We start from the raw sequence: 109,000 nt of genomic DNA, 5'->3' as shown, positions 1-109,000 counted from the left end.
GTAATAGTTATTATTTAAGATTTTCGAATTTTCAGGTTTTCGCATTTTTGAATTTTCCAATTTGCATTTTACGAATTACTGAATTTGCGAATTTTCAAATATTCTGAAAAATTTGTTAAACGGTTTTTCGTTAATTTTGGATGTTTCCGAATTAACCAATTTGTCAAAATTTGTTTAAATGAATTCGGAACAAAAAAAAATTGCACATGTCTAATAAATAACTAGATTAAAATGAAAAGCCCCCAAAAAAATAGATAAAATGAACTGGAAACCTTTTGTTGCAATATTCTCTTTTCAATCCAGAACTCTGCCCAGCTGTACTTCTTTTCCACCACTAGATGCCCTCAGTCTGATGGCCACCATTATTCAACCTGGACTGGCTCCCAGCCTGTGACTGGACAGTGAAAGGAGAAGCAGTGCAGTGATCTCATCTCTCTGTCACTCTGCTCTCTCCTTCTATCATCTTGCTTCTTGTAAACACATGAACGGATTGGCTCTTTATGTTGCTTCTCCTTCCCTCAGGCTAAGCTTTGCTATACAGGGACTGATTTTAAACAATCCTTATCTTGGTGTATTAGATTTGTGCACTGAGCCTTAAATACAATTTTTTTTTTTTCAAGTTTAGAGGTCCACTGAAGCTCCGTACACATAGGAGCCTATTTTTTTTTTTTTTTAATTGCTGTGCAAATGTCTCAAGCTTTCACACAGCTGCTGCAAATAATCCTTGCAATTTGTGTAAGATGTTTAAGTTTCAAGGTTGTCAACTCCATCTAGTGGCCACAATGCGCGGTACTTTCTTAAAAATACCCCAATCGGGAAATAACTATATTATGGCCACTAGGTGGAGCTGTTGAACATATAAAGTAAATATAATACACAATGGGAGTTATTTGTGATGGCTGTGCTAATGCTTGAAACATTTTTTCATACACGGACCCACACCTTCTATCCCAAGGAAGAAGAACCACGGAAAGAAGGAAACTTCACTTTTTTTTTTTTTAAATCTTTTTATTACGAATTGAAACTTGATGGAAAAGACATGATCACACAATGTGGAAGTTACACCTGTTCCCCTACCAGGACCGTAGAAAATATTATCTGTTAGTGCCCAGTGAGGACCGGGCTTGGAAAACACTGATCTGCTGGATCTGATTTTTTTCCTATTTCTATCTGTTTTCTATGTGACTGTGTACAATTCATAAATAAATCACTTTATAAAGAATGTCCGAGTGATGTCCATTTATACTTTTGGATATAGCTCCAGTCAATGTATGGCAGGTTAGCCATTTAGCACCTTTGAGCTCTGCATTAACGAAATGTTTAATTAAATATAGTTAATTAAACATTTCATACACTATATACATTGAATACACTATATTACCAAAAGTATTGGGACGACCTGCCTTTACACGCACATGAACTTTAATGGCATCCCAGTCTTAGTCCGTAGGGTTCAATATTGAGTTGGCCCACCCTTTGCAGTTATAACAGCTTCAGCTCTTCTGGGAAGGCTGTCCACCAGGTTTAGAAGTGTGTCTATTGGAATGTTTGCCCTTTCTTCCAGAATGCATTTGTGGGGTGACGTTAGGCATTGATGTGGATGAGCAGGACTGCCTCGCAGTCTCCACTCAAATTTATCCCAAAGGTGTTCTATCGGGTTGGGGTCCGGACTCTGTGCAGGCCAGTTAAGTCAAGTCCTCCACCCCAAACTCCCTCATCCATGTCACCTTGCTTTGTGCACTGGTGCGCAGTCATGTTGGAACAGGAAGGGGCCTTCCCCAAACTTTTACCACAAAGCTGGGAACATGAAATTGTCCAAAATGTCTTGGTATGCTGACGCCTTAAAAGTTCCCTTTCAGGCTTGGGCCGAGCCCAACCCTGAAAAACAACCCCACATCATAATCCCCCCCCCCCCTCCACCAAATTATTTGGACCAGTGCACAAAGTAGGGGCCATAAAGACATGGATGAGCGAGTTTGGGGTGGCAGAACTTGACTGGCCTGCACAGAGTCCTGACCTCAACCCAATAGAACACCCTTGGGATGAAATAGAGCGGAGACTGCGAGCCAGGCCTTCTCATCCAACATCAGTGCCTGATCTCACAAATGTGCTTCTGGACAAATGGTCGAACATTCCCATAGACACACTCCTAAACCTTGTGGACAGCCTTCCCAGAAGAGTTGAAGCTGCAAAGGGTGGGCCAACTCAATATTGAACATTATGGACTAAGTCCTAATGGGATAGCATTAAATTTCATGTGTGTAAAGGCAGGCGTCCCAATACTTTTGGTAATATAGTGTATATAGTTAAACTACCCACATGGCTTCTCCCCACAACATTGCTGACCGTCATAAAATTATTTTTTATACCACAGCTTGCTACCCCTCCAACTTTAATGGGCTGTGCTTAATGCATTCAGCCACTAGAGGGTGCTAGGGTATACTACAAGTACATCAGCATCAATAGGAGAAGACATTGTAACAAAGATGCTGAGGATGTCAGTTACATAATTATCTATCTACTAGGAAACCAGACTGAATTAAAGACCAACTAATTCTTCTGGTTTTCATGTTTATGAGGGGATGTCTATTACATATTTAGTATTTGGGCAGATAAAGGAAAGTATGACAGAAAATAATGGTGTATTGTATCCATCGCAGTCTTTACAGGCTCACTCTGGGTTCATACAGGGTTTCAGTGGCGGCTGGTGCTCAAAATGTTTGCGGGGGGGGGGGGGGGGGGGGCGCAAACATTTTTTGAAGAAAAAAAAAAATCATCAATTGCAGCCACTGTGCCATCAAATGCTTTCACTGTGCCCATCAAAGGCTGCCACTGTGCCAAATGCTGCCACTGTGCCCATTAAACACTGCCACTGTGCCCTCAAATGCTGCCATTGTGCCCATCAAATGCTGCCACTGTTCCAAATGTTGCCACTTTGGCACTGGCTGCAATTGATGGCAAACGCTTCCACTGTGCCGTCAAATGCTGCCATTGTGCCCATCAAATGCTGCCACTGTTCCAAATGCTGCCACTGTGCCATCAATTGCAGCCACTGTGCCATTAAATGCTTCCGCTGTGACCTCAAATGCTGCCACTGTGCCCATCAAAGGTTGCCACTGTGCCAAATGCTGCCACTGTGCCCATTAAACGCTGCCACTGTGCCATCAAATGCTTCCACTGTGCCCTCCAAATGCTGCCACTGTGCCCTCCAAATGCTGCCACTGTGCTATCAATTGCAGCCACTGTTCCCATTAAACGCTGCCACTGTGCCCTCCAAATGCTGCCACTGTGCCATTATTGCAGCCACTGTTCCCATTAAACGCTTCCACTGTGCCCATCAAACGCTGCCACTGTGCCATCAAATGCTGCCAGTGTGCCCATTAAACGCCCCCAGTGTGATGCCCACTTGCTGTCTGCCCGGCACTTACCTTGTCTTGGTGGGGCAGCGGGTGATGGCGTCCTCATCTCCCGTCCTCCCCTCTTGCTGGGCGTCCAATAGCGGCGCCTGTCGTTTCAGCCAATCAGGTGACAGGTAACAGGCCCGAGCACCTGATTGGCGGAGAGGTGGTTTAGTTTTAAGAAAGAAAATATTCATTCGCTTTTCTAACACAGCTGAGGTCACCTTTTTTTGAAGCCCATGGCTCTAATCAGGTGCTTCAAAAATACCCCCTGGCGCTGGAATTCAGGGGTCGGGCGCCTAAATAGGGGGTGGCAGTGGCGGCCATAGATAGATTCATGCAATGCATGAATCTATCTAAGGTGATAGAGGGGGTGGCCAGAGAGGGGGCGGACACACCGCCAAGGGTGTACTAAATTGGTGGATGGCGCTACCATGGCCCAAAAATAAGAATCTTCACCAGCACACCTTGGTATAGTAATAATCTTATCCTTTATTCACCTAAAGTAACAGACATCACAAGCCGATGCCTCGGGACCTGGCAAACACTGTAGCTGCTGACTTTTAATAAGGGCACTTATCTATCCAGTGAGCCCGCGATGTCGCCCCCCCCCCTCCCCCCCAAGGCCGATCCATCCATCGGATCGGGTGCCGGCGCCGCCATCCTAACTAAGGGAAACAGGCCGTTTCCTACTACGCATGCGCGAGTCGCATGGCGCTTTGTGAATGGCCGGCTGTGTTCTGGGACACACACAGTTCCCAGAACACAGCGTGCCCCATTCCCCAGAAGACAAAATGAGGAGGAGAACAATGAAGATCACCACAGAGTAGGAAGTGGCATATTAGGACAATCTGCCTAGCAACAGCCATTTCTGGTAAGTAAAAAAAAAATGTTTTTAATTTTTTTTTTTTTTGCATAGAGTCAGAAAACACAGGGGGGAGGCTTTCACAGTGACTGATCACTCTGATAGCCAATCAGAGGCTATAACAGCGATCAGGTGACCCAGAATCAGCAGTTCCGGGTCCCGATTGTTATAACGGGGCCCATGGGTCTCAGAGACCGTCTGCGCGCTCCCATCACAAAATGAGATATGCAAATATGTAGCCCCACGGAAAAAAGCCCAGTCCAGTGGGGTCGCATATTTGGGTACGGTCGGCGTGTAGGGGTTAATAACAGATCCTACCAGCTAAAGTGCACTTTTGAATTTTGCGTGGCTGTGCACATGGCGCACTGTGTGGAAATCTTGGCGTGGTTAAATTATGCTAAATATTGGGCATGGCTTAATAGATTCTGAGCCTTCTTACGTACAGAATATATATACCACACGTATACTGTACATTGCAGTCCTTTAACTCACAAAATACACCTTATAGTGGCAAAAATAAGAGTCCTCCAGACACACCTAAACCTCAGCACAAAGGATTACGTTAAAAAAAAACACTTCAATACCGGTCACTTACACACCTTCCTGCCCAGGACATTTTTCAGCTTTCAGCGCTGTCACATTTTGAATGACAATTATGCGGTCATGCTACACTGTACCCAAACTAAATTTTTATAATTTTCTTCCCACAAATAGAACTTTCTTTTGGTGGTATTTGATCACCACAGCGTTTTTTATTTTTTGCTAAACAAACTAAAAAAGACAGGATTTAAAAAAAGGCTTTATTTCTGTTATAAAAAGTTTTTCTCCTTCACTGACTGGCACTGATGAGGCAGCACTAATGGGCACTAATAAGGTGACACTGAAGAGCACTGACAGTTGTTACTGATGGGGCACTGATTGGCACTGTTATGGGCACTGACCAGCGTTGCTGATGGGGCACAGACTGCCATCTGATGGGCTTTGATTTGCATTGTTGTGGCACATTTGATGTGGGCTGTGCTGATAATCAATGTGCTGATTATCAGCGCAGACCCCTGACAGGGAGAGAAACCGATCAGCTCTCCCTGTCACCGCCAACCGAAGAAAGCCGCTTACCGGCACTTCCTGGTTCACGCTGTGATTGGTCACAGCTGATCACGTGGTAAGGAGCTTCTGTCAGAGGCTTCTTACCTACAGTAGATTGGAGTTGTGGTGTGTCAGACTGACACACAGCAACACCGATCGTCATGCTGCACACCCCCGCCGGATCTTTATCCTGAAAGATCTCATATGATGTCCAGTCAGGATAATGGAACCACCGCCTGGCCCTCATTCTGCTTTAGGCCGGGCGGGAAGTAGTTAAAAAATTTAAACTTTTGAATTCCTTCCACCTTGTGACCCCTTGGATGGCCTTGGTACCCTGAGTACTGGCAGCAATGCTTTTTTGCACATAGAGAATACACAGCTGCTGAGTGGAGAGAGCTGAGCTCTGGGAGTGCAGTGCAGTCATTATTGGGGGTGCTGAACTGGCAGCAGTGTATAGTCCTTGTACTCACAAAATACACCTTAACTACAGTGGCACAAATAAGAACTCTCCAGACAAACATAAACCTCAGCACAAAGGATATTTTTTTTTTAAATTTAAACTTTCATTCCTCCTGCCTTTTGGCCCCCTAGATGGCCTTGGTACCCTGAGTACTGGCAGCAATTTTTTTTGCACGCAGCGCAAGTGGAGAGAGCTGAACCCTGAGGGTGAAGGGGGATTAACCTTCCCTAAATACAGTGGTAGCAATAATGGGGGGGGGGGGGTGCAGAACCAGCAGAAGTGTACAGTGGTGCTGGGATGATAGGTAAAGGTGAGCAAGTGTCTAAGAGTCCTAGGGAGTGTGGACTGGGAAGTGTAGATCCATTAGCAGTGTGCAGTGGAGCTAGGACTGGTAAGGGCGGGCATGTGTCGTGGAAGCTGGAAAGAGTGTGGATTGGGAGGTGGTGAGCCGACAGTGGAGGGTGATCTTTGCTGAGAAGCTAGAAAAAAGTAAGGATTAAATACCTCTTGACCTAGCGGCTGTGAAAGAGGGTAGCAGCTTTGGACTCAGGGATTTGGTGGGTGGGTGGGCTTCACAGCCTTAAGTGTCTTTAGCCTCCACCATGCTCTCATCACAGAGGTGTATGCACGGGCTATTGAGTGCCACTCCATGGCATGTGTGCTGGTAGTTACAACACCTGCTATAGACACAAGGAGGTCTATTCATTAAACATTTGTTGGACCAACGTCAAAAGCATTAATGCAAGCAGGATGAAATTTCACTATGTAATACTTTAATTCCTGTATCATCATCCCCATCTAGTGGCCAAAATGTGCTATAGTTTTAAGAAATAACTCAATGAGAAAAAATACCCACTCTAACAGCTAGATGGAGCTGATGATACAGGAATTAATTTTATGAAAATACATGGAAATTTTGCTCCTGTGCATGAATGTTTTATAAATGGACCCCAAGGTATCCCTTCTACTAGAAGATAAATGCACATTTGAAGACAATGTTTTCAGTAACATTTATTCTATCGGAAATAAACAGCATCAGATTTATATAAACATAAAAAAACATTTTTTTCCATTATAAATCCAGTGCGGTGTTGTTCGTATGGCTGATAAATATTTAGCGAATTCCAAGTCCTGTTTGGTGTTGACTGCTGGTTAGAAATTTCCCTGGATCTTCTGTGAATGTTCTGCTACAGTGCAAAAACTGGCAGCAAAATGAAGGAATCAGTCTAATCACCGAGCTCCGCCTCCTCTGTACCAGTGAGAAGCCAGACCAAGCGGAAGCAGATGGCGAGGAAACCGGTACCCAACAGGTCGCCGAGGGCAGTGAGGTATGGGATGGAGAAATTATCCGGGTCCAGTCCTTTCCGCCACATGAACCGAACAATGAGGTCAGCTACGTAGAGCAAGATGCCGACCTGGAATAGGAAACAATGACAGTTAGAGGGAGCTGGAAATGAAAGTGAACCTGTGCCCAGATCATGAACAAGAAAGTATTTACCTCTTCTGAACATGCAGAAATAAAAAAACATTTGAAAACAAACCATCATTCACCTATGTAACTACAATCACTCTGGAGAAACATCTTGATAACTGTCACTGAACAGTGATCACCAAACAAGATAAATCATGCATAGAAACTGCTATATTATGTTTGTTCAGGTTAGAGCAATACAATGTTACTACTACACTACCGCGTTCCCGGTATTACCTGTATGAGGGCGGCGGTCAAGTAGAAGGTAACAAAGAGTACGGTGAGTGAGGTGTGACCTCCTTGTAACAAGTGGATGGTGTACAGGAAGACCAGGTGACCAGGGACAACCAATAGGAACAATACTCGAGCTGATTTGGAATTAACACCTGAAGAGGAGAAGAAAGTAAATGTAGACAATCAGAGACATGAAGGTACTCCCATAATATATTTTCCAGCACACAACCCGTGATTGACAGACTCAGCTCCTGTGTGCGTTGGGGGGGGGGGGGGGGGTGTCGTGTCCCTTCCCTTTCCTCCAATGAGCTCTCCCCACTGAGCTCGGCAGAGTGTAATTTCAGCTCTCCGCCCCCTGTTCTCTTGCCGTTTAGACAAGCTTTATAAATTCTGGTCTTTAAAAGGATGTAGAGAAGACTGCAAATAAACAGGTACAATTTATACAGAAGGATTTGTTTCATCTCTGTGTATCACCTGAGGTCAGTCACTTCACTGGGTGTAGGTCAGGCATGGAGGGTAAAGTTTTTTGCCATCTGTGTCCCATTGGGGACATTTACCTTCACTTCCTGTCAAATAGCAAAAACAGGAAGTGAGAGGAAATCCCTCCAAAGTGACAGAACCTTGAGGTGTCACCAGAACTAGTGCCCCCTTTGGAAGATTTACTGTTCTGGAGACAATCCAAAATGTAAGCTTTTCTTTTCCTTTTGCGGCCATGATTTTGGTGCGATTTTGCAGCGATTTCAGGGAATACCTATGTAATCTTGAGGTCTATGGACCTCAACTCGCATCAAAGTCAGACCAAAGTAGTACAGGGACTACTTTGAAGTCGGTGCAACTTGAAGTCGCACAGATATGAATGGTACTCATTGGAAATCCTGGGGTACGACTTGTCATGTGACTTTGCAGTCCCAAGTCGCAGGACAAGTCAAACAAGTGTGAAAGGAGCCCCTAATGGTGTCCCACCAGAAGCTTATTCTTTCTATTCATTTGTATCCCCATCATTCCATCCAAAAAAAAAAAAAAATACTCAGTACTTCCAGGTATGACTGCAGGAACACAGGATCAATGCCTTCCCCTTTGACGGAATGACATAGGCAGATTGCTGTTCTGCCCCGTGCCCCATGATCTGGCACAGAGCGGCCGCCCTGCCACAGTGTAAGTACAGTGGGTGGTTGACAAGTGGGTAAAGCGGTATTATAACCAAAAGCAAACATTTATTATATTGCAGCTTACTAACTCAGCTCTTTGGGGTGGTTTTGGAGAGCTATATATAGCGCTCCCAAAATGCCCTGCCCATTGAAATGAATGGGCAGCGCTTCCAAAGCGACTGAAAAGTGTTTCGGAAGCGCCGCAACATGGCATTTTTATTCCTTCTTTGGGGTTCAAGCGCTCCGCTAGCAGTCGAAAAAGCACCGCTTAACCACCTCAACCCCAGAATGATTTAACCCCTTTCTGACCAGGCCCTTTTTTTGCGATACAGCACTGCGTCGCATTAACTGACAATTGTGCGGTCGTGCAACGCTGTACCTAAACAAAATTCACGTCCTTTTTTCCCCACAAATAGAGCTTTCTTTTGGTGGTATCACCTCTGCTGTTTTTATTTTGTGCAATATAAACCAAAAAAAAACGACAATTTTGAAAAAAAAAGTGTTCTTTTTTTACTTTTTGTTATAATAAATATCCCCATAAAATATTTAAAAAAAAACAAATTTCTTCCACAGTTTAGGGCAATATGTATTCTTCTACATATTTTTGGTAAAAAAAAAAAAAAAAAAAAATTATCATAAATTGACTGGTTTGCGCAAAAGTTATTGCATCTACAAAATAGGGGATAGATTTCTGGCATTTTTATTAATATATTTTTTTATTAGTAATAGCGGCGATCTGCAACTTTTATCGTGACTGCGACATTAATTCTTTATGACTAACATTCTGTATCATAAATGCATCACTGTTATCGGTTCTATTATGCTTATTATTTTTATTATGAATTACCCTTAGGGGATTGTGACATTCAACCTATTCATGATTATCTTATACATTATTATATATAGCAGGGATATGCAATTAGCAGACCTCCAGCTGTTGCAAAACTACCCATCATGCCTCTGCCTCTGGGTGTCATGCTTGTGGCTGTCAGAGTCTTGCTATGCCTCATGGGATTTGTAGTTCTGCAATAGCTGGAGGTCCGCTAAATGCATATCCCTGATATATACATCAATATGCCTCATATAATGTCCCAACCCTTTAGTTTTCGCATACATTTAAGGATGGAGGTATGCTGATGTTGTCTTAGGTTGAGACAGGTCACACTTGTTTACAGTTTTCAGTGTGAAAGGGGTCTAATACTCCCCTCCACCAGAATGACAATGCTGCTGTCCAAAGGTGCCACCTGTGCTCCTTCATCCAGAGTGTGTGCACTCTAATACAGGAGGTGTGTTACTGGTCAGACCACCAGGTGAATACAGAGCGGAAAAAATGATTGGTTAGCTGCAATATATACAATTTTTGGTTTTAATACCGATTAATTCACTATGAATCTTATCACTGTTCTCTAGAATGTTGCCCACATTCACAGCTCTTATGCCCTGTACACACGGTCGGAAATCCCGATGGAAAAGGTCAGATCGGATTATATTGTCGGAAAATCTGATCGTGTGTGGGCTTTTTCCGTCGGAAATTCCAACGGAATAAATTTGAGAGCAGGATCTCAAATTTTCCAACAACAAAATCCGATCATGTGTAGAGAATTCTGATCGGACAAAGTGCTACGCATGCTCAGATCAAATTTACGAGACCAAAGCTATTGGCTACTAGCCTTGACGTAGTTCCGTCGTAACGAAAGAACGCCATCACGTTCTGAACAATCGGATTTTCCGACAACTTTGTCCGACCGTGTGTATGCAACACCAGTTTCGGACAAAATCTGTCGGAAAAAAATCTGACGGAATTTGTGGTTGGAATGTCCGACCCGTGTGTACAAAGGCTTACAGACGTTGTGCTTACATACCGGAGGAGAAGAAGGTGGTGAAAGGATTGGGCCAGTGCTGCCTCATCTTGTATGGGAGGACACCCGGCATGCTCCAGAAATGAAGGAAGGTGGAGATCCGGCTGGCCTGAATAGCAACCAGGTTCCCGGCCACACCTGCGGGATTAAAGATCATTGAAGCAATTTCAATCATTGAAGCAATTTCAACTTTTTCCGTGAAACAACTAAAATCCCTGAGCCAATCGCACTTCAGATTGAATATGAACTCCAATTAAAATGAAAGCAACTAGTACATTTGTGTAAAATCAGAGTTTCTGGAGCTTCTGGAAGAACTTCTAATTCTGTGTCAGACCCCTTTCACACTGCAGTGTTTTACAGGCGCTATAGTGTTAAAAATAGTGCCTACAAAACGCCCTAAAACAGCTGCCAGCGCACCGCTCCAGTGTGAAAACCCTCGGGCTTTCACACTGGAGCGGTGCGCTGGCAGGGTGGCGTCAGAAAAAATCCTGCCAGCAGCTTCTTTGGAGAGGTGAACTCACCGCTCCTCCACCGCTGCTCCCCATTGAAATCAATGGGGCAGTGTTGCGAAAACGCCGCTCCAACTGCGTTTTGCGGGCGGATTTAACCCCTTTTTGGCTAAAACCGCCCCACTAGTGGCCGAATAGCGCTGCTAAAACGCTGGTGGCGGCTCAGTGTGAAAAGGGCTCTCACAGTCGTGCCTTCATCAAAAGCTTCTAAGCTTGATAAATGGCAGTGAGCACTGTGATCCGTTATATCTGGTGAGGGACAATCAGGATTCACCATTATTGCTTCTAGAGCAGAAGAAAGAAATATGCAACAGAATGGGATCAGCAAGTTCTCGGGATGAGCTAAGTGGATATAACATCTGTCATATACGCTATATTACCAAAAGTATTGTGACACCTGCCTTTTTTACACGCACATGAACTTTAATGGCATCCCAGTCTTAGGCTGGATTTACAACTATGCAGTTTTAGTGCTTTTTGCACTGCAGTCCATTTAACATTCATAGGTGTGCATCCAGCCTTAGTCCGTAGGGTTCAATAATGAGTTGGCCCACCCTTTGCAGCTATAACAGCTTCAACTCTTCTGGGAAATCTGTCCACAAGATTTAGGAGTGTGTCTATGGGAATGTTTGACCATTCTTCCAGAAGCTCATTTGTGAGGTCAGGCACTGATGTTGGAAGAGAAGGCCTGGTTCGTAGTCTCCACTCTAATTTATCCCAAAGGTGTTCTATCAGATTGAGGTCAGGGCTCTGTGCAGGCCAGCCAAGTTCCTCCACCCTAAACTTGCTATGTCCCATAGGAAACCATGTTAAATGGACTGTAGTGCATTTCTGAAAAAAGCACCAAAATATGTATAGGTGTGAACCAGGCCTTACAAATTGTTGCTTTTATAAAGGATCTTTATTCTACTTCCTAAATGTGTTGATGTTATTATGTATTTTGTCATTCTGCTTCTTTTTTTCTTTACTACTTGCATATTTTTCATTAGTTATAATGTGGGTTCAACTTGTGATTTATTAAATGGATGTTTCCTAGTAGTTTAAAGCTTTTTATAATGATTATTTAAAGTGGTTGTAAACCCTTACAAAAAAACCCTCATTGGGGTTTACTTCCTCTTTAAGTTAACTCTCAGGGTTATCTCACGTTTTCAATGCGGGAGTTTCCTCTCCTTATACGAGTGGGTGTGTGATCACTTCAGCAGTGACTGGAAAAACACCCGGATCTGATAGAAACATGTTGTTGCTGTCAGGGGGTAAGAAACATTTACCGTCTGTGGGAAGGTGCGAATGACAAATCACAGAGAGGACACTTGAGATTCCATTCATCTGAATGGCACCTACAGATGCGGTTCTGCCACGATTGACGTGCGATAAATCGCGCTGCAACCATGGCAACTCGCATTGGGTGAAGCTTGTGACCCAAAAAGAGTTCAGGGGCTACTTTTGGGCGACGCGCTTCACGTGATGTGGGTTGCCGTGATTGCAGCGCTGTACTGTAATTGTCCCCCCTCTACATTGTAAAGCACTGCGTAAACTGTTGGCGCTATATAAATCGTGTATAATAATAATAATTTATCAGAACTGCAGTGCGATTTTAGGTGCTATTCAAATGAACGGCATCTCAAATGTGCTTTCTGCAAATTGTCATTCACATCTCATTTGCCGTGATTCCACCTGCGATTCAAAACACCGAGATGTGAATGCAGCCTAAGAAATGCCATGCAGCCATTGCTAGAGACAAGTCCGAGGGTACGTACCATTAATAACCGGAGTGAATACTGCCATTCCCTCGAATTTGGGATCCGTTACGGTTTTGTCCAGGATAAGGCCACCAATACTAGGAGAGATCAACAAAAGGATAATGTATGAATACGTTTATGTGGTACTACCACAAAAGATGGGCCTTGACCTTCTGTGCCATGTGACTTTTTTTAATCAACCGTCCATCTCCATTCACTTCATAAGTTCAGAAAATGTAAGAGCCAACCAACAGAGAAACTTCTGTTCACCAAAAGTGTGCAAATTAACACCAAACACGGGCTGTTTAGCACTCCCATGCAATTTACACATGGTGCAAGGAAAGAAAATCGCTCGATTCCCCCAGTCGGTGTTCATAAGGGAATCCCTCTTGCTGCACTATTGTGTTCTCCTGGCACAGGAAGCCCTCCCAGCCTGCAGAACACAATGATTACTGCTTACAGGGGGTGGGAAATCGTACACACTGCCTCCACCCAGACACGCCCATAAACTCCCCTAGTCATTGTTCATTGGTTGAGATTTGTATAACTCCTCCTGTTTGAAGGAATGCCCGTGCTTGATTGGTCGATTGTGAAACCATCAAACTCTATTGTTAAAGCGTTTCTTCACCCTAAAGGGGAAGTTCCGCTAATCTGATCCCTCCCCCCCTCCGGTGCCACAATCGGCACCTTTCAGGGGGGAGGGGGGTGCAGTTACCTGGATAATCCAGGTAACTGCACCCACTTCCGGCCAGACCGCCGCAGACCCCCGCAGACGCTCCGCCCCCCCCCCCCCCCCGTTGTGTTCTGGGAAACACACAGTTCCCAGAGACACAGCGGGGGACCATAAGAGACGCGCAGCGCGACTCGCGCATGCGCAGTAGGGAACTGGGCAGTGAAGCCGTCATGCTTCACTTCCCGATTCCCTGACAGAAGATGGCGGCGGTGGCAGCAGCGAGACGAGCGATCGCTCGTCATCTGCCGCCGACATCGCTGGACCCTGGGACAGGTAAGTGTGATTTTATTAAAAGTCAGCAGCTGCAATATTAGTAGCTGCTGGCTTTTAATATTTTTTTTTAGATGCAGCTCCTCTTTAAGTACAGTAAACAAACATAACACAGAGCTCCAGGGTCAGTTGGTTGAGCTGTGGAGCTAAGGACGTAAGAGGACGGTGACTTTGTCTGTTTACTTGAGGAAATATGGGAAACAGGGTCGTACTAAGATGCATTATACCAAAGGAGACATGGATTACGTATAGGGTATAGTGGATTTTCAACGACACATGCCGACACATATATGTCGGCAGAATGGCACAGCTGGGCACAGTAATGTACCCGTGCGCTACTTTGAATTTCCTGCCGCAAGCTCCATGACTCGATCACGGATACTCGCGATTATGTCACAGGGCTCAAAAACGCGGAAATGCCGATGTAAACAGCCTCTCCCCATTCTGCCTAATAACAGGACACTGATCATCTGCTCCCTGTCATCGGGAGCAGCGATCAGTGTCCACTTCACACATAGCCCATCCCCCAGACAGTTAGAATCACTCCCCTAGGACACAATTAACCTCTCCCCCGCCCTCTAGTGGTTAACCCCTTCACTACCAGTGACATTTTTTACAGTAATCAATGCAATTTTATAGCACTGATCGCTGTTTTGATGACAATGGTCCCAAAAATGTGTCAAAATTGTCCGATGTGTCCGCCATAATGTCGCAGTCAAGATAAAAATCGATGATCACCGCCATTACTAGTAAAAAAAAAAAAATATTAATAAAAATGCCATAAAACTATCCCCTATTTTGTAGACGCTTTAACTTTTGCGCAAACCAATCAAACATTTATTGCGATTTTTTTATTTATTTTTTACCAAAAATATGTAGAAGAATACGTATCAGCCTAAACTGAGGAAAAAAAAATTTTTTTTTATATATTTTTGGGGGATATTTAATATAGCAAAAAGTAGAAAATAATGCATTGTTTTCAAAATTGTTGCTATTTTTTTGTTTATAGTGCAAAAAAATAAAAACCGCAGGGGTGATCAAATACCACCAAAAGAACGCTCTATTTGTGGGAAAAAAAGAACGCCAATTTTGTTTGGAATCCAAATCGCAACAACCGTGCAATTGTCAGTTAAAGAGACGCAGTGTCGAATCGCAAAAAGTTCTCTGGTCAGGAAGGGGGTAAATCCTTCCGCGGCCGAAGTGATTAAACAATACACTTTCTGCAGTTTCCAATGGAATGAAACACTCCCATTGTTCATAGTAGACAGAGACCATCCAGCCTGCCTAGGCTTTAGGGTTACACTAGGAATCTCAGAAGCAACATTTTTTTAATATATTGGCAAAAAATTGCTTTTAAAAAAAATAAAAAAAATAATGGGATTTGGCAATGCAGTTTGGTACCCTACTGATGAGAAATGTGAACTTCAATGATGGGTTCATATTAAAGTTACACTACAGATTGAGGAAGGAAGGCTGCGATTCCTCTTGCTGTAAAAACAGGAGTGAGGCTTTATAGGGAGAGACAATTGGGAACTCCAGAGGTCTTCCCACTGGACCCACCACATGGTTTGCCTGTACATTTCTGGAGTTCTGCTTTAATCATTGCATGGGATCAGGGCTGGTGCAAAGATTTTTGATACCCTAGGCCAGGGATATGCAATTAGCGGACCTCCAGTTGTTGCAGAACTACAAGTCCCATGAGGCATAGCAAGACTCTGACAGCCACAAGCATTACACCCAGAGGCAGAGGTATGATGGGACTTGTAGTTTTGCAACAGCTGGAGGTCCGCTAATTGCATATACCTGCCCTAGGCGAAACCTAATTTTGCCGCCCCCATTGGCTCCACCCCCTTTGCCCTGCCCATGTGACAGGAGGCAGTGCTATACAGGAAGCATTGGCTCCGCTTCCTCTAGCGCTGGTGCTCCAGTGCTGTGATGCGCTTCTAATAACATCACCGGTCGGACGGAGCAGCTGCCTGGGTCCGAGTTAGTTACATGCTGCAGCCTGCAGAGCATGCAGACGCGGAGGAAAATCAGCAGCCGGGCGCCCCTAGTTTGCCTTGTGGTAGCACCGGCCCTGCATGGGATTAAGCAGGCTTCATCTGTGGAGAGGTAGATGTTATGTTATTATCTTTAGCAGCAGGATCCTAGCAAACTGACATCTGGCATGTGACTGTTTGCTCCATTTCTCTAGCTATAATCTGTATATGAAGTTCCCTCACCTGCTAATGGACATGGCTACAATGACAGGCTGCCAACCAGATTTCAGGACTTCAGCAATGGAAGGGGCTTGCTTAGCCACCGCCACCCACAGCGGGGTCAGGATGATGAAGACCACACAGATTAGCGGAGAGAGGTACTGAATATCTGCAGAGACAGAAGTAAGAGACTTATTTGAAGGACAGAATATATTTAATCTGTTAGTACATGACATAACAAAGGGTTTGGTGGGTACGGTACTGTATAGCCGCGTACACACGGGTGGATTGTATGGCCTACTTAGTCCGTCATACAATCCGACGGACAGTCCATCCTACTTTCGAATGAACGGACTTGACCACACACGGATGCACAAACAGTCCGTTGAAAGCTTGCGCGATGACGTGTACAGCACGTACGACGGGACTAGAAATAGGAAGTCCAATACACAGCAATGCACCCTTCCGCCGTGTAAATCCTTTCTGAGCATGCGCCATTCTTAGTCCGTCGAACTAGCCTACTCACGAGCGGATTGTCCGCTGAAACCAAAGTATGACGGACAGTATTACGGAAATTCCGAAATACTTAGTACGCCAGACTGCGCGCTGAAAAAGTCCGCTGAAGCCCACACACGAGCGGACTGTCCACTGAAATGTGTTTCGGCGGACTAAGTAGGCCAGACAGTCCGCCCGTGTGTACGCGGCCTATGTCTTTTTTTTTCTGATGACACAAAGGTGTGCAATAAGGCTGATATTCCTGTAGGTACAGTGCATCCGGGAACTATTCACAGCGCTTCACTTTTTCCACACTTTGTTATGCTACAGCCTTGTTTCAAAATGGATTAAATTCATTATTTTCCTCAAAATCCTATAAACAATACCCCATAATGACAACGTGAAAGAAGTGTGTTTGAAATCTTTGCAAATCTATTAAAAATAAAAAAAATCCCATGTACATAACTATTCACAGCCTTTGCCATGACAGAGAATTGAGCTCAGGTGCCTCCTGCTTCTACTGATCATCCTTGAGATGTTTCTACAACTTCACTAAAGCCCACCTGTGGTAAATTCAGTTGATTGGACATGATTTGGAAAGGCGCACACCTGTCCATATAAGGTCCCACAGTTAACAGTGCATGTCAGCGCACAAATCAAGCCATGAAGTCCAAGGAATTGTCTGTAGACCTCCCAGACAGGATTGTATCGAGGCATGGATCTGGGGAATTGTCTGCAGCATTGAAGGTCCCAATGAGCACAGTGGCCTCCATCATCCATAAATGGAAGAAGTTTGGAACCACCAGGATTTTTCCTAGAGCGGGCTGCCCAGCCAAACTGAGCGATCAGGGTAGAAGGGCCTTAGTTGGAGAGGTGACCAAGAACCCCATGGTCACGCTGACAGAGCTCCAGAGTTTCTCTGTGGAGAGAGGAGAACCTTGCAGAAGAACAACCATCTCTGCAGCACTCCACCAATCAGGACTGTATGGTAGAGTGGCCAGACAGGAGACACTTCTCAGTAAAAGGCACATAACAGCCCATTATTTTCCTCAAAATTCTACAAACAATACCCCATAATGACAACATAATAGAAGTTTGTGTGAAATCTTGTTGTCATTATGGGGTATTGTTTGTAGAATTGTGAGGAAAATAATGAATTGAATCCATTTTGGAATAAGGCCGTAACAAAATGTGGAAAAATTGAAGCACTGTGAATACTTTCTCGATGCAGTGTATCTGTAACATGGAACATGATTTGGCTGGAAGATTGGATAAAACAGTGGTGACTGAAGCTTAACGTTTCTTAATGCAAATGAATGCATCCAGGTAAAAAGAATCCCTTGATAGAGTACAATTTTGGAGGTAGCCAGAACTATATAGGATAAATTATTGGGGGGAGCTTATTTCAGATGTCTGGAAAATGAGCAGTGTGGCCAGGCAATGTGGAAAGCAAACTGAAATCTGGGTATATCTTTGGAGAAGTCACCAGCAGGAGGAAGGAGGTCCTGATTCCTCTATATAGAGCTTTAGTTATCACTAGAGGGGCCACCAGCAGGAAGAAGGAGGTCCTGATTCCTCTATATAGAGCTTTAGTTATCACTAGAGGGGTCAGCAGCAGGAGGAAGGAGGTCCTGATTCCTCTATATAGAGCTTTAGTTATCACTAGAGGGGCCACCAGCAGGAAGAAGGAGGTCCTGATTCCTCTATATAGAGCTTTAGTTATCACTAGAGGGGCCACCAGCAGGAGGAAGGAGGTCCTGATTCCTCTATATAGAGCTTTAGTCATCACTAGAGGGGTCAGCAGCAGGAGGAAGGAGGTCCTGATTCCTTTATAATCCTGGCGTCCAACCTGTGGCTCGAGGGCCACATGCGGCCCTCAGACCCAGAAGTCAGCAGTGGGAGTTTTGATTTCTATTGGGTCTGTAATAGCTGTGGTTACTAGAAGTTTCATGTAACATGCCCCCAGTCTCCTGTAGCACAGTCTGTGACCATCTTCTTTTGTTTTTTACAGTCTTTTGTAGCAATACATATAATAAATACTGTATGCAGCCTTTGGTGATATCAGGGGCTGCATATGAGGCCCCATAAACCTTGTAAGTTTACAACCACTGCTCTATAGAGATCTTTTGTTATATTTAAAGTTATCACCAGCAGGAGATTCCTCTAGATAGACCTTTAGTTAACACTAGAAGCATTTACCACCAGGAGAAAGGAGATCCTGATTTCTCTATATAGATCTTTACTTATCACTAAAGGGATCTCCAGCAGGAGGAAGGAGGTCCTGAGTTCTCTATACAGATCTTTAAGGGATTTCCAGCAGGAGGAAGGAGGTCCTGAGTTCTCTATACAGATCTTTAGTTGGACCTCATGAAGGTACAGATGGTTTCTGGGAACCTCCAAATGGTGTATGGCCAAAGATACCCAGGGCCATGTACAGCAAACATGCATGAGATCTGTGACAAAGCTCTACTCTCACAAGAAACACAAACGTAATCCTGAATCAATACATGATAATCCCACTTTCGTCCATCTAAGGGCTTCCATACACCTTACAATCTCAGACTACAATCTCTGTACAGTCAACCAAAGCTATGTAATATGAGGCTTTACCCAATCAGTTTGTATTCAATCAGGCTAGGCCTTGTACTACATACTTGTCGGTAGATCAGTCAGGAGATTATACAATCAGATTGAAGCATGGGTGGTGAGCTTAAGAGTCTTACCTCTGTAGTTGAAAAGGGTGCTGCTGACACCAGCCAGAAGCGACAAGGTGATCAGATCCCCCAAACTAGCAGCAATGGGTGTGGCCACATTGTCTGGATTTATTCCGAATTTCCTCGATGCAATGATGACTCCAACCATCACCAGACCTACCGGACACAAAAATATACAGATGTCATGTTTGGGCTTTTCTTAACACTTGGGTTTTACTTTCACCATCTGCTGGATGAACAGTATTAGAACAGGTTGAGGTATGCGGCACCCTCCTAGGTAGGTGCTAGGAAAGTTAGATAAATGTTAGTAGTGTTTTTGATAGGTAAATTTTAGGGCTGTGGAAATTAACCTCCCTGGCGGTACGATTATTTCGGATTTTAGGTGCTAAAAGCGGTACAATTATTTTGCATGAAAATTTGGCGTTTTATATTGTAGTCCTGCAATTCTTAGGAATAACTCCCTTAAATCTGTCCAAACCAGAGTCTAGCTGACATCCCGGGTATGATAAAGTTTGAAAAATGAAATCATAAATTATAATATAATAAATAACTATAAATAATTATACCAAATAATAATATAACAATAATAAAAATTATTCAATACTGTAATCAAATCAAAAACACTGAAATTTGCTCAGTTGCAGAATTGTCACTGTCATTACTTTTCAATATTTGATGACGGATCTCCCCACAAATCGCCATCGCTCAATTCTGCGAGTGATTCAAATTTATTATCGCTGTTTTCTAGCTGGTCTAAAATCATTTTTGATGGAAAGGGACAGTTTTGGTTGCTATGGACAATCTCCAGTTTCCAGGCATAAAGAACAGTTTTTATAATATAAAACTGCATGCGGGACACTATTATTACATACAGCAATGTAATCTGTAAGATTACATTATACTGTATGTATACTGTGTGTTTCACTTTTTGAATTTGGCGCCGATCTCCGTCCCCGTGCGTCGCAACGCTCGCAGGGAACGGAGATCGGCTCCGTGATGAATCGAGCGGAGGACGAGCCACTCGTACAGCGCAGGGACATCGCTGGATCCAGGGGACAAGGTAAGTAACCTCCTCCTGCATACAGCGATGCGGTCCCAAGTCTGGCTCGGGGTTACCGCTGTTGGTGTAAAACTTCCACCCCGAGCCAGACTCGGGAATACCGCCAGGGGGGTTAAAGATTAATTCCTCAATTAATAAATACATTTTTTTGATCGGTACTCACCTCTCCGCCGGCTTCTGGGTCTTCAGGGAGTTCCATCTGAGATACGGTGACGTCATGGACATCGTCACTGGACTCCTCCCCTCCTTCCCCAAGTGCCACCGTCTGCTAACGAAGGGAAGGGGGAGGAGTCCTGTGACGTTGTTCTGGTTGAACATAATGCATACGGGGGAGGAGCTACGCATTACGTCATCCGCTGCTGCCCTACGGAACTAACACGACTGTCGGCTTTACATGCTGTGTTTTTTTATAATTTTTATGTGAGTAGTTTGTGTTTTAACACAAAAATGTAATCTTATAATTAAGCGGTGAGCACTTTCTACCCATGACCTGGCGTCCTTGCTGAGATCCAAGGAGACGTGAGAGAAGTTTATGGTTCGTATTAACCTTTTTGATACCCACTTGCATGACCACCTATTTGCACAGGGGTCCATGCCATAAGGTGAGAGCGATTAGCTAGACCGGAGGAGGTGGGGGGATTGTCACACTACTGTGGAAAAAAAAATTACGTCAGTGCTACAGTTTGTTTTTTAAACGTATTTGTGTGAACTGTGAAATTAAGTTATGGATTGTGGAAACTAACTAGTGTTGGGTGATTGTATATAGTGTATACCACATTTACCACTGACTAATGCAGAGTTGCAATGCAAGGAGATCAGCTAAAAGTAGTTGGATCTGTATGTGTGTTATAATTAATTAAAATTAGTTGATTAATCAATTAGAAAAAAAATAGATTGATCGAACATGAAAATTTTAATCAGTAACAGCCCTAGTAAATTTAGTTGCCTCCTGTAGGCAATGTGGCTATAGTTCTGGGTAAGGTTAAATAATGGTTTGGCTCACTATACCCAGTGAGCTGTGATTGTTTAGTTAGGCCTGATCAATCTGCTGGATAGCTCCCTCTGTTTCCAGGTAACTTGAGAGGTTTCTGGATGATAGGTGTGGAGCTTTGCAGATAGCAGCATGAATATTGATACAGCTCTGGCCTATTCCAGAGAGGCAGGCTCTCATGGCATGTTGGGAGACTGTATTTATTCTAAGAGCACACAGAGCTCTGGGTCTTGTCCCAGAGAGGAGGGGTCCAGCCTAAGGGGGGCAAGCTGCCCTCTCAAGCACAAGCAGCAGAGAGGAGGCCTCAGGTGGGTGAAATGGGGGAGCAATGCTGAGACCCAGGTACTTAGAAGAAGCTGACTGCCATAGATCTGTCTGGTATCACTGGGGGGGCATTGCTTGGAAGATAGAAAGGTAGCTCCATCTGTCCTTGGGCCTTGTGAGTACAGACATTGCAAGATCTTGGGGACCTTGTGCTTTAGCAAACCCACTGGTGCCTTATTTTAGTCAGCTGTGGTTCTAATAAAGGGGAAGAACTCTGTGTTCTGAAGAACTCTGTCCAGATATCTTCCTACCAAAGGGGACTTTGCTCTAATGGCTCTACTTAAAGCGGAGTTCCACCCAAAAATGTAACTTCCGCTTTAAGAGAAGGTGACCCCTGACATGCCACATTTGGCATGTCATTTTTTAGGAGGGGAGCGGATACCCTCTTTCCAGAGGGTTCCAGCTCCCACTTCCTTCTGGCGCACCCTCAGCGCCGGAAGGAAGATCACCTGTCCCTCCTACCTCTAGGCAAACATCTGGGACACGTCACAGGTCCCAGATGATTGCGCAGCCAGTCACGGCGCGGCTCGTGCATGCGCAGTGGGTGTCTGGCTGTGAAGACACAGCCGGGCGCCCACAGTTACAATGCTGGTGCCGCCGAGTGAAGGAGGAGACGAGGAGCGGGGCTTAGATTCCCTGTATCGCTGGACCCTGGGACAGGTAAATGTCTGATTATTAAAAGTCAGCAACTGCAGTATTGGTAGCTGCTGACTTTAATTTTTTTTATTTATTTTTTTAAGAGGAATGCCGCTTTAAGCTAAAGTCTACTGTTTGTTACAAGCCCACATTTTGTCATGTTACAACCAAAAAGGTAAATGTATTTTATTGAGATTTTATGTGATAGACAAACACAAAGTGGCACATAATTGTGGAAGGAAAATTATAAATGATTTTAAATTTTTTTAGAAATATGTGAAAAGTGTGGTGTACATTTGTATAGCGCCCTCCTGAGTCAATACTTTTTAGCCCTTTCACTGCAATTACAGGTGCAAATCTACTCTTTTTGGGGCTGTCTCTACCAGCTTTGCACATCTGGAGAGTGACATTTTTTTTCTCATTCTTCTTTGCAAAAATAGCTCAAGCTCTGTCAGATTGGATGGAGAGCGTCTGTGAACAGCAATATTCAAGTCTTGCCACAGATTCTCAAATGGATTTAGGTCTGGACTTTGACTGGGCCATTCTAACACATGAACAGGCTTTGATCTAAACCATTCCATTGTAGCTCTGGCTGTATGTTTAGGGTCGTTGTCCTGCTGGAAGGTGAACCTCCACCCCAGTCTCAAGTCTTTTGCAGACTCTAATGCTGCGTACACAAGACCGGACTTTCTGGCAGAAAAGGTCAGACGGAATCATTTCATCGGATATTCCGATCCTGTGTGGGCTTCATCTGATTGTTTTTCTTCAAAAAGTCTGATGGATCTAGAAATAGAACATGTTTTAAATCTTTCCGACGGAATCAATTCCTATCGGGAAAATCGTTCGTCTGTATGCTAGTCCGACGGACCAAATACGACGCAAGTGCAACTATTGGCTACTGAACTTCCTTTTCTAGTCCCGTCATACATCATCGCGTTCGAAATGAACAGACTTTGGTGTGATCGTGTGTTGGCAAGTCCGTTCGACGGAACTCCGTCGGAAAGACCGCCAGAGTTTATTCTGACAGAAAGTCCGGTCGTGTCTACGCGGCATAACAGGTTTTCTTCCTAATTGCCCTGTATTTGGCTCCATCCATTTTCCCATCAACTCTGATCAGCTTCCCTGTTTCTGCTGAAGAAAAGCATCCCCACAACACAGTGCTGCCACCACCATGTTTCACGGTGGAGTTGGTGTGTTCAGGATGATGTGCATTGTTAGTTTTCCTCTACACATAAGGTTTTGCTTTTAGGCCAAAAATTTAAATTTTGTTCTCATCTGACCAGAGCCCCTTCTTCCACATTTGCTGTGTCCCCCACATGACTTCTCGCAAACAGCAAATGGGACTTCTTATGGCTTTCATCCTGCCACTCTTCCATAAAGGGCAGATTTGTGGAGAGCACGACTAATAGTTGTCCTGTGGACAGATTCTCCCTCCTGAGCTGTGGATCTCTGAGTTCCCATGGGCCTCTTGGCTGCTTCTCTGATGAATGCTCTCCTTGCCCGGCCTGTCAGCTTAGGAGGACGGCCCTTTCTTGGTAGTATTGCAGTTGTGCCATACTCTTTCCATTTTTGGATGATGGATTGAACAGTGCTCTGTGAGATGTACAAAAGTTGAGATTTCTTTTTATAACCTATTCCTGCTTTAAACTTCCCCACAACTTTATCCCTGACCTGTCTGGTGTGTTCCTTGGCCTTCATGATGCTGTTTGTTCACTAAGGTTTTCTAACAAACCTCCTGAGGGATTCATAGAACAGCTGTATTTATACTGAAAATAAATTACAGAGAGGTGGACTCTATTTACTTAGTTGAATTCTAAAGGCAATTGGTTCCACTTTTAGGTATCAGAGTAAAGGGGGGCTGAATACAAATGCACGCCACACTTTTGACATATCTATTTGTAAAAAATTTGAAAAAACATTTATAATTTTTCTTCCACTTCACAATTATGTGCCACACTGTGTTGGTCTATCACATAAAATCCAAATATAATCCATTTACCTTTTTGCTTGTAACATGACAAAATGTGGACATTTTCAATGGGTATGAATACTTTTTCAAGACACTGTAGTTCTTATCTTTGGAGTATCTCACCACTTCCCTCAACCCTATTCAAGTTCTCCAAAAATGTAAAATCACAAAGCAACATCCCTTAGACCAGTGATGGCGAACCTTGGCACCCCAGATGTTTTGGAACTACATTTCCCATGATGCTCTGGCACTCTGCACTGTAGTGGAGCATCATGGGAAATGTAGTTCCAAAACATCTGGGGTGCCAAGGTTCGCCATCACTGCCCTAGACTGATTGTTGGAGAAAGAGAGAGTGAATGAGCCTATGTGCCTGGCTGCGGGGCAGAAGTTTGAAAAGACCCGGACAGGAATAAGGCGGCTCCTATGGGAGTAGTGCTACACATATTATTTATTATCCGGAGCTCAGTATCTTTTTAAATTAATGAATGAGCTTTTGCTGGTCAAGGCAGAAAAGGATGGTTCTTACCCAAGGACAGGGCAGCCACAAACGCCGTGGTGACGCTGCTAGCGCAGAGGACTGCAGCTTGGTCCAGCTCAATGTAACCTTTAGACAGAGCCCCTAAGATGACGGCAGCGACAGCAGCCAAGAGCCCAACCACTGTGGCCTGAACCTGAAATGACAGCGAATTCCATTTTTATTTTTGGTAGAAGAAATAAATAAAATGTTAAACAGTGTTCACCACAATATAATAGTACGAGTGTAACCTGAATTTTAGGGTTTATGTTGATTTTTGGAAAGCAACTTGCTTAGTTTTAGTTTTTCAGGAGCTATAAAAACACAGCAAAATGACTCACGTTGCATAAGTTTTAGTGCCAAGTATATAATGGCGAAAAAATAATAGTAGGATACAAGTGATTGGTTCTGGAAATGTGTGTGCTATATTATCAGTTTAATGACTTACCTCGTTTGTTGTACTTTAACCACCTGACATCTGCGCTATGGCCGCATGGCGGCCACAGCGCGGATGTGAATTGCCGGATGGCCGTCATATGACGGCCTCCCCTGAGCACGCTCTCTGCTGAGCACGCTGTGATCACCGGGTCACTTAGACTTGGGTGATCACCAATCCAAGTAAGGGGCCGGTCCCGGCCCCTTACCATGTGATCAGCTGTCAGCCAATGACAGCTGATCACATGATCAAAACAAAAGCTTGGTGATCGGTTTTTTTTTCCCTCCTCACGCTGACAGCGGAGGAGAAAAAAAAAAGCCGATCACCGGCTTATCTTAAAGGGACATCGGTCCCGAAAAGTAAGAGGTAATTATGCCTCATTTATAGAGTCTAACAGTGCCCACAAGTGCCACCTATCAATGCCCAGAAGTGCCACCTATCAATGCCCACAAGTGCCACCTATCAATGCCCACCAGTGGTGTCAATCAGTGCCACCTAGAAGTGCTGCCTATCAGTGTAACCAATCAGTGCCCATCACTGCCACCCATCAGTACCCATCACTGCCACCTATCGGTGCCCATCAGTGCCGCCTCATCAGCATACATCAATGACGGACAAAAATTACCCGTTATAAAATTTTAAAACAACATTTAAAAAAAAAATTCTTTTTAAATTCGGTCTTTTTACATAAAAAAAAAAAAATCGCACAGGTGATCAAATACCACCAAAAGAAAGCACTATTTGGGGGGAAAAAATTATAAAAATGTCATTTGGATACAGTGTTATATGACCGCGCAATTGTCACCCAAAATGCGACAGCGCTGAAAGCTGAAAATTGGTCTGGATAGGAGGGGGATTTAAGTGCTCAGTAAGCAAGTGGTTAAACATACATTTGAGAAAGAACCCTATTATATCCAATAATATATTCATTAAAAATGCAAAAATATATATTAAAAAAAATACAACCACCAGTATCTCTATATGGCTTAATTGTAGTTACTGCAATCTACTGAACATCAGGATCCAGACTAGGGAAGAAAACTGTTGTTATAAGTGTATAAAGCTCAACTGCCTTGCTTCATGCTGGCAGCCCAATATAAGGAGATTGGAAAGGTTAGTGACCAAACTTTATGGTTTAGTTGTGGTGCGGAGAAGTTTGGTCACCAGCCTGGATGTGCTCTCTGGCAGGGGTATCTGATGCTCAACTCAAGTTGTGTTGCTAAACCTCCACAAAGCATACAATGGGAAAAAGGTACATTTTTTTCCAAGGAACCATCATCCTCATTTTATTATGCATCTTTGAGAATGTATAACTAACGTTATAAAATCCATAAGGAAATAATACACCTAAGGCCTCTTTCACACGGGGCGGATCAGTAATGATCCGCCCCGTGATGATCCGCTCGCTCAGCGGGGATCGCTCCGTTGTCCCCGCTGAGCCGGCTGCGGACAGGGCGGTCTCCGCACACTGTGCGGGGACCGCCCTGTCAGCTCTCCGCTCTCCTCTATGGGGATCGGACGAGCACGGACCGTGTGTCCGTGTTCATCCGATCCGCTCTGCAGACGGACAGAAAAATAGGATTTTCCTCCGTCTGCAGAATCGGACATTTGCGGAGGCGGACAATAGCGGGTGTCTGCGGATGCTCATCCGCAGACACCCGCTATCCCATAGGGATGAATGGATGTCCGTATTTCATCCGCAAACGGATGGATGAAATACGGACATACCATCCGCATGTGTGAAAGGGGCCTTAATGTTCTAACCAGAGCAAGATAATGATATGACTAACCTGAATTAAAGCTAAATTGCTGACTGCCAACTTCCACCTTTCACTGGAGTCATCCATCTGACCTGTGTTTGCCTGCAAATATAACAGAGACAGAAAGAAAGATTTGTGTTACTAATCAATGTTCAACTTTTATATCTTCAGAATGAGGACAATATCTGTAGCAATATAAGTGAAAGATGGTAATGAAGAGAGAGGATGTATCCAAGAAAGTAAGAGTCAGGTAGCGAGAGGAGTGGAATAAGAAGAAGAGAGGAGAGGGGAAGAGAGGAGAGGAGATGGGAAGAGAGGAGAGGAGAGGGTAAGAGAGGAGAGGAGAGGGTAAGAGAGGAGAGGGTAAGAGAGGAGAGGGGAAGAGAGGAGAGAGGAAGAGAGGAGAGGAGATGGGAAGAGAGGAGAGGAGAGGGTAAGAGAGGAGAGGGTAAGAGAGGAGAGGGGAGGAAAGGAGAGGGGAGGAGAGGGGAAGAGAGGGGAAGGGAGGATAGGGAAGGGGAAGATAGGGAAGGGGAAGAGAGGGGAGGGGAGGATAGGGAAGGGGAAGATAGGGAAGGGGAAGAGAGGAGAGGGGAAGAGAGGAGAGGGGAGGGGAGGGGAAGAAAGGAGAGGGGAATAGAGGAGAGGGGAAGAGAGGAGAGGGGAAGAAAGGAGAGAGGAAGAGAGGAGAGGAGAGGGGAAGAGAGGAGAGGGGAGAAGAGGAGAGAGAAAGAGAGGAGAGGGGAGAAGAGGAGAGAGAAAGAGAGGAGAGGGGAGAAGAGGAGAGAGAAAGAGAGGAGAGGGGAGAAGAGGGGAGAGAAAGAGGGGAGAGGGGAGAAGAGGAGAGAGAAAGAGAGTAGAGGGGAGAAGAGGAGAGAGAAAGAGAGGAGAGGGGAGAAGAGGAGAGAGAAAGAGACGAGAGGGGAGAAGAGAGGGGAGAAGAGGAGAGAGAAAGAGAGGGGAGAAGAGGAGAGAGAAAAAGAGGAGAGAAGAGGAGAGAGAAAAAGAGGGGAGAAGAGCAGAGACGAGAAGAGGAGAGAAAAAGAGAGGGGAGAAGAGCAGAGAAAAGGAGAGGAGAGGGGAGAAGAGCAGAGAAAAGGAGAGGGGAGAAGAGCAGAGAAAATGAGAGGAGAGGGGAGAAGAGCAGAGAAAAGGAGAGGAGAGGGGACAACAGCAGAGAAAAGGAGGGGAGAAGAGCAGAGAAAAGTAGAGGGGAGAAGAGCAGAGAAAAGGAGAGGAGAAGAGCAGAGAAAAGGAGAGGAGAAGAGCAGAGAAAAGGAGAGGAGAAGAGCAGAGAAAAGGAGAGGAGAAGAGCAGAGAAAAGGAGAGGAGAAGAGCAGAGAAAAAGAGGGGAGAAGAGCAGAGAAAAAGAGAGGGGAGAAGAGCAGAGAAAAAGAGAGGGGAGAAGAGCAGATAAAGAGAGAGGAGAAGAGCAGATAAAGAGAGGAGAGTGGTGAAGAGGGGTGGAAGAAAGGAGAATAGCAGAGAAAAGGGGAAGAGGAAAGGATGGGAAGAAAAGAAGAGGAGAAAAGACACAGAGAGAAAGAGAGATTAGGAGAAGGGGGAGAAGATGAGAAAGGAAGAGCAGAACTGAGAAGAGAATCGAGGAGAGAAGAGGAAGAGCAGAGGAGAACAGAGAAGTGGGGGAGAAGCAGAGAGAAGACAGAGGAGTAAGAGTAGAAAAGAGGTGAGGATAGAAACGGAAAGAAAACAAGAAATGGAAGAAAGGAGTAAAGGTGAGAGGAGAGGAGCAAAAAAGGAGAAGAGGAGACCAGAGAAGAGAATGATAAGAGGACAGAAGAGAGTATAGGATAGGAAAAGAGAAAATGTGATTGTAGTAAAAGTAGATGAGGAGAGGAGGGAGGAAATGAGGAGAGGGGGAAAAGGAAAGAAGAAGAAAAAAAGAGGGAAGAGAAGAAGAAAGGGAGATGAAATAATGGTGAAGAGAAGAGGAGCATAAGGGTAGTGGTGTAAAAGAAGAGCACATAAGAGACAATGTGAAGAGAGAAGAAGAGAGGAGGAGAGCAGATAAGAGGAGAAGAGCAAAGCGGAGGACAGCAATGAAGAGGAGGAGAGGAGAACAGAGAGGTGGGGGTGAAGAAGAAAGAAGAGGAGTAAGAGAAGAAAAGAGGTGAGGACAGAAAGGGAAAGAAAAGAGGATATGAGAAGAAAGAAGTGAGGGTGAGAGAGGAGGAGGAGAGGGTCAGTGAAGGAAAGGAGAAGAGGGCGATGAGATCAGAGAAGATAGAAAAGGAAAATAGAAAAAGTAAGGGTAGTAGAAGACGGTGAGGAGAGGAGAAAGAAGCAGAAAAGAGGAGGAGGAGAGAGGATAAAAGAATAGGAGGGCAGAAAGATGAAGATGAGAGGGGAGAAGAGGACAACAGAAGAAAAGAAGGAAAAAGAAGGAAATAGAAGAAGAAATGGGGGGAATAAGTAAAGAGGAGAATACCCTGTTTCCCCGAAAATAAGACCTAGCGTGATTGTCAGTGATGGCTGCAATATAAGCCCTACCCCCCAAATAAGCCTTAACCTGTTTCCCCAAAAATAAGCCCTAAGCTGAAAATAAGACCTACAAGGACTTTAACTAGGCCTTATTTGGGGGGTAGGGCTTATATTGCAGCCATCACCGACAATCACGCTAGGTCTTATTTTCGGGGAAACAGGGTAGGAGCAGAGAGGTGAAAAAAGGAGAGTAAATAAGAGAACAACTAAAGAGAGGAGATGAGAGGAAGAGAGAAGAGGTGAAAAAGAGAGGAGAGTAGTAGAGATCACTTACAGCAGTGGAAAGCCGAGAAGCCAGCGTCATCTCCAGGTTCCCCTTAAGGCCAACCAAAGCTGGCACCAGTATGAAAACCTCTGTGATGGTTTTGAAGACATCCCAGTGCTGGAAAGAGTTAAACACACAGTGACTGCTGATTAGGAGAAGAGTGCACTATAAATAGGACAATCAACAAAGTACATGTGACTTCCACTTATGTCAGCAGACAAGATGGCTTCATCCCAGCCTGCAACTCTTTGGGCAACAACAATTTTTCATAGACTCCGTTTATAACACCTGGGAATCGGAAGGGGAGCATGGTCCCATGCATAGGTGTGGCAGACTATTGCCTTAGGGTGGGCACCCCAAAGCTCAAACACAGAGCAACAGAGGCAGTGGCTCGGGGTATACAAATGTCACAGCCTCGATGCTGTGCTTCACAGCCATGGCAAAAAATGACAGAGTGCAAAGCACATGTGAATGTTTCCTTAATATTCTTTTTTTTTTTTTTTCACATTTTTATTTCTTGATTTTAGACATTTTTTACCTGCCTTTTTGGAGGGCTTTGGTGAAATATTAGGGTTCTACAAAGACCCCTGGTGTCTTACATTTAAGAATGAGAAAGAGAGTGAGGGCAGGATGGAGGCGCATATGCTAGAACTGATCCCCCTGCAGCGCAGCTGGAGGGAGGTCGAGGAGGAGAAACCGGCAGCGTGGCAGAGGAGAGGAACAAGAGGATTGGTATATATACAATAAGGCCGTACAGCCAGTCCTCCGGCTTGGCAGGTGCCCCCCTTTTGAACTAATAGGGCACAGGCCTGGTACAGGTGTGCTGGCTGTACTGCCTTACTATTAATGATATGCCACAACCCTGACTGGTTCCAGGAACAGCTAGAAAGTTTGGACAAGGTAGAATTGTACTGCTGCGTACACGTGGTCGGAATTTCCGACAACAAGCTCACATCGAACATTTGTTGTCGGAAATTCCGACCATGTGGGCAGTACAGCCAGCAAACCTGTACCAGGCCCGTGCCCTATTAGTTCAAAAGGGGGCACCTGCCGAGCCGGGTCTGGTACAGGTGTGCTGGCTGTACTGCCTTACTATTAATGATATGCCACAACCCTGACTGGTTCCAGGAACAGCTAGAAAGTTTGGCCAAGGTAGAATTGTACTGCTGCGTACACATTGTCGGAATTTCTGACAACAAATGTTCGATGTGAGCTTGTTGTCGGAAATTTTGACTGTGTCTATGCTCCATAGGTCATTTGCTGTCGGAATTTCTGACAACAAACGTTTGAGAGCTGGTTCTCAAATTTTCTGACAACAAAACTTGTCGGAAATTCCGTGTGTACACAATTCCGACGCACAAAATTCCACGCATGCTCGGAATCAAGCAGAAGAGCCACACTGGCTATTGAACTTCATTTTTCTCGGCTCGTCGTATGTGTTGTACGTCACCGCGTTCTTGACGTTCAGAATTTCCGACAACATTTGTGTGACCGTGTGTATGCAAGACAAGTTTGAGCCAACATCCGTCAGAAAAAAACCCACGGTTTTGTTGTCGGAATGTCCGATCGTCTGGCGCGGCATAACAGTAAATAGCATTCCCTGACTACATAAATTTCATATAAGTTAAAAGAGAGTCTACAGATAAGGATCTCGCCCAAGTCATTAGGAAGCTTGTTATGCACCTACTGTAAAAGAGCCCAAGGGCCCTAGATAGGAGGACTGGCTCATGAACGTTACAATAACTCTCGACTTCAGATCAACACTAGGTCCAAAATCTCTTCAGCCACTCTTCAATTCAACCCAAGTTCATACCTAAAGGTAACAATACCATCATGAACCAATCATAATAAACAGTATTGGCAAATAAGTGCTCTTCCAGTTGTTTCAAGGACAACAGATCTGGTGGCTGTCGTTGAATGTACCTATAGTCCAACATACAGAGGCTGATCTAATTATTATCAATTTATATAGCAACAGTTTGCACAGCGCTTTACAATGTAAAGGGGTAACAATACAGTTACAGTACAATACAAAAGGTACAGGAGGGCCCTGCTCGTAGAGCTTACATTCTAAAGGGAGGGGGTGGTACAAAAGGAAATAGCTGCAGAGAATGATTTGATGGGGGCGGCTCGGGGACAGTAAGGTGGGTGTGGGATAGGCTTCCCTGAATAAATGAGTTTTCAGGGAACTCTTAAAAGGTGGACAGGTTAGGGGCTGAGCAGACAGACTGGGGCAGGGAGTTCCAGAGGATGGGAGAGGCTCTGGAGAAGTCTTGAAGGCGAGCATGGGAGGAGGTAACGAGGGAGATAGAAAGCAGGAGGTCCTCAGAAGAGCAGAGGGGACGATTTGGGCGATATCTACAGATGAGGTTGGTGATGTAGATGGGGGCGAGGTTGTGGATGGCCTTGTATGTTATGGTTAGCATTTTGATAACAACGGTGTGTTGTCAATGTCACCAAATCCACCACCATGACTTTCCTCCCATCTTGGAACTATTTTATCACACCAAACATTCCGTAAAAGGACTCCACTTTGTGAGTGAGTGGGGAGAGGCTTGCATTTAGGTTTTGCATGTGATAAATACCTCAAATGTTTAAAAGTACTCGTCACCTACAAAGGTGCCTTCAGGGAGGTCACAAATGGAACAAAATCTGCTCTCTGATTGCAGGCTTTAGATTTTTCTGATGGCGAAAAGTAAAGTATTCATAACTTGACGCATTGGTTTTGTGCTGCCTTCTTGGTGATGCTTTACTTGGGTGCAACAAAGAGGTGGTTTTGGTACTTGGTGTACAGCATAATGGCTTAGTGGTTCAAACTTCTGCCTTGCAGCGGTGTGGTTGCCCAGTCACTATCTGCATGGAGCTTGCGCGGGTTTCATCTGGGTACTCCAGTTTACTCCCACACTCCAAAGAAATGCTGGTAGTTTAAAGGGGTTGTAAACCCTCACGTTTTTTTCACCTTAATGCATTCTATGCATTAAGGTAAAAAACCTTTTGTGCTGCTGCCCCCCCTTTTCTTACCTGAGCCCGATTGTTCCAGCACAGCAGCTCCAGCCACTGCCTCAGGTCCCGCTGCTGTCAATCAAATCCAATGACATGGGGGTGCCGAGTCCTGCTGTCTGTGTCAATGGACGCAGCAGCAGGACTCGGCAGCAACACATGCGTGCCCCCCATGGAAACCGGCTCTCCGTAGGAGCACTCGAAAAGATGAGGAGCAAGGAGTGCCGCTGGGGGACACCAGAAAAGGAGGATTGGGGCCACTCTGTGCAGAGGAGGTAAGTATAACATGTTTGTTTGTAAAGCTTTTTTTGTTCTTTTTTAACTATCACTTTAACTGATTTCTGTCTAAAAATAATTTGCCCTAGTATAATATTGTACTGAGTGTGCCCAAGATGACTGCCCCACCACCAATTTGATAAGTACTTTGAGGTCCCAGGGAGAAATTAGAAATATATTTGTTAAATAAATGATATCAGTGAAACAGTACCCAACATATGGCAAGGAGAAGAATAGTACAAACTAGACAAGATTTATGGGTTTAGCTATGAGCAGCCATTCTCAGCCAGGTTTCCATGGAACCCTATGGTTCCTCAAGAGTTTGCTAGGAGTTCCTTGAGTTGTTGCTGATTGACCTCCCTCTCGATGGTGCCTGGATAGTTCTGGGTCCATTACCACTTGGCAGAACCAGCAGCATAACATTATTTATCATCCTAGCTGTCTGTAAAGGTGGTATTCTGACCAACACTATAAGGCATTTTCCCCACTGACCCAAAATGACTTAAATATAGCAGGGGTCCCCTGAGAGGGTTCCTCTGGGGTAAAAAGGTTGAGAAAGACTGGCTTGGAATCAGGGGTTAAGAAAAGGACTAAAGAGGTTAAGTTTAACTCAGTCAGCGATATCTCATATCATTTTTAACATGTTAATATAGAGCTGCATGATTAAGCCTTAAAGAATCAAGATCGCGATTCTATCCACCTCGCAATCTTAACACATCATTTTCCTGTTTCAGTGCAGAGAGTTCTCTAACAGCTGATAGCTGTCAAAAAGTAGCCTGCTCGCTATGCAGAGACGCACCTGTCAAGAGTTCTGCTCTACTCTATGGGGGATCAGATGAAAACGTATCCGCCTGTCCGTTTTCATCTGATCTGATCGACTGATGGAAAATAGGGTTTCCATCCGTCTGGATCGGACGTCAGCGGACATGTCACCGCTGACATCCGTCGCTCCATAGAGGTACATGGAGCGTCCGTTCAGGTTCCGCCTGAAAAACTGACAGACGGACCTGAGCTGTCCGCATTAGGCAGAGATAAAGAGAAACATTGTAACACTTAGTTTTAGATCAAGGGATGAACTTTGGTCTCTAAATGAGGTAAGTTTAACCAATTAAAGACTAAACCTTTTCTGACACTTTTTGTTTACAAGAAAAAAAAGAATTAAGAGAATAAAATGGTGGTTGTTGCAATATTTTATGTCATCCTGTATTTGCTCAGCGGTCTTTCAAATGCAATTTTTTGAATATGTGTTCAAAATTGAAAAACAGAAAAAGGTTTTGGAAAATAATTTTTAATAATGTTTCTAATTTTAAGTCTTTATAGTACCATCAATGATCATATTTGGCAAAATTACCCACTCATGTCCACTCCCATTACCCAATTTTTGCAAGTGATTCTTGAATCATACTGACACCTTAAAACTATGAATACAATGTATTAGTGTTGCATCGATATTGGTATCCGTGCCGATACTAAGCATTTGCAGGAGTACTTGTACTCCTCTAAATGCTCCAATACGAAAACCAATACCTTTGGTTCAGGTGAGATTTTCTAGTCATATACTTTGACGAATCGCACCTCAACCGCTGAACAAATTTGCATTGGAGGGAACTGAAATCCTGCTGTCAAAACCAGACTGTACATATGTGAAGGCAGTCTTTCGGTTCTTCAGAATTTTAAAGAAACTGTAAAAAATGTTAATTTGTCTAAAAAAAACACGACACTAAAATAGGTATCGGTAATTGGTATCAGTGCATACAATACTTTAGAAAAAGTATCGGTGCTTGTACTCGGTCTTAAAAAACTGGTATCTCTGCATCCCTACAATGTATAATTCAGTAGCTACGTCTACCTTTGTTTTTGTTTTTTACTCACTTGGAATATGTCCATCAGAAGTCCAGCTCCCACCATGCCATACCCGGACAACAGGAAGGGCACAAGCACTTGGGCAGCAATGGAAAAAAAAGTCTCATTGATAAACCCATGTGGGTGCCTTGAGAGCTTGCACTTGAACCCTCTCAACTTTCCTCCATAATAGCAAAACTCCAGGTCCAACTGAGTCACCGCCATGTCGCGTATTCCATAGTTTCCAGGTCGAAATTGGGTTCAAACCAAGAGCAGAGTCCGCTCTCCCTATTAGTGGACCCATACAAAGTCACGTCTTCTCTGAAGCCAGCTGAGCGTCAAAATGACGATGAGTGAGAGGACGGACAAACCCTTAGATGTTTCTTTTAAGAAGACTGCCACGAAAGAGGGACAGGAAAAGGAAAAACCAGACTCAGATGTAGGTGAAGGTTGTGCTTCCTGAGGGTATAATGCTAGTTTTAACAATGAGTCATGTGTTTTAGGCAGATAATATAGCTATGTAGTGGGACGTATCTGCAACCCATGTTGCTATCTCTAAACCACAAAGCTCAGAATCTCGTCACATACTAACGCCACGCCTGCTGGACCTTCTATCAGTAGGTTGACAGGGAAAAGTAGCCTTGCAGTTCCTCGGAACACGCTCAAGTTTCAGAGAATAAGATACTGATGAAAAGATGAGTAATTTCTATTTACTATTGCCCATGTCTAGTGAAAGAGAGAAGAAGTCTAATCAGGAATGTACGCTGGTCACCGACATCGTCACACCATCACATCAAGCTCCAAAGTAAGGCCAATTAGACTGTAGATGCTTATCAGCTGTCATCACTTCCTATTCACTTTAGTTCATGAAAATGTAGTTAAAAATAGTTTTTTTGATGCTGATGGATTCTAAGTGAACACAGTGGGCAAAAATTATGGAAAAATTCAAGGGCACCTTTGTGTAATATTAGTTTTATGGGATCTGTGCCCATGCACGTTCCAATTCCATCATTTAATTGTGCAATATTTTCTCCATTTCTATTCACTTTAAGCCCTTGTACACACGGTCGGAGAATCTGTCGGGATGAGTCTTATTGGACCGTGTCGTCAGATAATCCGACTATGTGTGGTATGCATCGGACTGATTTCCGAATCTCCGTCCGACCCAATTTTCCAACATGTTGGAAATATTTCCCGACCAACTGGGCCGGACGGACCTAATCCGATCATGTGTAGAGCATTTTCATCGGACCAAGTGCCACGCATGCTCAGATCAAATTCCTACATCAAAGCTATTTGCTACTAGCCTGAATGTAGTCCCATCGTAACGAAATTACGTCATCACGTTCTGAAAGATCGGATTTTTCGCCAATTTGGCCCGACCGTGTGTATACAACAGTTTCGGACACGATCCGTTGGACTAAATCCGATGGGCAAAATACGACGGATTTGGTTGGCAAAATCTCCGACCGTGTGTACGTGGGCTTAGGCAACCATTCTCAATCAGGGTTCTGTGGAACTCTAGGATTGCTTCTGAAGTTCTTAGGGTGTTCCTTGAGATGTGGCTGATTAACCTTCCAGTTGATGGAACCTTACTAGTTCCAGGTCCAACGCCATTTGGCAGAGCCAGCTTCCTGGCACCGATTTATCTTTTTTGCCGTGTGTAAGAATGGCATTTAGACCAACACTGTAAGTGGGGCATGCTGACCAATCTTCACCTATGAATGGATGGGACATTTCCCTCACTGACCGCAGGATGCAGGATGGTCATGTGCTGGCCTTCAAACTCATTGAGGTAATGCCCCATGTTATAGCACAGTAGGTTAATGCAGGGGTATAAAAAAGTTCATAAGTCAAGACATTTTCTTAGTTTTAGAAAGAGAAGGGAAAGATTTGAATCCCTATTTTTTATGCTATCCAAAGTTCTGTTAGAGAGATCACTCTTCGCTTCCCGTGTTGGTGACAACAGTTTCACCAGAGAGGAAATGAGTGGAAATCTGCAACAGGGACACAAAGAAAAATGTGACGGGGTACTAGCCTTCCCCTTTTAGTTCCTTTGTGTAACTCATAAGGAATTACAAAATTAGGTGTGTGTAATTTTGTTTTTTTTTATTCCGTGATATACCTTTAAGGAAAAAACTGCGTGTCCAGCATTAGCCCTTTGGCAGTAGGTCAGGAATCATCTCTACGTATTTGCCCTCTGGGCATATGTACAGTGCAATGCTTTTACAAAACTTTTTGGAGTTGAAAGGCCAAGTTATAGAGGAAAACCAGAAAAACAACTCCCAGGCATTTCTGACATCAAGAATTACATCAACATCAAGTATCAGAATGCCCCAAGGACCACTTTTAAAGAGGACCTGTCTCTTGCACTGTGCAGAAGACAAAATGGACCAAATTTATGATGATTTTTTCTTCTATTTTTGGCACTAAAGATAGCCATACATGGAGCGAATTTCGGGCAGTTACTGGTGAACCAGCCGAAATTCAGGGCCGAATCAGTCAGCACCACTCCACCCAACATCCTTCTTTTCAAAAATAAATGGAGCGAATGAATAACTCTCATTAGAACAGTGCCTAAATGCATCTCTGACAGCTGTGAGTGTCAGGTGAACAAAAAAGAACCCAATACTTGCAAATATGAAGCAACATGGAACCCGAACCCTTATTTGATAGCACTGTCACCCTGTGTGGGCTCCAAGTTGAGATCTGGACTGTAAACAAGAATGCTCTCAATCTTACGATAGGAAAGATGGAAAATATACTGTATTTAGGTTATGCTGTTGAGGCTGGCATTAAAGTGAACCTGTTACTTTGCCCTGAATGGACAAAGCACAGATTCACTTTAAAGTAGATGCATTTTTACAATATTTAAAACAATAAAGATAGTTTCACCTCTAAAGCAGATGTATTTTTAACAAGAAAATGTTGGAGAAGGCTTTCAAACAAATTCTACACTATATGGCCATATTTTTGTGGAGCTCTGACCTTCACACCTATATGAGCTTGATAGGCTTCCCATTCCAAGTCTATGGCCATCAACATGGAGTTGGGATCCCTTTGTGACTATAGCAGCCTCCACTCTCCTAGGAAGGCTTTCCATGAATTTTGGAATGTCTGTGGGAATTTCTGTCCATTTGTGAGGTAAGGTACTGATGTTGGATAAGAAGACCTGTCTCACAATCAACGTTCCAATTCATCCCAATCATGTTCAGTAGGGTTGAGGTCAGCCCTGATCTCAACCCAACTGAACATGATTAGGATGAACTGGAACGCTGATTGTAAGCCAGGTCTCCTCATCCAACATCGGTACCTGACCTCAGAAATGGACCACTCGGGTTCCTCCACACCAGACTCATCAGACCATCTCTTTATGGAGCTGACATTGTACACAGGGGCACAGTCATGGTGGAACAGAAAAGGGTCTCCCCCCAAACTGTTACCCCAAGTTCGAAAGCCCATAATTGTCTAAGCCCTTGTACACACGGTTGGACATTCCGGCAACCAAATCCGACGGATTTTCTCCGACGGATTTTATCTGAAACTGTTGCATACACACGGTCGGACAATGTTGTCGGAAAATCCGATTGTACATAACGTGATGGCGTTATTTCGTTAGGACGGACTACGTTCAGGCTAGTAGCCAATAGCTTTGGTCTAGGAATTTGATCTGAGCATGCGTGGCACTTTGTCTATCGGAGTAGGCTACACATGATCGGAGTATGTCCGATAGGAGCATTTTGTCGGAACATTTTACCGGCAAGTTGGTCCGCCGGATATTCTGATGGAAACAGTCCGATGGAGACCACACACAGTTGGAATATCCGACAAAACGGTCCGATAGGACACATTCCGTCGGAATCTCCGACCGTGTGTACAAGGGCTAAGGCCGCCTTTCACACTAGTGTGATTTCTTCTGTGTCTGCTATCGTGCTACAACGCATAACAAAGGAAATCACATTATTTGCTATGGTACCTATTCTTATCAGTGCAACATGGTGCTGTGCAATTTATGAAAAGGTGCAGGTGTATCTTTTGGTACAGCACAAACCCCATACATTTCAATAGAAGCGCATGAAAAATTCATGAACATTTTTGGGAGGGTTTTGTGCCTGAAAACAAGTTTCCTACAAAAATAAAAAACATGCAGCATGAAAATGTATCTAAAGCTGTTTTATCTAACAGACAAACGTAGACTAATGTGGGAAAGATGAGAAAGCATGTAAGGCAGGGAGGCAAAAGGTCACCATAAACTAAAAATCGAGTGATCACCTTGGTGTGAGCCGCCAGGAGCCTGCAGATACTCATAATGACCAGGCAGAATCGGTTCCCTTATCTCTGTAGACCAAGTTGAGGTGAATGATCTGCGCCTACATTTTTACAGTTATTGCAAAAATCTCCAAATCTCTTAATTGAGAACAAGAACAATAAGAGCCTTGATAGGACAAACAAGCTTTCAAGACTGGGACTTTCTCAATATCTCTGCATGCATTGACGTGACAAGGTCCCATGCCAGCCATGGTAAAGATGCATAAATGCACCTTTCCCCCTGGGAAGCCAAGATGGATGAAAGCTTGCATGTCTGTGTGTGTGTGTATATATCAGTGATGGCGAACCTTGGCACCCCAGATGTTTTGGAACTACATTTCCCATGATGCTCATGCACACTGCAGTGTAGTGGAGCATCATGGGAAATGTAGTTCCAAAACATCTGGAGTGCCAAGGTTCGCCATCACTGGTATATATGTTGAGCCTCTGCAGAAACAACAGCCCTAAAAGTACCATGTTTTGGTCCACGGGTGACTGAATAGGATAAGGGAAGTACTGCAACGTGGATTCAATTATTGCAATTGAGTCATAATAAGCACAGGGAAACAAATCCAAACGTTCATTAACATACAGTGGGGAAAATAAGTATTTGATGCCCTACCATCCAACAATAATTCTGGCTTCCACAGACTGGCTACAGTATGTGCTCATGTGGTACACAGATTAGTCCTGTCAATTTAAGAAGGTACTCAAACTGACAACTTGTTTTGGGTATAAAAGATACCTGTCCGCAGAATCTCTTTTATTCAAACCTCACCATCATGGGCAAGGCCAAAGAGCTGTCAAAGGACGCCAGGGACAAGATTGTAGACCTGCACAAGGCTGGAATGGGCTACAAGACCATTAGCAAGAAGCTTGGTGAGAAGGAGACAACTGTTAGCCCTTGTACACACGGTCGGAGATTCCGACAACCAAATCCGTCGGAGTAATTCCGACTGATTAATTCCGGAAGAGGTCCGGAAGTGATGTTGCATACACACGGTCGGACAAAGTTGTCGGAAAATCCAATTGTACATAACGTTGATGGCGTTATTTCGTTACGACGGGACAACGTTCAGGCTAGTAGCCAATAGCTTTGGTCTAGGAATTTGTTCTGAGCATGCGTGGCACTTTGTCCATCGGAGTATGCTACACATGATCGGAGTATGTCCGGTAGGAGCATTTTGTCTGAAAATTTTACTGGCAAGTTGGAAAACTTGGTCCGTCGGATATTCCTACAGAAACAGTCCGATGCAGACCACACACAGTCGAAATATCCGACAAAACGGTCCGATAGAAAAAAACATTCCGACGGAATCTCCGACCGTGTGTACAAGGGCTTAGAGCTATTATCTGCAAATGGAAGAAATACAAAATAACCATCAATCGCCCTCAGTCTGGTGCTCCATGCAAGATTTTGCCTCATGGGGTAAGAATGATCATGAGAAAAGTGAGGGATCAGTCCAGAACTACACGGGAGGAGCTTGTGAATGATCTCAAGGCAGTTGGGACCACAGTCACCAAACAAACCATTGGTAACACAATATGCCGCCATGGATTGAAATCCTGCAGTGCTTGCTAGGTCCCCCTCCTCAAGAGGGCACATGTACAGGCCAGTCTGAAGGTAAAGAGTGTTCCCTTGTCCTCTGGGATGACCTTAAAAGAGTATGTGTTTGGGGTTTTTTCCTCCATCAAACTTACCTAGGTAGATGCAGCATCTGTCCCCCGATGCCTCTACACTGAGAACCAACCAATCAAACATCGTCGATGGCTCGGTTCTCACAGCTTCCCAAGCAGAGAGCTGCTGACTGTCAATCAGCATCTCTCCGCTCTGCTCCTCCTTGCTCACTGGAGCACTGAGTTGTGGAGGGGCAGGGAGCAGCAATCTCATGCTCCCAGCGGCTTGCTGAGGGGCTGAGACGGGTGTCAGCCCAGGCACCTGGCGGATCCATACAAATTGCATTCCTGTGACCCATAGGAGAAGCCCAGCCAAACGAGCTTTGGCTATACTTATGTTTTTAAAGTAAATAACTCAACACCAATTCACTATATGGAGCACTTATATATTTGTACATGGTGATCATATCCCCCTTAATCTCCTCTTCTCAAATGAGAATACATTCAGTTCCTCTAATCTTTCCTCATAGCTGAGCTCCTCCATGCCTCTTATCAGTTTGGTTGCTCTTCTCTGCACTTTCTCCGGTTCCCTGATATCCTTTTTGTGAAGTGGTGCCCAAAACTGAACTGCATAATCCAGATGAAGTCTTAGCCCTTGTACACACTGTCGGACATTCTGACAACCAAATCCGTTGGATTTTGTCCGACGGATTTTGTCCGAAACTGTTGCATACACATGGTCAGACAAAGTTGTCGGAAAATCCGATGTACATAACGTGATGACGTTATTTCGTTACGACGGGACTACGTTCAGGCTAGTAGCCAATAGCTTTGGTCTAGGAATTTGTTCTGAGCATGCGTGGCACTTTGTCCATCGGAGTATGCTACACATGATCGGAGTATGTCCGATAGGAGCATTTTGTCTGAAAATTTTACTGGCAAGTTGGAAAACTTGGTCCGTCGGATATTCCTACAGAAACAGTCCGATGCAGACCACACACAGTCGGAATATCTGACAAAACGGTCCGATAGAAAAAAACATTCCGACGGAATCTCCGACCGTGTGTACAAGGGCTTAGAGCTATTATCTGCAAATGGAAGAAATACAAAATAACCATCAATCGCCCTCAGTCTGGCGCTCCATGCAAGATTTTGCCTCATGGGGTAAGAATGATAATGAGAAAAGTGAGGGATCAGTCTAGAACTACACGGGAGGAGCTTGTGAATGATCTCAAGGCAGTTGGGACCACAGTCACCAAACAAACCATTGGTAACACAATATGCCGCCATGGATTGAAATCCTGCAGTGCTTGCTAGGTCCCCCTCCTCAAGAGGGCACATGCACAGGCCAGTCTGAAGTTTTCCAATGAATATCTAAATGATTCATAGAAGGATTTGGAGAAAGTTCTGTGGTCAGATGAGACCAAAATTTAGCTCTTTGGCATTAACTCAACCCGCCGTGTTTGGAGGAAGAAAAATGCTGACTAGGATCCTAAGAACACCATCCCTACAGTCAAGCATGGAGGGTAGGCTACACATGATCGGAGTATGTCCGATCGGAGTATGTTGTCGGAAAATTTTATAGACAAGTTGGAAAACTTTGTCCGTCGGATATTCCGACGGAAACAGTCCGATGGAGACCACACACAGTCGGATTATCCGACAATACGGTTTGATCGGACACATTCCGTCGGAATCTCCGACCGTGTGTACAAGGGCTTACTAATGATTTGTACAGGGGGGCAAAATGATATCTCTCTCTCTGGAGTCCATACCTCTCTTAATACAAGAAAGGACTTTACTCCCTTTGGAAACTGCAGCTTGGCATTGCATGCTATTAACCACTTGACCACTGGGCACTTGAACCCCCTTCCTAACCAGACCAATTTTCAGCTTTCGGTGCTCTCACACTTTGAATGACAATTACTCAGTCATACAACACTGTACCCAAATGCACTATTAATCAAAAAAGACAGAAAATTCGGTAAAAAAAAAAAATCTTTGTTTCTTGTAAAATTTATTGCAGAGTATTGGCAGAGTATTGCAGTGTTGCAGAGTATTGGCAGAATATTGCAGTGTTGCAGAGTATTGGCAGAATATTGCAGTGTTGCAGAATATTGCAGTGTTGCAGAGTATTGGCAGAATATTGCAGTGTTGCAGAATATTGCAGTGTTGCAGAGTATTGGCAGAGTATTGCAGTGTTGTAGAGTATTGGCAGAGTATTGCAGTGTTGTAGATTATTGGCAGAGTATTGCAGTGTTGTAGAGTATTGGCAGAGTATTTCAGTGTTGCAGAGTATTGCACAGTGTTGCAGAGTATTGGCAGAGTACTGCAGATTATTGTCACTGAGCAGCGCTGTGGGCACTACACATCCTACCCACAGCGCTGCTGCAATCTCTCCCCCTCTCTGCTCTCACTGTACCGATCGGTACAGAGAGGGAAGGGAGGAACCGGCACCATGATGTGATGCCAGTTTGTTTACAAGTGATCGCTCCATCAAGTGATTGCTCAGCTATCAGCGGCCATTTACCATGATCCGAGGACCCGTCGGTCACGGATGTTCCTGGGTGCGTGCCCCAGTAGGCGTGCGGGAGTGGGATTCTGGGAGGGCGTCCATGAATAAGCCGACTGCGCTGTAGCCATCTTTCGGCTATGGCCCGGTCGTCATGTGGTTAAAGTGGTTGTAAAGTCAGAAGGTTTTCTATCTTAATGCATTCTACCATTAAGATAAAAAGCCTTCTGTGTGCATTAGCCTCCCAATACTTACCCCCTCTCTATGTCCAGCGATGTGCACGAGTGTCCCAGCCAGATTCTCTCTCCTGATTGGCTGAGACACAGCAGCAGTGCCACTGCTGTCAGTCAAAGTCATCTAGCTAATCAGGGGGAGAAGGCGTGGGGCCGGGTCTGGGCTCCGTGTCTGAATAGACACAGGGAGCAATGACTTAGCTTGGGTGCCCTCATAGCAAGCTGCTTGCTGTGGGGGCACTCAACAGGAGGGAGAGGTCAGGAGAACAGAAGAGGGACATGAGAAGAGGAGGATCCAGATTGCTCTGTGCAAATCCATTACACGGAGCAGGTAAGTATAACCTGCTTGCTATTTTTTACAGGGAAAAAAACAAGATTTTACCATCACTTTAAGCTTATGATCTACCAAAACCCCCAAATCCTTCTCCACCATTGATTCCCCCAGTTGTACTCCCCCTAGTAAGGCCTCTTTCAGTCTGTCTGTCAGTTTTTTTAGGCAGACCTGAACGGACACTCTATAGACCTCTATGGAGGGTTGGATGTCAGCAGTGACATGTCCACTGACATCTGACCCGCTCCGATCCGAAAAAGTGTGACAGAGGAAAAACCTACTTTTCCATCCGTCTGAGGATTGGATCGGGTGACGACGGACTCTACGGTCCATCCTCATCCGATCCCCCATAGGGGAGAGCGGCGCTCTAATGCCGCGTACACACGAGCGGATTGTATGGCGTACTTAGTCCGTCATACAATCCGACGGACAATCCGTCGTAGTTTCCACTGAACGGACTTGACCACACACGGATACACAAACAGTCCGTCGAAAGCTTGCGCGATGACGTGTACAGCACGTACGACGGGACTAGAAATAGGAAGTCCAAGACACAGCAAAGCACCCTTTACCGTGTAAATCCTTTCTGGGCATGCGCCATTCTTAGTCCGTCGAACTAGCATACTGACGAGCGTATTGTCCGCTGAAACCAAAGTACGACGGACAGATTTTTGGAAAAAACGAAATTCTTAGTACTCCGGACTGCACGCTGAAAAAGTCCGCTGAAGCCCACACACGAGCGGATTGTCCGCTGAAATGTATTTCAACGGACTAAGTACGTCAAACAGTTTGACCGTGTGTACGCGGCATAACAGCTCCATCCCTGCACAGTGTGCAGAGACAGCCCTGTCATCTGCCTGCTCAGCGGGGGATCGCCGGAGCGATCCCCCGCTGAGCAAAGCGGGCTCCGTACACGGACATGTCCGTGTGAAGGAGCCCTAAGTATGATGCATGCATATTCTTAGCCCCCACGTGCAAACTTCACATTTATAAACATTAAACCTCATCTGCCACATAGTTGCCCAATTAGACAGAGCATTGAGGTCGGCTTGCAAGCTGCAGACATCCTGTAAGGACGTTATTCCACTGCGCACAGCTTTTGCGCAGTCTCATGCTCCCAGCGGCTTGCTGAGGGGCTGAGACGGGTGTCAGCCCAGGCACCTGGCGGATCCATACAAATTGCATTCCTGTGACCCATAGGAGAAGCCCAGCCAAACGAGCTTTGGCTATACTTATGTTTTTAAAGTAAATAACTCAACACCAATTCACTATATGGAGCACTTATATATTTGTACATGGTGATCATATCCCCCTTAATCTCCTCTTCTCAAATGAGAATACATTCAGTTCCTCTAATCTTTCCTCATAGCTGAGCTCCTCCATGCCTCTTATCAGTTTGGTTGCTCTTCTCTGCACTTTCTCCGGTTCCCTGATATCCTTTTTGTGAAGTGGTGCCCAAAACTGAACTGCATAATCCAGATGAAGTCTTAGCCCTTGTACACACTGTCGGACATTCTGACAACCAAATCCGTTGGATTTTGTCCGACGGATTTTGTCCGAAACTGTTGCATACACATGGTCAGACAAAGTTGTCGGAAAATCCGATGTACATAACGTGATGACGTTATTTCGTTACGACGGGACTACGTTCAGGCTAGTAGCCAATAGCTTTGGTCTAGGAATTTGTTCTGAGCATGCGTGGCACTTTGTCCATCGGAGTATGCTACACATGATCGGAGTATGTCCGATAGGAGCATTTTGTCTGAAAATTTTACTGGCAAGTTGGAAAACTTGGTCCGTCGGATATTCCTACAGAAACAGTCCGATGCAGACCACACACAGTCGGAATATCTGACAAAACGGTCCGATAGAAAAAAACATTCCGACGGAATCTCCGACCGGGCATCTAGCTAATCAGCTGAGCAAAGCGGGCTCCGTACACGGACATGTCCGTGTGAAGGAGCCCTAAGTATGATGCATGCATATTCTTAGCCCCCACGTGCAAACTTCACATTTATAAACATTAAACCTCATCTGCCACATAGTTGCCCAATTAGACAGAGCATTGAGGTCGGCTTGCAAGCTGCAGACATCCTGTAAGGACGTTATTCCACTGCGCACAGCTTTTGCGCAACAAATAAGATGAATGCAACAGAAAAAAATACAGCAAACAAAAATAAAGCTAAGCGAAGGAGGTGATGAAGGGGTGGATAAAAAGTAATTCGTGTTAACAAGGGGATATAATTATTATTTATTTTTAATAAGTTTAGCATTCATACATGACACAAATGTATCAATAATAGTGACAACTGTATTTCTAATTCTACTGTCTGGGTGATGGCTATCCTCTACATTCTGCTTCTGATAAAGTGCGGGGACAGACATGACAAAGACAGCAGAGCCCCACTGATTGCACAGGAAGAGTCGATTGCCCATGCTCTATTTTGACTGATCAGTCTTGCTGAGTGCAGGAGACAGAAGGGGAGACTCCAACCCAGCTGTGCCCTCTCCACCAAAGCGCCCAAGGTGGGCCTCTCTCCTGCTTCTGGGTCAGTCCGGTCTTGTCTACGTGTCTACAGACAACGGTAATAGAATAGTGTTGTGACTCAGCATTTCTAAGATGAGTTGACACTTTTCATTCTAACTTTCTTTTACCTCAGTAAGTTGGATGCTGCAACCTTTCTCTCAAATTTAAAGACTAAGTTGACCTTTATGAAAAAAATAATAAATGCACATATTTTGTAGAGCATTGCATGCAGGATCAGTGGATGGTGGGTGCAATGTCAGGCTCCTGCAAACACTGCCTAGACCTCTGTGTCCATACCTCTGTACCGGCTGTCAGTTGCAGAGCTGTAGGAAGTGTGAATGGACTAGGAGCTTGCTGATCAACATACTTGCAGTCTATTGAAATGACAATCCTATCTGCTGTGGTGGGAGAAGGGACTTGTAGTTTATTTATTCACAGATCACTGGGAATGAATGAAGCCGATGCGCGGGTGGAGTGGAGAGAATCCCAATATACTGTCACAGGGAGGGAGGCTCTGGTGGTGGTGGGAGGCAAGTGATTAGGAACATGTTGCACTCTAAATATGGGTTTAACATGTAACGTGTTCCTAAAGGTGAACCTATCCTTTACAATCTTAATATTGCTGATAAATGTGGCTCTATAGATTTGATCTCACTCATAATAATTAACAGAATATAGTAGAAGGTTCCAAACTTCCTCTTTCTAATGTATCATCTCTTTTCCTGTGATTTGGTAAAGCGTCCTCCTCCCCCCACTGCCACATTTGGCACTTTTTGTGGGGGAGCGGGTACCCGGTTTTGACAGGTACCCACTCCCACTCCGAGTAAGGTCGCTGCACGGTTTATTTATTTTATGCAATTCTTTAATTTATATACTTTCTTTATATATTGCCTTCACAAGGGGCTTAACAGGTCATCTTTATCGACATATTTGGGGTTTATTAGCAGCGGCAGTCGGTGCTTAAAGCGGAGTTCCACCCACAAATTGAACTTCCACTGATCGGATTCCTCCGGTGTCACATTTGGCACCTTTCAGGGGGGAAGGGGGAGCAGATACCTGTCTAATCCAGGTATTTGCTCCCACTTCCAGGCATATATCGCCGCAGGCTCCGCGGTGATCTAAGACATGTCCGGCCCCTCCTCCGCCCCCTCGCGCTGTCTTCTGGGAGACACACAGGTCCCAGAAGACAGCAGGGCGCCCAACATGAATGTCTGCCACTGTTACTAGACCCCTAATGTCTTCCCTGCCCTTCAATGCAGCCCATCCAGCACAGGTCATGCTTCCTCCAGGGAAGCAGTTTGCCACGGTCCTGGGCTGCCTTGTAGAACGAGAGAGCCTGGCAACCTCTTGACCAGCAAGGGCAGGCGCCCCTATGAGAGGCCCGTAAAAGTGATCAGACTTTTACCGGAAAGCCTTTTACTGGGGCTAAAGCTGGTATCAAGATCAGAGCTGTAGCTGTGAGCTTGATTTAAGCACTTGTCTACCATGCCATAGACATGCTGGTAGGTTAATTGGCTCCTGTCTACACTGGTATGTGTATATATGCATGGAAGGTAGATTGTAAGCTCCTTGAGGGCAGAAAGTGATGTGAAAGTACTGTATATGTAATGCCTTGTGTACATTTTTGGTGCAATAAAAATACCTGCAATACATATTTGCAGATTAAGAATGAAGCATTGATTTATATGAAGAAGTGGGTGTATTTTTTTTAGGGACAGCTGAGGATGTAGTAGTAGCAGTTGGGGGTCTGTGTAGAGAAAGTCAGCTGTGCGAATGTCTCTCTTTGCAAAGCCAACACAATATCCCCCCCCCCCCCCCCAACTTTCCTAATGTGTTTATTTCCTTTGAGTTTTCCTGATTGGGCCATTTCAGGAAAATACTGCATTATGACCACTAGATGGAGCTGATGATCACAGGAATTTTATGTATTAGGCAATTGTGAGGATCATTGGGCTGTGCGAATTCTTTAAATATTCGCAGAGCTATTTATATAAATAGACCCCCTCGGTGGTGCTGGTTCATTTTGTCACCGTTGTCTCTTTTCAATTCCTGGTCGGTATTTCTGGTCCTCTGCCAGTTCCTGGTAGAACGCGTCCCTGTATCACATGTCCCATCTCGCTAAGCTTCCAGACTGCTGGCACTGAGCACACACACTGTCCACTGTGTGTTTATCTGATGGCAGAGGGCACAGTGACCTGATCACCGCGACACAGGAAAAATTAAAGTGAAATGCCAGAGAAGAAAAAGTCCCCACTTATAATATACTATATACATGTTACATGGCCAAAACTTTGTGGACACCTACCACCACACCTACCACTAGCAGTATGTGGATGTCCGATCAAATGATGGAGTTCAGGTTTTCCCAGTAATCAATACTCTATATACTACTATACTACTACTTATAATTATATATACTATAATTGCTTAAATCCCCCCCCCCCAAACATTATATATTTTTTTAAGCAGAGGCCCTAGAGAATAAAATGGTGGGTGTTGCAATTTTTTATGTCATATGATATTATGCAGTGGTTTTTCAATGTAATTTTTTGGGAGAAAATACACTTTAACTTCTTCCCGCCTGCGCTATAGCTGAAAGACGGCTACAGCGTGGGCCTTAATTGCCAGGAGGGCGTCCATAGACCCCTTACCACGTGATCAGCTGTCAGCCAATGACAGCTGATCATATGATGTAAACAGAAGACCTATCAACTATCAGCGTGAGGAGAAAAAAAAGCCGATCACCGACTTCTGTCAAAGGGACATCGGTCCCTCACACAAAGGCTGCCTCATCTGTGCCCACCAGTGCCACCTGTCAGTGCCCACCAAAGCCACCTATGAGTACCCACTGGTGCCATCTACCAGTGCCCACAGTGCCACCTACATTTGCCCACCAGTGCCACCCATCAATGCCCACCAGTGCTTCCAATCAATGCCCATCAGTGCCTCATTATCAGTGCCACCTATCAGTGCCCTTCAGTGCCAAACAATGCCGCCCTTTAGTGCCACCCATCAGTTCCACCTATCAGTGCCCATCAGGACCGTCTCACCAGTGCCCATCATTGCACATCAGTGCCTCCTTATCAGTGCCACCTTATCAGTGCCTATTAGTGCCAATCAGGGCCGTCTCACCAGTGCCTATCATTGCCCATCAGTGCCGCCTTATCAGTGCCCATCAGTGCCGCATTATCAGTGCCTATTAGTGCAGCCTATTAGTGCCCATCAGTACGGCCTCATCAGCGCACATCAATAAAGGAGACAAATTTCCTGTTTCTTGTTTCCCGTTTTCAAAATTTTATAACAAACGATGAAACAGTTTTTGTTTTTTTAACATTTTTGGTATTTTTTCATTTTTTAACAAAAAGTAAAAAACCCAGCAGTGATTAAATACCACCAAAAGAAAGGTCTAATTGTGGGAAAAAATTATAAAAATTTCATCTGGGTACAGCATTGCATGACCGCGCAATTGTTATTCAAAGTGTGACAGCGTTGAAAGATGAAAATTGGTGTGGGCAGGAAGGGGGTTTAAGTGCCCAGTAAGCAAGTGGTTAATACATTTTAATGCACAAAAAAAACAATATAATACCCAATTGTTTGGTAAAATGTAAAAGATGATGTTACCCCGAGTAAATAGATACCTAACATGTCACGCTTTAAAATTGTGCAGGCTCGTGCAACGCAGACAAACTATTTAATTTTATTATCCATAGGCGACGCTTTAAAAGTCTTTACAGATTACCAGTTTAGATTTACACAGGAGGTCTGGGCATCATCCTGGTATAACCACTCAAAGCTGGGCGACGTACCTGTAAGTCACTTGGTGTTACGTGGTTAAACAAAGATGGCGTTTAGACCTCTTGTAGCAAGAACACTCGTTTCCGCTCGTGATTTTTAAAGCACAATTTACACCCAAAATGCGTGTCGCCCATAGAGCAGCCCCTTTGCAAAGGGCTGCTCTATACACATTTGTCGCCCAAAAGAATCTCCAGCGCCTTCTTGGGCGACAAGACTACAGCGATTTTTAACCATGTGTTTTGTAGAAATTACCACACGATTCTGTCACTCCATAATCACGGCAAAATCACACCGTGTTTGGGGTGCCATTAAGAATAAAGCCACCCAAACACGCATCACACGTCCTGCCGTAATTTTGGAATCGTGGGCAGAATTGCACCGATTCTGTCTGCTATTTCCAATCTTCTTATGTAAATGGGGCCTTAGACCATTGTGTGCTTCCAACCTTGTGACTCTTTCTGTTTGAGCAGGACTGTGCCTCCGTATACAAAGCCAGCTCCCTTAAGACATAGTATAACCCCACATACACGATCGGACTTTATACAAACTTTCCCGTGGACTTTTGTACAAAGGGCGTTGGCTGTGAACTTGTTAAGCATACACACGTTCTGACTTTTTCAGCCAACTTTCACCAAATCACGTGTTTTTTTTTCCTGTTCTTTACCGCCCCCTTTGGTCAACTTCTGTATTGTTGTCTGATCTTTTTGCATTGGTTCTGAGCATGCGTGTTTGTAAAGTCCAATGGTTTTCTGTACACACGATCGGACTTTGTTCCATCGGACTTATGTTGTCGAAAAGTTTGTCCGTTCGTACAGCCAACAAAAGTCCGATGAAAACCGAAAAAGTTTGTCTGATGGAGCGTACACACAGTCGGATGTTGCCTTAAAACAGCTAATTTGCATGTTTGTTGTCAAAAAGTCTGATCGTGTGTACGGGCCTTTAGACTGACCAGTTTGGTGTGGAAGAACTGGAGTCTCCCGCTGTGATTATACACAGCGGGGGCTGATTTGTGGGACTTGATGTCCGCCGGCACATACCGATCTTGCAGCAAAGAGGCAAAACGATCTGTCAGTAGGGAAGAAGTGGATCCTGTGTTCCTGCAAAGCAGGGTCAAAGATCAATGCCTTCCCCTAGTAAAAGCACCTCCCCCACAGTTAGCAAGCACTCCCTAGGAACACAGTTAACCCTTTGATTGCACCCTGACGTTAACCCCTTCCCTGCCAGTGTCATTAGTACAGTGATTGTGCATATTTTTAGCTTTTGTGAAAAAGGGTCCCCCAAGAGGATTGGGGTTTTAAGGCCAACTGAGTAATGGTACAAAACCAAGTACTGATTTATAACAAATTGTAATTTATTGAATATTATAAAAAGACAATATCTGCATAGAAATCGTGATTTGACTATTTAATAACAACATCAGAATGTACAACAAATACAAATAAGTATCGTCTCCTAGATGGAAATGACGCCTGACGGATTTCAGGAATTCATCCTTTCCTCAGGGGCGGTTCCTTGTGGAAGACAATGTACAATAATAATAAAACATAAATTAACATTGAGAATCATATAAACAGAATGCATGAAGTGGGCATCGTTAGGGGAATTCTGTTTATATGATTCTTAATGTTGATAATAGTCAATAGTCATGTTGTTACAATAGTCAAATCGCAATTTCTATGCAGATATTGGCTTGTTATAAATCAATACTTGGTTTTATACCATTACTCATTTGCCCTTAAAATCCCAATCCTCCTTGGGGGACCCTTTTTCACATATTATTGTATGGGATGGTGGCAACAAATTACTCCGCTTATGGTGAAATATTGTTTTTGGAGTTATTTTTTTAGCTCTGATCGCTGTATTAGTGTCACTGGTTCCCAAAAAGTGTCAGTTCGGTGTCCGATTTGTCCGCCGCAATATCGCAGTCCCGCTATAAGTCGCTGATATTACTAGTAAAAATAAAGAAATACAAATTCTATAAATATAAATATATATATATATATATATATATATATATATATATATATATATAATGTTTGTAGACAAAAAAAAATCCCAATAAGAGTAAAAAAATGATAGTGTCTACAAACATAATATATATATATAATGTTTGTAGACACTATCATTTTTGCGCAAGCCAATCAATATATGCTTATTGGGATTTTTTTTTTTTTAACAAAAATATGTAGCAGAATATAATAGTCTAGTGGCCTAGTCTGATGAAGAAATTCGATTTTTTACTTTTTTTTTTTTTTTTTATTGGATATGTTTTATAGCAGGAAGTAAAAAATATTGTTTTTTTTTTTGTTTCTTTTTTTCAAAATTGTCAGACTTTTTTTGTTTATAGCGCAAAAAATAAAAACCACAGAGGTGATCAAATACCACCAAAAGAAATCTCTATTTGTGGGGGAAAAAAATGACATAAATTGTATTTGGGTCCAGCGTCGCATGTCAAAGTAACGCAGTACCGTATGGCAAAAAGTGGCTTGGTCATGAAGGGGGTAAAACTTCCAGAGATCAAGTGGTTAAAGTAAAACCTTTTCATTCAATAATTTATTTATCATGTCATTGCTGGGTGTCTGTGTTTCTCTATGCAATGCAGGCAGAACATGGCTGGTGGGAGGGGCCGGTAGGGTGCTGTACATAGCGTTGTGAAAACAACTCTTAAAAGCCATGATGTAAGCAGTTTGCTGGCTTTTGTTATGCAAAGATCAAAATGCCTTGATAGGTGGGTGTCAGTCTGTAGGAGTGGGTGTTCCTATTCAGTATTTGCATACAGACGACCATAGGTGATGCCCACATGTGATACTGAAACGATTGAAAGAACTGAAATTCAATGATTGAAAGGGGCGGGACAGTCAGGCTGGAGGAGGAGGAAGGAGCTAAATGATGATGGAAGTCCTCTAGGCCAGAAATGAGGTGGGGCTCATTCTGACTTGTTGCAGCTTCTAATGCACATTGTGAGAAGCTCACAGTGTGCAGTGAAATCAGAGTAAGCAACGTCAGTCCAGAAGAGGAGCCGGTACAACTGTGCAAGACTGGAGGGAAGGTCAGATTTGGACTCCCCCCTGTTGGCCGCTCTCAGATGGTTGTCTTCACAGCTTACAAGAGTTTGGCCATTGAACCCTCATCCTGTGCTATTTCCTGCACCCTTCCAAAACGTTCTTACCTGCACCACGTCCAGCACCATCCCAGCTAGGACCATGCCCAGTCCTGCCAGCAGGTAAGGGAAGAGCACCTGGAGTGCGATGGAAAAGGAGGACTCATCCCCAGGTTTGGGCATAGGAGGCTTCTTCTCTGGGAGGCGCTTCTCAGGAATGACCGGCGGCAGCAGCTCTTCCTCCACCATCTCCCGGGTCGGGGCTCGGCTCTCGTTGTGCCTGGCCTTGTGCTTTGCTCTTTGCTTGGAACGCTCTGGGTTTTTGGCACGACCCTCCTTCCTCCTCTGCCGGGTCTCCTCACCCTTCATGGTGACCTGGCTGTGCTCACGTCACACTGCAGAGATAAAGATAACCATTGTGTTTACACTGTTGAGTACAACCTGGAACCCTTAAAGAGTAACCCCACTTTTGTTGAGAAAAAAAAAACATTCCCCTCTGGGTAGAGCTGCACAATTCTGGCTGAAATGAGAATCGCAATTTTTTTTTTGCTTAGAATAAAGATCACGATTCTCGTGGCGTAATGTCATATTTCACATGATACAAAACAATTGGGCTAACTTTACTGTTTTAGTTTTTTTTTTTTTTTTTTTTTTCCATTCAAGTTTTTTTTATTGAACATACTTGAAAATACAGATCATTGAGGTACAACCATATAGACAAAAAGGGTATAGTGATGGATATACAAACATGTCATACATATTCCAGAAATAAAATCAGTACACACGAATACTTTAACAGTAATAACTATGGGCTGCAAAAGATCTGAGACAAGATTTACATGAAAAGCTCTTCATAACAGACCTTAGATAATGTTTGTAAACACAATGCAAAAGGGATTATCTGATTTCGTGCTCCTATAATCGTGAGTGTAAGTCACCCTATTCTCGACACAAAGTCTTATGTAGAAACATGCAGCACAACAATCAGCGAAGCACGGTTCGGGAATTAGGATGTGTGAGTGTCCATCCGGGTAACCCGCTAACGTCAGGCGTATCTTTGGGATCTTATTTGTTGTAGATGCTATTAGGTAACCAGACCAGCTGGTTTCTTTAGTTGTACCTACTAGAGGGGTGTATGGGAATAGGAATAGGAAGGGGGGGGAAAGAATGGAAGATGGTGTGTGTGGGGAATCTAGCTCCGGACTTTGACCAGTCTCCTCCACCCCCCCCCCCCCACGGTACCGAAAGGTGCAAACTCCAAAGGAGAGAGGGGATGAATTCGTTCTTAGTTTTTTTTTTATTCATTGAAATGTATTTTTCCCAAACAAATTGTGTTTGAAAGACTGCTGCGCAAATACAGTGTTACATAAAATATTGCAACAACCGCCATTTTATTCTCTAGGGTTTCTGCTAAAATATATATATATATATATATATATAATCGGGGGGGGGGGGGGGGGGTTCAAAATAATTTTCTAGCAGAAAATACTGATTTCAACTTGTAAGCAACAAGTGTCAGAAAAAGGTTTAGTCTTTAAAGTGTTACTGAACCCAGGATTCTGCATTCACTATATCTGGTCTCCTGCAGTACACAGAACATGGAAATGCAATTATTTTAGTAAATATAAACTGCTAAATACCTTTTCTCATCAGCAGTATATAGCAGTCTTGTGACTTCTATCAGTGTCTGGTTAAAGCTTGTAGGAGGAGTTTTCATTCACCACTGACTGTCCTATGAGGCTGCATGACCCCTGACCCTCTGTCTGGACAGTGTTGATTGGCCCTGTGCTGATCACATGCACTCTCCAAAAAAAAAAAACTTTCTAGCAATACACACCAAACTGAGCATGTGCAGAGTGCCTCCTAGGGCTCTGTGCTATCAAACTGCCTTTTTTCACACAATGCGGAGGATTAACCCCTTAGGTTCCAAAGAGAATACAACAAACATGCTTTACTGCATATACAGACTGATTTTACTGTGGTGGGTTTAGTAACACTTTAAGTGATTAAACTGCCCTCCTTTACAGACATTTCTTTGATCTAAAAGATACTTTGTTTATCTCCCAGCGCTGACAAATGTTGATAAACATTTGCCGGCCCGGACAGTTCTGAGTGAGTAGAGAACGTCTCTACACTCACATGAATGAATCAAATAGAATGCTGGGTAGAGATCGCGAGGGGGGTTGAATCGAGATTGCGATTTTTTTTTTTTTTTTTTTTTAACGATTAATCGTGCAGCTCTACTTCTGGGTGATCTCTGTACATTGCAGGGATTTTAACAAACTTTGTTGCAGATTCCTATCTTTTGTTATTCTCAAGGAAAAGCTGTTTGTCTGCGTCCATGTTCCGAGTGAGTCTGTATGTGAGTGATTTTATAATTATCAATCAGCTGTTGTACCTGCAGGGCTCTAATGAGGAAAGTGGCAGGTGCTGCATCCCTTTAGGTGTGATTTCCTATTGGGAGTGTCTCACCAAAGATGACATTCTTTTTGCAGGGGATGACCAATATCTGACTTGTATCTTAGTGCAGACTGCTGGGAAAATCAGTGAGACAATCACACAAGCAGGAAATGACATTTCTGGGGGGCGTTCTGTACATCACCTGTCTACAGAACGCCTCCAGGTTGCCATCTTGGACGCTGCCACGTATGCGCCTCCATTTTTAATAACATTCAATTACAATATGACTTGTGTCACAGTTCTATATGCTATATATATATTTTTTTTATTTGCTAATGTTTTTCCCATGAAAGTGGAGTTACCCTTTATAGCTGAAGAGGTTAGTTTTTTTTTTTTTTTTTAAATAACAGACATGTCATACTTACCTCCTCTGTGCAAGGGTTTAGCACAGAGCGGCCCTGATCTTCCTTTTCTGGGCTCTCCTGGCGGCGCTCCTTGCTCCTCCTCATCGGGTGCCCCCACAGAGAGCCAATTTCCATGGGGGCACACGTGCGGGTGCGTTCCTGAGACTCGGTCCTGCCCCTTAGCTCCCGTGTCACTGGATTTGATTGCACAAGTCTGATCATTGAAAGAGAGCAAGCTGATTTCCCAGCACAGACAGAAAACGAACCATCCTGCACTCTCATGCTTAGTGTGGTCAGTTTAAAAAAAACGTTTTCCGTTTTAAATAGGAAAGCAGAGGGACTGGCAGGAACACCAGGGATTTCACACAATGGAAGCAATATAAAGAGAACAGGAGACCTTTTCATACAAGTACATGGTACAGCAGGCACAACTCAGGAATATGAAATGTTGGGTTTACATATGTAGCGCCGGCTCCTAAAGAGCACACGCTATATGTTTTGAAATTTAGTTACACCTCTACTGCAGTTTGGTTTGGGTATAATTGTTCTAAATTTTGACCTCAGCATCAGTCTGACTGGACTATAGGGTGTTCAGCCTGGCCATAGGGGGCACTGTCTCTTCTGGCAGGTATAGAACCACAGTCTGGTTGGGTGCTTTAAGGTTACTTTCTCTCGGAGCCCGCCCAGTGGGAGTGTCACTCTTGTTGTGCTTTCCGGGAGAGGGTACTTAAGATGCGGATGTCACGTGGTTCAGGGTTCCGGTCCAGAAGTATGTTCTGACTCCATGGGCCTGGTCCTCCTGACCAGCCTCCAGGAAGGCTATGGCCTGGGGAGCGGATCCACCCGACTTTGTGTCTCAGGGCTGGCTAGCCCGAGGCAAGGAAACTAAAGAAAGGATTCTGAGGTGGTCCGGTACAATCTCTGGTCGTGGAGAGGCCCAGCAACTTCGTAGGTATCCAGGGGAGGACTCTTCATTAAGGCCCATACACACGATCAGACTTTCTGACAACAAACATGCAAATTAGCTGTTTTGGAGCAACATCCGACCGTGTGTACGCTCCATCGGACAAACTTTTTTGGTTTTCATCTGACTTTTGTTGGCTGTGCGAATGGACAAACTTTCTGGCAACAAAAGTCTGATGGAGCAAAGTCTGATCGTGTGTACAGAAAACCATCGGACTTTTGTACAAAGTACAAACAGGCATGCTTAGAACCAATGCAAAAGATCAGACAACAATACAGAAGTTGACCAAAGGTGGTGGTAAAGAGCAGAAAAACCACACGATTTGGTGAAAGTTGGCTGAAAAAGTCCTGCTGTGTGTATGCAATACAAGTTCAGGGCCAACGCCCTTTGTACAAACTTTCCCTTGGATTTTTGTACAAAGTCCTATCGTGTGTATGAGGCTGTAGAGACTTGTTCCTGAGTTAAGCACCTTGTTGGCTGCTAAACCTTGTGAGAGAGGGACTGTCCAACTTGAGTGAACATCCAGTTGTGAATGGCTATTCAATGAATCTAGTCAAAGTAAGCAAGTCCGTTATTATTGACTTTGACACTTAAGCCTCATACACACGATCGGACTTTGTACAAACTTTCCTGTGGATTTTTGTACAAAGGGCGTCGGCCGTGAACTTGTATTGCATACACACAACAGGACTTTTTCAGCCAACTTTCACCAAATCACGTGGTTTTTCTGCCCTTTACCGCCACCTTTGGTCAACTTCTGTATTGTTGTCTGATCTTTTGCATTGGTTCTGAGCATGCCTGTTTGTACTTTGTACAAAAGTCCTATGGTTTTCTGTACACACTATCAGAATTTGCTCCATTGGACTTTTATTGCCAGAAAGTTTGTCCGTTCGCACAGCCAACAAAAGTCCGATGAAAACCCAAAAAGTTTGTCCGATGGAGCGTACACACGGTCGGATGTTGCTCCAAACAGCTCATTTGCATGTTTGTTGTCAAAAAGTCTGATCGTGTGTATGGGCCTTAAGAGTACCTGAACTTTCCTCCTAACCCTCTGATCCCATTTCAAGAGACTGTTCATTGACTATGTTTTTTCAAATAAAAATCCCTTTATCTGTCATCAGTTTCTAAAGTTTCTGGGCCATCTACCACTGGAAACGCCTAGAGGCAAGTCGAGGTGAAGAAGGTAACGGTAAGCCCAATCAAACCAGCAGCTCCTTCAGGGGTCAGTGCTACACATATTTTTTAGGATCACTGACAGGTAAAGTGAATATAATTGATTGTCTTGCTACAATGGCAAATGAACATGGGTGGGATATATCAGGCAGTAAGTGAACATGTTTCCCTGAAGTTGATGCGTTAAAAGCAGAAAAAATGAGCAAATGTAAGGATGAATGCCGTGTACACACGGCCGGACTTTTTGACAGCAAAGGTCCGATGGAACAAATACGTCAGACAATTCGAACGTGTGTGGGCTACATAGGACCTTTGCTGTCTAAAAAATCAGACGGACTTTAGAAATAGAACATGTTTCAAATCTTTCCGACGGACTCGAGTCACGTAGAAAAATTGGCTACTGGCTATGAACTTCCTTATTCTAGTCCGGTCGTACGTCATCACGGTCAAACCCGTCGGACTTTGGTGTGATTGTGTGTCGACAAGTCCAATTCGACAGAAGTCCGACGGAATTCAGTCCGTCAAAGTCCGGTCGTGTGTACACGGCATTAGGTGACTTTGACAAGGGCCAAATTGTAATGTCTAGACAACTGGGTTAGAGCAACTCCAATACCGCCACTCTTATGGGCTGCTCCTGGTCTACAGTGGTTAGGAACAAAAGTGGTCCAAGGAAGGAGAACCAGTGGCAAGGGCATGGGCAGCCAAGGCTCATTGATGCACATGGGGAACAAAGGCTGGTCTATGCAGTCCAATCCAATAGAAGAGCTACTATAGATCAAATTGCTGAAAAAGTGAATGCTGGTTCTGATAGAAAGGTGTCAGAACACTCAGAGCATCGCAGTTTGTTGTGTATGAGTTCTGCATAGTCGCAGACCGGTCAGGGTGTCCACAGCCAAAAGAGCCTACAATGGGCATGTAAGCATCAGAACTGGACCGTGGAGCAATGGAAGAAGGTGGCCTGGTCTGATGGATTCAAGAATGGTTTGCGGAAAACAGCAATGAGTTTGAGGTGTGGACTAGGCCTCCAAATTCTCCAGATCTCAATCCAAACGAGCATCTGTGGGATGTGCTGGAAAAATAAGTCCGATCCATGGAGGCCCCATCTCACAACTTACAGGAGTTAAAGGATTGGCTACTGACAGCTTGGTGCCGATACCACAACATACCTTCAAAGGTCTAGTAGAGTCCATGCTTCCTTGGGTTATGATTGGTCATAATGTTATGGGGCAGGGATCACTCTTTGTGCAAATGCTTAAAACATCCACATAGAAAATTATTTTATACACAGACCCCCAAGTTCTTCTTATCTTTAAACCACAGCCCAGTTTTGGATCGGTCATGTGCCTGATGAGAAAGGACGAGAACCGATCGGGTCAGGATCCTGAAATATTTACAAAGACAAACCTTCCCATCTGCATTTGTGAATGGCTGACACAATGAATCACCCTAAGGCGTGTCAGCACCGTGCTCAGATAGATCTTCGGGAATTCTTGTGACCAAGCAGAATGCCTGGACTGGAGTCCTCTGCTGACGTCAGCTGCCATCTTGCTCTCCCACCCACAGATCGGGGGATCGGTGTCCTGTTCCACATAGGGTGATCTCAGGGGATATAAATATACGCACACCTGTTTGTAGAGCCAGCGATAACCCGTTACTAATCGGGGATGAATACAGGACTTTGCTACACGGGTGTAAAACAAGGAGTCAGAGCAAGAAGAGAGAAGAAATAGCCGTGACAAGGTGCGAAGGGCGACTAACTAGATCTCAGTTACAACATTTGTGCTTTGTCCATGCAATGCAAAGCAACAGGTTCTCTTTGATGCTAGCCTTATTTGCAGCACATACCTTCCCCTGGTACCAACAGGACCTTCCTTTACCTCATGTGACAACGCTGCCACTCATGCACCCCACACACTCAGCCCTATGTAAGCTCCATGTCCCAACTTATACTAACAGAGGGTCTCCTCAATGACCAAAGTGGTGGGGGAGTAAAGGGAAGATGAGTATGTGCATCTTCTTAAAGGGGACCTTCATGCTCCCTTTCAACTTTATTTATTTTGACTCCTCCCACCTCCTACACTACATTTGCAAACTTTTTTTCTCTTTTTTTTATTGCAGATACTTTTTCCTATAGCAGGACGCAGCGGCTTCCATCTTTCCTGCCTAGGCGAGAATGACATAACTCCCGCAACCTGCAGCCTTCTGGGATAGCGTCACACCTCTCGGTAGGCTTTAAAAGCCACACTGCATGTGCACCAGAAATTCTGCACATGCATCATGAAACATTTAGCGCACTGTGCATGCGTAGTGGTGCACCATCAGGAAGAGGAAGTCGGCCCCCTGATGACTTAGGAAAAAAAGATGGCAGCACAGGACCCAGTGTGCAGTGTTTAAGAGATGGTTACTTTACAGCCAACAGAGCTAGATTCCATGGGCAGGCGGGTTTATTGTCTAAGACAACACAATAGACGAGATAAGAAGGGACAGAGAAAAGAAAACAAATGAACCGTACACACGGTTGGAATTTCCGACAGAAAAAGTCAGACGGGAGCTTTTCATAGTATATTCCGACCGTGTGTATGCCTCATCTGACTTTTTACGACGAAAATTCTGACAGACCTATAAAGGGAACATGTTCTATATTTTTCCGACTGAACCAATTCCTATTGGGAATACCGCTCGTCTGTATGCTGTTCCGATGTACCAAAAACGACGCATGCTCTGAAGCAAGTACAAGACAGAAGCTATTGGCTACTGGCTATTGAACTTCCTTTTTCTAGTCCCGTCTTACGTGTTGTACGTCACCACTTTCTTGACGGTTGGAATTTGGTGTGATCGTGTATACGCAAGACAGTTTCAGCGGAAGTCCGTTGGAAAAACCTTCAGAGTTTATTCCGACGGGCAAACCGGTCGTGTGTACACAGCATAAGGAGGGGGTGATGTTCCTCTTTAAAGTGTAAAACCCTTTCACACGACAAGCCAGCTCGAATCGACCTGTCCGTTTTTCAGGCGTATCCGCCATCCATTGACTCCTATGGGCAGGCGGATGTCAGCGGAGATGTGTCCGCTGACATTCGTCTGCCCTCTGATCCGCTAAAATCAGACATATGACAATACGTTCCACCATCCGTCTGGCGGATCGGATGAGATCGGATGAAAATGGACATGCTGTCCGTTTTCATCCGATCTCCCCATAGGAATCAGCGGAGCTCTGACAGGCTCCCCCCTGCTCAGTCAGCAGAGACGGACCTGGCATCTACCGGCTCAGTGGAGATCAACGGAGTGATCTTCCGCTGAGCTGGCGGACTCCGCTAAATAGATTTGCCCCATGTGGAAGAGGCCTAAGTTCAACTTTCCAAAAAAAAAAGAAATGCCTATGCAGATAGGGGGCGTCTGTAGATAAAAGTGAACTGTGCAGTTTGGCTAAAGTTGAATCATGTCCTTGCAATAGGTGTAAGCCATTTACATACTTCCTAAAGCCTGACTGGAATACTCCCAGGATATTGCTACGTGAGGGCTAGTAGTTACTACTCACCTTCATCATCGCAGGAGTGAGCTCTTAAACACTGAGCTCAGAGCTAATGTATCAGGTGACAGAAAACATACTGTATGTGAGGGCTTTTGAATCAGAGAAAAAGCTCACTCCTATGATGGAGATGGACAGTGATGGCTAGGCCTCACTTAGCAACATCTTGGAAGTATTACAATCAGGCTTCATGAGGTATGTAAATGGCCTCACCTATAGCAAGGGCATTATTCAGCTTTAGTCAAAGCTGCAACCTTTGTTTTTATCTACAAACACCCCTTATCTGCATAGGCAGTTTTTTGGTGAACTAACCCTTTAAGTAGATCTAGACCCCCAAATGGACAATTGGGGGACAGGAACAGAGCATTGTTACCCGATAACAGGAAGTGCCTGAACAAGGATCTTCATGGCAGGATCACCAGGGCTTCTTTTAGTGAAAACTGCAGATTTGAAAAGAATGAAAATGACTTTTGAAATTAAATTACTATGTTTGAGCTTATATGGGGTTAAAGGGTTAGTTCACCTTTACAAAAAAAAAAACTGCCTATGCAGGTAAGGGGTGTTTGTAGAGAGAAACAAACTGTGCAGCCTTGCCTAAAGTTGAATAATGCCCTTGCTATAGGTGTAGGCCATTTACATACCTCCCAAAGCCTGACTGGAATACTCCCAGGACGTTGCTAAGTGAGGCCTAGTTGTTGCTGTTCACCTCCACCATCACAGGTGCGAGCTCTTTCTCTGATTCAAACCCCCTCTCATACATACTCCTTCTCTCCCCTGATGCAGTAGCTCAGGGCTCTGTGTTTGAGATCTCGCTCCTATGATGGTGGAGGTGAACAGTAATGACTAGGCCTCACTTAGCAACATCCTGGGAGTATTCAGTCAGGCTTCATGAGGTACATTAATAGCCTACACCTATAGCAACAGTGTTATTCAACTTTAGTTAGAGCTGCACAGTTTGCTTTCATCTAGACACCCCTTATCTGCATAAGCAATTTGTTTTGTAAAAGTGAACTGACCCTTTAATGACTGCACAAATATATGAGCCCATGCAATGTAAATTGGGGTGTCTCTTCCCCAACTGAGGCCCAGGTACTGCGTACAGCCTCCCATAGATATGGGAGGCTGTATGGGGCGGTGCATGGCTGTACTCAGGTATTCACCGGTGCTATGGTATACAGTATACAGTGCTAGAGGATCACTGCACATACATCATCTGTCTGACGTGGCCCTCTTAGGGCCCATGCACACAGGTGTATAAAACACTGTGTTCAGATCCATACTGCATACAGTTTTATACAGAACTCAATGCAGCAATATTGTATGCTAGGGCCCAATGCACACAACTGCATTGTGGTCAGTATTCTCTCGTACAAGTAAAGGTAGAAAAATCTGCGTTCGCAGTCTAATTTTGATCGTATTTTATGTGGTACACATGTAAACCTTTGTGTTAACGTTTATAGACATAATAATTAAAAGGACACTGCGTTGCTCACCAATCGCTGCCGCTGCCCAGCGTCTCTTAGCGTCACTTTATGCTGACATTTCCCTCCCAGTCCTGACTGAGGCATTCATGAGACAGCGGCGGCTCAGACACAGAATGACCCTTCAATCATTCATAATGGCTAATGGGGTGCCAAGGTTCTCCATCAATGGCCTATGTCATTCTGTACCTGCACCCCCGCTGCTTAGTGCTGCAAAACGACACTTTGTTTATGCTAACATTCACAAGGCAGCAGCGGCGGTGCGGATGGAGATGTTACTAAGCAACACTTTGTTTATGGCTGACATCTCCCTCAGGCCCTAAATGACTCATGAGGCAGCGGCAGTGTAGGCACAGAATAACCTCGGCCTTCAGTCATTCCAAATGGCTGAAGCTCATTTAGCGCAGCTTAGCGCTGCTGTTTAGTTTCGGATAATGGCTGATGTCAATCTGCGCTTGCACCACTGCTGCTTAGTGTGACTTGGCGGCCCTTTTTTCATGCTCATATATCTCTCTCGCTGCCCGTGAACCAATCATTAGGGGCCCTGAATGAGTGATTCATGAGGCAGCAGCGGCAGTGTAGGTGGAGGTGTTGTTTAGAAACACTTTGTTTATGGCTGACATTCTCCCCCGAGCCCTGAAGAAGTGATTCACAAGGCAGCGGTGGTGCAGGCACAGAATGACCTGGCCTTCGAGCATCCATAATGGCTGATGGCCTAGGTCATTCTGTACCTGCAACACCGCTGCTTAGTGCAGCATAACAACACTTTGTTTATGTTGACATTCACAAGGCAGCAGCGGTGGTGTTTCGTCACATATGGCGACCCATCACATTTAGCTACCCATAATTATGCCGAGCGAAGAGAGGCCGTGCCGCAGTGTGGCAAGTGAAGCGAGCCCGCAAGGCTGTGTTGGAATGCATATGGTGGCGTTGCGCATGCGCACTCCAGCGGGTAGAAAAATGTGATGGGTAGCCGAATGTGACGTGACAGATGGAGATGTTTATGGCTGACATTTCTCTCCGGCCCGAAATTACTCATGAGGCCGCGGCGGTGTAGGCACAGAATGACTCCGTCCTTCAGTCATTCCTAATGGCTGAAGGCCTAGGACATTCTGCGTGACTTAGTGCCGCTGTTTCATGTCAGATAACGGCTGATGTCATTCCGCACTTGCACAGCTGCTGCTTAGTGTGATTTTTTTTTTTTTTATCTCACATATCTCTTTTGCTGCCTGTGAACCAATCATTCAGGGCCTGAATGAGTGATTCATGAGGCAGCGGTGGCAGTGTAGGTAGAGATGTTGTTTAGAAATACTTTTGTTTATGGCTGACATCTTCCCCTGCAGAAGTGATTCACAAGGCAGAGGTGGCACAGGCACAGAATGACCTGGCCTTCGACCATCCATAATGGCTGATGGCCTAGGTCATTCTGTACCTGCACCACCGCTGCTTAGTGCAGCATAACGACACTTTGTTTATGCTGACATTCCCGCAGCAGTGGCGGTGCGGATGGAGATGTTGCTAAGCAACGCTGTGTTTATGGCTGACATTTCCACCTGGCCCTAAACGACTCATGAGGCAGCAGCGTAGTCACAGAATGACCCCGGCCTTCAGTCATTCCTGATGGCTGAAGGCCTAGGTCATTCTGCACGGCTTAGTGCAGCTGTTTAGTGTTGGTATAATGGCTGAGGTCATTCTGCACTTGCACCACTGCTTAGTGTGACTTAGCTGCACTTTTTTTATGCTGACATATCTCTTTCGCTGCTTGTGAACCAATCGTTCAGGGCCCTTGAATGAGTGAATCATGAGGCAGGGGTGCAGGTGGATGTACATGTACATGTAGTCAGTTTCTCTTACCCTGCTGCTCCAAAAAGCCTCTATCCCACGTGGAGGGTGCGAGCCCTGTATGCAAACAGATACTTAGAAGAAAAGAAGGCTGGATGGACGCACTCCTGTGCAATTTCTTTGGCCTTTAGCCATTATGAATGATTGAAGGTCGGGGTCATTCTGTGCCTGTGCCGCTGCTGCCTTGGGAATCACTTCCTCAGGGTTCGGGGAGGATGTCAGCCATAAACAAAGCGTCGCTAAACAACAACTCCCCCTGCACCGCTTAGAAGAAAAGAAGGCTGGACGGCCGCACTCCTGTGCAACTACTTTATTCAAGTGCCAGATACAAAGGTGTACTACAGGTATCAGCTTACATGTTTTACACCAAGGTCGGGTGCTTACTTACAGCTCATGAGTAAGCACCCGACCTTGGTGTGAAACATGTAAGCTGATACCTGTAGTTCATCTTTGTATCCAGCACTTGAGCAAAGAAGTTGCATAGGAATGCGGACGTCCAGCCTTCTTTTCTTCTAAGGGGTGCAGGGGGAGTTGTTGTTTAGCGACGCTTTGTTTATGGCTGACATCCTCCCCGAACCCTGAGGAAGTGATTCACAAGGTGGCGGCCGCAGGCACAGAATGACCCCGGCCTTCAATCATTTATAATGGCTAAAGGCCGAAGTCATTCTGAGCCTTCACCCCTGCCGCTTAGTCACTTTGTTCATGTTGACATTACCCCCTGACCCCAAATGAGGCATTCGCTAGGCAATGGCAGCGATTTAGGCAAAGTTGTTGCTTAGTAACGCTTTGTTTATGTCAACAACTTTCCCCGCATGAGTGCTTCAAAAGGCAGCAGTGGTGCAGGATGACCCTGGCCTTCGGTCATTTGTAATGGGGTGGGGCCATTCTGTGCCTGCGCCATTACTGACGGGAATCCCTTATTCAGGGCGGGGGGGGGGGGGTTGAGTGTCATCATAAACAAAGTGCCGCTAAGCAACATTTCACCACACCGCCGCTGTGAAGTGAATCTCTAAGGCCACGTACACACGGTCGGACTTTCCGATGACAAATGTGCGATTGGTGTTTGTTGGCGGAAATTCTGACTGTGAGTAGGCTCCATCGGACATTTTCCATCGGAATTTCCGTCACACAAAATTTGAGATCTGCATCTTCAATTTTCCGTTGTCAGAAATTCCGATCGTGTGTAGACAATTCCGACGCACAAAGTTCCACGCATGCTTGGAATCAAGCAGAAGAGCAGCACTGGCTATTGAACTTAATTTTTCTCGGCTCGTCATATGTCTTGTACGTCACCACGTTCTTGACGTTCGCAATTTCCCACCAACTTTGTGTGACCGTGTGTATGCAAGACAAGTTTTAGCCAACATCTGTCAGAAAAAAATCCACGGATTTTGTTGTTGGAATGTCCGATCAATGTCCGAGGCATTATTCAGGGCCAGGGGATGATATCAATATAAACAAAGTGTCTATGAGACACTGGTCAATGGCGGCGATTGGTGAGCAGGGCGGCGTCCATGTACACATTTTTTTTTACTTGAGATCTTTCTGTCAGCAGAATCCTGTATAAATATCAGTGTTTATTTTTTGCAGCGTGTGCATAAACTCTCATGTAGAGTCCGGATGGCGCCGTGTCGGCCATGATGGCGATATTCTGACAGAATTGGTATTTTTAACCACTTGAGATCCGCGCTATAGCCAAATGACGGCTACAGCGCGGACCTCCTTTGCCGGGACTACGTCTATTGACGTCGTCCCGTGCACGAACGGCCTGCGTGCCCCCTGAGGTGGGCGATCCCGACCCCTTATCACGTGATCAGCTGTCAGCCAATGACAGCTGATCATGTGATGCAACGGAGCCGGTAATTGGCTATTATTCCTCCTCGCGCTGACAGCGCGAGGAGAAAAAAAAAGAGCCGATCACCGGCGGCTGTGATCGGGACATCAGTCCCGATCACGGCCAGCCCTGCCAGTGCCCACCTGCCCCCTGCCAGTGCCACCTTAATAAAACATAAGTGCCCCCCGTCAGTGCCACCCAGCAGTGCCCACAGTGCCACCCAGAGTGCCACCCACAGTGCCCACAATCTGCCTCAACAACGGTGCTGCACCCCAGTGCCACATATCCGTGCCCATCAGTGTCATCTACCAGTGCCCATCAGTGCCGCCCATCAGTGCCACCTATCTGTGCCCATCAGTCCCATCTATCAGTGGTACCTATCAGTGCCCCTTAGTGCCACCCATCCGTGCCCATCTTTGCCCATCAGTGCCGCCTTATCTGTGCCCATCAGTACTGCCTTATCTGTGCCTATCGGTGCCACCTTATCTGTGCCTATTAGTGCCGCCTTAACTATGCCTACCAGTGCCCGCCAGTGCAGCCTATCAGTGCCCACCAGTGCAGCCTATCAGTGCCGCCTCATCAGCGCACTTCAATGAAGGAGAAAAATGACCTGTTTGCAAAATTTTATAACAAACTATTAGGCTGGGTTCACACTGCTGCGGGGGGAGATCCGGATGTGATTCGCACCGCAAATCACATCCGATCTCCGTAGCGATGCGAGTTCAGCCATACAGATAGTATACAGATAGTATGGCTGAATTCGCAGCGCTCCCGCAGCAAACTCGCACGGGACCCTTTTTTTGGTCCGCAACAGAATCGGATCGCATGGGGGTTCACACCATGTGATCCGATTCCTGTGCGAGTCGGCAGATCGCACTGCGATATGTGGACGGATCTGGGGGTGTCATTAACATAACATTGACACTCCCAGCCGTCCGCATAGGGCAGTGTGAACTGCCGGCGGGAGTAATGCGATGCGGGAAAACGCCGCGGATTCGCGGCGTTCCCGCATCGCAGCGGTGTGAACCCGGCCTAAAACATGTTTTTTTTTTTTTTTGCATCTTTTTTTGTTTGTTTAGCAAAAAATAAAACTCCGAGCTGTAATTAAATACCACCAAAAGAAAGCTCTATTTGTGGGAAAAAAATGATAAAAATTTCATTTGGGTACAGTGTTGTATGCCCGCGCAATTGTCATTCAAAGTGCATCAGCGCTGAAAGCAGAAAATTGGTCTGGGACTGAGGGGGGTTTAAGTGCCCAGTAAGCAAGTGGTTAAAGAGGAAGTAAACCCTGATGAGTTTACTTCCTCTTTTTTTCCCTGCAAAGGTAAAGCATAATGGACTACTATGCATCGCATAGTAGCTCATTATGTGTCACTTACCTGACACAGGAGCCAGCGAAGTCGCCGCTGATCCCTGTAGTCCGCCGCGTCCATCTTGCTGGTGGCGTCTCGCAGCTCCGACCAATGACAGCGGCGAAGCCGCGATGACGTCACTCCCGCGCATGCGCACGGGAGTCGCGCCTCGCAGCTCCGCCGCTGTCATACGGCGAGGCCGCGATGACGTCACTCCCGCGCATGCGCACGGGAGTCGACAAATTTGGCAAATCCATTCTTGGACTTGCCGCATTTAGTGCGCATGCGCGCCGCTGTCTACGGCGCATGCGCCGTAGACAGCGGTGCCCATTTTCGGGCAAATATCTCCTAAACCATATAGGTTTAGGAGATATTACTTGGACCTACAGGTAAGCCTTAATCTAGGCTTACCTGTAGGTCAAAGTTGTTTGGAAGGGTTTACTTCCATTTTAAGGAACAGTTATTTAAATTCTGCTCTGTGTCTACAAATTGGTGTCCCTGATTTCCTGCACAGGCCAATTATAACATGCATTCCTCTCTGGCATGATTCTCATCCTCCAATTAGGTTTTCGTGGCCTTTACTGCTATTTAAGGCGGATGAGGATACGTGTCCTCCCCCTTTCTATGGAGACAAGATGGCCGCGCTCATGTCAGTGTTGGCAGGCGGGCGCCCTCTGCTGGTGTGAGCGCTGAACCTGCACCCTGGGATCTCTATGGTACGGTCGTCGGTCGGAGGGGCCCCCCGGCGTGGCGCTATGAGGACCGTCCGAGGCCCCGTCACCCCCCTATACTCACCCATGGGCTGTGTGTGTGCTGTGTGCCCGCCCGATCTCCTGTGTGCGCCCACACCATGGATGGGAGGATCCGGGGGAGGAGGGGGAGCCCGTCTGATGGATCCATCCCGGGAAATCTCAGCAATCCAAACAAACCAGTCCGTGTACTGCGCTACTGCTATAGGCAGCGCCATCCATACACCCAACACGGCCTGCTCCTCTCTGTATAGCAAATGTCACTGCACCATAGTACTGCGCTACTGCTATAGGCAGCGCCATCCATACACCCAACACGGCCTGCTCCTCTCTGTATACCACATGTCACTGCACCATAGTACTGCGCTACTGCTATAGGCAGTGCCATCCATGGATGGCATAGGAGCAACACTGCCTGCTCCTCTCTGTATACCACGTCACTGCACCATAGTACTGCGCTACTGCTATAGGCAGCGCCATGGACCCTTCTCCCCCCCAGTTACCAACTTCTCTATCACTCTGTACTGCACCTCTTCTACAGGCAGCACCATCAACATTCAGTGTACTGCGCTTCTGCTACAGGCAGCACCATCAATACATTGGCGGTTATTTACGAAAGGCAAATCCACTTTGCACTAGAAGTGCACTTGGAAGTGCAGTCGCTGTATCTGAAATGAGGGGAAGCTCTGCTGATTTTATCATCCAATCATGTGCAAGCTAAAATGCTGTTTTTTGTTTTGTTTTTTTCCTTGCCTGTCCCCTTCGGATCTACAGCGACTGCACTTCCAAGTGGATTTGTCTTTCGTAAATAACCCCCATTGTGTACTGCTCTTCTGCTATAGTCAGCGCCATTAATACATTGTGTACTGAGCTTCTGCTACAGGCAGCACCTTTAACACATTCAGTGTACTGCGCTTCTCAGATAGGCAGTGCCATTAATACATTGTGTACTGCGCTTCTGCTACAGGCAGCACCTTTAACACATTCAGTGTACTGCGCTTCTCAGATAGGCAGTGCCATTAATACATTGTGTACTGCGCTTCTGCTACAGGCAGCACCTTTAACACATTCAGTGTACTGCGCTTCTGCTACAGTCAGCGCCATTAATACATTGTGTACTGCGCTTCTGCTATAGGCAGCGCCATTAATAGATTTTGTACTGCGCTTCTGCTACAGGCAGCGCCATTAACGCATTCAGTGTAGTGCGCTTCTGCTACAGGCAGCGTCAGTAATACATTGTGTACTGCGCTTCTGCTACAGGCAGCGCCATTAATAGATTTTGTACTGCGCCTCTGCTACAGGCAGCACCATTAATGCATTCAGTGTACTGTGCTTTTGCTATAAGCAGCGCCATTAATAATGTTGTAAAGTGCTGCGTAAACTGTCAGTGCTATATAAATCTTGTATTATAATAATAATTAATTCAGTGTACTGTGCTTCTGCAACAAGCAGCGATTCACCCGCCAACGATTCGCAAAAGTGGCAAATCGCAGGACGCCCTGTGTGTTCCTGGTGTGTTGCCCATTGATTTTAATAGCACCCCAAACCAGGCACGAGTTTCCTGAGATTCGTCGGGCGACAATTGTGGTTAAAAACACGCAAACAGAATCGCGGGACGCCCGTCGCCAAAAAAAAAAACAGGAGCTTCTTTTGGGCGACGTGGGGGGGGGGTCAGCGATTCTATTTGCGTGTTTTTACCGCGATTGTCGCACCCCCCCCCCTCCCATGCGAGCAGATGTGAACAACCGAGCCTTAAAAAGTCGCGGACCCTTTCCAAAAATGCATTGATGAGAACATGTTCCATAGTTTGTTATAAAATTTTGCAAACGGATAATTTTTCTCTTTTCATTGATATTTGCTAATGAGGCTGCACCGATGGGCACTGGTAGGTGGCAGTGATGGGCACTGGTAAGTGGTATCAATAGGCAGCACTGGTGATGAGGCACTGATAGGTGACACTGTGGGCACTGGGTGGTACTGTGGGCACTAGTAGGTGGTATTGATAGGCAGCACTGGTGAGGCACTGATTGGTGACAATTATAGTTGACACTGTGGGCACTGATGGGTGGTACTGTGGGCACTGGTTTGTGGGCTGGTAGGCGGCACTGTTGTGCAGTGGTTGTGCACTGGGAGGTGGTACAGAAGCCTCTGTAGAAGCTCTCCACAATTGGGACCGATGTCCCTCTCACAGCCGGTGATCGGCTTTTTTTTAGTGTGAGAAGAAAAAATAGCCAATTACGGGCTCGGTTTATGTCACATGATCAGCTGTCATTGGCTGACAGCCGATCATGTGGTAAGGGGTCACGATTGACCCTTTACTCCGATCTGTGATCAGCCGAGTCTCATAGACTTAGCCCCTGTACACGCGGTCAGAGATTCTGCCAACCAAATCCGTCGGATTTTGTCCGTCGGATCTTGTCCGAAACTGTTGCATACACACGGTCGGACTAAGTTGTCGAAAAATCCGATCTTTCAGAACGTGATGACGTAATTTCGTTACGATGGGACTACATTCAGGCTAGTAGCCAATAGCTTTGATGTAGGAATTTGATCTGAGCATGCGTGGCACTTGGTCCGATCAAAATTCTCTACACATGATCGGATTACGTCCGACCGGCCCAGTTGGTCGGGAAATATTTCCAACATGTTGGAAAATTGGGTCCGCCGGAGATTCAGACGGAATCAGGCCGATGCATACCACACACAGTCGGATTATCTGACGACACGGTCCGATAAGACGCATTCCGACGGATTCTCCGACCGTGTGTACGCGGCATTAGCCCTCTCGGCAAATTATGTCCACGCTGTAGCCGCCGGCTATAGCGCAGACAGGGGGTGGTTAAAAAGAATTTCCTGAATTTCTGCAAAACGCATGAAAAAACGCATTGGTGTGAATGGAGCCTGAGGAGGTTCCTACATGACAACTGTCCTGATTGGAGGTTAAAAGTCTCCAGATTTGATCAAGAGGTCAGACTTTGGAATCTTTGGAACTCTTCTATTGTCATTAAACATTCACACCAGAATCTTTCTCCAGTGCAGGAAAAATGCATTCCTGTGCACATTTCCCACACCGCGTTCAAACATGCTGCCCTTGCGATCTACGTGTCAAACGCAGATCACAAATGCAGTGCAATTGCGTGTATCAAAACGCATCGGTACTGCAGTACCAGTACTGCAGTACCATGCGATTTACTGTGGCGTATTTTTAAAAGCAGTACATACACTACTTTTTTTTTTGCCTTCTGGGGAGATTTGCAGCCCATTCAAATGTATGGCCTGGAAAATCGCATCATGTGGGAACACGCTGGAACGGCGCGGGAAAGCGCCATGTGTTCCTGTGCAGTCCTGGTGTGAGCCGGCCCTCAACCCCGAGCAAGAGGTTGTTGCTTTTCCTATCACTGCTTCAGCCACAGTTGACACCAGTGCAACTTGTCGTGACTTGACAGTTCAAAGCCGCGACTCAAGTTGCAGCAACTATGAAAAAAGGTTCCTCTCTATTTCAATGTGATATGCATTGACATCTTTTAAAATGAAGTCGCACAGATGTCACCAAGCCACACATGAAATCGCACTGATAGTCGGCTTTGAAGTAGTGCGACTTCCAAGCCGCACTGGTGTGAACCAGGGCTAACCCCTTCGCAATTGGCACAGCCACCATTCACAAAATGCCTTCTATTTTGTATAATGAATAGAAGGCGTTCTCTGATTGGACAAGGGGGAAATTGTGACATCACTACCCCCTCCTCTCTCTGTCCAATCAGACCCAGAAGATCACTGTGAGTAGCTCTGACTACTACAGTGGTTGTCAGCTTCTACAGCGGTCCCTTATATATGAGATATACATACGTAGATTGTGCCAAGCTGCACCAACGTAACTATGCAAGCCGGCCCGTTTATATCTGAGCGACTCAGAATCGTACAATTCTGCCTGCGATTCCGGATCACTCGCAAAATGCTTGATGTGCATTTGGATGCCATGCATTCTTAATGGCAGCCCCCAAACACCAAATCGCACCTCCAAACTCCAAATCACATGGTGCGAAAACACTCCAAAGTTGGCACCCAGAAAAGGGTATACAATATACTTTGGCGTTTTTTTGGAGCAGAAGACAGCCCTTTCAACTGAACGGTGTAGCTCAGCAAACGCACCAAAAAATGCACCAGCGTTGCTAGATGTGAATAGGGCCTCAGATCCAGGGCCGGTGCTACCACTAGGCAAACTAGGTAGTCGCCTAGGACGCCCGACCACTGGTGTTCCTACTCTCTTCCTTCTGCAGCAAGCAACTAAGTCTCAGCATCAGCAGGCAGCCGCCGCTTTGTTCGCAACAGCGGCAGGGGTCTGTGTCTGTGTCCCAACTCCTGAATGAATAGAAGCAAGCACAAATTCATTGATGGGCACTGGCGAGGCTGCATTTGATGGGCCTTGGTGAGGCTACATGGGCAGGGCAAAGGGGGTAGAGCCAAGGGGGAGCTGCAAAATGAGGTCTCGTCTAGGGTGTCAAAAATCCTTGCACCAGGCCTGCACAGATCACAGCTGGAGTTCAGCTTTAGAAACACTGAGAGCTCTTCAGCTGAGTCCTCAGATGTAGTCAGGGGCGGACTGACCAGTCGGTCACTCGGGCGCCGCCCGAGGGCCCGCGGACATTAGGGGCCCGGTCCGGACTCGGCCATATGAGAGGCCACTTGCAGCGGGCGGCTGAATTACATGCCGCGATGCAGATGCTAACTGTGCGCTGATCCCCGCCGGCCCCTCCTTCCCCCGTCCATCCCAGGCCAGGTGCTTGTACTGTATGCATCGTGACATCACCTGACTTGGGACCGATGAGAAGAGTGGAGGGGCCGGCGGGGAGCAGCGCGCTGTTAGAAGTGTCTCAGGCTCAGCATCCAGTGACTCGGTGAGTGAAGCCGAGACACCAGGGCCGCCACTCGCGATGGGGGGGGGGGGGGGGCGCGGTACAGACAGATGCATGGGCCCCGGGTCCCTCCATCCCACAGAGTCCTCCTGTGCTGTGTGCATGTCCTATGTGCATGTCCCCCTGTGTGCTGCCTGTGTGCGTGTCCTGTGTGCATGTCCCCCTGTGTCCCGTGTGCATGTCCTACCGTGTGCATGTCCTCCTGTGCTGTGTGCGTGTCCCCCTGTGTGCTGTGTAAGTGTCCTGTGTGCATGTCCTGTGCTGTGTAAGTGTGTCCTGTGTGCATGTCCCACTGTGTGCATGTCCCCCTGTGCTGTGCGCATGTCCCCCTATGTGCTGTGCGCATGTCCCCCTGTGTGCTGTGCGCATGTCCCCCTGTGTGCTGTGCGCATGTCCCCCTGTGTGCTGTGCGCATGTCCCCCTGTGTGCTGTGCGCATGTCCCCCTGTGTGCTGTGCGCATGTCCCCCTGTGTGCTGTGCGCATGTCCCCCTGTGTGCTGTGCGCATGTCCCCCTGTGTGCTGTGTAAGTGTCCTGTGTGCATGTCGTGCTGTGTAAGTATGTCCTACCGTGTGCATGTCCTACCGTGTGCATGTCCTGCCGTGTGCATGTCCTGCCGTGTGCATGTCCTACCGTGTGCATGTCCTCCTGTGCTGTGTGCATGTCCTACCGTGTGCGTGTCCCCCTGTGCTGTGTGCGTGTCCCCCTGTGCTGTGTGCGTGTCCCCCTGTGCTGTGTGCGTGTCCCCCCTGTGTGCGTGTCCCCCCTGTGTGCATGTCCCCCTGTGTGTAGTGTGCATGTCCCCCTGTGTGTAGTGTGCATGTTCTCCCGTGTGCATGTCCTCCTGTTCTGTGTGCGTGTCCCCCTGTGTGAGTGTCCTGTGTGCATGTCCTGTGCTGTGTAAGTGTGTCCTGTGTGCATGTCCCCCTGTGTGCTGTGTGCATGTCCCCCTGTGTGCTGTGTGCATGTCCCCCTGTGTGCTGTGTAAGTGTCCTGTGTGCATGTCATGTGCTGTGTAAGTATGTTCTCCCGTGTGCATGTCCTCCTGTGCTGTGTGCATGTCCTACCGTGTGCGTGTCCCGCTGTGTGCGTGTCCCCCTGTGCGCATGTCCCCCCGTGTGCTGTGTATGTGTCCTGTGTGCATGTCCTCCCGTGTGCATGTCCCCCTGTGTGCTGTGTAAGTGTCCTGTGTGCATGTCCTGTGCTGTGTGCATGTCCTGTGCTGTGTGCATGTCCTCCCGTGTGCATGTCCCCCTGTGTGCTGTGTAAGTGTCCTGTGTGCATGTCCTGTGCTGTGTAAGTATGTGTCCTGTGTGCGTGTCCCCCCGTGTGCGGTGTAAGTGTCCTGTGTGCATGTCCTGTGCTGTGTAAGTGTGTGTCCTGTGTGCATGTCCCCCTGTGTGCGTGTCCTCCCTCCAGTGTTCCCCTGTGTGTGTGCCTTCTCCCTCCAGTGTCCCCCTGTGTGTGTGTGCCTTCTCCCTCCAGTGTCCCCCTGTGTGTGTGCCTTCTCCCTCCAGTGTCCCCCTGTGTGTGTGTGTGCCTTCTCCCTCCAGTGTCCCCCTGTGTGTGTGTGTGTGTGTGTGTGTGCCTTCTCCCTCCAGTGTCCCCGTGTGTGTGTGTGTGTGTGTGTGTGTGTGTGTGTGTGCCTTCTCCCTCCAGTGTCCCCCTGTGTGTGTGCCTTCTCCCTCCAGTGTCCCCCTGTGTGTGTGTGTGTGTGTGTGCCTTCTCCCTCCAGTGTCCCTGTGTGTGTGTGTGTGTGTGTGCCTTCTCCCTCCAGTGTCCCCCTGTGTGTGTGCCTTCTCCCTCCAGTGTCCCCCTGTGTGTGTGCCTTCTCCCTCCAGTGTCCCCCTGTGTGTGTGTGTGCCTTCTCCCTCCAGTGTCCCCCTGTGTGTGTGTGTGTGTGTGCCTTCTCCCTCCAGTGTCCCCCTGTGTGTGTGTGTGCCTTCTCCCTCCAGTGTCCCCCTGTGTGTGTGTGTGTGTGTGTGTGTGTGTGCCTTCTCCCTCCAGTGTCCCCCTGTGTGTGTGTGTGTGTGTGTGTGCCTTCTCCCTCCAGTGTCCCCCTGTGTGTGTGTGTGTGTGTGTGTGCCTTCTCCCTCCAGTGTCCCCCCCTGTGTGTGTGTGCCTTCTCCCTCCAGTGTCCCCCTGTGTGTGTGTGTGCCTTCTCCCTCCAGTGTCCCCCTGTGTGTGTGTGTGCCTTCTCCCTCCAGTGTCCCCCTGTGTGTGTGTGCCTTCTCCCTCCAGTGTCCCCGTGTGTGTGTGTGTGTGTGTGTGTGTGTGTGCGCCTTCTCCCTCCAGTGTCCCCCTGTGTGTGTGTGCCTTCTCCCTCCAGTGTCCCCCTGTGTGTGTGTGTGCCTTCTCCCTCCAGTGTCCCCCTGTGTGTGTGTGTGCCTTCTCCCTCCAGTGTCCCCCTGTGTGTGTGTGTGCCTTCTCCCTCCAGTGTCCCCCTGTGTGTGTGTGTGCCTTCTCCCTCCAGTGTCCCCCTGTGTGTGTGTGTGCCTTCTCCCTCCAGTGTCCCCGTGTGTGTGTGTGTGTGTGTGTGTGTGTGTGTGTGTGTGCCTTCTCCCTCCAGTGTCCCCCTGTGTGTGTGTGCCTTCTCCCTCCAGTGTCCCCCTGTGTGTGTGTGCCTTCTCCCTCCAGTGTCCCCCTGTGTGTGTGTGTGTGTGTGCCTTCTCCCTCCAGTGTCCCCCTGTGTGTGTGTGTGCCTTCTCCCTCCAGTGTCCCCCTGTGTGTGTGTGTGTGTGTGTGTGTGTGCCTTCTCCCTCCAGTGTCCCCCTGTGTGTGTGTGTGCCTTCTCCCTCCAGTGTCCCCCTGTGTGTGTGTGTGCCTTCTCCCTCCAGTGTCCCCGTGTGTGTGTGTGTGTGTGTGTGTGTGTGTGTGTGTGTGTGTGTGTGTGTGTGCCTTCTCCCTCCAGTGTCCCCCTGTGTGTGTGTGTGTGTGTGTGTGTGTGTGTGTGTGTGTGTGTGCCTTCTCCCTCCAGTGTCCCCCTGTGTGTGTGTGTGTGTGTGTGTGCCTTCTCCCTCCAGTGTCCCCCTGTGTGTGTGTGTGTGTGTGTGTGCCTTCTCCCTCCAGTGTCCCCCTGTGTGTGTGTGTGCCTTCTCCCTCCAGTGTCCCCCTGTGTGTGTGTGTGTGTGTGTGTGTGTGTGTGTGTGCCTTCTCCCTCCAGTGTCCCCCTGTGTGTGTGTGCCTTCTCCCTCCAGTGTCCCCCTGTGTGTGTGCCTTCTCCCTCCAGTGTCCCCGTGTGTGTGTGCCTTCTCCCTCCAGTGTCCCCCTGTGTGTGTGTGTGTGTGTGCCTTCTCCCTCCAGTGTCCCCCTGTGTGTGTGTGTGTGTGTGCCTTCTCCCTCCAGTGTCCCCCTGTGTGTGTGTGTGTGTGTGTGTGCCTTCTCCCTCCAGTGTCCCCCTGTGTGTGTGTGTGCCTTCTCCCTCCAGTGTCCCCCTGTGTGTGTGTGTGTGTGTGTGTGTGTGTGCCTTCTCCCTCCAGTGTCCCCCTGTGTGTGTGTGTGTGTGTGTGTGTGTGTGTGCGCCTTCTCCCTCCAGTGTCCCCCCGTGTGTGTGTGTGTGTGTGTGTGTGTGTGTGTGTGTGCCTTCTCCCTCCAGTGTCCCCCTGTGTGTGTGTGTGTGTGCCTTCTCCCTCCAGTGTCCCCCCCTGTGTGTGTGTGTGTGTGTGTGTGTGTGCCTTCTCCCTCCAGTGTCCCCCCCTGTGTGTGTGTGTGCCTTCTCCCTCCAGTGTCCCCCCCTGTGTGTGTGTGCCTTCTCCCTCCAGTGTCCCCCCCTGTGTGTGTGTGCCTTCTCCCTCCAGTGTCCCCCCTGTGTGTGTGTGTGCCTTCTCCCTCCAGTGTCCCCCCTGTGTGTGTGTGTGCCTTCTCCCTCCAGTGTCCCCCTGTGTGTGTGTGTGCCTTCTCCCTCCAGTGTCCCCGTGTGTGTGTGTGTGTGTGTGTGTGTGTGTGTGTGCCTTCTCCCTCCAGTGTCCCCCTGTGTGTGTGTGTGTGTGCCTTCTCCCTCCAGTGTCCCCCTGTGTGTGTGTGTGTGTGTGTGTGTGTGTGTGTGTGTGTGTGTGTGTGTGTGTGTGTGTGTGTGTGCCTTCTCCCTCCAGTGTCCCCCTGTGTGTGTGTGTGTGTGTGTGCCTTCTCCCTCCAGTGTCCCCCTGTGTGTGTGTGTGTGCCTTCTCCCTCCAGTGTCCCCCTGTGTGTGTGTGCCTTCTCCCTCCAGTGTCCTGTAAGTGTCCTGTGTGCATGTCCTGTGCTGTGTAAGTATGTGTCCTGTGTGCGTGTCCCCCCGTGTGCGGTGTAAGTGTCCTGTGTGCATGTCCTGTGCTGTGTAAGTGTGTGTCCTGTGTGCATGTCCCCCTGTGTGCGTGTCCTCCCTCCAGTGTTCCCCTGTGTGTGTGCCTTCTCCCTCCAGTGTCCCCCTGTGTGTGTGTGCCTTCTCCCTCCAGTGTCCCCCTGTGTGTGTGCCTTCTCCCTCCAGTGTCCCCCTGTGTGTGTGTGTGTGTGTGTGTGTGTGTGTGCCTTCTCCCTCCAGTGTCCCCGTGTGTGTGTGTGTGTGTGTGTGTGTGTGTGTGTGTGTGCCTTCTCCCTCCAGTGTCCCCCTGTGTGTGTGCCTTCTCCCTCCAGTGTCCCCCTGTGTGTGTGTGTGTGTGTGTGCCTTCTCCCTCCAGTGTCCCCGTGTGTGTGTGTGTGTGCCTTCTCCCTCCAGTGTCCCCCTGTGTGTGTGCCTTCTCCCTCCAGTGTCCCCCTGTGTGTGTGTGTGCCTTCTCCCTCCAGTGTCCCCCTGTGTGTGTGTGTGCCTTCTCCCTCCAGTGTCCCCCTGTGTGTGTGTGTGCCTTCTCCCTCCAGTGTCCCCCTGTGTGTGTGTGTGTGTGTGTGTGTGTGTGCCTTCTCCCTCCAGTGTCCCCCTGTGTGTGTGTGTGTGTGTGTGCCTTCTCCCTCCAGTGTCCCCCTGTGTGTGTGTGTGTGTGTGTGTGTGTGTGTGTGTGTGTGTGTGTGTGTGCCTTCTCCCTCCAGTGTCCCCCCCTGTGTGTGTGTGCCTTCTCCCTCCAGTGTCCCCCTGTGTGTGTGTGTGCCTTCTCCCTCCAGTGTCCCCCTGTGTGTGTGTGTGCCTTCTCCCTCCAGTGTCCCCCTGTGTGTGTGTGTGCCTTCTCCCTCCAGTGTCCCCGTGTGTGTGTGTGTGTGTGTGTGTGTGCGCCTTCTCCCTCCAGTGTCCCCCTGTGTGTGTGTGCCTTCTCCCTCCAGTGTCCCCCTGTGTGTGTGTGTGCCTTCTCCCTCCAGTGTCCCCCTGTGTGTGTGTGTGCCTTCTCCCTCCAGTGTCCCCCTGTGTGTGTGTGTGCCTTCTCCCTCCAGTGTCCCCCTGTGTGTGTGTGTGTGCCTTCTCCCTCCAGTGTCCCCCTGTGTGTGTGTGTGTGTGTGTGTGTGTGTGTGTGTGCCTTCTCCCTCCAGTGTCCCCCTGTGTGTGTGTGTGCCTTCTCCCTCCAGTGTCCCCCTGTGTGTGTGTGTGTGTGTGTGCCTTCTCCCTCCAGTGTCCCCCTGTGTGTGTGTGTGCCTTCTCCCTCCAGTGTCCCCCTGTGTGTGTGTGTGTGTGTGTGTGCCTTCTCCCTCCAGTGTCCCCCTGTGTGTGTGTGTGCCTTCTCCCTCCAGTGTCCCCCTGTGTGTGTGTGTGTGCCTTCTCCCTCCAGTGTCCCCCTGTGTGTGTGTGTGCCTTCTCCCTCCAGTGTCCCCCTGTGTGTGTGTGTGCCTTCTCCCTCCAGTGTCCCCCTGTGTGTGTGTGTGTGTGTGTGTGCCTTCTCCCTCCAGTGTCCCCCTGTGTGTGTGTGTGTGTGTGTGCCTTCTCCCTCCAGTGTCCCCCTGTGTGTGTGTGTGTGTGCCTTCTCCCTCCAGTGTCCCCCTGTGTGTGTGTGTGTGTGTGTGTGCCTTCTCCCTCCAGTGTCCCCCTGTGTGTGTGTGTGCCTTCTCCCTCCAGTGTCCCCCTGTGTGTGTGTGTGTGTGTGTGTGTGTGTGTGTGTGTGCCTTCTCCCTCCAGTGTCCCCCTGTGTGTGTGTGCCTTCTCCCTCCAGTGTCCCCCTGTGTGTGTGCCTTCTCCCTCCAGTGTCCCTGTGTGTGTGTGTGTGTGTGTGTGCCTTCTCCCTCCAGTGTCCCCCTGTGTGTGTGTGTGTGTGTGCCTTCTCCCTCCAGTGTCCCCCTGTGTGTGTGTGCCTTCTCCCTCCAGTGTCCCCCTGTGTGTGTGCCTTCTCCCTCCAGTGTCCCTGTGTGTGTGTGTGTGTGTGTGTGCCTTCTCCCTCCAGTGTCCCCCTGTGTGTGTGTGTGTGTGTGCCTTCTCCCTCCAGTGTCCCCCTGTGTGTGTGTGTGTGTGTGTGTGCCTTCTCCCTCCAGTGTCCCCCTGTGTGTGTGTGTGCCTTCTCCCTCCAGTGTCCCCCTGTGTGTGTGTGTGTGCCTTCTCCCTCCAGTGTCCCCCTGTGTGTGTGTGTGTGTGTGTGCGCCTTCTCCCTCCAGTGTCCCCCCGTGTGTGTGTGTGTGTGTGTGTGTGTGTGTGTGCCTTCTCCCTCCAGTGTCCCCCTGTGTGTGTGTGTGTGCCTTCTCCCTCCAGTGTCCCCCCCTGTGTGTGTGTGTGTGTGCCTTCTCCCTCCAGTGTCCCCCCCTGTGTGTGTGTGCCTTCTCCCTCCAGTGTCCCCCCCTGTGTGTGTGTGCCTTCTCCCTCCAGTGTCCCCCCCTGTGTGTGTGTGCCTTCTCCCTCCAGTGTCCCCCCTGTGTGTGTGTGTGCCTTCTCCCTCCAGTGTCCCCCCTGTGTGTGTGTGTGCCTTCTCCCTCCAGTGTCCCCCTGTGTGTGTGTGTGCCTTCTCCCTCCAGTGTCCCCGTGTGTGTGTGTGTGTGTGTGTGTGTGTGTGTGTGTGCCTTCTCCCTCCAGTGTCCCCCTGTGTGTGTGCCTTCTCCCTCCAGTGTCCCCCTGTGTGTGTGTGTGTGTGTGTGTGTGCCTTCTCCCTCCAGTGTCCCCCTGTGTGTGTGTGTGTGTGTGTGCCTTCTCCCTCCAGTGTCCCCCTGTGTGTGTGTGTGTGTGCCTTCTCCCTCCAGTGTCCCCCTGTGTGTGTGTGCCTTCTCCCTCCAGTGTCCCCCTGTGTGTGTGTGTGCCTTCTCCCTCCAGTGTCCCCCTGTGTGTGTGTGCCTTCTCCCTCCAGTGTCCCCCTGTGTGTGTGTGTGCCTTCTCCCTCCAGTGTCCCCCTGTGTGTGTGTGTGTGCCTTCTCCCTCCAGTGTCCCCCCCTGTGTGTGTGTGTGCCTTCACCCTCCAGTGTTCCCCCCTGTGTGTGTGTGCCTTCTCCCTCCAGTGTCCCCCCCTGTGTGTGTGTGTGTGCCTTCACCCTCCAGTGTTCCCCCCTGTGTGTGTGTGCCTTCACCCTCCAGTGTCCCCCCCTGTGTGTGTGTGCCTTCACCCTCCAGTGTCCCCCCCTGTGTGTGTGCGCCTTCACCCTCCAGTGTCCCCCCTGTGTGTGTGCGCGTTCACCCTCCAGTGTCCCCCCCTGTGTGTGTGTGTGTGTGTGTGTGTGTGTGTGTTCTCCCTCCAGTGTCTCCCCCCCCCCGTGTGTGTGTGTGTGTGTTCTCCCTCCAGTGTCTCCCCCCCCCCCCCCTGTGTGTGTGTTCTCCCTCCAGTGTCTCCCCCCCCTGTGTGTGTGTTCTCCCTCCAGTGTCTCCCCCCCCCCCCTGTGTGTGTGTGTTCTCCCTCCAGTGTCCCCCTGTGTGTGTGTGTGTGTGTGTGTGCCTTCTCCCTCCAGTGTCCCCCTGTGTGTGTGTGTGTGTGTGTGTGTGTGTGTGTGTGTGTGTGCCTTCTCCCTCCAGTGTCCCCCTGTGTGTGTGTGTGTGTGTGTGTGTGTGTGTGTGTGTGCCTTCTCCCTCCAGTGTCCCCCTGTGTGTGTGTGTGCCTTCTCCCTCCAGTGTCCCCCTGTGTGTGTGTGTGCCTTCTCCCTCCAGTGTCCCCCTGTGTGTGTGTGTGTGTGCCTTCTCCCTCCAGTGTCCCCCCCTGTGTGTGTGTGTGCCTTCACCCTCCAGTGTTCCCCCCTGTGTGTGTGTGCCTTCACCCTCCAGTGTCCCCCCCTGTGTGTGTGTGCCTTCACCCTCCAGTGTCCCCCCCTGTGTGTGTGCGCCTTCACCCTCCAGTGTCCCCCCCTGTGTGTGTGCGCCTTCACCCTCCAGTGTCCCCCCTGTGTGTGTGCGCGTTCACCCTCCAGTGTCCCCCCCTGTGTGTGTGTGTGTTCTCCCTCCAGTGTCTCCCCCCCCCCCCGTGTGTGTGTGTGTGTGTGTGTTCTCCCTCCAGTGTCTCCCCCCCCCCCTGTGTGTGTGTTCTCCCTCCAGTGTCTCCCCCCCCTGTGTGTGTGTTCTCCCTCCAGTGTTTCCCCCCCCCACCCTGTGTGTGTGTTCTCCCTCCAGTGTCTCCCCCCCCCCCCCCTGTGTGTGTGTGTTCTCCCTCCAGTGTCCCCCCCCCGTGTGTGTGTTCTCCCTCCAGTGTCCCCCCCCCCCGTGTGTGTGCGTGCGTTCTCCCTCCAGTGTCCCCCCCCCCTCTGTGTGTGTGCGTGCGTTCTCCCTCCAGTGTCCCCCCCCCCCTCTGTGTGTGTGCGTGCGTTCTCCAGTGTTTCCCTGTGCAGGTTTGGCTTGAGTGTGGAGACCAAGGGGGCCCCATGATCTTCTATTGCCCGGGGTCCCCATGAGTTGTCAGTCCGCCCCTGGATGTAGTCACCTTCTTATCCCACTATGGGGGATGGGGTGACACTCCCTGATCTTCCCAAACAAAAAGGATCGTCAACGTGATTCTTTTTAATCACTAAGGATACTAAAAAAGCTTTTGGAATACAGATCTGTCTTTATACCGGAAGAAAGAAGTGCTTGAGTATTTTTAATTGTATAGTGAAACTTTATACACTATCAGGCCCGGACTGGGAAAAAAAAATAGGCCCGGGCATTTTAGATTGGGCAGCCAACTTTTCCAGGGACCGGGGAGGGGGATTTGGTAGACATTCGCGGGGGTGGCTGGTGTCGGTCCTCCACACTGTAATGTGCAGGGACATGGTGATATAAAGGGAACTGCACTGTAAAGGGGCACTGCAATGATTACAGTGCCCCTTTACAGTCCCCTTTATATTAGTGTCCCAGTCCTATTGTGGCCATACAATGCTAGTACTGTCTGTCTCCTATTGTGCCCACACTGCCCAGCGGTGCAGCGCGGCTCTCTCTGGTGGTGCGGTGCAGCTTGGCTCTCTCTCTGGTGGTGCAGCGCGGCTCTCTCTCTGGTGGTGGTGCGGTGCGGCGCGGCTCTGTCTCTGGTGGTGGTGCGGTGCGGCGCGGCTCTGTCTCTGGTGGTGGCGCGGCGCGGCTCTGTCTCTGGTGGTGGCGCGGCGCGGCTCTGTCTCTGGTGGTGGTGGTGCGGCGCGGCTCTGTCTCTGGTGGTGGTGCGGCGCGGCTCTGTCTCTGGTGGTGGTGCGGCGCGGCGCGGCGCGGCTCTGTCTCTGGTGGTGGTGCGGTGCGGCTCTGTCTCTGGTTGTGCGGCGTGGCGCGGCTCTCTCTCTGGGGGTGGTGCAGCGCGGCTCTCTCTCTGGGGGTGGTGCGGTGCAGAGCGGCTCTCTCTCTGGGGGTGGTGCGGTGCAGCGCGGCTCTCTCTGGTGGTGGTGCGGTGCAGCGCGGCTCTCTCTCTGGTGGTGCGGTGCGGTGCAGCGCGGCTCTGTCTCTGGTGGTGGTGCGGTGCGGCTCTGTCTCTGGTGGTGGTGCGGCGCGGCTCTGTCTCTGGTGGTGGTGCGGCGCGGCTCTGTCTCTGGTGGTGCGGCGCGGCTCTGTCTCTGGTGGTGGTGTGGTGCGGCGCGGCTCTGTCTCTGGTGGTGGTGCGGCGCGGCTCTGTCTCTGGTGGTGGTGCGGCGCGGCTCTGTCTCTGGTGGTGCGGCGCGGCTCTGTCTCTGGTGGTGGTGCGGTGCGGCGCGGCTCTGTCTCTGGTGGTGGTGCGGTGCGGCGCGGCTCTGTCTCTGGTGGTGGTGCGGTGCGGCGCGGCGCGGCTCTGTCTCTGGTGGTGGCGCGGCGCGGCTCTGTCTCTGGTGGTGGTGGTGCGGCGCGGCTCTGTCTCTGGTGGTGGTGCGGCGCGGCTCTGTCTCTGGTGGTGGTGCGGCGCGGCTCTGTCTCTGGTGGTGCGGCGCGGCTCTGTCTCTGGTGGTGGTGCGGTGCGGCTCTGTCTCTGGTTGTGCGGCGTGGCGCGGCTCTGTCTCTGGTTGTGCGGCGCGGCGCGGCTCTGTCTCTGGTTGTGCGGCGCGGCGCGGCTCTGTCTCTGGTTGTGCGGCGCGGCGCGGCTCTGTCTCTGGTTGTGCGGCGCGGCTCTGTCTCTGGTTGTGCGGTGCGGCGCGGCTCTGTCTCTGGTGGTGGCGCGGCTCTGTCTCTGGTGGCGGTGCAGCGCGGCTCTCTCTCTGGGGGTGGTGCGGTGCAGCGCGGCTCTCTCTCTGGGGGTGGTGCGGTGCAGCGCGGCTCTCTCTCTGGGGGTGGTGCGGTGCAGCGCGGCTCTCTCTCTGGGGGTGGTGCGGTGCAGCGCGGCTCTCTCTCTGGGGGTGGTGCGGTGCGGCGCGGCTCTCTCTCTGGTGGTGGTGCGGTGCGGCGCGGCTCTCTCTCTCTGGTGGTGGCGCGGCGCGGCTCTGTCTCTGGTGGTGGCGCGGCTCTGTCTCTGGTGGTGGCGCGGCGCGGCTCTGTCTCTGGTGGTGGCGCGGCGCGGCTCTGTCTCTGGTGGTGGCGCGGCGCGGCTCTGTCTCTGGTGGTGGCGCGGCGCGGCTCTGTCTCTGGTGGTGCGGTGCGGCGCGGCTCTCTCTCTGGTGGTGCAGCGCGTCTCTCTCTCTGGTGCAGCGCGTCTCTCTCTCTGGGGGTGGTGCGGTGCAGCGCGGCTCTCTCTCTGGGGGTGGTTCTCCCTCCAGTGTCTCCCCCCCCCCCCCCCTGTGTGTGTGTGTTCTCCCTCCAGTGTCCCCCTGTGTGTGTGTGTGTGTGTGTGCCTTCTCCCTCCAGTGTCCCCCTGTGTGTGTGTGTGTGTGTGTGTGTGTGTGTGTGTGTGTGTGTGCCTTCTCCCTCCAGTGTCCCCCTGTGTGTGTGTGTGTGTGTGTGTGTGTGTGTGTGTGTGTGTGTGTGTGTGTGTGTGTGCCTTCTCCCTCCAGTGTCCCCCTGTGTGTGTGTGTGCCTTCTCCCTCCAGTGTCCCCCTGTGTGTGTGTGTGCCTTCTCCCTCCAGTGTCCCCCTGTGTGTGTGTGTGTGTGCCTTCTCCCTCCAGTGTCCCCCCCTGTGTGTGTGTGTGCCTTCACCCTCCAGTGTTCCCCCCTGTGTGTGTGTGCCTTCACCCTCCAGTGTCCCCCCCTGTGTGTGTGTGCCTTCACCCTCCAGTGTCCCCCCCTGTGTGTGTGCGCCTTCACCCTCCAGTGTCCCCCCCTGTGTGTGTGCGCCTTCACCCTCCAGTGTCCCCCCCTGTGTGTGTGCGCCTTCACCCTCCAGTGTCCCCCCTGTGTGTGTGCGCGTTCACCCTCCAGTGTCCCCCCCTGTGTGTGTGTGTGTTCTCCCTCCAGTGTCTCCCCCCCCCCCCGTGTGTGTGTGTGTGTGTGTTCTCCCTCCAGTGTCTCCCCCCCCCCTGTGTGTGTGTTCTCCCTCCAGTGTCTCCCCCCCCTGTGTGTGTGTTCTCCCTCCAGTGTTTCCCCCCCCCACCCTGTGTGTGTGTTCTCCCTCCAGTGTCTCCCCCCCCCCCCCCCCTGTGTGTGTGTGTTCTCCCTCCAGTGTCCCCCCCCCGTGTGTGTGTTCTCCCTCCAGTGTCCCCCCCCCCCGTGTGTGTGCGTGCGTTCTCCCTCCAGTGTCCCCCCCCCCTCTGTGTGTGTGCGTGCGTTCTCCCTCCAGTGTCCCCCCCCCCCTCTGTGTGTGTGCGTGCGTTCTCCAGTGTTTCCCTGTGCAGGTTTGGCTTGAGTGTGGAGACCAAGGGGGCCCCATGATCTTCTATTGCCCGGGGGCCCCATGAGTTGTCAGTCCGCCCCTGGATGTAGTCACCTTCTTATCCCACTATGGGGGATGGGGTGACACTCCCTGATCTTCCCAAACAAAAAGGATCGTCAACGTGATTCTTTTTAATCACTAAGGATACTAAAAAAGCTTTTGGAATACAGATCTGTCTTTATACCGGAAGAAAGAAGTGCTTGAGTATTTTTAATTGTATAGTGAAACTTTATACACTATCAGGCCCGGACTGGGAAAAAAAAATAGGCCCGGGCATTTTAGATTGGGCAGCCAACTTTTCCAGGGACCGGGGAGGGGGATTTGGTAGACATTCGCGGGGGTGGCTGGTGTCGGTCCTCCACACTCCACCTCTGGGGGTGGTGCGGTGCAGCGCGGCTCTCTCTCTGGGGGTGGTGCGGTGCAGCGCGGCTCTCTCTCTGGGGGTGGTGCGGTGCAGCGCGGCTCTCTCTCTGGTGGTGGTGCGGTGCGGCGCGGCTCTCTCTCTCTGGTGGTGGCGCGGCGCGGCTCTGTCTCTGGTGGTGGCGCGGCTCTGTCTCTGGTGGTGGCGCGGCGCGGCTCTGTCTCTGGTGGTGGCGCGGCGCGGCTCTGTCTCTGGTGGTGGCGCGGCGCGGCTCTGTCTCTGGTGGTGGCGCGGCGCGGCTCTGTCTCTGGTGGTGCGGTGCGGCGCGGCTCTCTCTCTGGTGGTGCAGCGCGGCTCTCTCTGGTGGTGCAGCGCGTCTCTCTCTCTGGTGCAGCGCGTCTCTCTCTCTGGGGGTGGTGCGGTGCAGCGCGGCTCTCTCTCTGGGGGTGGTGCGGTGCAGCGCGGCTCTCTCTCTGGGGGTGATGCGGTGCAGCGCGGCTCTCTCTCTGGGGGTGGTGCGGTGCAGCGCGGCTCTCTCTCTGGGGGTGGTGCAGCGCGGCTCTCTCTCTGGGGGTGGTGCGGTGCGGCACGGCTCTCTCTCTGGTGGTGGTGCGGCGCGGCGCGGCTCTGTCTCTGGTGGTGGTGCGGTGCGGCGCGGCTCTGTCTCTGGTGGTGGTGCAGCGCGGCTCTGTCTCTGGTGGTGCGGTGCGGCGCGGCTCTGTCTCTGGTGGTGGTGCGGCGCGGCTCTGTCTCTGTCTCTGGTGCGGCGCGGCTCTGTCTCTGTCTCTGGTGCGGTGCGGCGCGGCTCTGTCTCTGGTGCGGCGCGGCTCTGTCTCTGGTGGTGGTGCGGCGCGGCTCTGTCTCTGGTGGTGGTGCGGCGCGGCTCTGTCTCTGGTGGTGGTGCAGCGCGGCTCTGTCTCTGGTGGGGGTGCGGTGCGGCGCGGCTCTGTCTCTGGTGGTGGTGCGGCGCGGCTCTGTCTCTGGTGGTGGTGCGGCGCGGCTCTGTCTCTGGTGGTGGCGCGGTGCGGCTCTGTCTCTGGTGGTGGTGCGGTGCGGCGCGGCTCTGTCTCTGGTGGTGGTGCGGCGCGGCTCTGTCTCTGGTGGTGGTGCGGTGCGGCTCTGTCTCTGGTGGTGGTGCGGTGCGGCTCTGTCTCTGGTGGTGGTGCGGTGCAGCGCGGCTCTGTCTCTGGTGGTGGTGCGGCGCGGCTCTGTCTCTGGTAGTGGTGCGGCGCGGCTCTGTCTCTGGTGGTGGTGCGGCGCGGCTCTGTCTCTGGTGGTGGCGCGGCTCTGTCTCTGGTGGTGGCGCGGCGCTGTCTCTGGTGGTGGTGCGGCGCGGCTCTGTCTCTGGTGGTGGTGCGGCGCGGCTCTGTCTCTGGTGGTGGTGCGGTGCGGCGCTGTCTCTGGTGGTGCGGCGCGGCTCTGGCTCTGTCTCTGGTGGTGGTGCGGCGCGGCTCTGTCTCTGGTGGTGGTGCGGCGCGGCTCTGTCTCTGGTGGTGGTGCGGCGCGGCTCTGTCTCTGTCTCTGGTGCGGCGCGGCTCTGTCTCTGTCTCTGGTGCGGCGCGGCTCTGTCTCTGGTGCGGTGCGGTGCGGCGCGGCTCTGTCTCTGGTGTGGCGCGGCTCTGTCTCTGGTGCGGTGCGGCGCGGCTCTGGTGCGGCGCGGCTCTGTCTCTGGTGGTGGTGCGGCACGGCTCTGTCTCTGGTGGTGGCGCGGCGCGGCTCTGTCTCTGGTGGTGGCGCGGCGCGGCTCTGTCTCTGGTGGTGGCGCGGCGCGGCTCTGTCTCTGGTGGTGGCGCGGCGCGGCCCTGTCTCTGGTGGTGGTGCGGCGCGGCTCTGTCTCTGGTGGTGGTGCGGCGCGGCTCTGTCTCTGGTGGTGCGGCGCGGCGCGGCTCTGTCTCTGGTGGTGGTGCGGTGCGGCTCTGTCTCTGGTTGTGCGGCGTGGCGCGGCTCTGTCTCTGGTTGTGCGGCGCGGCGCGGCTCTGTCTCTGGTTGTGCGGCGCGGCGCGGCTCTGTCTCTGGTTGTGCGGCGCGGCGCGGCTCTGTCTCTGGTTGTGCGGTGCGGCGCGGCTCTGTCTCTGTCTCTGGTGGTGGTGGTGGCGCGGCTCTGTCTCTGGTGGCGGTGCAGCGCGGCTCTCTCTCTGGGGGTGGTGCGGTGCAGCGCGGCTCTCTCTCTGGGGGTGGTGCGGTGCAGCGCGGCTCTCTCTCTGGGGGTGGTGCGGTGCAGCGCGGCTCTCTCTCTGGGGGTGGTGCGGTGCAGCGCGGCTCTCTCTCTCTGGTGGTGGCGCGGCGCGGCTCTGTCTCTGGTGGTGGCGCGGCTCTGTCTCTGGTGGTGGCGCGGCGCGGCGCGGCTCTGTCTCTGGTGGTGGCGTGGCGCGGCTCTGTCTCTGGTGGTGGCGCGGCGCGGCTCTGTCTCTGGTGGTGGCGCGGCGCGGCTCTGTCTCTGGTGGCGGTGCGGCGCGGCTCTGTCTCTGGTGGTGCGGCGCGGCTCTCTCTCTGGTGGTGCAGCGCGGCTCTCTCTCTGGTGGTGCAGCGCGTCTCTCTCTCTGGTGCAGCGCGTCTCTCTCTCTGGGGGTGGTGCGGTGCAGCGCGGCTCTCTCTGGGGGTGGTGCGGTGCAGCGCGGCTCTCTCTGGGGGTGGTGCGGTGCAGCGCGGCTCTCTCTCTGGGGGTGGTGCAGCGCGGCTCTCTCTCTGGGGGTGGTGCGGTGCGGCACGGCTCTCTCTCTGGTGGTGGTGCAGCGCGGCTCTGTCTCTGGTGGTGGTGCGGTGCGGCGCGGCTCTGTCTCTGGTGGTGGTGCAGCGCGGCTCTGTCTCTGGTGGTGCGGTGCGGCGCGGCTCTGTCTCTGGTGGTGGTGCGGCGCGGCTCTGTCTCTGTCTCTGGTGCGGCGCGGCTCTGTCTCTGTCTCTGGTGCGGTGCGGCGCGGCTCTGTCTCTGGTGCGGCGCGGCTCTGTCTCTGGTGCGGCGCGGCTCTGTCTCTGGTGGTGGCGCGGCTCTGTCTCTGGTGGTGGTGCGGCGCGGCTCTGTCTCTGGTGGTGGTGCGGCGCGGCTCTGTCTCTGGTGGGGGTGCGGTGCGGCGCGGCTCTGTCTCTGGTGGTGGTGCGGCGCGGCTCTGTCTCTGGTGGTGGTGCGGCGCGGCTCTGTCTCTGGTGGTGGTGCGGCGCGGCTCTGTCTCTGGTGGTGGTGCGGCGCGGCTCTGTCTCTGGTGGTGGTGCGGCGCGGCTCTGTCTCTGGTGGTGGTGCGGTGCGGCTCTGTCTCTGGTGGTGGTGCGGTGCAGCGCGGCTCTGTCTCTGGTGGTGCGGTGCGGCGCGGCTCTCTCTCTGGTGGTGCAGCGCGGCTCTCTCTCTGGTGGTGCAGCGCGTCTCTCTCTCTGGTGCAGCGCGTCTCTCTCTCTGGGGGTGGTGCGGTGCAGCGCGGCTCTCTCTGGGGGTGGTGCGGTGCAGCGCGGCTCTCTCTCTGGGGGTGGTGCGGTGCAGCGCGGCTCTCTCTCTGGGGGTGGTGCAGCGCGGCTCTCTCTCTGGGGGTGGTGCGGTGCGGCACGGCTCTCTCTCTGGTGGTGGTGCGGCGCGGCTCTGTCTCTGGTGGTGGTGCGGTGCGGCGCGGCTCTGTCTCTGGTGGTGGTGCAGCGCGGCTCTGTCTCTGGTGGTGCGGTGCGGCGCGGCTCTGTCTCTGGTGGTGGTGCGGCGCGGCTCTGTCTCTGTCTCTGGTGCGGCGCGGCTCTGTCTCTGTCTCTGGTGCGGTGCGGCGCGGCTCTGTCTCTGGTGCGGCGCGGCTCTGTCTCTGGTGCGGCGCGGCTCTGTCTCTGGTGGTGGCGCGGCTCTGTCTCTGGTGGTGGTGCGGCGCGGCTCTGTCTCTGGTGGTGGTGCGGCGCGGCTCTGTCTCTGGTGGGGGTGCGGTGCGGCGCGGCTCTGTCTCTGGTGGTGGTGCGGCGCGGCTCTGTCTCTGGTGGTGGTGCGGCGCGGCTCTGTCTCTGGTGGTGGTGCGGCGCGGCTCTGTCTCTGGTGGTGGTGCGGTGCGGCTCTGTCTCTGGTGGTGGTGCGGTGCAGCGCGGCTCTGTCTCTGGTGGTGGTGCGGCGCGGCTCTGTCTCTGGTAGTGGTGCGGCGCGGCTCTGTCTCTGGTGGTGGTGCGGCGCGGCTCTGTCTCTGGTGGTGGCGCGGCTCTGTCTCTGGTGGTGCAGCGCGGCTCTCTCTCTGGTGGTGCAGCGCGTCTCTCTCTCTGGTGCAGCGCGTCTCTCTCTCTGGGGGTGGTGCGGTGCAGCGCGGCTCTCTCTCTGGGGGTGGTGCGGTGCAGCGCGGCTCTCTCTCTGGGGGTGGTGCAGCGCGGCTCTCTCTCTGGGGGTGGTGCGGTGCGGCACGGCTCTCTCTCTGGTGGTGGTGCGGCGCGGCTCTGTCTCTGGTGGTGGTGCGGTGCGGCGCGGCTCTGTCTCTGGTGGTGGTGCAGCGCGGCTCTGTCTCTGGTGGTGGTGCAGCCCGGCTCTGTCTCTGGTGGTGGTGCGGTGCGGCGCGGCTCTGTCTCTGGTGGTGGTGCAGCGCGGCTCTGTCTCTGGTGGTGCGGTGCGGCGCGGCTCTGTCTCTGGTGCGGCGCGGCTCTGTCTCTGGTGGTGGCGCGGCTCTGTCTCTGGTGGTGGTGCGGCGCGGCTCTGTCTCTGGTGGTGGTGCGGCGCGGCTCTGTCTCTGGTGGGGGTGCGGTGCGGCGCGGCTCTGTCTCTGGTGGTGGTGCGGCGCGGCTCTGTCTCTGGTGGTGGTGCGGTGCGGCGCGGCTCTGTCTCTGGTGGTGGTGCGGCGCGGCTCTGTCTCTGGTGGTGGTGCGGTGCGGCGCGGCTCTGTCTCTGGTGGTGGTGCAGCGCGGCTCTGTCTCTGGTGGTGCGGTGCGGCGCGGCTCTGTCTCTGGTGGTGGTGCGGCGCGGCTCTGTCTCTGTCTCTGGTGCGGCGCGGCTCTGTCTCTGGTGCGGTGCGGCGCGGCTCTGTCTCTGGTGCGGCGCGGCTCTGTCTCTGGTGGTGGCGCGGCTCTGTCTCTGGTGGTGGTGCGGCGCGGCTCTGTCTCTGGTGGTGGTGCGGCGCGGCTCTGTCTCTGGTGGGGGTGCGGTGCGGCGCGGCTCTGTCTCTGGTGGTGGTGCGGCGCGGCTCTGTCTCTGGTGGTGGTGCGGTGCGGCGCGGCTCTGTCTCTGGTGGTGGTGCGGCGCGGCTCTGTCTCTGGTGGTGGTGCGGCGCGGCTCTGTCTCTGTCTCTGGTGCGGCGCGGCTCTGTCTCTGGTGCGGTGCGGCGCGGCTCTGTCTCTGGTGCGGCGCGGCTCTGTCTCTGGTGGTGGCGCGGCTCTGTCTCTGGTGGTGGCGCGGCTCTGTCTCTGGTGGTGGTGCGGCGCGGCTCTGTCTCTGGTGGTGGTGCGGCGCGGCTCTGTCTCTGGTGGGGGTGCGGTGCGGCGCGGCTCTGTCTCTGGTGGTGGTGCGGCGCGGCTCTGTCTCTGGTGGTGGTGCGGTGCGGCGCGGCTCTGTCTCTGGTGGTGGTGCGGCGCGGCTCTGTCTCTGGTGGTGGTGCGGTGCAGCGCGGCTCTGTCTCTGGTGGTGGTGCGGCGCGGCTCTGTCTCTGGTAGTGGTGCGGCGCGGCTCTGTCTCTGGTAGTGGTGCGGCGCGGCTCTGTCTCTGGTAGTGGTGCGGCGCGGCTCTGTCTCTGGTGGTGGTGCGGCGCGGCTCTGTCTCTGGTGGTGGCGCGGCTCTGTCTCTGGTGGTGGCGCGCGCTGTCTCTGGTGGTGGTGCGGCGCGGCTCTGTCTCTGGTGGTGGTGCGGCGCGGCTCTGTCTCTGGTGGTGGTGCGGTGCGGCGCGGCGCTGTCTCTGGTGGTGCGGCGCGGCTCTGGCTCTGTCTCTGGTGGTGGTGCGGCGCGGCTCTGTCTCTGGTGGTGGTGCGGCGCGGCTCTGTCTCTGTCTCTGGTGCGGCGCGGCTCTGTCTCTGTCTCTGGTGCGGCGCGGCTCTGTCTCTGTCTCTGGTGCGGCGCGGCTCTGTCTCTGGTGCGGTGCGGTGCGGTGCGGCGCGGCTCTGTCTCTGGTGTGGCGCGGCTCTGTCTCTGGTGCGGTGCGGCGCGGCTCTGGTGCGGCGCGGCTCTGTCTCTGGTGGTGGTGCGGCGCGGCTCTGTCTCTGGTGGTGGCGCGGCGCGGCTCTGTCTCTGGTGGTGGCGCGGCGCGGCTCTGTCTCTGGTGGTGGCGCGGCGCGGCTCTGTCTCTGGTGGTGGCGCGGCGCGGCTCTGTCTCTGGTGGTGGCGCGGCGCGGCTCTGTCTCTGGTGGTGCGGTGCGGCGCGGCTCTGTCTCTGGTGGTTTAGGAGCCCCGTTATGGGGCTTTGTTGAAATATCAAAGGTCGAAACAGACCCTTGATGTGTCACTTTTGAGCTAGAGAAAGAAACTGAGGACAGAGATCCCCCAGTCCTTTTCTCTGCAGCCTGCAGTGAACATAATTTACTCAGTTAAGAATGAAGACAGGAGCGATCGGTACAGATCGCTTATTGTGTTCATTCAGAAAAGGAAGGGGCCAGTTAATGAAATCTTTACCAGCCCCTTTCCCACACATGGGGGGAGAGGAGGGAAATGGTAGCACTGCAGGGGGAGACAGGAAGCAGGAGGAATTGGCACCACATGGGGTATGCCTATGGGACATGCCTGGCACACCCTGTGCACATGCCTATGGGCAGCACTGATCAGAGGCGCACGCAGGCACTGATGGGCACAGAGTGCCATCTCTAATGGGAAATGATTGCCATCCCTGGTGGGCTCTAGTGGGCTTACCTGCCGGTCATGGGTGGATGCCCCATTGGGGGGGGGGGGAGGCTGCACTGATAATCAGTGCACACCCCCATGTCAGGAGAGCAGCTGATCGTCTCTCCTCCTATTAGCGTCTGTCAGAGCGAGTGGAGGAAAAGCCAATGCATGGCTTTTCCTGTTTACACTGTGATTGGACACGGCTGATCACGTGGTAAAGCGCCTCTGTCAGAGATTGACACGCCGCATCTCCGATCTCGATAAGGCGCGCGATCGGGCGCGCGATCGCGGCTTATCCTGCTGGACGTCACATGACGCCCACTTAGGATAACTGAACCACTTCCCGGCCATCGCTCTGCTATAGGCTGGGACGGGAAGTGGTTAAATTTAAAGTGGTTGTAAACCCTTACAACACACTTTGACCTACAGGTAAGCCTAGACAGGTAAGCCTGAACGCGGCACCGTCAATGGCGAATATGCCGTGCGCGGCGGCTCCCGTGCGCATGCATGACGTCATCGCGGTGGAGCAGCGAGACCCCCACCGAGAAGATGGATGCGCCGGACTACAGGGGACAGCGGTGACATCGCTGGCTCCTGTGTCAGGTAAGTGACACATAATGGGGTAGTATGTGATGCATAGTAGTCCATTATGCTTTACCTTTGCAGGGAATGAAAGAGGAAGTAACACCCATCAGGGTTTACAACGGCTCTTTAAAGAGGAAGTTATCATATGAGACATAAAACGAATACGAATTGAACGAATCCACCAAATTGAACAAAACGAAATGATTAGGTTAAACGAAACGAAACAAATCTTTTCGTCACGCACATGTCTAATTATTGGTTTAATAGAGAACCTGCAGAAAAACACGTGGTGTGTTTTTTTTATTCCACCCAACAAATTTGGCATAAAAAAAATGCAAAACACACAAAAAAATTGTGTGTCAAAAATGCTAAATGCACCGCAAAAAGTGCTGCATAAACTAGTGAAAAGCAAACTGCAAATGAACTCGGAATAAGTTGGGACATGCAAGGTAAGAATGAACAGGTAGCATGCAAGCAGTGTGTATGACAAGACTGACAATCACACCCATAATAGACGTTACCTGGAAGTATTGCTGGTCGTTAGAGCTTCATACGGTCCTGCTAATTGGTGTAATGAGGCCGGTGGTGGTGAGTGGGGGTGGGGGGGGCTCAGTGGTGCCGGGTGAAGCTTGCTGCTCGGTGTCTCAGTGACAGTGAAAGGGACGTGCAGCTGCTGCCCTGGATGGGGCCACATTCTCAGCGTCACACCTAATATGACGGGTTACATTTCTGTCACCTCAGCTTTAATTTCTTTACAGGCGCAGAAGGGACCCTGAGCGGGGAGGGAGGGCCGGGGTCACATATAGATGTTCACCGAGGTCACCGCGGATTCTGTTGCAGGCTCTGTACTACCAGAACATGCGTCCGCTTTAACCACTTCACGTCCGGGGCAATGCTTTCTTCTTTATATTCGTTTTTTTCATACGTGTGTTAAAATCAGCAATTGTTTGTTAGAAAATGTCATGTTTCCTGAAAGCAGAGACCCCCGAAGAATAAAATGGTGCCCGCTGCAATTTTTGTTATGTCACATAATGTTTGTTTGTGCAACATTTTATCAAATGCATTTTTGAGGGCAAAATACACTAAAATGAGTTTTAGCACCCGCAAGACACAAGACAAAAAGCTTTTTTTTTTTTTCTTTCTTATTTTTTTTTTTTTTTTTTTTTTTTTTTTTTTTTTTTATTTATTTATTTTATATATTTTTCTTTTTTTTTTTTTTTTTTTTTTTTTTTTTTTAAATAGCGGCAATTTCGGCATCGAACTGCGCATGCGCGGACCGGAAATCCCGCGCATGCGCACTAATAGCGGCAATTTCGTGCTCGATCTGCGCATGCGCGGACCGGAAATCCCGCGCATGCGCACTAATAGCGGCAATTTCGTGCTCGATCTGCGCATGCGCGAACCGGAAATCCCGCGCATGCGCACTAATAGCGGCAATTTCGGCATCAAACTGCGCATGCGCGGACCCGAAATCCCGCGCATGCGCACTAATAGCGGCAATTTCGTGCTCGATCTGCGCATGCGCGGACCCGAAATCCCGCGCATGCGCACTAATAGCGGCAATTTCGTGCTCGATCTGCGCATGCGCGGACCGGAAATCCCGCGCATGCGCACTAATAGCGGCAATTTCGTGCTCGATCTGCGCATGCGCGAACCGGAAATCCCGCGCATGCGCACTAATAGCGGCAATTTCGGCATCAAACTGCGCATGCGCGGACCGGAAATCCCGCGCATGCGCACTAATAGCGGCAATTTCGGCATCAAACTGCGCATGCGCGGACCCGAAATCCCGCGCATGCGCACTAATAGCGGCAATTTCGTGCTCGATCTGCGCATGCGCGGACCGGAAATCCCGCGCATGCGCACTAATAGCGGCAATTTCGGCATCAAACTGCGCATGCGCGGACCCGAAATCCCGCGCATGCGCACTAATAGCGGCAATTTCGGCATCAAACTGCGCATGCGCGGACCCGAAATCCCGCGCATGCGCACTAATAGCGGCAATTTCGTGCTCGATCTGCGCATGTGCGGACCCGAAATCCCGCGCATGCGCACTAATAGCGGCAATTTCGTGCTCGATCTGCGCATGCGCGGACCGGAAATCCCGCGCATGCGCACTAATAGCGGCAATTTCGGCATCAAACTGCGCATGCGCGGACCCGAAATCCCGCGCATGCGCACTAATAGCGGCAATTTCGTGCTCGATCTGCGCATGCGCGGACCGGAAATCCCGCGCATGCGCACTAATAGCGGCAATTTCGTGCTCGATCTGCGCATGCGCGGACCGGAAATCCCGCGCATGCGCACTAATAGCGGCAATTTCGGCATCAAACTGCGCATGCGCGGACCCGAAATCCCGCGCATGCGCACTAATAGCGGCAATTTCGTGCTCGATCTGCGCATGCGCGGACCCGAAATCCCGCGCATGCGCACTAATAGCGGCAATTTCGTGCTCGATCTGCGCATGCGCGGACCGGAAATCCCGCGCATGCGCACTAATAGCGGCAATTTCGTGCTCGATCTGCGCATGCGCGGACCGGAAATCCCGCGCATGCGCACTAATAGCGGCAATTTCGGCATCAAACTGCGCATGCGCGGACCGGAAATCCCGCGCATGCGCACTAATAGCGGCAATTTCGTGCTCGATCTGCGCATGCGCGGACCGGAAATCCCGCGCATGCGCACTAATAGCGGCAATTTCGTGCTCGATCTGCGCATGCGCGGACCGGAAATCCCGCGCATGCGCACTAATAGCGGCAATTTCGGCATCAAACTGCGCATGCGCGGACCCGAAATCCCGCGCATGCGCACTAATAGCGGCAATTTCGTGCTCGATCTGCGCATGCGCGGACCGGAAATCCCGCGCATGCGCACTAATAGCGGCAATTTCGTGCTCGATCTGCGCATGCGCGGACCGGAAATCCCGCGCATGCGCACTAATAGCGGCAATTTCGGCATCAAACTGCGCATGCGCGGACCGGAAATCCCGCGCATGCGCACTAATAGCGGCAATTTCGGCATCGAACTGCGCATGCGCGGGCCGGAAATCCCGCGCATGCGCACTAATAGCGGCAATTTCGGCTCGATCTGCGCATGCGCGGACCGGAAATCCCGCGCATGCGCACTAATAGCGGCAATTTCGTGCTCGATCTGCGCATGCGCGGACCGGAAATCCCGCGCATGCGCACTAATAGCGGCAATTTCGGCATCAAACTGCGCATGCGCGGACCGGAAATCCCGCGCATGCGCACTAATAGCGGCAATTTCGGCATCGAACTGCGCATGCGCGGACCGGAAATCCCGCGCATGCGCACTAATAGCGGCAATTTCGTGCTCGATTAGCGCATGCGCGGACCGGAAATCCCGCGCATGCGCACTAGGAGCGGCAATTTCGGACCGGAAATCCCGCGCATGCGCATTGGGGGCTGCCTAGTTCGGGATTGTTTTTTTTTTTGAGGCATGCTCCTTGATTGCAATAGAAAAAAGTGGGAATATAAAAACCTGATGTAGGAGGAATGTGAGGAATGGTGCAGAATGGTCGTGGAGAAGGAAAATACACAAAACACGGAGCATTATAAGAACATTCTAATAAATGTAATCAGTAACACAGAGCAGTCCAGTCCAGTCCAGTCCAGTCCTCCTTTTTATGCGGAAGAGATCGGCAGAGCGCCCTCTGCAGTGCATCTACCGCACGCGGCGCGCAGGGCAGAGCACAGCACACAATTCTCTCTATATATTCAGTATACAGCAAGGAGACAGAAAATCAAATCAATGTTTTTAAAACAGAAACTTCCATCAATCTGCGCATGCGCGGACCGGAAATCCGGAGCATGCGCACTAGGAGCGGCAATTTCGAGATCGATCTGCGCATGCGCGGACTGGAAATCCGATGCATGCGCACTAGGGCCGGCAATTTCGGGATCGATCTGCGCATGCGCGGACCGGAAATCCCGCGCATGCGTACTAGGGGCCCGAAATTTCGGGATCGCACTGCGCATGCGCGGGCCGGAAATCAGGCGCATGCGCATTGGGAGCCGGAACTTTCGGGATCGATCTGCGCATGTGCGGACCGGAAATCCAGCGCATGCGCACTAGAGGCCGGCAATTTAGGATCTATCTGCGCATGTGCGGACCGGAAATCCATGAGCACTAGAGGCCGGCAATTTAGGGATCGCACCGCGCACGCGCCAGCCGGAAAACCGGCGCATGCGCACTAGGAGCGGCAATTTCGGGATCGATCTGCGCATGCGTGGACCGGAAATCCGGAGCATGCGCACTAGGGCCGGCAATTTCGGGATCGATCTGCGCATGCGCGGACCGGAAATCCCGCACATGCGTACTAGGGGCCCGAAATTTCGGGATCGCACTGCGCATGCGCGGGCCGGAAATCCGGCGCATGCGCACTGGGGGCCGGAAATTTCGGGATCACACTGCGAATGCGCGGGCCGGAATCCGGCGCATGCGCAACTAGGGGCCGGCAATTTTGGGATCGATCTGCCCATGTGCAGACTGTAAAACCGGCGCATGCAATTTCGGGATCATACTGCGCATGCGCGGGCCGGAAAACCGGCGCATGCGCACTAGGGGCCGTAAATTTCGGGATCGATCTGCGCATGCGCGGGCCAGAAAACCGGCGCATGTGCACTAGGGGCCGGAAATTTCGGGATCGATCTGCGCATGCGCGGGCCGGAAAACCGGCGCATGCACACTAGGGGCCGGAAATTTCGGGAGTGATCTGCGCATGCGCTGGCCGGAAATCAGGCGCATGCGCATTGGGAGACGGAACTTTCGGGATCGATCTGCGCATGTGCGGACCGGAAATCCAGCGCATGCACACTAGGGGCCGGAAATTTCGGGATTGATCTGCGCATGTGCGGGCCGGAAATCCCGCGCATGCGCATTGGGGGCCGGAACTTTCGGGATCGATCTGCGCATGTGTGGACCGGAAATCCAGCGCATGCGCACTAGAGGCCGGCAATTTAGGGATCGCACCGCGCATGCGCCAACCGGAAAGCCAACGCATGCACACTAGGGGCCGGTGATTTCAGAACCGCAGTGCGCCTGCGTCGACCGGAAATTCGACGCATGCGCATTGGGGGCTGCCTAGTTCGGGGATTGTTTTTTTTTTTTTTTTTGAGGCATGCTCCTTGATTGCAATAGAAAAAAGTGGGAATATAAAAACCTGATGTAGGAGGAATGTGAGGAATGGTGCAGAATGGTCGTGGAGAAGGAAAATACACAAAACACGGAGCATTATAAGAACATTCTAATAAATGTAATCAGTAACACAGAGCAGTCCAGTCCAGTCAAGTCAAGTCCAGTCCTCCTTTTTATGCGGAAGAGATCGGCAGAGCGCCCTCTGCAGTGCATCTACCGCACGCAGCGCGCAGGGCAGAGCACAGCACACAATTCTCTCTATATATACAGTATACAGCAAGGAGACAGAAAATCAAATCAATGTTTTTAAAACAGAAACTTCCATCAATCTGCGCATGCGCGGACCGGAAATCCGGAGCATGCGCACTAGGAGCGGCAATTTCGGGATCGATCTGCGCATGCGTGGACCGGAAATCCGGAGCATGCCCACTAGGGCCGGCAATTTCGGGATCGATTTGCGCATGCGCGGACCGGAAATCCCGCGCATGCGTACTAGGGGCCCGAAATTTCGGGATCGCACTGCGCATGCACGGGCCGGAAATCTGGCGCATGCGCACTGGGGGCCGGAAATTTTGGGATCGCACTGCGCATGCGCGGGCCGGAAATCCGGCGCATGCGCACTGGGGGCCGGAAATTTCGGGATCGCACTGCGAATGCGCGGGCCGGAATCCGGCGCATGCGCAACTAGGGGCCGGCAATTTCGAGATCGATCTGCGCATGCGCAGACTGTAAAACCGGCGCATGCAATTTCGGGATCATACTGCGCATGCGGGGGCCGGAAAACCGGCGCATGCGCACTAGGGGCCGTAAATTTCGGGATCGATCTGCGAATGCGCGGGCCAGAAAACCGGCGCATGTGCACTAGGGGCCGGAAATTTCGGGATCGGTCTGCGCATGCGCGGGCCGGAAAACCGGCGAATGCACACTAGGAGCCGGAACTTTCGGGATTGATCTGCGCATGTGCGGACCGGAAATCCAGCGCATGCGCACTAGAGGCCCGAAATTTCGGGATCGATCTGCGCATGCGCGGACCGGAAATCCCGCGCATGCGTACTAGGGGCCCGAAATTTCGGGATCGCACTGCGCATGCACGGGCCGGAAATCTGGCGCATGCGCACTGGGGGCCGGAAATTTCGGGATCGCACTGCGCATGCGCGGGCCGGAAATCCGGCGCATGCGCACTGGGGGCCGGAAATTTTCGGGATCGCACTGCGAATGCGCGGGCCGGAATCCGGCGCATGCGCAACTAGGGGCCGGCAATTTCGAGATCGATCTGCGCATGCGCAGACTGTAAAACCGGCGCATGCAATTTCGGGATCATACTGCGCATGCGCGGGCCGGAAAACCGGCGCATGCGCACTAGGGGCCGTAAATTTCGGGATCGATCTGCGAATGCGCGGGCCAGAAAAACGGCGCATGTGCACTAGGGGCCGGAAACTTTCGGGATCGATCTGCGCATGTGCGGACCGTTAAATGCGCACTAGAGGCCGGCAATTTAGGGATCGCACCGCGCATGCGCCAGCCCGGAAAGCCAACGCATGCACACTAGGGGCCGGTGATTTCAGAACCGCAGTGCGCCTGCGTCGACCGGAAATTCGACGCATGCGCATTAGGGGCTGCCTAGTTCGGGGATTGTTTTTTTTTTTTATTTTTCTGAGGCATGCTCCTTGATTGCAATAGAAAAAAAATGGGAATATAAAAACCTGATGTAGGAGGAATGTGAGGAATGGTGCAGAATGGTCGTGGATAAGGAAAATACACAAAACACGGAGCATTATAAGAACATTCTAATAAATGTAATCAGTAACACAGAGCAGTCCAGTCCAGTCCAGTCCAGTCCTCCTTTTTATGCGGAGATCGGCACCCATTACCCAGAGCGCCCTCTGCAGTCCATCTACCGCACGCGGCACGCAGGGCAGAGCACAGCACACAATGCTCTCTATATATTCAGTATACAGCAAGGAGACAGAAAATCAAATCAATGTTTTTAAAACAAAAACTTCCTGGTGGCATTCTTCTAGTGTAAATGTCCAGCATGGGACACCCCCTGACCGACATTATTTATGTTACGGAACGTTATGGGTTTGAAGCGGTTTACCGGGGATGTGGATGCAGCTGTCAAGATTTCTAGCCGGCAATTTTCTTTTCAATAAAAGCAACCAGAGAAATGTGGGCACCATCCCCCCCCCCATCCCTGCCACCGCCTCCCGATCCATGCGCCCGGCCCCTTTCAGGACGCCGGATGCATAGACTCCAAGGGCGGGGGGTGGGGGGTTTGAAGCATCTGATTAGAGCCAGAGGCTTCAAAATAGGGTGGGCTCTGGGCGCAGCGAGTGCTCCCTGATCTAGTGGGGGGTATGAGTCTGGGTGCTATCAGAGCTGTGAGACGGTGGGTGCTGTCAGAGCCGTGAGCCCTGCAGGGGGGGGGGGGGGGGGAGTCGTGTGCTGTCAGAGCCGGAGCTGCTGAGCTGTGTTCCCTGACCTGTGATGCTGTATACACCGATCTGAGATGCTATATACCCTCATCTATGAGGCTGAGCTGTATATATGAAATCCGGCGCATGCGCACTGGGGGCCGGAAATTTCGGGATCACACTGCGAATGCGCGGGCCGGAATCCGGCGCATGCGCAACTAGGGGCCGGCAATTTTGGGATCGATCTGCCCATGCGCAGACTGTAAAACCGGCGCATGCAATTTCGGGATCATACTGCGCATGCGCGGGCCGGAAAACCGGCGCATGCGCACTAGGGGCCGTAAATTTCGGGATCGATCTGCGCATGCGCGGGCCAGAAAACCGGCGCATGTGCACTAGGGGCCGGAAATTTCGGGATCGATCTGCGCATGCGCGGGCCGGAAAACCGGCGCATGCACACTAGGGGCCGGAAATTTCGGGAGTGATCTGCGCATGCGCTGGCCGGAAATCAGGCGCATGCGCATTGGGAGCCGGAACTTTCGGGATCGATCTGCGCATGTGCGGACCGGAAATCCAGCGCATGCACACTAGGGGCCGGAAATTTCGGGATTGATCTGCGCATGTGCGGGCCGGAAATCCCGCGCATGCGCATTGGGGGCCGGAACTTTCGGGATCGATCTGCGCATGTGTGGACCGGAAATCCAGCGCATGCGCACTAGAGGCCGGCAATTTAGGGATCGCACCGCGCATGCGCCAACCGGAAAGCCAACGCATGCACACTAGGGGCCGGTGATTTCAGAACCGCAGTGCGCCTGCGTCGACCGGAAATTCGACGCATGCGCATTGGGGGCTGCCTAGTTCGGGGATTGTTTTTTTTTTTTTTTTTGAGGCATGCTCCTTGATTGCAATAGAAAAAAGTGGGAATATAAAAACCTGATGTAGGAGGAATGTGAGGAATGGTGCAGAATGGTCGTGGATAAGGAAAATACACAAAACACGGAGCATTATAAGAACATTCTAATAAATGTAATCAGTAACACAGAGCAGTCCAGTCCAGTCAAGTCAAGTCCAGTCCTCCTTTTTATGCGGAAGAGATCGGCAGAGCGCCCTCTGCAGAGCATCTACCGCACGCAGCGCGCAGGGCAGAGCACAGCACACAATTCTCTCTATATATTCAGTATACAGCAAGGAGACAGAAAATCAAATCAATGTTTTTAAAACAGAAACTTCCATCAATCTGCGCATGCGCGGACCGGAAATCCGGAGCATGCGCACTAGGAGCGGCAATTTCGGGATCGATCTGCGCATGCGTGGACCGGAAATCCGGAGCATGCGCACTAGGGCCGGCAATTTCGGGATCGATTTGCGCATGCGCGGACCGGAAATCCCGCGCATGCGTACTAGGGGCCCGAAATTTCGGGATCGCACTGCGCATGCACGGGCCGGAAATCTGGCGCATGCGCACTGGGGGCCGGAAATTTCGGGATCGCACTGCGCATGCGCGGGCCGGAAATCCGGCGCATGCGCACTGGGGGCCGGAAATTTCGGGATCGCACTGCGAATGCGCGGGCCGGAATCCGGCGCATGCGCAACTAGGGGCCGGCAATTTCGAGATCGATCTGCGCATGCGCAGACTGTAAAACCGGCGCATGCAATTTCGGGATCATACTGCGCATGCGGGGGCCGGAAAACCGGCGCATGCGCACTAGGGGCCGTAAATTTCGGGATCGATCTGCGAATGCGCGGGCCAGAAAACCGGCGCATGTGCACTAGGGGCCGGAAATTTCGGGATCGGTCTGCGCATGCGCGGGCCGGAAAACCGGCGAATGCACACTAGGAGCCGGAACTTTCGGGATTGATCTGCGCATGTGCGGACCGGAAATCCAGCGCATGCGCACTAGAGGCCCGAAATTTCGGGATCGATCTGCGCATGCGCGGACCGGAAATCCCGCGCATGCGTACTAGGGGCCCGAAATTTCGGGATCGCACTGCGCATGCACGGGCCGGAAATCTGGCGCATGCGCACTGGGGGCCGGAAATTTCGGGATCGCACTGCGCATGCGCGGGCCGGAAATCCGGCGCATGCGCACTGGGGGCCGGAAATTTCGGGATCGCACTGCGAATGCGCGGGCCGGAATCCGGCGCATGCGCAACTAGGGGCCGGCAATTTCGAGATCGATCTGCGCATGCGCAGACTGTAAAACCGGCGCATGCAATTTCGGGATCATACTGCGCATGCGGGGGCCGGAAAACCGGCGCATGCGCACTAGGGGCCGTAAATTTCGGGATCGATCTGCGAATGCGCGGGCCAGAAAACCGGCGCATGTGCACTAGGGGCCGGAAATTTCGGGATCGGTCTGCGCATGCGCGGGCCGGAAAACCGGCGAATGCACACTAGGAGCCGGAACTTTCGGGATTGATCTGCGCATGTGCGGACCGGAAATCCAGCGCATGCGCACTAGAGGCCCGAAATTTCGGGATCGATCTGCGCATGCACGGGCCGGAAATCTGGCGCATGCGCACTGGGGGCCGGAAATTTCGGGATCGCACTGCGCATGCGCGGGCCGGAAATCCGGCGCATGCGCACTGGGGGCCGGAAATTTCGGGATCGCACTGCGAATGCGCGGGCCGGAATCCGGCGCATGCGCAACTAGGGGCCGGCAATTTCGAGATCGATCTGCGCATGCGCAGACTGTAAAACCGGCGCATGCAATTTCGGGATCATACTGCGCATGCGCGGGCCGGAAAACCGGCGCATGCGCACTAGGGGCCGTAAATTTCGGGATCGATCTGCGAATGCGCGGGCCAGAAAACCGGCGCATGTGCACTAGGGGCCGGAAATTTCGGGATCGATCTGCGCATGCGCGGGCCGGAAAACCGGCGAATGCACACTAGGGGCCGGAACTTTCGGGATCGATCTGCGCATGTGCGGACCGGAAATCCAGCGCATGCGCACTAGAGGCCGGCAATTTAGGGATCGCACCGCGCATGCGCCAGCCGGAAAGCCAACGCATGCACACTAGGGGCCGGTGATTTCAGAACCGCAGTGCGCCTGCGTCGACCGGAAATTCGACGCATGCGCATTAGGGGCTGCCTAGTTCGGGGATTGTTTTTTTTTTTTTTTTTTCCTGAGGCATGCTCCTTGATTGCAATAGAAAAAAATGGGAATATAAAAACCTGATGTAGGAGGAATGTGAGGAATGGTGCAGAATGGTCGTGGAGAAGGAAAATACACAAAACACGGAGCATTATAAGAACATTCTAATAAATGTAATCAGTAACACAGAGCAGTCCAGTCCAGTCCAGTCCTCCTTTTTATGCGGAGATCGGCACCCATTACCAAGAGCGCCCTCTGCAGTCCATCTACCGCACGCGGCACGCAGGGCAGAGCACAGCACACAATGCTCTCTATATATTCAGTATACAGCAAGGAGACAGAAAATCAAATCAATGTTTTTAAAACAAAAACTTCCTGGTGGCATTCTTCTAGTGTAAATGTCCAGCATGGGACACCCCCTGACCGACATTATTTATGTTACGGAACGTTATGGGTTTGAAGCGGTTTACCGGGGATGTGGATGCAGCTGTCAAGATTTTTAGCCGGCAATTTTCTTTTCAATAAAAGCAACCAGAGAAATGTGGGCGCCATCCCCCCCCCATCCCTGCCACCGCCTCCCGATCCATGCGCCCGGCCCCTTTCAGGACGCCGGATGCATAGACTCCAAGGGCGGGGGGTGGGGGGTTTGAAGCATCTGATTAGAGCCAGAGGCTTCAAAATAGGGTGGGCTCTGGGCGCAGCGAGTGCTCCCTGATCTAGTGGGGGGTATGAGTCTGGGTGCTATCAGAGCTGTGAGACGGTGGGTGCTGTCAGAGCCGTGAGCCCTGCAGGGGGGGGGGGGGGGGGGGGGGAGTCGTGTGCTGTCAGAGCCGGAGCTGCTGAGCTGTGTTCCCTGACCTGTGATGCTGTATACACCGATCTGAGATGCTATATACCCTCATCTATGAGGCTGAGCTGTATACCCTCATCTGTAATGCAGAACTATATACCCTGATCTGTGAGGCTGAGCTATATACTCTGTCATGTGATTCTGGGGCTGTATACTCCTGACACTACCAGTGCCCATCAAATGCAGCCTCACCAGTGCTCATCAAATGCAGCCTCACCAGTGCTCATCAATGAATGTTTGCTTGCTTGCTTCCATTCATTCAGGAGTCGGGACACAGACACAGTCCTCCGCCACCCCGCCTCTGACACGTTGGGGGTTATTTACGAAAAGGCAAAACCACTTTGCACTGCAAGTGCACTTGGAAGTCGCTCTAAAGCTAAGGGGTAGATATGAAATGAGGGGAAGCTCTGCTGATTTTATCATCCAATCATGTGCAAGCTAAAATCCTGTTTTTTTATTTTCCTTGCATGTCCCCCTCTCGGATCTACAGCGACTTTACTCCCAAGTGCACTTTCAGCGCAAAGTGGATTTCCCTTTAGTAAATAACCCCCTATGTGCGAACGAAGTGGCGACTGCCTACTGATGCTGAGACTTAGTTGCTCGCTGCAGAGAGAAGAGAGTAGAAACACCGGCGGCTGGGCATCCAAGGCAGCAGCCTAGGCGGCTGCCTGGTTTGCCTAGTGCAGTGATGGTGAACGTTGGCACCCCAGATGTTTTGGAACTACATTTCCCATGATGCACCACTACACTGCAGAGTGCATGAGCATCATGGGAAATGTAGTTCCAAAACATCTGGGGTGCCAAGGTTCTCCATCACTGGCCTAGTGGTAGCACCGGCCCTGCTTAAGAGTGTCCTGGCCCTAATCCTCTCTCCCATAGTTCTGTTAAGAGACAATAAATCTCTTTTGCGTCCAAAAAAACGTCCGGCGCCCATCGATCCATCTTGCATCACACCCACCATGCCTGGTAACCCACCCTACAAAGCTTTCCCTGACTCTGGAGGTCACCAGTAGGCCTTTGGAGGCCTGGGGCCTTGCTACACCAGTACTAAAAATGTGTGCTGGGTTCTTCTTTAACAACGGCATTCCATTGTTGTATTTTATGAAGATATCAGAGCGGTGGATTTGGTGGAGAAGAGTAAGGAAGTGATAAAGCAGATTCTTCTCTCTGGCGGAGTCCTGTCCTCATGCTCTGACCTTCTGCCCTTCCTGCATTAATGCTGCAGATGGCACCCCTGACACACGTCTCTCACCCTGGCACAAGAATGGTGAACACCCTTCCGCATCAGTCTACGACTATCAGGATATTAAAGAAGAAATCCACAGCAATGCCTGTAAAACAGAACAACGGCCATTTTAGCAAAAGCCCTTTGTATCAAAATACACATTTTATGGGGTTCCTGTGCTTTGTATACAAGTCTGAATATATGAATCCGTCCAGAATTTCTCAGCTGATTTGCAGGTTTGGCACATTACAAAGGATAATGGCTGTGGACTCCTCAACCCAAAAGCAAACATTTATTATATTACAGCTTACCATTTCTTAGATGTGGTGGCTACTTTAGTTTTCTTTTTTAGGCTTTCTTTCTTTTATTTATATCGAGCGATCCAGCCAGTAAATCTGTTGTTTTTCCACAAGCTCTCTAGTAGTATCAGTTTACATGACTGAGACAAACCATTTATGTTCAAATTCTTTTTATTCATTTTTAGAAAAGAGATTTGCAAATACCATACATCATTCTAACCGCTTGCCGACCAGCGTCATTATACTGCGGCAGGTCGGCTCGGTCCCACCAATCGCCATACTGGTACGTCGGCTCCTTTAACCACATGCCGACCGGGCCATATCCGAAAGACGGCAACAGCACAGTCAGCTTATTCTGGGAAGGTGTCCATGGACGTCCTCCCAGAATCTTGCTCCCGTGCGCCCCCTGGGGTGCACACCTGGGAATATCTGTGACCGCCGGGTCCAGATGACCCGGCGCATCACGGTAAATAAAAGCGCCTGTTTACCACATGATCGCTCCGTCAAATGACGGACCGAGCACTTGCAAACAAACCAGCGTCACGTCCGGTTCCTCTCTCCCTCTTGTACAGATCGTACAGAGAGGGGAGAGATCAAGTGCCACAGCTCTGTGGGCTGGATGTGCAGTGCGCACAGCGCTGTTCTCTGCACATTCCAGCACTCATCCAGCCATCCATCCCTCCTCAGCATTACTCATCCATCCATTCTTGGCAATTCTCATTCATCCATCCATCCTTGGCAATACTATCAATACATCCATACTCAGCAATTCTCCTCCATCCATCCTCTGCAATATTCATCCATCCATCCATGCTCAGCCATCCATACTTAGCAATACTCATCCATCCATCCATCCATCCATACTCAGCAATACTCATCCATACCCAGCAATCCCATCCACACTCAGCCATACTTACCTGACCATACTCAGCCATCCCATCCATACTCGGCCATACCCAGCCATCCACATTTATGGCTCAACCATACTTAGCTATCCCCATCCATACCACTACAGTGCCTCAAAGTGTAATAGGTAGTCAAATTAGATTTGACATTTATGCCCCTAGAACACCTGATGGTTTGAGTTAAAAAAAAAATTTAAAAAAAAATTTAAAAAAAAAATCAGATTCCATTTTCTTGCCACATTTTCCAAAAACTTGTAGAAAAAAAATGACATGTTCAAAAGACTCAATATGCCTCATAGATAATATGTTGCGTTGTTTTCTTTCCATGATGGGGTAGTTTTTTGGCCATTTTTATTTTCCTGGTGCTCCAGGGCCTTCAAAATTGCAAGAGGTAGTCAAGAAATTAGTAATTTATGCGCCAACGCCGCCTGCTGGTTCTCACTGCATGTTGGGCCTCTGTATGTGGCAAGGCTGTGTAAAAGTCTCACACATGTGGTATCGCTGTACTCAGGAGTAGGAAAATCTATTTTGGGGTGTAATCATGGGTATGTAAAGTACATGCTATGTGTTAGAAAACTTGTATAAATGGACAACTTTGTGTAAAAAAAAACGAAAAAAAAAAAAACGAAAAAAAAAAAAACGAAAAAAAAAAAACGAAAAAAAAAAAAACGAAAAAAAAAAAAACGTTTTCATTTTCTTTCCACATTTTCCAAAAACTTGTAGAAAAAAAATGACATGTTCAAAAGACTCAATATGCCTCATAGATTATACGTTGCGTTGTTTTCTTTCCATGATGGGGTAGTTTTTTGGCCATTTTTATTTTCCTGGTGCTCCAGGGCCTTCAAAATTGCAAGAGGTAGTCAAGAAATTAGTAATTTATGCGCCAACGCCGCCTGCTGGTTCTCACTGCATGTTGGGCCTCTGTATGTGGCAAGGCTGTGTAAAAGTCTCACACATGTGGTATCGCTGTACTCAGGAGTAGGAAAATCTATTTTGGGGTGTAATCATGGGTATGTAAAGTACATGCTATGTGTTAGAAAACTTGTATAAATGGACAACTTTGTGTAAAAAAAAACGAAAAAAAAAAAAACGAAAAAAAAAAAACGAAAAAAAAAAAAAACGAAAAAAAAAAAAACGTTTTCATTTTCTTTCCACATTTTCCAAAAACTTGTAGAAAAAAAATGACATGTTCAAAAGACTCAATATGCCTCATAGATTATACGTTGCGTTGTTTTCTTTCCATGATGGGGTAGTTTTTTGGCCATTTTTATTGTCCTGGTGCTCCAGGGGCTTCAAAATTGCAAGAGGTAGTCAAGAAATTAGTAATTTATGCGCCAACGCCGCCTGATGGTTCTCCCTGCATGTTGGGCCTCTGTATGTGGCAAGGCTGTGTAAAAGTCTCACACATTTTGTATCGCCGTACTCAGGAGGAGTAGGAAAATCTATTTTGGGGTTTAATCATGGGTATGTGTTAGAAAACTTGTATAAATGGACAACTTTGTGTAAAAAAAACGAAATAAATAAATAAATAAATAACGAGAGAAAAAAAAAAAAACCTTTTCATTTTCTTTCCACATTTTTCAAAAACTT

The 109,000-nt window shown here is 49.7% G+C and overlaps 1 protein-coding gene across 3 annotated transcripts; it reads right to left on the bottom strand.

Moving 5' to 3' along the window:
• Window positions 1-6,807: 6,807 nt before the first annotated feature.
• LOC143927594 (solute carrier family 41 member 1-like) lies at window positions 6,808-94,142 on the bottom strand. 3 transcript variants are annotated; one of them, XM_077451745.1, is made up of 11 exons: window positions 93,985-94,142; window positions 53,247-53,572; window positions 29,646-29,753; window positions 26,900-26,971; window positions 24,686-24,830; window positions 19,189-19,335; window positions 15,995-16,139; window positions 12,788-12,867; window positions 10,525-10,659; window positions 7,518-7,666; window positions 6,808-7,224 (listed from the first exon to the last, which is right to left on the bottom strand). In XM_077451745.1, exons 2-11 carry the CDS (start codon window positions 53,544-53,546, stop codon window positions 7,036-7,038), a joined length of 1,470 nt encoding a protein of 489 aa, XP_077307871.1. In that variant the 5' UTR covers window positions 53,547-53,572; window positions 93,985-94,142; the 3' UTR covers window positions 6,808-7,035. The 3 variants fall into 3 exon arrangements, with proteins under 3 accessions (XP_077307871.1, XP_077307872.1, XP_077307873.1); XM_077451746.1 differs by lacking the exon at window positions 93,985-94,142 and adding an exon at window positions 68,949-68,973; XM_077451747.1 differs by lacking the exons at window positions 53,247-53,572; window positions 93,985-94,142 and adding an exon at window positions 34,785-35,208.
• Between the last annotated feature and the right edge of the window lie 14,858 nt (window positions 94,143-109,000).

This window comes from Lithobates pipiens, unplaced genomic scaffold, assembly GCF_037356315.1.
Source record: "Lithobates pipiens isolate NorthernLeopardFrog02 unplaced genomic scaffold, aLitPip1_a1.2 Scaffold_23, whole genome shotgun sequence".
Taxonomy (NCBI): Eukaryota; Metazoa; Chordata; class Amphibia; order Anura; family Ranidae; genus Lithobates; species Lithobates pipiens.
The sequence above is the reverse complement of the archived record's forward strand: the minus strand, read 5'-3'. Positions and strand labels throughout refer to the sequence as shown.

Excerpts from the sequence above, each read along its gene's own strand:
- LOC143927594 (XM_077451745.1), bottom strand. The coding sequence starts at position 53,546 with ATGAAGGGTGAGGAGACCCGGCAGAGGAGGAAGGAGGGTCGTGCCAAA. Across the intron at positions 26,972-29,645 it reads CTTCTCGGCTTTCCACTGCT|GCAAACACAGGTCAGATGGA; the intron begins GTAAGTGATCTC and ends TTATATTTGCAG. Across the intron at positions 16,140-19,188 it reads CACCCTTTTCAACTACAGAG|ATATTCAGTACCTCTCTCCG; the intron begins GTAAGACTCTTA and ends CTGTCTCTGCAG.